The following is a 144,179-nucleotide window of genomic DNA, read 5'->3' on the forward strand; positions in this document are numbered from 1 at the left end:
TTAATAAGCAGATTTAAAACAAACATCACACAGTATGATTGCTTCTGAGCATCTGAGAGAAACCTGTTCACTCTGTCCACCACAGAAAGGTACAGTTGTCAAGGTCCTTGTATTATAACCTTTCTTAGCCATTGAATCGTCAATTGATCTGAAATAGAACAGTCACATCAGAAGCAATAACCAGGCTCATTCCAGCCCTTAGTCTGATACATGAAAATCTGGGGTTACACAATTGAAATAACTGGGAATTGAACAGTCCAGTTTTCACCCGCAAATAGCTTGTTTCAAAGTCCCTTTTCTTTCCCAAATACGAAAACTATATAGTACCATTTATTTTGGGCTCCTCTGTCAATAAGCACAGATTTCCCAAAGGGCAAGTCAAAAAGTTAGCTTTAAAATTCTCTTAGGCTGTCACTCAGTGAGTCACTCTTTTTTTGGCCATTCCACCAGGATTCATGTCAGCTGCATTTTTATCCATCACAATCTACTTCCAACTGTTGTTTTAGAGGATCAATCTACAGTTTAGTTACAGTGCAGCTCCTGGTTGTTTATTTAAAAAAATAAAGGCCATATGGGAATTTGCATTAGCAGAGGCTATTACCTCAAATTCAAAACCTCTCTCTATGTGGTAGGTACCTATCAGTCTAATATCTAAATGCTCCACAGATAAAACTGGAAGAAGATTATGGTCTACAAGAACTTTCTTACTGATGATAGTACCTAAGAAGGAAAGAATCCAGCTTGACTGTCAGTTCCTTGGGTGAGCTCTCAGGAGATGGCAGTTGTAAAAATCAATTTTTTGCCTTACAAGCTGCATAAATTTAATGTGGGATAACTGAACAACAATAAGAACCCCCACAATACTATGTTACTTTTCAGAAGAAATACAACTGCATTTTGGTAGACAATGCTTGAATGAGCACTCAGGTCAGAGAAGAGAAATTTCAGGTTCTTAACAGCTACATTTCCTGGCACTGCAGTATCATTTCCTGGCAGTACTTCATTTATTCAAAGAAGACAAACTGTGTGGGAGGCTCTTAGATAAGAACATAAAAAAACGAGACTCTCTCTGCTTTTTGTAGATAGCAAAGAACCTTTTATAAAATGTTTTTCATATGATCAGGGGTCTTATGTAGTGACCTAGGTCAACATGTCTTTTTTTCCTAACCAGGCTAGTTAGGAGCTGCATTTCATTGGGTATGAAAGGCATTAAAGAAATAAAAGACATTATTAATAACACAGTTGAATATCATAGAGAAGAAAAGGTTTCCTGTGTTTAGAAACAGGATATGAGATAATTAGCCATCTTGTCTCTTCAGGAAGAAGTGGGGGAAACAAACTCCTTTGTTTGAACTAATGCGTCCTGGCACGCACTTTCACTTTCAAAACAACTGTTGGTTGGAGTAAAACGCCGGCGAGATCATGCTAATGAAGCGCGGGATATTTAAATCCCTGCTTCATTGACTATTTTGAATGCCTACATTTGCATCCCTAGTTCGAACTAGGGTGCAAGTGTAGACATACCTAGGATAAGTATCACCCCTTCATGGAGACACCATTCTCCCGATATTTCCACAGGAGTTCCTAATAGCACTTTAGTATTATCATAGCACTAAGCCAGTGGTTCCCAATCTTTTTGAGCGTACAGACCCTTTTCAATCTATTAAAATTTCACAGACCTCTCTCCCTTGGGGAGAAAAAAAAAAGAAAGAGAAAAAAAGAAAAAGGATTGGGTCCACCATGGTGGGCTCAGTCCTTATCTTTAAACTTTCCTGGGATCCCCTGCAGTAGGATTGCAAACTACCAAGGATCCGTGGACCCTAGGTTGGGAAACACTGCACTAAGCTAAGAGATGTTACATTTATTTACAATATACTGGAATTACAAGTGCTAAAGGGGAAATGCTCAAAACTTTAACAATGATTGTCAGACTGTGCATAGTATGCAAATATTGAATGAAAAAGCACTGGTCTCCTAAGTGGTAATATTCTTCATTCTTTCCCCCCTTCCCCCATTTTCATATCCATTTTCTATGTATTTACATTTATAAATATACATCTCAGGAAGACCAAAATTTTGATGTCCCACTTTTGCACTCCTTTGAAAATGTTATTTATATTAGGCATGTTAAAATTTGTTTTAATTAAGTAAATGTGTAATCACTGAGATTTTCACTGATTGCACATTTACATGCGAGGGAGAAGAAACAGGTGGCTCCCTGGGACCTGGTGCATGCGGGAAGCCAGCTGTATCAGCAGCAGCGCGGCGGGGGGAGGGGAGTCCCCAGGACTTGGTGTGCGTGGGAGCCTGCATGTAACTGTGAAGGTTGGTTAACTGATAAGACCGGGCTCATTGGTTAACCGTGTACATAATTAAATTTCCACATCCCTAATTTATAACCAGTCACAACTTATGCCTATTGTAGCAGATTTAATTGGTTGAGTTAATGAACTCTGGACTGAAATGAAACATTAGTTCATTAATGTTCCTCTTGATTGCACACACAAAAAATTATGGTTGAATAACAGAATATTAGTAAGCTGTGACATTAGCAGAACCTGAATTTGGTAGGAAAAATTGTGTTATCTCCTAGTGTAGAAAGTATGTTAAGTGAAAATAATTAACATTTTTCACCCGTTACCCTCAATGAAAATACTATTTTAAAATGGCATGCCAATGTGTAAATGGCTGGTCCCAGTTCATTTAAAGGAATTGTATTGTTTTTATATAGAAATACACCCATTTTCGGCTGGGCACTACTATTTCAGTAGTATGTAATTTTCCACTTACTGTTTTGTTTTAAAATAATGCAACTGAATAAAGCAGTGAGGGTATGTCTACACTACCACCCTAGTTCGAACTAGGGTGGTAATGTAGTCAACTGGAGTTACAAATGAAGCCCGGGATTTGAATTTCCTGGGCTTCATTTGCATGTTGCCGGGCGCTGCCATTTTTAAATGTTCGCTAGTTCGGACTCCGTGCCCCGTGGAACGAGGAGTACAGGTAGTTCGGAATAGGAAGCCTAGTCCAAACTACCTAGTTCATGCTGCATGTAGCCGCGGGGCACGGAGTCCGAACTAGCGGACATTTAAAAATGGCGGCACCCGGCAACATGCAAATGAAGCCCGGGAAATTCAAATCCCGGGCTTCATTTGCAACTCCGGTTGACTACATTACCACCCAAGTTCGAACTAGGATGGTAGTGTAGACATACCCTTATTGTCTAGAGTTGAGCCCTGTCTCCGTTACAAATATGATAAAGGTAATAAATTAGATATGTCCAGAGGTTATAGTGGAAATGATGGAGCCCTGTGCAATTAATTCTTTTTAAAGCCAGCTGAATTACAACAGTATTTGATTACAAATACTTGTTTTGTGTGTGTGACAGGAGTAATATCAGACTGAGCCCCTGACTTCCATTGCTGTTTTGGTTCTTGTGGGATGGAATCTCTATATTAGAAAGCAGCAGCTTCCCACATGAATATACTTTTAACATGGACATTTCCATTTCTTATCTCTTTTTAAAAGATGGACCAAAACATAATAATTTACTGTGGGTTTGTGGCATTTTGAACCATTAGTGTAAAATAATATTGTAACACAGTAATATAGTTTAATCATATTTCTTTCTTTTGAATCAATATTGGTTTGTTCATCTGAGCATATAAAAGCTGATGCACAGTGGATTTTTTTTAAATTAGGTTTGTGCTTTTTTTGCTTCTTTATGGCTTATAAAATAGGCTAGAATGGCTTTACTTTTTTTCCCCAGAATTTTATTTTCTTACAAATATTGGGAATGTCACATTCGGCCTTCCCTGGTTTTGCTCCAGGAATGCCTCTCATGGCTTATTTGAAGGGCTGGGAAGGCTTGATCTTTTACAGACATATTTTTTCCAAAATGTTATTTCGTTATTGCAGTTAAATAACATTAAAAAAAATTGGAAATAGGCCAGCTAAAAATCCCTCAATATCTATTGTCCATTAACCTACATTCACTCTCTCAGCTCTTTTGAAGTCATCATATTATGCATTTGCCACTTACTAGAACTCTTGCCTATACTAGACCTTTTTTTCTCAAAATGTTATGTTGTCATTTCACCATCAATTAAAATAGGGGTGGGGAACCTTTTTTGGAAAGGGGGCTGCTGACCCACAGAAAAATCAGTTAGGGGACCACACAAAAGTGAGAAGCAAAAAAACCCTCATTGGCCCCAACTGAGGAGAAAGACATTCCCAACATACTTGGGGGGGAGGGGAGGGAGGGCGGGCGCAGGCACAGGCTAGTAGATTTTCTGGGTCCCACTAGGCTCGGGTGGGGCCAAAAATTAGGGGTTCAGTGTTTGGGAGGGGGCTGCTGGGAAGCAGACTTGGGGAGTGGGTTCTGAGCAGGAGTGGGCTGGGCGGGGAGCCCTGAGCCATGTGGGGCAGGATCTAGGCAAGCTGAGGGCTGCATCTGGAGTTGTAGTCAGAAATAGGAGTTGTAGTACAGAGTCACTGGCAACTCCTGTTGCCAAGTTGTACAATTTAGTAGTTAAGATGTCAGGAGTAGGTCCACTTTTATAGCTCAGAGCACTGGTGAAGCTGTAAAAGTGGTAATGACTGTGAGAGATTCTGCTAGACTATTTCTCTATTTTTTTAGCTTGTTTGTTCATTTAACAAGCCTATTTTTGTTTAGTCAGTTCAACTGTTTCCCCTGTACAGTTGGTTAATCAGTTTCTTCTGTTGTTTTCATGAATCTGAAACACAAAGTGAGAGAAAATATAGTTTAATCATGCCCCAAACAAGATAAAAACATGATTGCTAATGTGGAAGCAGGAAGCTTTAGCCGGTAGGAGAACTCGCAAATAGGAAGGGGAGCCATGGCGGGCTCCCATTGCCGCCTGCAGGGACGCAGTAAGAAGCGAGGGAGGGGATTGTTGTCCCAAGAGAGTGCAGCAGCTGTGGAGCCAGAGTGTGTGGGAGTCCTTGTGTGCAGCGTGAGGCTGGAGCCACGACTAAGCAGAGTCACAGCCCAGGAATGCAGAGCAGCTACTGCTCCTGCAGGACCCAGAAATGTTGGGGATTTAACATGTGCTAAGAAAAATCAAAGCAAAAAAAAGCCCAAGAGGAAGAACGAAGCCCGTCCCAGGGAGGAAAAAGAGGGGCAGGCTACTGCCATCCCACCTTTTCCAAGATTGGGGCAGTAGGGCCACAGGATGGGGTTTTCACAGATTTCCCCTCCGAGTTCTCCCCCACAGTTCCACCACACCTCTTTGGCTGCGTGAGCCTCCTCCTGCCCCCTCCCCTCTGGCCAGACACCTACCCCCAGAGAGAGGGTGGGTGGCAAGCCTAGCGAGCAGGGGGCACAGCCCCCTAGTCAAAGCTGAAAACAGTTTTTCCCTTTTTTAGACAATTTCTTCTATATTGTATTGTATTTTATATCTACATACTTTAGATTGATGATGAACTTCAGATATCAAGAATTTACTGCAGCAAAACTTGGTTACATTATTATTGTTCCTTGGTAATAATCCCTAAGCAACTATGCAATAATAGCTTTAGAGTCAACAATGAGGTTGTTAACTAATGGTCCAATGCAAAGTGAAGTGCTATTAGCAATCTAACAATCTAATTTTCATAGCAGTAATGCTAGATTTACATGAGGATATCACTGACACAAATATTCATCAGTGATAATATAATCAATCATGTGTTTTTAGTGGCTAATAATCAGTCTCTGTAACAAGAACTAAATATCCGCTCTATTAAATTAAAAGTGTAAACCCTGTAATATACTTTATGAATTATGATACAATATGTCTGTTTATTTGTTGGGTTAGTAAATAATATTTGGTACAGACTCAAAAATGTCATTTCAACAGGTCTCCTAAATTCAGAAGAATATGTTTATCTGCTTCTTTGTATTTGTGTTGGCTTTCTGGAGAGGGCACGTGGTAAAAGGATTGTAAATGAAACACAGTATTCATCCTGAATGTGGGCCCAATCCTAAAAAATAAAGTGCACGTGCTGAATTTTACACACCATGATTCCATGGAAGCCACCGGAAGTGCTTGCAGTGCATTCCAATGAAGCATGTAAATAACTGTTTCCCGTATTTGGGCCTATATTTGTGGGATTCTAGGATTTTCTTGATTGTTTTGTTTTATTTTCCTCTCTCATGGCTAAATAATAAAAATCCCATTCGAGTAGATAATCAAGATTTTTTTCCAATAGAAGCTTGTATGCTTTTGAATTAATACTATTTGACTTATTTAGATTTAAAATAATAAAAAGACATCTGTTCAAGGTTCAAGGTGCCCAATCACATTAATTATACAGTACAATGAAATCCAAGCAACATTCAAATAATCAATCCAGGAACTCAGCTAGCCATAAGCTTACAAAAGCTCTTTCTCTTCCTTTTCATCAATTTGGGAAGTATCCTCTCAGGTCTCTCCAAAAGCCCTGGCAAACAAATGTATTATGCAACAACCTGGAATTCAGCAGATTGTGCAGTATCACCAAATTCAGGCTATTTCTGACCTGGGAAAACACCACCTCTCCAGCCACCCTCTCATGTAGTGCAGGGATCCAGCTCAGGCACTCCTGCTGGCTTTGGCAGTATATCACAGGGTGACAGGCAGTCCCTGAGGTAGGCCAGTCCCAGATTGTTTAGAACTGTAGAGATCATAACCAGCACCTTAAATTCTACCCTGGAGGGCAGCAAGTGCAGGTATTGAGTACAAGGGTTATATGCTCCCTGAAGATGTCCTGTTCAGCGTGGTGGATTACCCAGTAGGCTGACAGAGCCTGTGTGCAGGGGCCCGAGCCAGGAGCAGGTCCCACTTCTGGGCTGTGCCCACGAAAGCTCACAATACCATCTACATGTTTTGTTAGTCTATAAAGTGCTACCAGACCATTTGTTGTTTTTTTCTGTACAGACTAACTCATCTAACCTCTGAAGCTTCTGAATTATTTATGAAAGCCATAGTTTTGCAATAATATGTATGGCCAGTAGATGGCAGCACATAATTATTTGGTTATAATAGAGATAGACATTTTTGCTACAGATAGTTCTTCACTTGCAGTATTTCGATAAATTGATAAATTATGGGCCAACTGCATTAAAATCAATGTATTTGCACAGAGTGTAAATCTCTATAGAACTTATTACTATGTTTTTTCTAAATTACAATTAAAGCTAATATAATAACATAAAGATTATACTTTTCTTTTTAAAATTACTGTGGCACTCTGAAACCATTTTCTACTATCCATTGTAGCTTCATGATGTTTCTGAAAACAGACCCATGGTACAAAGCCATTTTTGTATCATTTTGGGTATATCTACACTATAGTTTTGTTGGAAAAATGGCTGTTTTTCTGACCAAACTTGAGGAATGGCCACACTGCAATAGCATTCTTCTGCATGAAAATTGAAAGAACAAAGGGTTTTTTCCAGCATTGGTAATCCTCATTCTACGAGGAAGAAGCCTTTTTGCGAAAGAGCTCTTTCGCAAAAAGGCATGTGTGGACGGGGATAGAGGGAATTATTTTGGAAGAAGAGGAAAGAGGAAAAAGCACAGGTGCCCTGGTGGCCATTCCATTCATAACAATCACAGCTTACATGCAAAAGAGCGTCCATTCAGTCTGGATGCTCTTTCGAAAAAGCAGATCACTTTTTCGATACACTTTTGCAGGGTGGACGCTCTCTTTCAAAAAAAGCTTCTTCCGAAAGAAGCCTGTAGTCTAGACGTAGCTTCTGCTTGGTATCTGTTCTTTGCTTTTGAATGAGTTACACGTTGATTTTAAATAGCTTATTAAATTACTTTACATGGTGTCTAAAAAGACATACGTGAGTTTGTAATTGGAGGTTAAGTTTCTAGCCTCTTAAAATATTTACAAAGGAAGCATATATATGTTACAGCGATGAATATTATAGAAAACCCTAAGATAGTCAGGTAAACTAAAGTTCAGTAGGATCGCCTTTACCAATAAGAATTTGAGGTGCTGTGTTCATAACCTTGCAGGACTGAGCCCGCTATGACCCTACATCATTAATATAATACTTACATCATTAATTAGGCTGTTCATATTTTCCAGAAACTGTAAAACAGTTGGGGTACTCCTCAAAAAATGAAGTTTACAGGATCTTTCGAAAAAGTCTTTTCTTTTTGAAAGAACTGCATCTAGACAGCAGTTTCACTTTTGAAATAGTGTTTTTCGAAAGAATGCTGTGATGCGATTATGCAAATGAAGGGTGAGAAATTCAAATCTCGGTTTCATTTGCAATTTCAATATGTCTAATTTACATCCCTCTTTTTTTTAAAAGAGGGATGTAGTCTAGACATAGCCTTGGCGGAACTCTTGGCATGGGACTAACAGTCTGTTGTAATACTCCCCTCCAAAACACAAAAACATAATTAAAGTCCTACCCATGAACTAAGATCCCTGTAAGCTGTGCAGCTGAGAGGCTGCACAGCTGCCTATTTAGTACACTGTAGGTGCTCAATGAAGCCGCGCAAGTCAGGAACCTGCAGCAGCCCTGGGAGGGCTGCCCCACCTCTGGTCCCAAACTAAGGACCACCCTGCAACTGTTGAGGCTGCTAGGCACCAGCCCAGACCCTGCCACAGGCAATCTGGCCCAGATCTGGGTCCTGTCACAGCAACTTGGTCCTGATCCTGCTGCAGAGGGCATAGCCCCCATCCAGCCACGGCTCCTCAGCTGCGGTGCCCTGGCCGCGGCCTCCATTCAGCCACTGTTCTGGCCATGGCTCTAGCTCCCATCTGGCTGTGGTGGCCTGGCCCCAGCCTCAGCCCCCATCTAGTTGAGGCCCCCATCCAAGTCCATCCCCCATCTGGCCATGGTGGCCAAGCCCCAGCTTCAATCTTGCCTCATCCTTGTCCCCCATCTAGTCATGATCCCCATTTGGGCCCAGCAGCCTGCCCCACTCCCTTCTAGCCCCTAGGTGTTCCCCCACACTGAGGTGCTGCTATGAGAAGAGAGAGAGCTGGAAAGTCCTCTCCCAGTAGCTCTGGAGCACCCTCCTTCATCCAAACCTTTTCCAAATCTGGCTCTACCCCATAACCTGTATCCTCAGCGGAGCCCTCACGTTCTTGCACCCCAACCTTCTGTCCCAGTCCTAGACTTTTTAAAAAACACTGAAATTAACCATAAAATTACTTTATCCAAAAATACATCTGTGGTATATCATTGGGTAGAACCAATCACATCTGCATTTAAATGCCTCATGAAAACTCACGTCAGCACAGTCCACAAATGTTAACCCATTTCAACTTAAATGCATGCACTCCTCCAGCATAAAAAACAACAGCGAAACCATCTTAGACTTCATTCTGGATATTCCATTATCTCCAATTTGTATTGTCTGTTCGTTCACACTGCGAACATATAAATGTGTGGGTAAACACACACACACACACACACACACACACACACACACTGAACCTTTATTACAAAAGGCCACACTGTATTTTTAAAACAACATAACTATTTCTTGAAGCAGTTCTGTTGGAAATACTGGTAACTAAGTGCACATACATTTGCACTAGAGGGTCTATATACCATTTTATCTTTATTATTTGGTGGGTTGTATGTTTATAATACAGTAGCTCCTAGAGTTCTCATGTGACATTAGGGCCTTATTGTGTAAAGTCTTGTACATAAACATAGTAAGAGACATCCCTGCCTCAAATATCTTACAGTCTCCATGGACAATGTAGACAAACGAAGAATTACTATTGTCATTGGAAATGGGCACAGATTGAATGATTTTCCTAAGGGAACACAGAGAGTAACTGAAGTAAGCTCTCCGAAGTTCCTGTTCAGTGTGTTGACCACATGACTAAGGGCTTGTCTACACTACAAAGTTTTGTTGATGAAACTCATGTCAACATGTAAAAACTGACAAAACCAAAATCATCAGAGTGAGTTGTTGGCACTTGCTCACTCTGTCGACAGATCATGTCCACCACTGACAGCATGCACAATTCACCGTGAGTATCCCACAGTGCCTGTGGAATGGAATGCAGTGCATCTTGGGACTGCTTCCCTGTGCATCCCATGTAAATACTTGGGGCCACATATCCATGTAAGATAATGATTAAAAAGCCTGTACTTGGAATTTAAGTGACTGCAATGTGAATTCATGGAACACAAAATAAAAATGATTTACCAGTATACAATTTTGCCTTTACTGATCAAGGGAAAGCATAGCGACCCTCACCAAAACACACATTTGCTGGTAAAGAAGCACAAATGATTATGCGCTACTTACATAACCTGCTTAATCCTGTCAGCGGTGTAAATCAGATTCAATAGTTCAGAATTTACCCTGTTGATCAAGATGAAAAGAAAATCTCATTATAGATCATTGGTGGAAGTGATACATAGCAGAAAGTAGAGAAAAGTGTAACTAAAAAATTCAGGCTCAGTTGTGTTTTCAATTGTGTAGCGTATTATTTCTCAGAGGCAAAATAGGGATAATAAGTCTTTATAATAATGAGAGATGATGGGAGAACTGAAATGCACAGGTTTGTGCATGTGCAGGAAGACAGATTTTATGAGACAGGCTCTGTTAAAGACTTTCTTTGTAATCTGAAGGACATATTTTCAAAAATACTCAGCTTTTGTGTAGGCACCAAAAAATAAGTGGCTACAATTTTCAAAGAGCTCACTAGATTGGGCACTGCAGTATCTCAAAAATCTGGCTGTAAACAACACAGAGGCTTTTCTGGATGTTGAGCACCTTGTATAAACTAGCCTTTATTTAGGTGTTTAAACAGGAGCTGAGCAATTCTGAAAATCGTCCTGTCATAGGTGTCGAGCACTGGAAAATCTGGCCTGATTGCCTTCACTTTGAATTCAGTGGGTGCAGCTGTGGAGTCCTCTGTACTTTTGATTCTTCATCTGTAAAATGAGGATCATAATATTCATATCTCAGGGATGGTGAGAGGATTAGTTCATCACCTGTCAGGTATGGAGTGGGCAGTTAAAAGGAGAAGGCCAAGCTCAGTTTGGTGCTGAAAGCCCAGTCTTAGCCAAGAGCTGGAGATAGCTTGCTACTTGGATAAGCCTTCCAGGGGTGGCTTGACTGAGCCCAGGAACACTGAAGGGACTGCCTGCACGAAGACGAGCTCTGTGTAGGAGGGCAGAGTTGTGTCAAAGATTGCTCAAACAACTCTGTTTTGAGTTATACATTTTCCTTTTATTTTAATACCACAGAAGGGGTATGTATCCAGTGTGTACTTGACCCATAAAAGGTGGCAACTGACCATCAAAGACACCTCAACTGGGTGTCTGGCATGGTTGGGCCAGAAGGAGGCACCATGGAATCAGACCCTCTCACAGTGACATAAAGCTACTTTCCCTTACCCCTTCTTTTACCAAGTGCCATTCTTTGCCAATGGCCTGTGCCAAGACAGACAAAGCCAAGGAATGAGCCCATTGTTCCAGTTTGTATGGTGAAAATGCCTTCACAATGCTTGCAACCCACGCTCTTCTTCCCAGCATCCATGAGACACCCTATGTTTTTCAGCAACAGCAAAATGAGTGCAGTTAGGAAGGCCACGTGAAATCAGTTCCTGTTTAATTATTCATCGTACATCACTATGCTATAGTCAGGAAATAATTTAAAAGCCTCCCCTCCTCTACCACTTTTAGCTGCTTTCTTTAAGGTGTGTCTTTTTGATTCCATATCAGTTGCTACTGAAAATATACAACTATTTATAAACTCTCTCACAACAGGCCATATGGTCCAAATTTTGACTAAAAATGCACAGAAGGAGATGCAAAAATTCTGTAAAAGAGAGGTGTAGTAAATTGATACATACCAGACCATCTGCTTCCATTAGAAACTGATGTTATGACAAACTGCAGGAGGCATGGTTAAAAACCCATTGTAAAGAGTCAAACCTCATTGTGCTGTTTGGAGATCTTTTGCCAATCTTCTGCATGGTACCACTTTTGTACAGGCAGTCCCCGAGTTACGTGGATCCGACTTACGTTGGATTCGCAGTTAGGAACAGGGCCCTCCCTCTCCCTGGTCTCCAGCAGACCAGGGAGAGGAAGCAAAGCGGCGGAACACGCGGGCAGCGGACAGCCCAGACGCGTCTGGGCTGTCCGCTGTCTGCGTGCTCTGCGGCTTTGCTCTGCTTTGCTCCCCATCCCCCTGGTCTGCAGACCAGGGGGATGGGGAGCAAAGCAGCGGAACACGCGGACAGCGGACAGCCCAGACGCGTCTGGGCTGTCCACTGCCCACGTGCTCCGCGGCTTTGCTCTGCTTTGCTCCCCGTACCCCTGCAGACCAGGGGAACGGGGAGCAAAGCAGAGCAAAGCTGCGGAGCACGCGGGCAGCGGACAGCCCAGACGCCTCTGGGCTGTCCGCTGCCCACGTGTTCTGCCGCTTTGCTCCCCGTCCCCCTGGTCTGCAGACCAGGGGGACGGGGAGCAAAGCAGAGCAAAGCCACGGAGCCTGAGGGCAGCAGGACAGCCACGGCGCGTCTGTGCTGTCCTGCTGCCCCCGTGCTCCGCGGCTTTGCTCCAGACGCCTGTGGTACATCAGCTGGGGCACTGCCGGTTGGTCCCATAGCGCCGCTCTCGGCGCTACGGGACCAACCCGGCAGCACCCCAGCTGTTCTGCCCCAGGCGTCCTGATTCAGCCACTGCTGGTCAGTTTCAGCAGTGGCTGAATCAGGATGCCTGGGGCAGAGCAGCTTGGGTACTGCTGGGTTGGTCTAGTAGCGCCGAGGAGCGATGGCACTACTGGACCAACCCAGCAGCACCCCAGCTGCTCTGCTCCAGGCGTCCCCAAGTCAGCCGCTGCTGAAACTGACCAGTGGCTGACTACAGGAAGCCTCTGCCCTGGGCTTCCTGGAATCAGCCGCTGATCAGTTTCAGCAGCAGCTGACTTGGGGATGCCTGGGGTTCTTAAGTTGAATCTGTATGTAAGTCAGAACTGGCGTCCAGATTCAGCCGCTGTTGAAACTGATCAGTTTCAGCAGCGGCTGAATCTGGACGCCAGTTCCGACTTACATACAGATTCAACTTAAGAACAAACCTACAGTCCCTATCTTGTACGTAACCCGGGGACTGCCTGTATTGTATTTTGCTGTGGCAATAGACCAAGTAGGACATATTGGCCAGTTTCTCGGGCTTTTAAGCCTGGATTTGTAACAACTACCGAAGATTTTATCTTGAACACTCCAGTATTTGATTCCAGCTGTGCTGATCTGTGCAAGACGTATGAATCATTCTTTAAAACATTTTTTTTAAAGGGTGGCCAGACTAAAGCTGAAATGCCATCGACACCATTCCTCTTGTAGAACAGGTAAAACAACAGTAATAAAAAACCCTGTTGCAGAACCTGTTCTCATTAGCTAAAATATTTTCTGTATTTGCCCAAAACCTATATCTATTGCCAGTACCTGTATAATGCAGTTGGCTTATTTATTAACAGGAATATGCCACATTACATATTTTGTTTGGACTGCAGTTATCTTACACTAATCCTTCAAAAGGTACAAAGAAATTGAATGAAAAAATCCCTTTAAAAGCCCAGTTTTATTGTGACAAAAATGTGTACTGGGATTGACTTAGTCAACATAATTAAGTCAACTATGTTGGTACAGGGTGTGGATTTTTCATACCCTGTGCAAAGTAACTGGGACAACCTAACCTTTTCATGTATACAAGGCCCTACTACTGATTTTACATGGAAAGTGCTAAGTACAGTGTTAGGTAGAAGTATATAACCATCAGATAAATAGAGAGCAGCTCTACTAAAAATAAAAATGCAATTCATTAAAGGCTCCATATTTTAACACATGTAACTTTATGACCTACCCTCAGTCTTTACTCCAGCTAATAGTTAGGATGATCTCTATTAGATCTGTTTTCTCTTTAGCCTACTTTTCTGCATACTGTGAAGGATGCTAAATGTGTTATACAGACAGCACTCACTTCATTATGGAAAAGACTCATTTTTTCCATTTATCATTAGAAGCTTAGAGTGTGAAGTAACACACAAGTGTCTAAAGTGTGCAGATGTAAGATGATATCTAAGGAGGAAATACTGTTTGTGTGACCTCATTTTACCAGAACCAGGTGCAGACCTACATTCTCTAGCCTGGTATATTTGACTGCACTTCCCTCTGTGAATCTGTGTGGCTTGGTTTAGTGCAAAAACTCTGGCACCTCTGACAAAAGCCCCATATTGACATGTTTGAATTGCCCTTTCATCCCAGGAAGGACAGTTAATTTGTGTCAGGGATTAGATGTACAACAAGCGTGGAAGAGAAAGTCACATGGACGGTTTTGTTGTTATTTTTGCCTGACAGATCAAAGAGAGGGAAGAAGAAGAATAGAGACAACAGAAATGGCACTTAGAAGCACACGGGATACACTCAAGATAATGTTAACTGAAGACCATAAAAACCTATGAGGCCTAATTTTGTAATTCTCATGTACTTCAGTGGGCATTTTGCCTAACGGGGCACAGCATATGTTCCTCTATTCAGACTATCCCTTCACATTTCTATCAATACTGATCTGGGGAACTTTGCTCAGACACTTCCTGGCATCTCTTCTGAGCCTGCCAGAATGACTGCCAGTTATAATGGAGTTTTTGTATTGCTGACATATATAATTAAATTCAAGTCACTAGCCTTTTTCACACTAGTCCCTAAATAGCCATCACTAACCACTTGTTATTACTTACCTGGGTTTGACTTTAATTTTATTTTTTCCCAGTTTGAGCTTTGATAGAAAATAGACATAACTCAGAACTACTGTGGAAGTTTTTTTCATTGCTATAACCACAAATGAGCAGTTTTCTTTCCTTACATGTTTTCCATCCTAAAGTAACCTTCCCCTTCATTGTTGTTTATGTCCCTGCTTGTTTGTTGATTTGCTATGTCGCTTGCAAAGATGTCCCAATTAATTTTTCATTTCTTTCAAAGGCTTGCACCAGTGAGGTACACATTTTTTAGTAACGATGAAGTGAGCAAGACTTGAAAGCTTCCAGATATTGCCCTCAAAGTAATTCACAAAGGAAATCAGGAGTAGGTTTGCTGTTTCATTTCAAACACATTAGGCTAAAGCTTCAGGTAATAGGAATAGTTTTATTCAATAGGATTATGCCAATTTGCACCAGCTAAGGATCTAGCCTTTCAGCTTTTTCCATACAGCCATATTATTCTTCGGATGTGTCTAGACTGGCAAGATTTTGCACAAAAACTTGCCAGCTGTCTACACTGGCCGCTTGAATTTGCACAAGAGCACTGACGTTCTAATGTAAGAATTCAGTGCTTCTTGTGTAAATACTTTGACGCTCCCGCTCAGGGATAAGCCCTCTTGCGCAAGAATACCTGCGCAAGAAGGCCAGTGTAGACAGGCACCTTAATTTTTTGGACAAGAAAGCCCGATGGCTAAAATGGCCATTGGAGCTTTCATGCACAAAAGCGCGTCTATACTGGGCACAGATGCTTTTGCGCGAAAGCACTTTTTGCACAATAGCATCCATGCCAATCTAGATGCTCTTTTGCGGAAATACTTTTAATGGAAAAACTTTTCCGTTAAAACTATTTCCACAAAATCATGACAGTCTAGATGCAGCCTTCCTGTGTTAGAAAGTTTGGAGCATTGCATGGTGCTTTCCCTCAATGAATTTAGGGCTTGGAGAGTTCAGGGGCTGCTACCTGGTACTCGCATTTAACTGCTAATTCACTAGTTTATCTCTGATTCATGCCAGTAAGGACTGAACACTTTAGCCAGCTGATGTCTCTTTAAGTATCCTGTGTGAAATAAAAAGTCTCAGCAGGGTAATCATATTCGTCTGTAACTTTAACAACAAGTAGTCTTGTGACACCTTAGAGACTAACAAAAATATTTAGTATCATGAGCTTTTCTAAGACCCATTTCATCAGATGAATTGGAGTGGAAATAACAAACCAAGATATAGCTATATATAACAGCAGAAGAAGTACCTGTCAATTTAGGATGCATATTAGTGAATCTAATTAAATGGGCTGGATGTGTCCCATTCATAGCTTTTGATGTGAAAATCCAAATGTTAAAGGCAATTGGTTTTGTAATGCATCGTTAACCAGTTAATAACTTTATTCAAGCCCAGAGTAAGTGTCAGATTTGTAGAAGGGAGGCTGGGGAATGCAGTGGTTCAGTGTCTCTGTGCATGGAACTTTGATGGAGCTCTGAGGAGAGTCTCAGCTCAGGTGAATCTCCAAGGTGGAATCACTGCAGGGCCCTCCTCTGGGTAAATGCTCTGTGCTGCTAGAAGTCTCCCTGGCAAAGCATGGTGTAATGTTCACCTCTCTGGGGCTGCCTCAGTGAATATTGCTGGATTGCACTGACGGCAGCGTAGTCACAGCTGTTGGTAAAGTATAAAGGCAAACATTCTGGCCAAAGCTGTTCTCTAGTTCTGTTTGAAAGACTTTTGTTTACTAGGGCTGAACTATTTCATCAGATACCTAGAGCCAAGCGCTTCTTAGACAACTGTCCTGAATTTAGTTGGTGTCCAGATTCCCTAAGGGGAAATGCAGGCTATTTATAACTGTGGTAAACAGAACTGACGCTCTGTGTCCCGTACAGAGAATGGTGAGCCAACACAAGGGTGTGTACCTATTTGAAGAAGCTTAATGTTTTTGCACAGGATGATTAAAGAATCCACAGAATAATCAAAGTCAAAATCCAATGTTTGTCCAGTTCATTTTGGTTTCACACAACTGGTACTGTAGACACCTCCTTAGTTGTGCAGAATTCATGCTCAGTATGATGGAGATAAGGTGAAATCTAGAGATGGCCAACCACTGAAATAGTCCTGCTGTAACTTAGATCATCTCAACTATGTCAATCAGAGATGTGAAAAACCCATGCTTCTGAATGGTGTAGGTTGACAATTTTTCAGTCAACCTAGCTTCTTCCTGTTGGGGGCGGTGGGAGGGGAGAGATGTGAACTAGTCACCTATCCGATAAGCAAATGCTTATCGGATAGTTGACACACTAGTTGACTAGTTGCTCCCCCCCCCCACTTGCTGCCTCTATAAGAAAGAGGCAGCAAGGGGGAGGCAAGATGAAGGGGTGCTTCCAAGTGGCAGCGTTGTGTGGAGCCCAGGGTCAGCTGGGGACTCTGACCCCGGGCTCCATGCGGCATTTCAAAGCGGTGCACTGTGTGGAGCCTGGAGTCAGCTGGGGACTCCTCTGCTGACCCTGGGCTCCATGTGGCGCTGCTGCTTTGAAATGCCGCTGGGAGCACAAGGCCAGTGGGGGACTGCTTGAATCCCCCACGGGCCCTGTGCTCCCTGCAGCGCTTTCGCGTTTGAAGTGTAGCAACAGCCCTGGGGCTGTTGCTTCACTTCAAAGGCGGAGGCGCCCTTATCAACTAATCAAATAGTCGATAAAAATTTAATCAACTATTTGATTAGCCCATTAATCTAAATTTAACATCCCTACCTGTCTGATACCCCTCCTATCGGTCTTAGAAGTGTCTATCTACACTACACTTAGTAGTGCCTTCAGTGGGAGCAGCTACGCACCATAGTGTTTTAAGTATAGATATAGCCTTAGAATAGGCAATGGTAAGCTGGAGCACTGCACAAAAGGAAGATGGACATGTGGCATAGATTCTTCTATGTCAGTTTTATGCTTCCTAAGGATTCCTCTACACCAGGGACATGCTTACCTGTAGGGCAGCTTTCAAGATATTTTGTGCTGCTTGAAGTTGATGAGAATCTGTTCTCTCTATAACAGCTGATCATACTGTCAATGGTTCATTCTCCTGCACATCTACTAACGTAATATATACCATCATGTGCCAACAATGCCCCACTGCTATATACATCGTCCAAACTGGACAGTCCCTACATAAAAGAATCAATGGACGCAAGTCAGATATTAGGAATGGCAACATACAAAAACCTGTAGGGGAACATTTCAATCTCCCTGGACACACAATTGCAGATCTAGTTAGCCATCTTGCAGCAAAAAAACCTCAGGACCAGACTTCAAAGAGAAACTGCTGAGCTACAGCCCATCTTCAAGTTTGACACAATCAACTCTGGATTAAACAAAGACTGTGAATGGCTCGCTAAGTACAAAAGCAGCCTCGTCTCTCTTGGAATTCACATCTCCAGATCAGCTATTAGAAGTGGGCCTCATCCTCCCTGATTGGATCCACCTCGTCATCTCCAGCCTGATTCTGGCCTTCATATTTATACCCTGCCTCTGGAAAGTTCCACTACATGCATCTGACGAAGTGGGTCTTTGCCCACGAAAGCTTATGCTCCAACACTTCAGTTAGTCTATAAGGTGCCACAGGACTCCTCGCCACTTTTGCAGATTCAGACTAACACGGCTACCCCTCTGATACTTGACACCTCTAGTTTATTGGCTCCCACAGGAATGTGAGACTGTTCTCTGAGTAAGTGCAAGGCTGCAGTGAAATTAAAGCACAACCAGACCCAAAGCAGGCACAAAGTTTGCCATTGTGTCCAGAAGGCTATAATAAAATAAATAATGGTTTCTACTCTGTGTCCATATTCCTGGGTCTTGTTGTGTCAACAGTGACAATTGTAGATTCTAATTAATATAAGGTGCCTACGTGAAGTGCAGAAGTTGACTGACCCCTTTCTGTTCATATCAGTGCCAGCTCTCTGCCCACGATAGCCAAAATGTAACAAAGATGGGATAGGCTGGAATGTTCCTGTGCGTGTTGCTCAACAAGATTGTTTATCCATTTGTCTCAGGGCCACACTGCCTTTGGAGAGTGCTGCTGGCAGGCTGCCAGAAGTAACAAAATGGAACTGCTCCCACTGTCTAAATGCCACTGAATATAAGATCAATAGACAAGTGCTTGTTTTCCTTTTATTTTATGATGATCTAATTGCTAGAGATATATAATTCCTCGTTATGCCTATGAAGCCATTTCCTCAGCATCTGGCACTTTTCAGATTATCTATACATAGTATTGGAGAATTAATAGGAGCATCAGCCTTAGAGCAAAAATACTATTGGGAGCCATTGCATACAAAAGACTTGGTGCACTGCACAAACCAGTGAACATACAATTCTTTTATATCACAGTAAATTACAAACTTTGATTATGGTTTAAAATAAGGCGTTCTATTAAGCTCGTGACATCCGTATTTTCCTGCTTTTACTGTGGTCATTAATCTGATCTCACATAAAAATCTCTCCATTCACCTTGTAAGTTTCTTTTCTATTTTAACACTGGGCAGTGTCTTGGCCCGTGATTGCATCACTCTCCTTTCTAAAAGCCTAGCTAAAACAACACCTTTGTGCTATTTAACATGCTTGCCTATCTCAAACGGTGTTACAGATGCCCTGTTCTTCCCATTTCTTTGGTAAATTAAAAAGCCTCCTGGAACACAACTGTGAATTTTAGAGAGCTAATACTGAAGGCAGGAAAAACACATGGACAACAGACTCTGCTCTTGACCTGATTTGAAATCTTGGTAGCACAGAAGTCTGTTCCAGCTCAAAAATGTCCTACCTGAGATCATTCTACTAACCATTCATGGAAAATATAGGCTATTAATATACATATAAAAGGCCTTTGTGGAGTTACTCTGTGACATCAGAGTAAGTGAGAGCAGAATTTGGCTCTGCTAACAGTTGTACCTAAGTTTTTCTTCAGTTACCATTGTATCAGACATAACTAGAATGGTGAGATTGTGCCATGGGTTTCTTAGATGGGCATTCACAGAACACAATTCTATTCATTTACTGTTACCAAACTTGCATGTGCTATTTAAATAATATCAATTGAATGCATTGAGATGCCCAATGTGTGGTATAGACCCAAGAGAGGGCTGCAGAAGGCTCCAACTGCAGCACAAATGGGTCTGCTCTGCTCTACTGCATGGGAATGGAGAGAAGGGCAGTTGGTGGAGCAATGAGTCAACATCCTGTGTGTCATAGAGCAGTGATTGGAGGGGCTTGGAGTAGAGATGTCTATTCTGTGCAGCTGCAGATGTGGGAGATGTACATGGGTACATCTGTACAACCCCACTGTTTTTATGGGATCAAATCAAACTTGTGACTCCAGTGAAGCTAAGAAGGGACAATCTAGTTCCTCGTCTTCACACCTTACATGTCACTTTCTATACAGCCTTAAGGCTTGTAAAATATTTAATGAGCTAGGAGACCAGGCCAAGATTTTCCAAAAAGCAACCAGTGACTTTGGCTCCCTCAGTATTTGGGTGGGCAACTGGAGACACGCATAGGAATTTGATTCTGAGTGTTTCAAGTCAGGAACCCAAGCGCTAAGGCTGCCATAATCACTGGTCATTTTTTAAAATGCTTGTACACAATATTGAAAAAAAAATTGCAACTTAAGAGCTTGGTTTTGCATTGCTTACACAGGTAAAACTTCCATTGACTGAAAGGTACACAAGATAAAGATGCAAAACTACAAGACTGAACCATATGAAAATTTCCCCACTAATCAGTGCATGCAGAGAGCTGTTCAGAGAAAATATGGCGTGTCCAAGGTATTGATCTTCAGAGATTATATATGAAGCTGTTTGCTTACTTGTGTCTTATCCAGATGCAGCTACCAATTTCTTGAATGGTTAAACATAAATTGTTCCTTCTGCTGGTATTCTAAGTGGAGAGTTCACACAGTTCCATTTTGTTTTTGAATAACATAGTATTGACTTCAAGGTACTCTTTCTGAATTGTATTAAAACCCATTTGAGTTTGAGTTCTGTCTCCACACACCTTCCACGCTAAAGCTCAGTTGAGCTCACACATTAGCCTCCTTGCTTGGCGATACCGTCTGTCACCTCTTTGAATGCTCTCTCACAGGTGATGATTTGCTTGATGTCCATTTCTATGCTGCTGCACACTATAAAGTTGTTTTCTGTCGAGAAGGCAGAGGGAGGGGAGGCCTCATTAATTTTATTGCAGTTCAGCTTCAGTTCCTGCAACAAAACTGATAAGCTTGTGAGAGATTTTATCTGAAGATTCAGAGGGGAAGCTGAGTTAGTCTGTAACTGGAAAAACTTAAAAAACAACAAATAGTCTGGTAGCACTTTAAAGACTTACAAAATACGTAGATGGTATCATAAGCTTTCGTGGGCACAACCTACTTCTTCAGACGATTGGAGTGTGGCCATCCAACATTCAGGTCCTCTGAAGAAGTGGGCTGTGCCCACGAAAGCTCATGATGCCATCTACGTCTTTTGTTAGTCTTTAAAGTGCTACCAGACTATATGTTGTTTTTAAGGGTTGTTATTTTAATCTGAAGATTTGCTGTTTCTGCAGTCTTTTAAGAGGCATAAAATGTGCAATTGGCTGCAATATTCCTAAGAGCGTAGACATTCTACTAATTTTTTATATTGGGAATACAGATTGATTGGTGTGTTATAAAGGTTCTCTCACCATGAATTTGAGCTGAATACACTATTAAGCAGTGGCAAAGCCACTAAGAGTTATATAGGTCATGGCCAATGAGTCCCAGTGGAATGAAATAATACTAAAAGACCCCTATTTAACAGTTTGTAACCATGATACATAACCTTCAGAGGAACCTGCTTTTGCCACAGAGACTTCTAGCACAAATCTCATGGCTTAAGTTGGGACTGCTGGAAACTTTGCATGCAACACCACTGGAGCTGTTGCACTGCATGGGAACGGGATCGGACAGGTTGTAGGACAGGGAGTCCAAATCCTGTATCATTGTGCTGAGCTTGGAAGTGCTTATCACGCATCTGTATTGCTACCAACCACCAGTTCCTTTTAGAAGCTCTCTTAACATATGCTTCAGCCTGAGCAGCAAGAGTGAATATTCATCTGTCCTGGTCTCTCCAAACGAGGAAAGAAAGGGAGTGGGAAATAGATGGAGAGAAAATATCTTTCTTTCCTCCCCTCCCTGCAGTAGAGGAGTGGGTGCTAGGAAAAGCTTCCTTTTTGTTTTAAACCTCCCCACAGAGTTCTTCTTGTTCAGATGAGTTATTCAGGGAGATTTTAGCTTAGGGTGGGAGTGTAGCCACCAGGTCATCCATGAACACCATTCTCCATGCCCAGGGCTATATTTAAATAAGACCTAAATGTGAAAAGAAAAAAATTCCAATGCATCTAGTTGTCACTGGAAGTCAGTGGGATTCAAGTGACCTTTAATGCATTATCCAACCCCACTTATCAATTCCTAGAGCCATCCACCCTCTGACAGTCTAGTACTGCCGAGTATCCACTGCTGCGAAAATCATAGAATTACAGGGCTAGAAGAAACCTCTGGAGGATATAAACTTCAGCCCCTTGCTAAAAGTCTCAGCCAGGGATTTGTCAAGTTGGGACTTACAAACCTCTAGGACTAGAGATTCTACCACCTCCCTATGTAAGCCATTCCAGTGCTTCACTGCCCTCCTAGTAAAATAGTTTTTCCTAATATCCAACCAAGATCACCCCCCTGCAGCTGGAGACCTTTGCTCCTTGTATTGTCATCTGTTACCACTGAGAACAGCCTCTCCATCCTCTTTGGAACCCTGCTTCAGGTAGTTGAAGGCTGCTATCAAATCCCCCTTCGTTGTTCTCTTCTAAAGACTAACTAAACCCAAATCCCTCTGCCTCCCCTCATAAGTCATGCACTCCAGCTACCTAATAATTTTTGTTGCCCTCCACTGGACTTCCTCAGTGCATCTACATCCTTTCTGTAATGGGGAGAGGGATCCAGAATTGGATGTATAACTCCAGATGGAGCCTGATTAGTGCTGAATAAAGGGGAATAATCACTTCCCTAGAACTGCTGGCAGTGCTCAGACTAATGCACCCCAGTATGTTGTTAACCTTCTTGGCTAGAAGGGCACACACAACTCATATCCAGCTTCTCAACCATTGTAATCCCCAGGTCCTTTTCTGCTGAACTGCTATTTAGCCAGCTGGTCCCCAGCTTGTAACAATACTTGGGATTCTTCCATCCCAAGTTCAGGACTCTACACTTGTCCTTGTTGAATCTCATCAGATTTCTTTTTGCCCAATCCTCCAATTTGGTTAGGTCACTCTGGACCCTTAACCCTGCCCTCCAGTGTATCTACCTCTCCCCCTAGTTTAGTGTAATACACAAACTTGTTGTGGGTGCAATCCATCCCCCCCATCCAGGTCATTAACAAAGATGTTGAACAAAATCAGCCCTAGAACCAACCCTTACGGCACTCAACTTGATACCAACTGCCAACCAGACATTGAGCCATTGAGCTATCTGTTGAGCCAAACAATCTAGCCAGCTTCCTGTTCACCTTCCAGTACATTTATCAAATCTGTACTTCTTTAACTTGCTGGCAAGAATACTGTGGAAGGCTGTATCAAAATCTTTTCTAAAATCAAAGTACAGGCAGTCCCCGAGTTACGCGGATCCGACTTACGTTGGATCCACAGTTACGGAGATTTTCTCGCCCCGGAGGACTGGAGCGGCGGGATGCCTGGCCCCGCCGCCCGCCTCCTCCGGGGTGAGAAAAGCTGCTCCCCGTCTCCCTGGTCTGCTGGGGGAGCCAGCAGACCAGGGAGACGGGGAGCAAAGCAGCGGAGGACCCGGGGCCGGACCCGCGGCCGCTTCCAGATCAGCTGGAAGCGCCGTGGGTCTGGCCGGGTCCTCCGTGGCTTTGCTCCGCGTCTCCCTGGTCTGCTGGGGGGGATGCAGCTAGTGCCCCCCCCCCCCCAGCAGACCAGGGAGATGTGGAGCAAAGCCCGGGGCCTGTGGTAGAGCAGGTGGGGCGCTGCCGGTTGGTCCCGCAGCACCGCTCCTTGGCGCTACTGGACCAACCCCGCAGCACCCCAGCTGCTCTGCCCCAGGAGTCCTGATTCAGCCGCTGCTGATCAGTTTCAGCAGTGGCTGAATCAGGACGCCTGGGGCAGAGCAGCTGGGGTACTGCTGGGTTGGTCCAGTAGCGCCGAGGACCAGCCGCGCTACTGGACCAACCCAGCAGCACCCGAGCTGCTCTGCCCCAGGCGTCCCCAAGTCAGCCACTGCTGAAACTGACCAGTGGCTGACTACAGGAAGCCCGAGGCAGAGTTGCTCTGCCCCGGGCTTCCTGGAATCAGCTGCTGATCAGTTTCAGCAGCAGCTGACTTGGGGACGCCTGGGGTTCTTAAGTTGAATCTGTATGTAAGTCAGAACTGGTGTCCAGATTCAGCCGCTGTTGAAACTGATCAGTTTCAGCAGCGGCTGAATCTGGACGCCAGTTCCGACTTACATACAGATTCAACTTAAGAACAAACCTACAGTCCCTATCTTGTACGTAACCTGGGGACTGCCTGTATATCACGTCCACCACGTCCCCCATGCCCACAGAGCTGGTTACCTTGTCACTGAAGGCAATCAGGTTGGTCAGGCATGACTTGCCCTTGGTGAATCCATGTCGACTATTCCTGATCGCTTTCCTCTCTTCCAAGTGCTTCAAAATGGATTCCTTGAGGATCCCCTCCTTGATTTTTCCAAGGACTGAGGGGAGGATGACTCGTCTATTTTCTTTTCTTACTGCACATCGGGATGGTTTGTTCCTGTGCCTGGATTGTCCTCCTTCCCTTTTTTAAAAGATGGGCACTACATTTGCCTTTTTCCAGTTGTCCGGAACCTCCCCTGATCACCATGGCTTTTCAGAGATAATGACCAATGGCTCTGCAATCATATCAGCCCCATGGATTTGTGTATGTCCAGCTTTTCAAAATAGTTCTTAACCAGTTCTTTCTCCTCTGAGGTTTGCCCACCCCGTCCCGTGCTACCTAGTGCAATAGTCTGGCAGCTGACCTCATCTGTGAAGACAGAGGCAAAAGCATTGAGTACTTCAGCTTTTCGCACATCATTAGTCACTCGGTTACCTCCTTCACTCTGTAAGGGTCCCACACCTTCTCTGACCACCTCCTATTGCTAACATGTCTGTAGAAACCTTTCTTGTTACTCTTCATATCCCAGACTAGTTGCAATTCCAATTGTGCTTTGGCCTTCCTGGTTACACCTTTGCATGCTTGATAAATCATATATATAGTAGCCCAAAGTCTGTGACTCTGTAAAGCTGAAATGTTGGCTGTTCCCTCTGCGCGACGCTGTTGCCTCCCGCCGCGGCGCTCGGCTGACTTCTGGGCCGTTCAGCCGGGCCGCTACGCGGGAGCAAGTGGCCGTTTGGGGTCTGCATAGAGGTGCTGCATGGGGAGTGCAGACCCCAAATGGCCGCTTCCTCTCGTACAGCGGCCCAGCTGAGCGGCGCAGAAGTCAGCCGAGCGCCACGGCAGGAAGCAACAGCGCTGCCCACAGGAAACTGCCAGGGAGCGGGGCCTGGACGAGCATGTGTCTCTGACATCAGGAAAGGGCACCGAATTCAGAAGGAGGAAAGCAGAGCGGATGCAGAGGAGACAGAGAGGAGAACGGAGGAGGAGGAGGAGAGTGAGAGAGTAAGAGAGATGCAGCAGGAGGAGGAGAAGAGAAACACAGAGTGAGAGGTGGAAGGGGGAGAAGAGAAAGAGAGAGACGGAGAGAGAGGCAGGAGGTGGACGAGAGCTGAAAGAGAGAGAGAGAGGGCGAGGCAGTAGGAGAAGAGAGAGAGGCCGTTTGTGCTGCTTGCTCCCGCACGGCAGCCCAGCTGAGCAGCACAGAAGTCATCCAAACGCCACGGTGGGAGGCAAAGCGGTGATGTACATGCCCATGGGGCGGGGCCTGGATGAGCGTGCATCTCCGATGGAGACAGAAGAGAGCGAAGAGAGAGTGAGAGGCAGGAGGGGGAGAAGAGAAAGAGAGAGGCGGAGAGAGAGGCAGAAGGTGGAGGAGAGCTGAGAGAGAGAGAGAGAGGGAGGCAGTAGGAGGAGGAGGAGGAGGAAGAGGAGAGAGAGTCCAGAAGCTCAGGAGACAACACCGACATAGAGGAGAGACCTGAAAATCCTGTCTTCTGACGGGCTAATTGGCTAGTATATTTATACTCTTCCCTAGTCATCTGTCAAAATTTCCATTTTATGTAAGCTTCCTTTTTGTGTGTAAGCTCATTAAAGATTTCACTGTTAAGCCAAGCTGTTCGCCTACTATATTTGCTTTTCTTACTTCCCATTGGGATGGTTTGTTCCTGTGCCTTCAATAAGGCTTCTTTAAAATACAGCCAGCACTCCTGGACTCTTTTCACCTTCATGTTAGCATCCTAGGGGATCCTGTCCATCAGTTCCCTCAAGCCTTAAGTTTAATAGGATTATTTGTACAGGCTGGACCTCCCTGGTCTAGTGCCCTCAGCACCTGACTGATCCTAGAGGGATTCTGCTGGACCAGGGGAGGTCATTTCTGGCTCTCCTACTACTGGATTCCACCTGCTCTTGCCCTCCCTCATCCCCGCACTGGGCTTCCTGGCTGCTCCCTACAATCCAGCTGAGTCGTGCACCAGCTCCTGACCTTTCCCCCAGCCCAGCTGAGCTGTGCACTGGGCCTCCCGGCTCCTCCCCATGGCTTCCGCAGCCCATGTGTCACCCCCGCTGCATTACACCAGGTTCCTGTCTCCCCGCTCCTCGCAGCATGCCAGGACACACTGATTCTGGAACATGTTGCCAGACCAGGGAGTTCTGGTTTATAGATGCAACCTGTGTAAGTAGTACTTAACATGAGTAAGAGCTATTACCTCATGCTACTTAACAGATTCATATTTGTCCACTTAGAAGAATGAACATAACATTCACATTATTTTAGATCACATTTTTAATGTTTAAAAACTATATATTGTTGACAGATTATAGAACTTATTACTTCTTACATTTATTTACACACAACTGGGAAACAATGTAATCTATTTGCTTGTTTAATATGAACAGCACAAAGTAGTTAGCAGGAGCAAAATATCACCTTTGAGTGATGACTCATTTGAGCATCTCATTGGAAATGAACTGATATCAAAGTGTACATCACGCTGTAGTGTTTGTACTACAGCTGGGTGAACCTTAACTTACAGAGGGACTGTAAAAAATGCATGTAGTATAAATAATCTAAAGTTCAAGTCTTATGGAAAAATACCTTTTAGAGTTTGTATTGTGTTGGCTCAAACACTAAAAAGATGTATATGTGCAGCAGTTTGAAAAGCTCTGTAAAAGAAACTAATTCATTTTCTTTCAAATTTGTGCTCATGTTTAAAACAAATATTACTTCAAGTCTAGACTTTATCCAAAGCTACAAAGCAAGCTTGGAAAATAAATATTTATTTTTAGACCCGTTTCTCAACTTGTATTTTTTATAAATACTGAATACTACATTGTACAGTTTTAAACATGGCATGGAATATGTTCAATCACATTTGTTTCTAATACCTGTTTGTAAAGCATGATTATTTAAGTGGGTGAAAAAATTCACCTGGTGCAGCAACATTAACAAGGTTTGTTCATTATATTAGTCCAACTTGATCCTTACCAACAAACTAGGCGGTAACTAGATATTGTGTGGTCACCTTGTTCATGGAGGAATGTCACCCATCATGAATACAGCTTGAATAATTTGCTATTGAGAAAATACAAATACAGGCATTATCATTGAATTCTAGCAAATTCACTGGACTACATTGAAAAAAATGCACCCATTTTCTTGCTACACCAATCAATATAATTATAGTTTTAGGTTTAAAGTTTACTTGAGGCAACAATGACAAAGGATAGAAGGGAGGGGCGTTCACTTTGTTAAGGGGTATGTTGCTATTCAAATTTGGATATAAACAACTCTTTGTTAATATGCAGAGACTAACACTTCTATTTCATAGGGGACAAATGCAAAAATATACAGCATCCTATTTATTTACAATATATATACACATAAAAATGAAACATTTCATACAATACCACACAACTGCATAGATTCATCTTTAGAAATAAACATGTGCACAGTATGTGAATGTTCAGACCTTTTCAGCCATGAACTTACTAATTTGCTGACATTTTCAGTTTGTAACAGAAAGCCTTACATTTTGATACAGAAACAAATAAAACATTATTTGTATATGTTATAGGAAACCAGTTTTCCTGACGCAAAGTGCTCTTGGAAACTTTTGTGTGAGCTTCCTGGTAGCAGGAAATACAACTATTTATTAGCCCTTTCTAATTTGAGGATGGGCTATAGATACTATATTATATTATATTAATGATTCAAATAACACCATAAATATGTATGGTGTTTTGTATCATGTGGCAGAAGTACTTCAGTTGAAACTCATGGTGCCCCCAAATATGTTGTCAAAGTTTAATTTAGATGTATGACTGGTCAAAATAGACCACACGTGTATTCTTATTAAGCTCAGAAAATCATCCTTCTGGAGTGGATGGATATCCTGAATTCAAGGGGCCAGTACAAGGGTTGTGCACCTCTGAGATCCCACTTACATCCTCAAATTGGTGCTTATGTGGCACATAGGTCTTGCACAAGCCCTCTGTACGCTTCAACCCAAAACAATTTAACTTACACGAGTCTTGTATTTATGTTTATAAATGGGGAAGGAGAGAGAAGATAGATCACTCCTTTGTTTCTCTCCACAGATCACCATAAATGAAATGTTAGTCAAGATCAAAAGCTAAATGCAAAGGATTTTATGGGCCAGATCAGTCAGGCAACATAACACTAACTCAGGATCTATTCCTAATAAAGTATTAGGAACTCCTGCTTGAAACCACTTCCTCCACTCCCAATAACGGTAACAAAATAGTTTAACTAGTTTTATGTCCAGCCTATGAATTTGCAGTGTCCACAAGTGACAAATTCTCTAGGAAAAGAAAGCATGCTGCCACCTACTAAGGAGATACAGTACTCTGGATCCGATTAATTTAACAGAGGAACTCGTATAGCATTTTACAGTGCTCTCAATATCCTAGCTAAAATATGGGACATACTTTTGTTGGCTACAAGTTCACTATTCCAAACTGAATAATATCAGTACATTTTACAGATAACCCTATACAAATAATGTCATGCATCAGTGATTCTGTCTGTTACAGCAGAGTCAACTGCCTTCTGTTAAGAATGTATAAACCTGATGAGAAAATAAAAAAGTATATTATTTCACGGTCTGTAGCACAGACATCAACATACATGTTATTCCTTTCCATAAATAGCTATATATATATGAAGTCAGTAAATCCATCTGAGTGAAATTCCCATGCCAGTACACAGCGGCTGTGTCTAGACTGGCATGATTTCGCGCAAATATTTTTAACGGAAAAGTTTTTCAGTTAAAAGTATTTGCGCAAGAGAGCGTCTACACTGGCACGGATGCTTTTGCGCAAAAGACATGCCAGTGTGGATGCTCTCTTGCGCAAGAAAGCTCCGATGGCCATTTTAGTCATTGGGCTTTCTTGTGCAAGAAATTAACTTGCCTGTCTACACTGGCCCTCTTGCGCAAGAATACTTGCACAAGAGGGCTTATCCCTGAGCGGGAGCATCAAAATATTTGCGCAAGAACCACTGATTTTGTACAGTACAAAGTCAGTGTTCTTGTGCAAATACTCGCGGCCAGTGCAGACAGGAGGCAAGATTTTGCGCAAAATCTTGCCAGTCTAGACGCACTCAGCCTGTTTAAGGACTCAGCCCTTTCTTTCAGGCTAGAAATGGTGATGGTTCTATGCCTAGGGGAAATTGCAGTCAGTTCAAATACAATAATCCTCTAGTAGGTAAATTGAGGAAGGAAACAAAGAGGGTGAGGAAGAGTAAAAGAGGAGAGTGCTGAACTCTCATTGAAAACCACGGAGAGTTGGGCATATAACTCATTTGTGCCTTTTAAAATCCCCCTCAATATCTCCTCTGCCACAGTCCCATCAACTCAGAAACCTATACTGTCAGCAGCAGAAAACGGAAGGCAAAGGGAATAGGAGGGAGAAAGACATAACACAGTCACCTTTGAAATTTTCACAGGCTAAAATTAGTCTTTTAGGTTTACTGACAGCCACTGCAGTAATTAATGTGGTGGTGCATGTCTATATTGCTCTACCTGTTTCAATGGTGCATGTGTTCTCCAGGAGCATTTCCACCAAACTAAAAGGGAGAGACTGCAGAGGTGAGAAGCCAATCTGGCAGCTCTGCTGGTAGGTCCCTGCCTAGAACCCACCTCCTGCACAGGCTTCTGGGCTCCTAGCAGGCTTCCCCACTCCCTGGCTCCCTGTTCCTCACTAGGAGTGGGGTAAAGCTATTTCAGGCTTCTCATTGCCCATTCCTGAAAGGGAGCCAAGGGAAGCCAACTAAGGCTTCTCTGCTCCAGCTTCTTGCCCCCATAACCACTCCCCACTTGCAGCTGGCATGGGTAACTACCAGCTGGGAGCAGGGTCCAGCAACCCAGCTCTCCAGGGGAGCAGGGGCTCCTGCCATGAAACTGACAAGAAAGCTGATAAAAGAGATGCAGTATCTCCATAGACACTGCACTGCACTATACCAACATAAGCGTATCCCCTCTCATGTAGGTGGAGTTATTATACTGGTGGAGAAGTGCACTTACACTGGTGGGACAGGCTGTAGCATGTACTCTGACATAAGCAGGTCAACATAAACTGTCTTATGTCAAGATAACTATGTTGCATAGACCAAGTCCATAGGGTCAGAACCCTCCAGGTCCTGAGCCCTTCCTGCAAGTTATTAAGTGACCTCAACTTCTAATGACTTCAAGTAATGTCAGGACAAGGCAATAGGAGTGAAGGCCATTCAACAGCTCACAGGAATTTCAGTATCTTGAAGTATCAGGTCTGTAAAAAGAAAAAGTTGTAGTGACACATAATATCCAGATACTATTGCTAATCCTAGTCTCTTTTTCCTTAGTTATAGTGTGAGCATAAAATGAATTGGCCACTGAAAATGAGTGTCATCACAAATTGGCAGGTATACCTGAACTTACGAAGATCATCATTCAAACCCTGAATGTGCATCAGGATGCCTGTTAGCCATTAGTTCTGTTGCTAGGAACCTTGCACACCTGTATGACAGCAGGACTCTAATTGACACCTCAGTAACAATACAACATGAACAAATGCATGTTCCTGGCAGTACACTAGTACTAACAATGATTCAGTATGTGATTATATAAGATCGCCTGCTTAGTATCTGAATTGATAATGTCAGCAATTCTCCACATAGACAATATGCCACAACACAAACACTAGCTTGTAGATAACAAGTGCAAAATTAAGAGTGGCTCTGCAATATTTTGTTTGATATTGAACAAACAGAAATTGGACTTTTTAAAATATAAAAAGTGTTCTACTTAAAGAGATGTTACAAAATGAAAATCTAGCTTGATTCCAATTGACAGTCCAGTTTTGTATAAGGGCCTGAGCCTGTTCCCACTGAAGTCAAAACTCACATTGACTTCAGTTGGAGAAGGCCTGACCCTGGACAGTAAGTTAACTTCTTTACAAGATCAGCCTTAGGTACAGGCAAAACTATCTTAGTATGGATTTGACATTAAGTATGGCTAATAGTGGTAGTTTTTGCTATAACTGGAGTTTTTCATTTTTTCTTTAAAGGTATAGCTGTATTTAGAAGTAGATTTATATGGAATAAACTGCATATTTCTGACTATTTCATTTCACACAGAAATCAGCTCTGCCTTTTCCTGGTTGTTTTCAAATGTTCAGTGCGCTTCCTACCAAAGGGCTAGTACAGGTTGGTCCTTGCTGGTCCAGCACCCATGGGTCCTGACTGGTCTCGAACAAGGGGATTTGCCAGACCAAGCAAGGTCCCTCTCCTTGTGGCCATGCTGCCACTGGCTTAGGGCTCCAGCCTGCCCCTGCTGCTGCCCCAGTTCCCTAGGGCTCTCTAGATGCCACTGGCCCTGCTGCTGCCAGGGCTAGAGCGCCACAGCCAAAGCTGCGCAAATGGGGCAGACCTCTGCAGCTGCCTGGCTCTGCGGCTACAGCCAGAGCTCCGCTGTCACCTGGCTCCATGGTGTGGGCCAGAGCTTTGTGGCTCGGGCTGGAGTTCCCTTGCTGCCGCTGGAGCTGGAGCTTCCTGGCTGTATCCGGAACTCCCTGGCTGTATCTGGAATTCCATGGCTGCTGCCAGGCTAGAGCCCCACAGCTGCTCGGGCCATGGAGCCTCGCTGGTGCCAGAACTCCCTGCCATGCCACCCATCCTCCACCACCACACACATACAAACACTGGGATCCCTGCTGAGTCGCTTGTGTCCCCTGTGGCGCGCCTGCCCCACCACCAGACCTCTCTGTTCCTGGGCTCTGTGGTCCAAGAACATAGATGGTCCATGCCGGACCACGGATGTTGCAGGACCAGAGAGTCACGGTCAAGGGAGGTAAAACCTGTAGCATAGTACTGACAGCTGATGCGTAGCTCAGGAGGGGTATGTGTGTGCAAATCTGGGATTAAAATTTGTTTCCTTGAAAAATCCCCCTTTTTTTAAAGTGAAAATTTAATATTCCTCTTGGTCTAAGGTTACTCATAGAATCCTAGGGCTGGAAGAGACATCAGGAGGTTATCAAGTCCAGCCTTCTGCCCAAAGCAGGACCAACCCTAACTAAATCATCTCAGCCAAATCTCTGTCAAACCGAGACTTAAAAACCTCTAGGGATGAAGATTCCACCACCTCCTTAGGTAACCCATTCCAGTGCTTCACCACCCTCCTAGTGAAATAGTTTTTCCTAATATCCAACCTAGACCTCCCCACTGTAACTTGAAACCACTGCTCCTTGTTCTGCCATCTGTCACTACTGAGAACAGCCTCTCTCCATCCTCTTTGGAAGCTCCCTTCAGGAAGCTGAAGGCTGCTATCAAATTCCCCCTCACTTCTGCAGACTGAACAAGCCCAAATCCCTCAGCCTCTCCTCGTAGGTCATGTGCTCCAGCCCTGTAATCGTTTTAGTTGCCCTCTGCTAGACCCTCTCCAATGTATCCACATCCTTTCCGGAGGGGGGGGGGGGGAGGAACTGGACACAATACTCCAGATGTGGCCTCACCAGTGCCGAATAAAGGGGAATAATAACTTATCTAGATCTGGTGGAAATGCTCCTCCTAATATGCCATTAGCCTTCTTGACTACAAGGGCACACTGTTGACTTTTCATCCACTATCCTTTTCTGCTAAACTGCTACTTAGTCAGTTGGCCCCCAGCCTGTAACAATACTTGGGATTCTATCCTTGTTGAACATCATCGGATTTCTTTTGGCCCAATCCTTCACTTTGTCTAGGTCACTCTGGACCCCCATTCCTGCCCTCCAATGTATTTATCTCTCTCCCTAGCTTAGTGTCATCCGCAAACTTGCTGAGGATGCAATCCATGCCCTCATCTAGGTCATTAATAAAGATGTTGAACAAAACTGATCCTAGAACCAATCCTTGGGGCACTCTGCACCTGACTGGTCCTGGAGGGATTCTGCCGGTCCAAGGGAGGTCATTTCTCCCCCCACCCCCATCTGCTTTTCTGAAGTCCGAGGTGTGAATTTTGCTGCTCTCCTTTCTTTTTTTTGCCAGAATCTTAAAATTTACCATCTCCTGATCACTACTGCTCAGTTTGCTATTCACATCTACTCCCCCTACTAGTTCCTGCCTGTTTGTGAGCAGCAGGTTAAGATGCGCATGGCCCCTGGTCAGTTCCTTAAGCACCTGATTGAGTGTGTGTCCTTGCATGGTAGTTTGTCGTGCTATCAGCTCAACCACTTGGGCTGTCTGCTTCAAAGACTTTTTTACAAAGAGCAGCACCAAGTGTAGGACATAACATAAACACATTTCAGAATGCTGCAATTAATAAATGAGGGGAAATAGTTTACAAATAGTAATGAAAAGCCGGATCAAATGTATGCAATTTAAGAAAAAGTTTTGGTTAACAAAGAGATTGTGAGAACAGAACGTCATTTATGAGAACTAATACAGAATCTGGGTTTGTGAACAAAACAAAACACTGCTTGCTCCAAAGGACTCAATGTTATGGTTTGGATGTTTTAATATTACTACAAGAATAATCCAATTCATGGCCAGAAGAGTAAAAAAATAATTATAGTTGGAACCAAGTAGCAAAACCAGATAAAACTTTGCAGACAATCAACATAACCTTAACATTGAGGTCATAACTCACTAGAACTGGAGAAACTAATTTTCTTCAAGAAAATACATCTATATCAGTATTTCATTATTTGGATCCGATTTGAAGAAAACGCATAGTGGATGGGATAGATAACCAAACGGAATGGTGGTGACTTTGGTGAGTAACAAACAGGGATGTATCCATTTCAGCATGATGTTGACTTCAGTGGCCTTCAGCTCTATCTCCCGAGTATACCCAGTCATAGATGACCAAAGGAATGCTCACTAGGGAAAACAATATTCCCAATGCCATGAAAAGAGAAGCCTGGAAGAAAAAAAGGGAAGGAGTCTTTCAGACAAGCCAAAGAGCTCATTGCAGAATGAAGTAAAATACATGCATTAGATCATCCTGTGAGGGTCTACTTGCACAGCATTTCAGTCACTGTCATTTTATGGAGATAGTGAATTAACTCACATATGTAACCTAAGATTCTTGCTTGCCAGTGCAGAGCAGTAACTATGGGATTACAAGCCTGGCCCAAATGAAGTTCTTATTTATGGAGGAATCAAATAATATTAATCTATATCACTGTTGTCAGGGCTCGACAATCTATTGAATCTACTCGCCCATGGTGAGTAGATTTCAGCCCAGTGCCCCGTTTACCGGCGGAGCGCGCATGCGCAATGCGGCTCTTGTGCATGCACGGTGCAGGGATGGCGAGCGGCTTTCGCTGTGGTTCGTCAAGCCCTGACTATTGTAATATGACCAAAACCAAAGGCATGATAACAGAAGTGCTGGTTCTGACAGTGCAATCCATAGTGACTATTCAAAATCTTCCATGATCATATTCACAGCTGGGAAACTAGCAGGATCTTTCATCTTACCCAGGGAAGTTTTTGTTCTAATCTCAGTATGGGAACACATAAGATTGTGACATCTTCTGGACTGCAAACTTCGCTTGACAGCCACTAAAAACTTTAAGATCAAATTTTCAGTCCTGTTCGCTCACAAATAGTGAAGAGCTGACTCATTTTGCAAGGGGCACCCAAAATTTGACTGTGATCCCTTAAAACAAACGTGAAGCGCTGCAAACATGAAACACTGCATGTTCTTTCATGCAACGAGTTGCTATGGTGGCAATTCTGCTGCTGCCCAACTTCAAGGGATTCAGAACCTTGTTAGGGATAACTATTATTTAAACTGTGGTACATCTGGCAAGCCTCCCAAGAGACACCCCATTCAGATCAAGGTCTCAGTGTGCTAGGTGATGTACAAACACTCAAGAAAATAGGGTTCCTGCACCAATAGGCTTACAATCTAATTTAAGACAAGCTAATGCACAGGAGTGTGACAGCTAGATGGAGGACAAGGATAACATGGATAAGGTCACATATGTTCAGACAATCATATTAGATCTGTTTTCAATCTAATACATCTTAATGAGTAACAGGAAAAGCACTAAATTGATCTACAGAAAAACATACCCCAATCCTCTGAGTAAATTTTTCTGTATCCTGATGTGTGATTTTTAAATACAGCGATGAAGGAAGAATGAAAATCAACATATTGGCAGAAGTTACTCCTGTAACATTCAAATAAATGTTAGATATTGTGGAATTTCACATCTGCTAACAATAGCTATTTATTGTTAGTATAAAATGAGAATACTGTACCTACAACTCCAAAAATATCCTTCATTGAGGGGATAAAAATTACTAACAGGTTGATGATAACCAGGAGGACAAGAGTAACTACAACATGACGGCATAAGTGAAACTTTGTTGTTTTAGCCAGCTCAAACAAAGAAGAACGCACCTATAGGTAAAAGAAGAGTTATCTGTTAGGAAAAGCATGCCCCATTCAAGCACATATACTGATTTTTATTGTTTCTGTGCATGACAATGAGATTTGTATAGATGTCCCACTAATTCTGGAGGATTCAAATATACTGCTTTTGGAGAAAGCTTTACATTGAACTTAGAATCAGAGAACTGGATTTTTGTGGGTCTGTACGAATATATTTTCCGCCAGATTATATTTCTTGACAGAGATGGGGGAGTATGTTAAAATGTACATTTTTTTACTTCTAAATTAATTGCTGTTCTGCTAGGGTGAAAGCTTACGTAATCGGCTTTGTGTGTGGAATTAAACAGTGATGGGAAGGAAATGAAATTCTTTTCCATCCAACTCTGCAATATAGCCTCTCTGTGGCTGCCATTCCAGTCTACGTATTAGGATGGAATAACATCATATACATGGGTGGGGAGATGTTGAATCTACTGGAGCTACATAATTGTGGAGTCAGTGAATTCTTTCCCAGCCAGCCTCTAATGTCCCTTTCTGTTGCAGACTCTTTAGATGTTCTGCAGAGCTCCTCGATCCCTGCAACACAGAGGACAAATGGAGGCTGATCTCATGGTCAGTTCGCCCCGCTCTCTCATTAAGAGTCCTATTACAACAGGGTTACTGAAAAGGATTTCTGTGTTTCCTTTGTTCTTGGATGAATTTTATCCTTGACTTTGCCCCTAAGAGATCAATAGGGTAGGATAAGACCTTTATGTGTTTTCATTTAAAATCAACTTAACACCTTCCAATTCCAAGAGTGATTAATTTATTTATAAGATATTTTCTTTCTCTCTCATTCAGAACTCCCACTGGAGTGAATGGGAGTTTAATATCTGAAAAGTACCTGCAAGATCAAGTACACTCCGTAGTGTGTCACTGATTCAAAAACCAAGCCACACACATAAGCCAGCCTTGATTTAGGAGAGTGCACCTACTACAGATCTTTAGCTATTCCCAAACTGCACGGAGCCTTATACTTACAGTGAAAAACAGCACTGGCACTGTGAGTATGACTGCAAAAATGACAGCCACACGCACTGCCAGGATGAGGATGTCATCTCTACTCTGGTAGTTATGAAGCAGATCTGAATGCACATTGCCTGCAGGGAAGACAATAATGTAAGTGTTCCAGCAAATAGGCAATTAATTTTCAGAAACCATCACTTAACAACAGCCTTCTTGAACAATAAGTGATTTATCAGCAACAAAAGGGTAGGGAATGAAACATTCTTGAGCTAAAGTAGTGTTTTTAACAACATTCTAGTGATTCCATTATTCAAGATTAACTCTTTGGGGCCCTCTTTCAAGAAAGCATCCCAACCAGGTTAACTCTAAGCTAAAGTCCATTGTAGGAAGACCACAGGGAGGTATAGCATAGCTACCAGAGATTTTATGGAAACCTGAATTTATATCAAAATAACCAAATGCACTGTCCCTGCTGAATTTATACTAAATTAATAGGATGCATTGAATAAGTCCAAGCAGTAAATAGAGTGCTGGGAGAAAACAGAACAAAGCTCCCTTTAGGTCAACCCTTTCCCAAAGCATCATGAGGTTTCTCCAACAACACCAACAGCCATCCAGCTACCTCTGGTGGCTGCCCCCGCAACCTTATTTTCTTCACCCTTGAACCTACCCTCCTCCCTCAGCAATGCTCACAGCCACTGCATGATCACAGCCACTGCACCTCAATGAGCATGTCCTGGATAAACACCTCTTAAACAGTAAGCCATGCTATGGACCTGGTGTACACGGGCTAGCAGATAGGGAAGACACAGAATTTGTTTGTTTCAGGACCTTTAAAAATTCTTATAAATGTTGCCCTAAATGCACTGGGCTCAAAAATATATTAATCTGCCTTTTCCTGGAAGGGTATGTCTACACTGCAGAGTTTTTCCGGAAAAAGAGCCATTTTTCCAGAAAAACTACACTTATATCCACACTGCTATTGCGTTCCTTTGACAGAAAGTCGAAAGAACAGAGGGGTTTTTCCGACAGCGGTAAACCTCTTTCTACGAGGAAGAAGCCTTTTTTTGAAAAAGCTTTTTCGGAAAAAGGTGTGTGTGGACGTGGAAGAGAGTGTTTTTTTGAAAGAAGAGGTCTCCAGGAAAAAAGCACAGGTGCCCTGGTGGCCACTCCATCCACAGTAATCACAACTGAAATGCAATATAGTGTGCACGCTAATCAGTATGGACGCTATCTTCCGAAAAAGCTGATCGCTTTTTCAGTGCATTTTTGCTGTGTAGATACTCTCTTTCGAAAAAGGTTTTTCTGGAAGATCTCTTCTGGAAAAGCTTCTTCCGAAAGAAGCTTGCAGTCTAGATGAAGCCAAAGAGTTCAGAGTTTGTTTCTGAAAGGTAACCTGAGAAAATTGATAGCAGTGATCAGCCTGTATAATTTGAAGTGGGAAGGCTGGAGGATAAAGACCTTGAAGGGGGCTCATTGAGAAGATACAGATTTAAAATATCTGCCATTTGATGCAATCTGGTCTATATGTAAAGGCAAAAATATTGCTCATCAGAAAGATTTGAACTTTCAGGATAAACCCTCTCTGGCAGGAATCACTTTTCAGTATACAGAAAGAGCCTGAAATCATCCCAAACTTCCTTTCAGTTTGAGGGTGGAATTTTAAAAGGGGGCTGACATAGTCCCTTCTTGGACCTGACTTAAACCACATGAGGTGCATTCTCCCATTACAAGCCCAAGTTTCTGCCTCTGTACCTATGATCTCCCACTCAGCATGACAGCGAAGTATACAACCCATGCAAGTGACATTTAGTAACACTTAATTTTTTGTAACCATACGCCTGTAGTGTAAATATGGCAATATCTGCAACACCCTGAGCAAACAGACAAGGGTTGTTGGTTTAAAAAAGGGAAGACCAAAATAAAAATGCTATTCTGGTCTATGAAAGGATGGTGGAAAGGGCTACAGAAAAAGATGCATATAAGAGGTATGTTCCTGTCAGTCTCAAACAATGATCCATGGGGAAGGAGAAAATTAATGCTGCTACGCAACTTCAGCTCTGTCAATTGCGTAGCTAAGTCGAAATAGCTTAATTCGGCTTTTGGTGCTGTCTTTACAGCAGGAAGTCAAAGGAAGAACACTCTTCCTTCAACTTCCCTTACTCCTTGTGAAACGAAGGTTACAGGAGTCGGAGTAAGAAGTCCTCCAGCTCACCATAATAACGTTGGTTATTCTGAAATAACGCTGGTGTGTAGACATGCAATAATGTGCAGGCAAACTTCAAGGATGGAGGTCTCTCAGGTGCCACATTAGCCACACACTGCCAATATACAGAAACATGTTGAAATAGGAAAGAATTGGGTTTCCTTTCTTCACTGATCCATGCAATACGTAGGATTAGATTTGCCTCCTCAGTGGACTTCGACTCTTCTATGGACTTGCCTCCAGTGTTTCTGCATTGGACCATCCCCGAGACCCAGACCCAGAATACATTCAGATATTTGTTCGGTGGTGTCTTGAAATTTCAGTGCATTAGTTTGGTCTTAAGAGGCTCAGGCCCCAGATAGTCCAAACCTTCCAGGGTTTGTCAGTAAACACAAATAGTGTAACAGCAAATGAAACATGGAATAAGAGTCTTCTCTCTTTGGCTTCCATAAAACAGCGGGCCCCAAGTAGACTCATGGGCCAGCATCAAAGATTAAGTCCATCATAAGTGGATCCATAACAGGTCCTTTTTTCCTTTGAGGAGGTGTGGCCAGGTAGTAATCAGCTAAGGAGTTCTAGTCTTTAGCCAGAACTTGGTCCAGTAGCTAAAGACTGGAGATTTGCTCTCCACATTGGTCTGCCCCCCAACTCAGCTGAATTTTTTCCCTTTAAGCTCCACCCTCCAATTCTGATATCTCTAACAGGTGTAGCAAGGCAGAATCAACTGAGCTCATAGTAGCTCATAAACCCTGAACTATTTGTAATACTGGGGCAAGCAGGTCTAGCACCACCCATAACTAAAAGGTGTTCCTCCTCAATTAAGCAAAGTAACCACTAAGCCCAGGCAATAACTGATTACTGAGGATAATAAATGAAAAAACCAGGAGCAGCACCGAGATCAAAAGTTGAAAATCAAGAAACTGGAGCATAACACTGAGCAGAGAACCCCAGAGAGAACCTGCTGCTCCACACAGGTGTCTAGGGAATCAGTGTACACTGCTCAGAGGAACTTTTCCTGGAGACACGATCATATCAGGGATTGGAAATAAGCCTCACAGTTGTGGAATATGGCTCTCTCCAGTTTCTTCCTCCTGGTAGAATGGATGGAAATCTTGGGCTAGCACTAGAAGATTAACATGGAGGCTACAGGATGAGGTTTGCCCTGACCAGGAGGTACAGGGAAAAGTGCAACTGGAATCTCAGTAAGAGGTTCTGGAGGAACCAGAAGAGGGGTTTGCAACCTGATGCTCTTTACACAGATGTGTGCTAGGTTCATTGACTCATGCTGTGTTGCTGAGAGTAGAATTTGTAAACCTCATCACAGACTCCAAACTCAACCTACACGACCTGAGAATCTCAAGAAAATTCCAAGAAATTAATCCTGGGGGTTTCTTAGCCTCCTCAACGTTATTGGAGAATTAGAACTTCAACTGCTGTAAATCTGCCTGGCTCTGTTGACATCAATATGACATACTGATTTATACCAACTGAAGGGCTGGCCCAGCATGACTATACAGTAATTCCTCACTTAACGCGTGCCTGCTTAACACGTTTTCGTGATAGCATGATTTTGGGGGGGGGGGACATTTTTCAAACAACACGACCTGTCCCTGTAATAACACGATTTCCCCTAGGGCCGGCTAGTGGATGGCAGCTGCACGAGGCTTTCCCTGCAAAGCGGCAGAGGTTCTCTGCTCGCCACGCCATTCCCCAGTGACCCCCTCTGGCCAGGTGCCTCGCTCCCTCTCCTCTGGCCCCACTTGCAGCTGGCGGCTGGTTTTCCCCAGCTCACTGGTCACTGGCAGCTGCGCGGGGCTTCGGCTGCCTCCTTACAAAGTGGCGGAGGTTTGCTGCTCACCACGCAGTTCTCCGGTAACCCCCCTCTGGCCGGATGCAAGGCATCCGGCTACTCCCTAATGCCAGCTCTGCACTTGGGATCCTCTGCTAAACCCATGTCCCAAGAACCCCTTGGGGGTTGTGAGGCTTAGGTAAAAAAGCCACTGAACTAGGCAAATACAAGAAACGCTCACCATTTGTAGTGGATACGTTCCTGCATCCACCGCGAATGGCAAAATTTGCAAATACTGGGAGCTGCGGCTCCCCATGGTGAGTTCCCTTCTGGCTCTCTCAAGACCAGGACAGGAGACCTGTGAATACACAGAACCGCAAATAGTGATTCTGTGAATCACAAGGGACTCCTGTATCTAGATGAGTGGACATAAAACCTGGAAGAATTCTGTGTATCCCCAAAGATATATGTACCCATAGTTCTGAATCACTTCCATAATAAATGACTATAACAAATAAGCAGGCTGTAGCTCAAAAGGACACTTGAAATCTAATTAAAAAAGACTGATGACCTGTTGGTGCCCCCAATAGGAAAACTGAAAAGGTCAAATCTCTGATTTTTCTCTGATCAACTTAATGGCCTGTAATTAACAAAATGTATCAAATTTCAAGATTCAAACTACTTTAGAACATGGGAGCTCTCAGTCATCCCACCAGCATAAGATATGTGTTCTCCAAGTTTTATTTATTCTGTATATTCCTTTCAATAAGGAAATAGAATAAGATTTCGTTGTTTTATGTATTTTTAAAGTGAATTAGTATTCATAAAAGGAAGAAGGCTGAAAATCTTGGACACCACAGTATTCAAAACTACACTAGCATTTCAAACATGAGCATTCCAAGCTTACCTAAACTGTATCGTCAATGTATTTAATCTGGATGGGAATGAACCAGCTCTGTATTACAGAGGGAGTACAGCCTCTACGCACATTGCTTCCGTGCCAAAAATGGCATTAAGTGTGCCAGCTGCTGTGGTGTTGATTTTGATATATTTTCACTAGGCACTATCCTGAGATCACAATCTCATTTCACACAGGCAACTGAATAGCCAATCAGATGTCACCTAATTGTTTTAGGTCATTACTGATCTGAGTTGAATTCAAACTAATGACACAGAGTTGAAAGTTCTGATATGACAATTACACTGCTAATTTCCAGTTCCTCAAAATAAAACTAGTTTACATTAAACTTGTGCCTTTGCTCCTTTCTCTTTCATATTTAAGTTAAAATTTGCAAATGCTGCAGATAGCTACTGTCTGTAGCCACTCAGATCACTAGAATCTTTATGGGAAAATGGAATAGATCACTTGATTACCTATTCTGTTTATTTTCCCGGATGTATCTGGCATTGGCCACTGTCGAAGACTGGATACTGAGCTAGGTGGACCTTTGGTCTGATACAGTATGGCCATTCTTATGTAAAGTTTAGAGAAATTATTTTGGAAAGTCTAGTAAAGTATGTTAGTGGGATTCTCCTTTTTCAGTCTTGTTGATTTCATCTGGATTCTTTCTGACCTTGAAAATTTAGATCAGCATAAACTGGTTACTTACCATAGAAAGTTAAATAGCCAAAAATGGCAGTCATGAAGTACATAACAAACATGGCAAAAAATGAGATGTTGGAAACCATTTGCATTCTCTTCTGTGAGCGACTGGAAGAAGAAGAAGAAAACATAATAAATGGCTGCACTTGAATAACTGTTTTAGAAATGTATAAACTTTTGCACAAATAAAATAATTAGCATTAAAGAGACTCTAGAGTATGTCTCTTCTTCATGTAAACAAATGATCCCCACAAGCTATACTGAAGAAGAATGACTGGGATACTTTTGGGATCCCAAAAGTCATTGCTAGCCTCCTGATCTTGCTAGGATTTTAAGCAAAGAGAACATAATGACCATTCTGTGAATACTGTCCTTCCCAAATCCCAGTCTAGGGCCCCTAGCAGTATCATCTCTGCAGCAAAGCCTGGAACTGCTTCTGAGTGCAAATTAATGGACCAGTGAACAACAGAATATCAGCATTCTAGATGTTTGCAAAAAGTGGTCTGTGTCCCCTGCTAAAGAGAACTGCCGTAGTTTTATTTTTTTTAAGTTGAACTATAAACATTTCATTTTTGACATTTATTTTGAAATTATTAAACTTGGGTTCCCAAACTTGGGACTCTGAACCCATATTTTGATACCAAAAATAGAAGCACCGACACCCAGACCCAACAGCTCCAAGTTAGACACCTTATTGAGTGGCCAGAATTTCAACAAATATCGTTTGACAACGATAGGAACTGCAGGAGTCTGAGCACTGATGAAACTTGGGTAACTTCTAGGTACTTAAACAAGTGTGGCTTTTTGGTCTTGAAGCAGTAATGCAAAACAGTAATACACAGTAAAGAGAGAAAATGGCACACAGACAGTTAGGAGTAGTTTTTCTTCATGACAACAAATGTTTCCATCTAAGGTATATATATAACTGCTCTGGTTCTCCACCAGATCTGAGCTATGCTGGGGAGTGTCTACACTGTACTGTAACTTGAAATAAGATACACAATTTGAAATACTCAAATTGCGTATTTTATTTTGATGCTCTTTCTAAATAGCTTATTTCATCATTTAACACTGTCTACACAGCGCCAAATTTCAAAATAAAGCGTTATTCTGAAACATCCCTTACTCCTCGTAGAATGAGGAGTAGCGAGCCTAAAAGCAGCAGGCTTGCTGTGAAGATGCGGGATAGGTATCCAGAAATAGCACTGCAGTGTAGATGTACCCCTAGAAAGAGTAGCTTCAAGGAGCCAGTTGCTGCTCCCTGACCCTTGCTGCCCATCCTTGATAGATGTCAGAGCATCAGGGGGCTTATTGTAACTTGCACCAGTGCAAATCAGGTCACCACTTCTATTGCCTGCTCCTGTCCCTTTGCTCTCCTTAAACCAGGGACAGAGGTACATTCGTTGATGTGGGGGGGTTCATCTTCATCTTTCTTACATTAAAAAAAAGTTATTGGTCCCAGTCACATCATTTAACTATACCTGATGTAGTTTATAAACACAATGGAATGAAAGCACAACCTGTTACTGTGATAGGCTTTTTGCTACACTGAAATCAATGGCATCAGCTGAAGAACAAGGTTCTATCTTGTAAGTTGTAATAATTTTTGCATGGCTTGGCTCTCCAGAATAGCTTATGATACCATTTACATATTTTATTAACCTTTTAAGGTGCTTCAAGACTATTTGTGGAGGTTTTTTTTTAAATTTTTTCCAAAATAGCTGTGTCATTCTAAAGAAAACCTTTGGGATATCATGTTACCCCATAGGGAACCCAGATCTACATAGCTTCCAGCAGTGCTCCTTTGTTTTCTGATTTTATTAAACTACCTTTCTTTTGTATTATGAGGGTGATGCAGAGCAACTTTACACTGACAATTTACACTTTAAACCAGTATTTCTCAATCTTTTTTTTTTATAAAATACCCCCTTTTAAAAAATAATAATAATATAAGTACCTCCAGTTTTTAGACACACACATTTTTTTCTACCATTGCAACACATTTGCTTAAACAACTTAATCATAGCTGGGCAGGCAATGAAATTTTTGAGTGTAAAAAGTAGGAAAATAATAAAGTGCTGTAAAACTTTAAACAAAAATTCAGTTTTCTCCAAATTTCAGTTGTGTTGACATACCCTTCCCAGTCTTCTCTTGAGTACCCCAAGGGTACTCGAACCACTGGTTGAGAAACACTGCTTTAAACAGTCCATATTAAACAATCAAACAATAAATCTTACTCTTTAAGTTCGCTGTAAATTGGAAGGACCGATGGGTGGCACACAAAGGCAAATGCAAGGGTGGGCAATGCATAAACAGTCTGTTTGAACATAATTCAAGAAAAGCCAGTTAGAAAAAATACACAAAATCATCAGTTTTTAAACTACCTCATCTCCTCCTGACTTTCTGAGCTCTTCAATTGAACACTTAGGCTATGTCTACACTACAAGGTTTTCGCACAAAAACGGCCATTTTTGCTCAAAAACTACACCTCAAGTGCATTTTTGTGCAAAAAAACCCAAAAAAACCCACAGTAAATCAACAGGACAGAGGGCTTTTGCCTGTAGAGTTATTCCTCATTCAGGAAGAACAGCTCTCGCACAAGAGGGGGTTTTTGTGCAAAAAGAAGCCATCTGCACAGTTCCTTTTGGCATAAAAGCCTCTTGTGCAAAAATGACTGCTAATTAATTATGCAAGTGAAGCACGGCAATATTCTACTTGCAGGGAATGCAGAGTGCCTGTCAAATAGCACATATATGACAAAACATCAAGAACAACAACTTTTTAATGTGAGGACACAATCTATGTATTTTTTTTCAAATATTTCTGGCTCAGTTCAGAGACAGCTGCTGCTACCACCAGATTTGTTCTTGTGAATAAGACACTCTTCAAATCCTCTACTACTGCTGCCAAACACACTCTTGCATGAGATGGGCAAGTGTTTGATCTTTTTCATGCCATGATGAGGAAAATTATTTCAATGCAATAGAAGACAAAACTGGTGGTACAGAAAATAACTCCATTTCTATGGGTCCAGACTACATGGGTGTAGCTACACTACATAACCCCCAAGTTTAGATACCCTGCAATAGGGTAAAACGGGATTTACACGAGTGTAAATCAGGGCAAGCTGCACTGGCAGTAGTGTGTTAAAGGTGAAGATGGATAACACATCAGTCCTGTGACATAACTGAAAATGAAATTCAGAATTTCAAAATAAATGGAAAGTAGTTACCATATATGGCTAAGGGATGTAAGAGAATAGTTGAGTAGTCAACTACTTGCACTCTCCGCCCTTGCTGCCAGTGTATCAGAGGCAGCAAGTGAGGAGAAGCAAGATCTGGTGCTGGGGGAAGACAGCTTAAAAGCCAGTTCCTCCTAACACCATCCCATCTCCACGGTGACGCCTGCCCCCTCTGGTAGAGGCAGCAGCATTAGGGGGAGGCAGCTACAAAGCAGTCTATGCCTAGGGCAGGCCCAGGCTCACCGCAGGAAGAGGCTGTTCCCTCCGTCTGCAGCCATCCTCAGCTGCCATGAACAGAGGCTGTGATGGCAGCAGGCTACAAACAGGGGCTGCTGCCAGAGCAGCCTCTGTTTGCGGTGGCCGGGGCTGGACTCGAATAGGGGCTGCTCTGGCAGCAGTCCCTGTCTGTGAGGGTCCCAGCTGCCCGCTGGCACCCCATGGGGACTGTTGGACCTGGCACAAGCCGGGACTCAGCAAGCCTGGCTCAGTCCTGGCTCGTAATGGGTCCAGGAGCTAGCCTGCTATGGCTCTGCAGTTAAGTGCTGGGCTGCCTGCCCACCCGGCTCTTACTACATTTAAACTGCAAGGCTGCAGCAGAGGGTAACTCCCAGAAGCTTCGAACCTTCTTGACTAATCGTGTAGTCAATAGAAAGTCTATTGACAACACGATTAGCTATTTACTTGCTTCCTAGCATCCCTAATATGGCCAGCTTTAGATATCATACTAAGTCCCTCATTTCCCAGGGATAACAGGGCTAAGAGACAGCGTGCTCCTGGAGAGAGCCTATTTTGTCACTATCAAGCAACAACTTGTGGCTGACACAGTAGCACTGAAGAATTCCAAAGGATTCATTCCCAGTCCTCTGGCTAAAGGAATGAATCAATTCAACTTGCAGACTTTTGAACAAATTTTCAAAAAGTACTCAACACCCAGAAGCTTCCATTCTTCTTAAGTCCTTGGTCAGAATAAAATAAGGAAATTCTGGTGTATATTTGTCCCCAAAACAAAAAGAACAAGTGTATCCCTGCTTTGGCCACTGTCAACATGTTTGCACAGGAAAAATAGTCTAGAATTTGCTTAAAACCTAACTTTAGATAAGACCTGTAAAAACCTAACTTTAGATAAGATTACAAAAGTGTAAGATGCTCTCTTCTTGCTTTTACCTCATGAATTCAAGTGCTACCTCTTTTTCCTCTCTCATTTTGGCTTATGAACTTTTGCAGTGGATCAGCTGACTGTCCTATCATACACCAAAAATGCCATACGCGATGGGCAAATTGCAGAATTCTATAGATTTTGTTTGTTTTTGCCTTACTAGCAGAAAATGACACTTGGTCTAGTTCTGGTGTAAAATGGAATCCTCATGTAATATATATCCCTAACTACAAACTATTATTGTAGATTTTTTTTATTTACTGGATGCTCAGTGGAGTCTGATAGTGATAGATAAGTGTTTGATTGTGATATTTACACTCAGCCTATAGTAAGGAGCAGTGCAGAAGGTCACTGTCTCAGAAGTACTGGGACACATCCTGTTTCAGGGAGGCAAAGTGCCTGTTTGAGTTCCCAGGTTATTACATCTTCTGCATATCAACTGATAGTGCAGTTCATTACCCCATGTGAAGATGGTCAGATCTCCTGTCTGGTGCACTAAAAGGCAGAGCCACAACTCCTACAGTAGAACTTGCCCCTTACACAAGCTAAGGGAGATGATTCATTTTATGTCCTCCCCATCACTGCAAATCCGTGAAAGGGCCACAGAGACTCTGGACCTAAATAATGTGTCTAAATGACTAAGAAAATGGACTAAGAATATGGAGATATAAGTTATCTGAATTAAAAACAAATATAGAAAGAAACATACCTTGGAATTAAAGGTAACATACTGTGGTTTACATATATCTTCATGTGTTGAATTAAGATTTGATATAATAGGAGATGTTGCATTTGGCTCCAGTCCAGGGCAGATAATTTTAAATTTCTTATAGATAACCTAGAATAAAGTGGCACATGGCAAATTTTAAAACTGCTATTAATATAAAAACGAATATTGCAGACACTTTGGAGCAACTCTAATCCAACCAAACCAAAGCAGAACTTACCACCATTAAAAAAAAAAACATGCAACCAAGGGAAAATCCACTAGTATATCCAAGATACCCTAAAAGAAATTCAGAAGAAATTTAATCAATAACTCAAGTAATGATCACATTTGTTTATGTTTTTGTTCTTTTTATAGCCTGTTTCTTTACCACATAGTTAAACTTATTATATATTATACACATAACATGCACCATAAATTTCAAGGTAGTATAAAAATGCCTCTCATTGATCAGTAAATCTGTCATTTCAGAAGGTTGATACATTTCGGACAAAGTAGAGATCTATTCTAAAACATTTGACTCATGTTTAATATTGCTTCGCTGCCTCCTTGTAGATCATCTGTATAGGCAGTTTGACTAACTGCACTCTTTAGAATTACTTTCATAATGGACGTAAACTTGATAATACGAAAATACTATCATAATATACAGCAAATCATGAAGTGCTTAACTGTTAAAAGTTACTATGGATTAGATTTTCCAAGGGATTTCAATGTTTATTTCGGTGGCATTTAGGAGCCTAACCTCCTTAGGTGTTATTGGAAATTCCACTAGATGTTGTCAGCAACTTCAGGCGTCTAAATACCTTTGAAAATCTGGCCATATAGACTTGGAGGCACCTACGGTGTGTTTAGATTACAGGGTTGTTGTTTTTTTCCCAAAAAAGTGGTCTTTTTTTAAAAAAAAAAAAACCTTCCCTTGCGTCTAGACTGCTTCCGCGTTCTTTCGAAAGTAAATCGAAAGAATGCAGTTTTTTTGACCATGGAAAACCTCATTTTACGAGGAAGAAAGTGCTCTTTCAAAAAAAGGCGCTATGTAAGACTAACTGTGCTTTTTCGAAAGAAAGCATCCTGACTGCCTGGTTGCTCTCTTTCGAAAAAGCAGCTTGCTTTTTTGAAAGTACTGGTTATAGTCTAGACGCTCTTTTTTGAAAGAGGTTATTCGAAAGTCTCTTTTGAAAAGGTCTCTTTCGAAAGAGGCTTGCAATCTAGATGTAGCCCTAGTGGAATATAAGTAATGTCCATATCCATATGCACACATATTACCTAGACAGAACTAATAAAAAAATTTCAGTTGAGAATTATTGAAATTTTGAATTTTGAGGATTTTTTTTTTTACAATTCTATTGCAATTAAAAATATTACTAGCTCTATGTAATATTAATTTACCTAATGGAATAAACACCCAGATGGTCATAAAAACTGTAATCATTTGCTCCAAGCAAATGGAAAAGAAACATTATTTTGAAGCAAGTTATTTATATTATGCTCATTTGTCATATTACTAGCTTTAAATTAGCCTGGCTTATTCCAGAATACCTAGCTTATTCCTGTGCTGACAAGGCTACTTTATTCATCACTGAACACTATCCTCTTCACTATTTCTGAGTGGCCAATATGCTCCAGAAGTGAGCAAAATTTGTGTACCCCCACTTTATTCTCATGATACTTGCACTCTTACCTAAGTTTTTAAGAAGACACAAGGGAAGGATTATAACAAATGTCACAGCTACAACAAGAATTCGACCATCCACGTACCATGCCCTGCAAAACATTTCAAAGATGCAGTGAAACCTCCTTGTAAGCATTATCATTGTTTTTTTTACATAAGATCTGCCATACATAATTACAACAATTTCTCTGGCTTTCTATGTTGTAAGCTCAAGTACAGGCAAAGTCTGGGACAGTCTCTGAATTTCCTAGGGCACTAATTACATATGATAGTAAATGGAACATTTCTGAGTAATTGCTTAAAAGTGGCACTCTTTGGAATCTGAGCTATAACACAGCTTCATAGATTCAGAGGGCAAAATGTTGCCCTTGCTGATAGGAGCTGTGACGTGGGTGGAGGAATGGAGCGACAGCAGTTGGCATTAGATAGAAGTCATCCTGCCAGCTCAGGAAAAGACAAATCAAGCGTGCAGACATATAGTGCTGTACATCATATGCTGCGGCCAGCAGTGTATCCACTTAACCTGCTGAGGGCCTGGCCAAGTGCCCTAGCATATAAACCATGCTGTAGAGGACTGGGATGCACTGGCCAGCCCAGTCACGTGACCTATCCTTTAAGCTGTGGCCAGAATCGTCTCTTGGTGGTCTGCAGGGAAAGGAGAGAAAAGGATGACTGGCCTCTACAACGTATTTTAAAGTGCTCTGTCCGGTCTTGAATGAAGTATCTCCAGAGTGGCGTTTCCATCTTTTAGCTAAGTTACAAGACATCATATATCCTGTTGTAACAAACAAGACACGTACGAATGTAAAGAAATACCCTTATTTTTGTTTAAGATGGTAGCAGATACCATCAAGTAGTAACAAGTGGCAGAAATCTATCCTAGGTATTCCACTCCTGTTATGATTCAGTATTGGGGAACTTTGCCCTGTATGGATAGTTCTTTACATACTGAATCCAACAAGGTGATCAGAACTCCTACAGGTGCAGAGTGTCTTCAATGCCCACTGGTTACAATAGGTGTTGAAGGTGTTTAATAGCCCCAGGTATTGCTCAACACTTTGTGGTATCAGACTATAAGATAAGAATATGGTAGAAATCATTCTTCGGAAGAAAAATCTAGGTAGTAATCACTAAAGGCTCATTTATTTTTCTTTTCTCTTCCCCACCTACACTTTATAATCCTATTAGGGGCTCTGCAATGAAGATCTGACACTGGCATAAGAAACAGCCAAAAATTAGTGCTTTTACAAATCCTGCTCTGGCTTATCTACGTGAAGTTTAGACTCTGAAGTCAAGTGAGCAAAACAGAATTACACTTACGAAAATGCTTCTTCTTTTCCCATAAGAAACTTTATGGCAGAGGGCAGTTCATTTTTTACTATGAAGAGATAGCTCAGCATTGCTGGAGAAAAATGAGACCATTTTAGAAATCAGACATATCTTATGGAATGAACATACAGAAGGAAGTTGGATCTGTTCTCATGTGAACTCTATGGAATTACAAACTGATCTAAGGCACAGAAGTTTAACGGATTTTAAACTGCTGATCCCAGTTGGGTTTCCTGATATGTCATTTCAACAGGCTACAAGGATAATACTAGTCTGCAGTGTATGACAGAACACAAGGGCCTCCAACCAATGTTCCCTCTAACTTTTTCCATCTATGAGCAGAATAAATTTTATGTGCACCAAGGCATGTGCAGATGTGCACCACGAATTGTTACACATGATGCCGGTTATAGGAGGCTGTGGGCACTCTTCTAATCAGCTGGGCGGCACATGAATCTCTCCTGGCGCTCAGCTTATAGGGAACAGAGCCCCCAAACATTACTAGGAGAATAAGAAATCTGAGTAGCTGATAGGCATAAATGTATGTGCATTCCTTTGTTTGCTCTTGTTTTTTATATTTCCTTTACCTCCAGTATTCTGGAGAGAAGTGGATCCAAAAACAATCATTTTTCCTGGGGTGCCAAAGACCTGCTCTCCCAGCTTTTCATACACCATGCAGCCTGTGTAAAACCAATTGGAGAAGAAATCAGAAATTGGGGATGACAAGCAACTGTCAAGTTAAAACATTTAAGAATCCTCTTCATTCAGCTATTTTTTCCCATCCATGTTGCTTTTTCTTCCCTTTTCACACAAATACTGTAACTCACAAGAGTTGAGCAAACATATTTGGAAATGTCCTTCTCATGTTTTAAATGCCAGGAAAAGCTACCGATTACTTCTTAAAAGTTGGAACTCACATTGAAACTATTATATCCCTTTAATATAAGTATCTGCCTACAGTTCTCACAACATTTTCAAAGCTGGTATCCTGATATCTTAAGTTTGTTCTGTCTGTAGGAATAATATAAGAGTTAACTGAAGATAATATGCAACAAAAGGGATCTGCAAGCCAAGTCACTGGCAGACAAGCTAGAGACACAGCACCGCAGTGCTGTAATTCTATACAGTTTGACTACCTGACATGGATTAATGCAGAGAGTCCAGACTGTTCATTTAAATTATTATTTCTATAGTCTTATATATTAATTTATGAGTTATCATTTTCCTATGCTTCCAATGAAAGCAGAAGTATGAGAACTATAATTAAATATTCTTGGTTTAAAGCCTGTCAAACTCAACTAGGAGCTAGCCCTTCTATTAATTTACAAGATGTTCCAGTTAAATTTAGCAATTTTTTTCCAGTTGTAGCTTAGGCTGGCAGAAAAGGCACAACATTAAGAACTCAAGAGAGTGTACAATAAGAATAAAAAATAAATGTTGTAGGTGTTATACTGCACACATTGTCCGAAAGAGCTGTCTCACAGTTTGGGTTTCTTGCATATTCTTTTAGTTGACATTTTCTCTTTAAAACACCCATGAACAAGAAGCAAAATTCAGTTTGAGTTTTAATGCAATTTCATCCCTAGCAGCCTAAAAACCCAGGACACAAATTGCTAGTGTTTCAAGGACAACCGTGTGCGCATCTGCATACCTAATTTCAATATGCAATTGCTGTCACTGTACACAAGGTCATGATAACTGTATTTACAAATTAGGTGTTCAAACGTGGAAGCATTTTTGAAAGTTTGGACTAAAATGTTGTATCCTCAAGACACTATTCGTAGACTATGGAACAATAAAGGGTTTAATATTATAATAGTACCCTCTTATTTATATATTTAGAGTTACATACTATGAGAGCCTAAGGGCAGAGGCTATGTCTACTCTACACTGTTCTTCTGGAAAAAGCTACGCAAATTGCAATCTGCAATTTGTGTAGCTTCTTCCGCTTCTTTTTTTGGAAGTGGTTTTTCTGACATTTGGCCCGTCTACACTGGGCCAAATGTTGGAAAAAAAACCATTTTAGGAACACCCCTTCTTCCTCATAAAATGAGGTTTATAGGGATGCTGAAAAAGCACATCTGTTCTTCCAAAAAAAAATTCGGAAAAGCAGACGCGTTCACTGGATGCGGCAGAGTTTTTCCGGGATACCTCTGGTATCCTGGGAAAACTCTTGTAGTGTAGACATAGCCAGATAGTGACTTCTTCCCAATATGGAAAGTACCCATTATTATACCATGGATACTATAGGGAACAATATCAACTCTAATTGAATGTCGTCATCTTATTTCTGGATAAACTTCACTATACAGAGTTTCATTATAACACGAATTGCATTCTGGAGATTGTAAAGCAATGAAACAGTCTTTCCTTCTACTTCACTAAATGGAGTTTCATGGTATCAGAATTCACTGTGAATTGGTTTGACTATATTTTTTCTTTATAGCAATGGGCCACAGTTAGTCTCAGTTATACCAGTATAAATCTATAGTAACTCTGATGACTTCTTTTTTCTTCTTCAAACAGATGAGAAAAAATAGGTGTCTTGCTTTATTCTGAACATCTTTGACTTCTTGTCCTTTTCTCTTATGCTAAATTGATACATTATCATCTCAAATTACCTGTTGCCTTTGCACATACCAACAGGAGATTTATTGAATAAATAGACAGCAATGTCACTGAAATCAGTAGAAACCTACAAAAGAATGAAAAATAAAATGTATTATAATAAAAGAATTCTTAGTGTTGTACATATTAGAAGAGATTCTCATTTACACTAAGCCACCTTCATAGTGTTCTAAAGTGAGTGTAAATATAATTGACACGCTTTATGGCTTCTTTATATTGCTGTAGTATAAAAAGAGGACCTACAATAAATGAGACTCTGGCCCATTATGTCTTATAGAGAAGGCCTGCAGTGATCAACTTATGGTGCTCAAAGCTTACAGCCTCTTAAATTAGTAACCCCCTTCCACTTTCAATCTAAACCAAAATAAAAATGTCCTACTATCTAAGCAAGAAAATCTAGTCAGAGCAGCTGTGAGCTATATGCTCCCTACTACTTAGTCTAGTGATGTTTCTAAAATCTGAGTAAAGAGTCAGAGATAGTGTTTATCTAAGCCTTAGGATATGAGGGCCACATCGTAATATTCTTTCCCAAGCCAAGTTCCACTATATATTAATATCTCCAGATATTGTTGTGCCTGACTCCTTCAAGTGTCCTGCTAGCCTACTGTAAAGGATGCAGAGTGGGCTTCTCAAATTTATGAGCCATTCTAGCTCTGCTCTGGCTTGGGAGGAGATGTGATACTTTGCTTGAGTAGCATTCCTATCAGAACCTGCCTTACGCTGTATGCTCCCCAGATTGGTGGTCTCTGAGTCACAATGTTGAGCAGGGGAGACAGCAGACACCTCTGAGGCTCTGTCCTTACACTAAGAGAAGCAGATGCAGAAGTATTAGCTGCATCCTCCATTATTGGTTAGTATTTCCTGCAGTGGGGCATTCACCATTTACCCCTGCACTGTAATCAATGGTTTGCAGAAAAGTTCAGGAATTAAAATGGTAATAAATGCTCTGTCAATATTTTCAAGGGGCTGAGCAGCATGCTTGATAACGAGGCAGCACCAAGGGCCAAGTGCACAACACAACCTTTGCTCAATGATCCATCTCCTGTAGATCAGGGCAGAATTCAAGCACAGTGTGTTCCTTCTCTCTGTGTACAGTTGCATGGTGATTGACAACACAGGAGTATTAAAACAATCTTGTTGGCACTTTTTTCATTTCTATCATGACAATACTATGATAAGACACCATGTAAACAAATCAATTAAACAGAAAACAAGTTGCTACGATAGATGGGCAGTTTAAAATGACAAAAACAAGACTTTTCACTGAACGGAACATGCAGGAATGACACTGTGAGAATGTTTTCTGTTTGAGACTATATGTATTTTGGGATCAAATTATAGCTGCTTTTGCCACGAGTGCATGTCTGGCAGGGAGGGTGGATACTGGTAAGGGCACAAGTATACTGGTAAGGGCACAAGTAGACTGATTCCTCTTGGTGTAACTATATAGGCCATGCCAAAATGACGCAGACAGCATTACTTGATCATACAGGGTCATCAAACAACAGCGGGTGATGGCATTGCACTTCCCAAAGGACTCATCTACCTTGCCTTATACTGTACATTATAATGCCTGGAAGGCAGTGCTGGGGGAGCCCACACTGTACCTATTCATAAGATACAGTAGCTGCTGCTGCTGAACATGCTTCCACCGGAAACATTATGTGCATTTTTGCAGTATGTGGACATGTCTCCAGCCTTTATGCTTGGCTGCTGAAGCAAACTAACTGAGCCTTAATTTGCAGACACCAAGCAAAGGTGTCTTCATTGAGATAAAAATAACAGTTGCAAGACAGCCAGGTTACATTTTGATCTGTTTCCTTTCCTCCCTGTGGGAGTCTCACTAGTTGCTATGAGAAACATGTCCTTTTTCATTAAAGACATATGAAAAGCCTGTTTGTGAGAGGTCTGTCTGTGGTTTAGACAGACTAGCGCCAGTATTATCCCATAGAATTAAAATGTGAGTGCCCCGAGCTCTGTGCACACTCAAAACACAGGCAGGGAAGTTTAGGCAACGCTAGTATCAAAATTGTTCTCATGCTTCACATTTTGTCCACTTTAAAAAAGTACTGGCAACCACATAAGAAATGTAAGCAAAATTCTCATCCTCAGTCAAAGCCAAATGGATAGCTATGGGCAGAAGACCAACACAAGGCTAGGGGGAACAGAACCCTATCTCCTACATGAGGCAGCTATGCTCATCCTTCACTCATCAGCTCTAGCAGCTACTGTGGCCCCATTGCACTGGCCTTTCCCTGGGAATCAGGACACAACTCATCTCAATCACTGCCAGAGGCTGTAGAATCCTCCTCTTAAGGCCTCTCTGGGGCCTAGCTCATCTGCAGCCTTCCAAATATTTCTCCCTCATTGCTGGTATGAAAAATCTTTCTATGCCATAGCTCATAGAGTATGTCTACACTACAGCGCTATTTCGAATTAATTAACCGTTTCAAATTAAGTTAATTCGAAATAACGCATCCATACACAAAAACTATTTCGAAATAGCGTTTTGCTATTTCGAATTAGCACGTCCACACTGAGTGGACCCTGAACCGAAGTTAAGGCAGGCCGGAACCAGTGCCGGCAGGGCATCAGGTTAGGACTTAGTGTGTGGGGCCCTACAGGAGAGCGTCCACCCCAAGGAGCCCTCAGAGCCTCCCCAGTCCTCCCCACCGGGGGCTCGTGCCCCATTCCTCCCTCATGTCCTTCCACTTATCCCTCCCTAGCCCCCCTTCCTGGTGTCAAATAAAAGGCACATATGTTCAAAAATAGAAACTGGGTTTATTGAACAAAACTGGGGCGGAGGGGGGGTGGGATGAACCTCTGGGGAGACTGGGAAAAGGAGGTGGGAGAGGGGAAGAAAGAGGGTGGGAGAGGGGAGGGGGAAACCTGGGAGGAGGGAGCTGGAAGGGGGAAGAAAGGGGAAGGGGAAGCTCAGGGTCCAGGGTTGGGGGTCTCGCCGGACCAACCTGACTTTCATGCAAACCTGCTCCTGGGTTCGCATGTGGCCATTGGTGGCCAGGCTGGCAGCTATCCTGCCATAGATGGCTGCGTTCCTCCATCTAGTGCGGAGATCATGGACGTTGGGGGCATCCCCCCCAAACCTGAATAAGGTCCATGATCTCTACCCTGGACCAGAAAGGTGCCCGCCTTCTCCAGCCCTTGTCAGGCTCCAGGGAGCTGGCAGACTGCTCCTGGGGAGCGGTGGAGGGCTGGCTGCCAGTGGCTTGCTGGCTCATGTTTTGGGGCCACTGGATCAGGGGCCCCGGTGGCCACTGCTGGTTCTGGGCTGGCAGGCTTGGAGCTGGCACAGGCACTATGGCCAGGGTCTACCCTATGGCCTACCTATGGCCAGGCTCTGGGGCTGGGGGAGCAGAGAGTAAGTTTTCCTGGCTGTGCCCAGAGTGGCCACCAGGGCTCCCTGGGAAGGGCTGGAGGCCCCCTATTTCGAATTAAGTGTCTACACAGCACTTAATTTGAAATAGCAATGTCAAATTTGGTGTTACTCCTCGTAGAATGAGGTTTACCAAATTCAAATTAAGGGCTCCGCTATTTTGAATTAAATTCGAAATAGCAGTTTGGATGTATAGACGCTATTAAAATTAATTCGAAATAACGGCTGTTATTTTGAATTAACTTTGCAGTGTAGACATACCCATAGTTATTAGCCATATCAGCCTATAAGCTGCTGTGGGGTCTTGTTTTATTTTATATCTTCTTTTAAATGTAATCCTTCCCTCGTGGGAGGTAGGATTCTGTTATGGGCTAGCACCATAGCTACCTATGGTGTTAAGTTATACAAATGATACATAACAATACATCTTTTTGTTGCTTTGTTTATTTTACATTCAGTATGAAAAGACTATATGGGTATGTCTACACTACCCCGCTAGTGCGAACTAGTGGGGTAATGTATGCATACCGAACGTGCAAATGAAGCCCAGGATTTGAATTTCCCGGGCTTTATTTGCATAAGCCGGCCGGCGCCATTTTTAAATGCCGGCTTGTTCGAACCCCGTGCCGCGCGGCTACACGCGGCACGGGCTAGATAGTTCGGACTAGCAAGCCATTCCGAACTATCTGTACGCCTCGTGGATATTAAAGATATTAAATCTTAAAATATCCCTAAATATTAAAAATCCAAAACTTGGATTTGCATCCTATGCATTTGAACTGGAACTCTTCAGCTTTGCCTATCCAGCTGTATTTTCCCTTGGTTTTAGGGCAAATATGAAGCAGCTAGGTATCTGAGGCCAGACTGTAATCTGCATTGCCACTGGGGGTTATGTCCAAGACATTTCCCTGGTCCTCTTTTGTGATTAACTTGAATAACAGGCACAATAATTGTCCCTAGCAGCCGGGATTACTTACTGCCTCCACATTGCAATAAATACATTCACCTTAAAGGGACCAGGAGAAACCACACTCATGTTTCTCGCCACACCACTCAGTGGGACCTTGTAGATGAGGGGTGGGCAGTAAAATAGTGGTGGCCCACCACTGCTATGTTTAACTGTGCCTCCACAAGTAATGGGCTGATCACAGCTCCCACTGGCCATGGATCACCATTTGTGGCCAATGGGAGTGGCGAGAGGCAGTACGGACTGGGACACTGCCTCCCACTGCTCACAGTGACCATGAATGGCAATCCATGGCCAACGAGAGTTGCAACTGCCTGATATGTGTGGAGGCACAGATAAACGTAGAGGTGGGGATCCACTAGGGACTAACCTTGGTGGACCAGATGCGGGCTCTTGGCCAGTATTTGCCTACCCCTGTTATAGATAACGATGTGTAAATCCCTATGGGTATGTCTACACTACCACCCTAGTTCGAACTAGGATGGTTAATGTAGGCAACTGAAGTTGCAAATGAAGCCCGGGATTTGCATTTCCCGGGCTTCATTTGCATCTTGCCGGGCCCCGCCATTTTTAAAGCCCCGGTAGTTTGGACTCCGTACCCTCGGCTACACGCGGCACAGAGTAGGTAGTTCGGATTAGGCTTCCTATTCCGAACTACCGGTTCACCTCGTTCCATGAGGAGTAACGGTAGTTTGGAATAGGAAGCCTAATCCAAACTACCTACTCCGTGCTGCGTGTAGCGGTGGGCACGGAGTCCGAACTAGCGTGGCTTTAAAAATGGCGGCGCCCAGCAAGATGCAAATGAAGCCCGGGAAATTCAAATCCTGGGCTTCATTTGCAACTTCGGTTGCCTACATTAACCACCCTAGTTCGAACTAGGGTGGTAGTGTAGACATACCCTATGCAGAGTAGGCAGTTTTGAGAGAGATACAATTTGTGTTAGTACTTCCCCTGGGGGGAGCAGCTCCACATTGCCTCGAATGAGTTGTGCAAACTGCACAGCTTAGCCCACTCTTTCTAAATTACATTATATTTATATTACATACTGTGCTTATGCTGAACAATTTTAATATGCTTTGGTTTTCAGAAGTAATTTCACACTGTGTATTCACTTAAACAACAAGATTCGTGAAGTCACTGGCAAAACTCTCCATTGATTCTTGGAGAACAGGACAGGTCCTTAATCACAGATATTTAGCTGCTTACAGATTTAAAATATGTAAATGTAATCTACTATCTGTGTCTTAACAGACAACTGGGCATTTTACCCAGGGAATGGGTAGAGAAGAATTAGATTCTGGACCTGGACATAGAACACTCAAAGAATCAACAAAGGTGTGTGGTTCTTTACATTTTGTTTTTAGGGCTTTGGTAGAAGTAAGGCAGCAAATTAGTAATTGAAATATACATTTTCTTTTGTCTATTCTCTTGCTTATAAATTAACATTTCTTGTACCATTTTTTGTCCAACAAATGTTCTAATTATTGTGCAGCTTGGATTCTCCAAGTGAAATCATGTCCTCATTGAAGCCAATGGCTAAACTTGTATTGAATTTAACAGGTCTAGGATTACCCTCATGTCTTTCTTTACTAAACATTGTGGTACATATGTATCTGAAGTCCATTACTAAAATGACCAAACTTGGGATATTTAAGTCCATGTTTAGTTACCTAAATCAGTGATCTGAGCATTAGTGGCTACTACTGAAGCCAGCATCTCTGAAATCCAAGCTACTTATATAGGCAGCCTACTTCAATTAGTAAAGCAGCCCAATGTGTTTTGAATGGTCTATAAACAATCACATTCTCTCTAAATGCAAACATTCTTAAATTAAAATGAAATTGTGCCCAGTCTTGCTATTCACTATGGATACTTACACAAAAAGGAGGATTCCTGTGTTGGCTAATGCAAAGGCAAGGCCTAAAATTCCACTACCCATAATGGCGTTGCTGAGATTAAAGACAGACATTCGCAATGAGGTTGTTCCTGGAATCTGAACACAGGAAAAATGGATATATAAATAGTTTGGACTTCAATGTACAGTGCACATATACTGTGAATTCCAAGTTTTACATTATGGAAAATAAAATTACTACCACATCAATGAAACAGTAGCAATGAAAAATACAAAGCGAGATTTGAAAGAGAATAAATCCTAGCAAACCATTTCACATGGACATTCCAATTACTGCCTTGTGGACAAATGCACTCATAGAACAGAAATTCTATGGACAATATATATTATCTGAAATAGTTTCAGTGTTTTTTAAAACACCTTCCACTAACCATAGAAACTGATTTTTCAGAGGTGCCAAGAACATACAGCTCCCCTTGGCTCAAATGGAGTTGCAGGTGCGCAGCAAATATAAGGGTTGCATAGTTTACAATGGACAGTATATTGACAGAGAGACTTACATATTCATCACATTTCTTTTTTTCCAAGTGACTGTTGGTGAGACTTCTTCGGCTCTCCCGATCAGAAATAAACTTGCTGAAAAGAAGTCAGAGAATACATTTTCTACCATGAAGACTTATTGAATATGAATATGCATTTTAATGCTATAACACAATATGATTTGATACTTGCAAAAGGGGGTCAAACTTAGCTATTTAAAGGGCTATAATGAGCCTGATTATGCTTCATTTACACTTGTGTAAATCAGTCCCTGGAGTTACACTAGTGTGAGAACAGAATCAGACCTAACAAATATAGAAAGCTATTCCTGGATCTTTAGTACAAGAGAAATACAGCTTCTGTAGACAGATGGTAATTAATTTGCATACATATTAAGAGAACATATTAGTCTAGGTCCTGTGGAGTGGTGTGTCTGGTAGATCTTAGCCATCAGGACAATAAACTCAGCCATAGGAGGCTCATCCTACTGTATGTGATCTTTTAGTGTTGTAAAGCTATGAATATGTATAGCTATGAATGGGACAGAATCAGCCCTCTGAATTAGCTTCATTAACATGAGTCCTATAATTGCCAGATACTACTTTTGCTATTACATGCATCTTGGACGCTGCTATTTCAACTCCAAACTCATCTGATAAGTGAGTCTTACCTACGAAAACGCATGATATTATATATTTTTGTTAGTTTCTAAGGTGCCACAAGACTACTCATTTTTGAAGTTACAGACTAACAGGGTATCACTCTGAGACACTCTCTAGGTTTAGTGATATAGCCTTCCAGAAAAGGGATGCTAATGTAGCACGTTGGAATAGGCAAATCCGCGGGGGATTTAAATATCCCCCGCGGCATTTGCATTAACATGGCTGCCGCTTTTTTCCGGCTTTGGGAAAAGCCGGAGAAAAGCGCCAGTCTAGACGTTATTCTCCAGAAAATAAAGCCTTTTTCCTTGAAAGTAGGAATAAGAAATCCTCCGGAAAAGGCTTTATTTTCCGGAGAATAACGTCTAGACTGGCGCTTTTCTCCCGCATTTAAATCTCCCGCGGATTTGCCTATTCCAAAGTCTACATTAGCATCCCTTTTCCGGAAAGGGGTGCCAATGTAGACACAGCCCCCATGTTTTGCTTTGTTATCACAATGTGCACACTAGAAATCTTTTGTTACCAGGAAAACAAAAGCACACTGCTATTTTTAAAAACATTTGTCTGTGCCTTGCCTTTGTGCTTTACCATCCTCAGCTTACATTTCTTGCATTTATTTCCCCCCCACTTCTTTCTCTGCTAAGATCCTTGTGGTACCTTTGCCCTGGGTGTTTAGTTTTTGCAGGATCCCCAGTCTTCTTGTTACTTACACATGGACCTCTGGGGTGGCTTAGGCACAGGGACTTTGGGCTCAGTGGCTGGCGGAGTTAGTGGAGGGGTGGGGAGCTCTAGCGGTTTGCGTATTTGCATATTTGTTATTTGCATAATGAATATGCAACCATGCAAATAAAATGTTACCAGTCTGCCGAAAGTTTGTGAATGGGGTTGCTGGACCCCAGTATAAAAAAGGTTGGGAATCACTGCTTTAATACACCAAAAGGTATTGTGGGCTATCTATAAGGCTTTATCTTTTGAGATAATTTACGGAGGTTTTTTTTTTAAACGTTTTTTGAGTTATATGTAGATATTAAAAATCCAGGGGTTTTTTGAACTCTCACTTTGATACTGTAATGAAAAGCTTCTTCAAGTGCCTCCCTAAAGATCTATTATTTCATTTTTACTATATATAAAAAGTGACACACATGTTAGATTAACATGACATGGATTTGTCAAGAACAAACTGTGTCAAACCAACCTGACAGGTTTTTTTTTGGCAGGATAACATGCCTAGTGGATAGGGAAGAAGCCGTGGATGTGGTGTATCTAGACTTTAGTAAAGCTTTTGATACAGTATTGCATGACCTGGTTTGTTAACAAATTAGGAAAATATGACCTAAATGTAGCTGCTATAAAGTGTCACGTAATTGGTTGGATAGTCATTCCCAGAAAGTATTTATCAATGGTTCATAGTCTTGATGGAAGAGCATACCAGATGGGGATCTGCAGGGGTCAGTTCTGAGTCTAAGTCTATTCAATATCTTCATCAGTGATTTATATAATGGCATAGAAATTACACTTACAAAGTTTGCAAATGATACTAAAATGGAAGAGTTGAATTATAATTCCAAATAATCTGGAGAAATAATCTGAGGTAAGTAGGATGAAGTTTAATAAGAACAAATGCAAAATACTCTACTTGGGAGGGAAAAATCAGTTGCTCACATACAGTCTAGGAAAGAGTACTGCAGAAAAGGGTCACATCAAGCTAAATATGAGTCAATAATATGACTCTGTTGCAAAAAAAGCAAACAACATTCTGGAACATATTAGCAGGAGTGTTATAAGTAAGACACGAGAAGTAATTCTTCTCATCTACTTAGTGCTGATTAGTCCTCAACAGGAGTACTGTATCCAGTTCTGGGTGCCACATTATAGGAAAGATGTGGACAAACTGGAAAAGTCCAGAGAAGAGCAACAAAAATGATAAAAGGCCTAGAAAACATGACCTGTGGAAAGCCGGAAAGAATTGAGTTTGTTTAGTTTGGAAAAGAGACGACTGAGAGGGGACATAACAGCTTTCAGGTACCTAAAGGAATGTTACAAGGACAAAGGAGAAAAATTATTCTCCTTAACCTTCGATAAGAGGACAAGAAGCAATGAGCTTAAATTGCAAAAAGAGAGATTTAGGTTGACTATTAGGAAAAACTTCCTAACTGTCAGAGCGGTAAGCACTGGAATAAATTGCCTAGGGAGATTATGGAATCTCCAGCATTGGAGATTTGTAAGAACAGGTTAGACAAACATCTGTCAGGGATGAACTAGAGTGAAGGGGACTTGACTTGATGACTTCTCGAGGTTCCTTCTATTTCTATGATTAAGCTTTGCATTCTAGTTACTGAACACCTTGTTTAGTATTTAGTGTGTTTATTCCTGGTGCACTTTAAAATAGTACTGTTTCAAGCAGCACTAGATTAGAGCACAGTAGAAAACCTTTATTGTGCACCAGCAAAGTCTTCCAACCTAGTTAATGTGTGTTTTAAAAATCATGCCCCATAGTTTGCAATACTGCTCCATGCAGAGAGGCTCTTAAATACAAGCCAGGGAGCAGCAACATTGCCTATATCAGGGGTGAGGAACCTAAGGCCTGGGGGCTGGATGTGACCCCTGGCTTGCCTGGATCCGGCCCCCAAGACTCAGGGCTCCCCCCCCTCCCGGGGAGGATTTAAATCCTGGGCTTGATTTGCAACTTCGAATGCCTACATTAGCATCCCTAGTTTGAACTAGTGGGCTAGTGTAGACATACCCTTACAGTCCATTTATCCAATCCATATTGCATTAACTTGCTGGCAAGAATATTATGGGTGACCGTATCAAAACCTTTGCTAAAGCTGGCACTGCGGGCTTTGGGAGGACCAGAAATAACGTATTTGTATAGTCATCATTTGCTTAATGAATATGTAAATATGCAAATGAATGTTACAGGTCCTCCAAAGGCTCGTGAATGGATTTACTGGTCCCCGTGTCAAAAAGTTTGGGAACCTCTGGTCTATAGCATTAACTTATAAGCTTTTGCTTATCAGTTAATCGACTACACTACACTATTACATTCCTAGTATTGGGCAGGGAGCAGTTAATCAGTGTTATCTGTTAAAATCTTAAATCAGAAGCCTTACCTATAGTACCTCTGCACCTTTGAATGTAAAGTTCTACTAAACTTCTCACTACCCTGGGCTGTGACCTTATTATTGGCAATATATGCTGAGAATGTGGCGTTGTTTTACCTATAGGCCATATTCAGATGTCTGTATCTCCGCTGATTTCAGTGGTGTTAAATATATTTAGTCAACTAACTCTTCAGCTCTGTGCTCTGTCTGCGGCTTCTGAAGGATAACAACCTCTTATGGAAAATATATTGAAAAGTCTTAGTCATCATCTCTCGTATATAACTCCCTTATAAATTTACCACTTAAACCCAGACAAACAGGCACACATATTGCTGTTAAAATGTACTTAAAGCCATGCTATTTTTACAGATTTGACTCACATCTATCAGATTGGTCTGATTTTGCTTATCTACATTTGAGTCAACTATTTCATTTCATATACACTTTAGAAATTATTCATTTTCAGAAAGTTACAGCAAGTGAACTCAAAAATACAGTTGCAGTGTCAATGCCAAGAGTCCTGAATCTGTTTAGGTTAGACAATAATGTTCTTCCAGTTACATATGAGATGCAAATAAGTCACCCTCTTTGAGGGAAAACTCATACTTTATTGCTCACTATGAATTAAAAAAACTATACAGATTTTTTTAATTCATATAAAACAGAATTTGTCTTCTAGTGAATTGGAACCGATATACTTTTGATATATTTTTTTAGCCAAACTCTCAATGTAGACTGTTGAGTGGGAAAAGTTTACAGAACAGTCAGGATTTCTCACGGAAAAACTCTGCTTGTGGAGTAATAAGAAGCACAGAGAGGAGTTTTGTTTCTTCTGGACTTTAAAGTCTTGTTTGGAATGTCTGAGGATTTTGATTGATTCTGCCTTTTCCCAGACTTTAAATAAAAAATATTTTCTGTAATATTATATTTTTCCTCCCCTCTGCTTATCCCTAGCCATTTAGGCCCTTTTTAGAAATTAAAATCCTGTAGATTCTGAGATTATCAACATACTTTATATTAAGGCTCCATTAAAAATGTTTATAAAGGTATAAGTGAGTAATAAATATTTTAAGATTGTTACAGAGCTGAGTAGTATACATTACAGAATGTTATAGACACACAAGGGCTACGTCTACACTGGCCCCTTTTCCGGAAGGGGCATGTTAATTTCAGCGATCGCAATAGGGAAATCCGCGGGGGATTTAAATATCCCCCGCGGCATTTAAATAAAAATGTCCGCCGCTCTTTTCCGGCTTTTAGAAAAGCCGGAAAAGAGCGTCTACACTGGCCCTGATCCTCCGGAAAAAGCGCCCTTATTCCTTCAAAGTAGGAATAAGATCCTCCGGAAAAGGGCGCTTTTTCTGGAGGATCGGGGCCAGTGTAGATGCTCTTTTCCGGCTTTTCTAAAAGCCGGAAAAAAGCGGCGGACATTTTTATTTAAATGCCGCGGGGGATATTTAAATCCCCCGCGGATTTCCCTATTGCGATCGCTGAAATTAACATGCCCCTTCCGGAAAAGGGGCCAGTGTAGACGTAGCCCAATAGATATTATAAGCAGAACTGCTGGGACAGAATTTTCCATACAAGAGATTTTTTTGATGGAAAATGCAGTGAGGGGAATGTAGGGAGTGTCTTTCTACTCATTCAGGGGCCACAAATGCAAAACTGAAATCCTCCACAAAGTTTAGTTTTGCCAAAATTTTGCACATTTTAATTGGGAAAATCAAAATTAGTGATTTTGTTTTAGGCCTATTGAACCAGAATAGAAATATTTTGGTTTGCTGAATTGGCCAAAATGCTTTGCTTAGAGCCAGTTCTACAATAATTTCATACTTCTATGCCACATTGCCTCAAGGCAATTGAATGCAGGCCTCCATTCTTTACTATAAGCTCCATTCCCAAGCTGGCCTACATCTCCCACAATGCAACACAGACTCCTCTAAGACTCTGACCAAGATGTCTGTATATTTTGGGATCACATGGTACATCATAGGAATAGGGTCAGGTCACGGAGCCTGACACTTAGGGTGTGTCTAAACTACATGGCTCCATCGACGGAGCCACGTAGATTAGGCTGATCGGCAGAGGGAAATGAAGATGCGATTTAAATAATCGTGGCTTTGTTTAAATTTAAATGGCTGCCGCGCTCTGCCGACCAGCTGATGATCAACTGTTTGTCAGCGGATCGGAGCAGTCTGGACGCGCCGCGGTCGACAAGGAAGCCTTTGTCGACTGGCGCAGGTATGCTTACTTGTCGACCGTGGCGCGTCCAGACTGTCCCGATCTGCCAACAAACAGCTGATCATCAGCTAGTCGGCAGAGCGCGGCACCCATTTAAATTTAAATTGCGGCTTCATTTCCCTCTGCCAATCAGCCTAATCTACATGGCTCCATCGACGGAGCCATGTAGTTTAGACACACCCTTAGAGCAGAAGGAGTGCATCAAGCTTCCAAATTACAGCTCCAATGAAGCAATGTGGCACCACCAGAAAATGTATCTTAATGCTGAACTGACTTAAAATGGTGCACTTTGGGTCAGTTCAACAAACTGATTAAACATTTTTCAGAATATTTATTCTGTGAAAAATTTCGATAGTTCAATTTTTTTTGTTCCAATTCAGGATGAAAACAAATGTTGAAATACTAGAATTTTCCACTGGATGAAAATTCCCATTTCTCCTCAGTGCTAATTATAAGTCATAGTTATAAGCAACTGACCTTTTGGATTTTATAACAATTGACTATTCATTTTTAAGACATCTGTTAGTCTTTTATTAACCCTTTATATTTGGAATACTAACATAAAGTACAATAATTAGCTCCCACAGAGAGTGGAGGCCATTGTGCAAACTACTACACCACCACACCATAAGACAATCCATGGTCTTAAATGCCTTTTTGACTCATTAACCTGTTCATAATTCTTTGTTTCAAGCAGCTTGTTCATTATTAAAAGACACCATTAATTCCTGTATACTGTCATTCTTCATTTTAACAGTTAACATCGCAGCTGCATGCAAACAGATTTTATAAAACTTTCCAATGTAACTTAAAAATAATCGATCTCAGTGGGGTAGTCGTGTTAGTCTGTAACTTTGAAAACAATGAGTGGTCCTGTAAGCATCTTAGAGACGAACCAAAATATATGGAATCATGAGCTTTCACGGGCAAAAAAGATGAACTGGAGTGGAAATAACAGAAACCAAGATATATAACAGCAGAAGTACCTGTGGATTTGTAGGACCTGTGTTAATAAAGCTAATTAAATGGGCTGGATATGTTCCATACATCAAAAGCTATGTATGAGACACATCCAGCCCACTTAATTAGCTCCATTAACAGGTCTTACAACTGACAGATACTTCTTCCGCTGTTACATATATTTCTTGGGTTTTGTTATTTCCAGTCAAATTCATCTGATGAAGTGAGTTTTGCCCATGAAAGCTCATGATTCTATATATTGTAGTTAGTCTCTAAGGGTATGTCTACACTACCCCGCTAGTTCGAACTAGCGGGGTAATGTAGGCATACCGCACTTGCAAATGAAGCCCGGGATTTGAATTTCCCGGGCTTCATTTGCATAAGCGGGGCTCCGCCATTTTTAAATCCCCGCTCGTTCGAACCCTGTGCCGCGCGGCTACACGCGGCACGAACTAGGTAGTTCGAACTAGGCTTCCTAGTTTGAACTACCGTTACTCCTCGTACCCTCAGGGTATGTCTACACTGCAACACTATTCAAAATAACTAGCACTATTCTGAAATAACTTAGTCCACATCTACACAGCAGGCAGTTATTTCAAAATAGTGTCAAAATACTGTCAAGCTGGAGGACTTTTTATTCTGACTCCTGTAACCCTCATTGTATGAGGAATAAGGGAGGTTGGAGGAAGAGTGCTCTATTTCGAAATAAGTGCATGTGGACTCTCCCTATTTCAAAAGCTATTTTGAAATAAGATACGCAATTGACGTAGCTCAATTTTCATAGTTTATTTTAAGTTAAGCCCTGTAGTGTAGACGCCTCTTTAAGGTGACACAGGACCACTTATTTTTAAAAATAATCAGTTCCTACTGGTAGTAAGTCCATATTTATTTATGGCTCACAAAGAAGGTCTTAACCTATTTTTCCCTCCTCTTAATTTATCACTATGCTAAAGCTTAGGCTCCATATATTCTGGGGCACAAACCAGAGTTTGAGTTTTAAAAACAGCATAGATGGTGGACATTTGGTAATAGCAATATTTCTTTTAACTGAATTAGTCCTTGCCTACATGGTTCAGCATTGTATATTTTACAAGGGTGTGATTTCTAAAGTACACTAATGTGTTGGGGGCCACACACAAGTGAGAAAAAAAAACCCTCTCTGATGTGGCCCCCAACTGAGGAGAAAGACACTCTCTACATTCCCCTCACACAGCAGAGCCTAGTGGGGCTCAGACTAGTAGATTTTATGTATTCTAGCCTGGCGGGGTAGGGAGTGGGGCTGGAACACAAGCATGGGATCCTCAATGCTGGGGGAGGAGGAGGGGAGAGCCCTGAGCATCAGGGGCCGGATCCAGGCAAGCCAAGGTCCACATCTGCCCCCAGGCCTGAGGTTCCCCACTCCTGCTTTAGTGCATACTAGCAAGATTTACAATGGCCAACTAATGTGCAACATTGTTAGTGCATATTCCTTCATCATGTAGACAAGTCCTTAGCAAACCTGGTTTTAAAGCCTGCTTAAACAAAATGGCTGACAACTGTGTTAAATCTAGTTAGGCAGAAGTGCTTTTAGAAAGTGCTTTAATAACTATCTAGCTGTTACAAAGGTGACAAATCCTATATTTTCCTGCATCCTTCTAAATTAACTAGCCAATTAGCCCATCAAAAGATGGGATTTTTAGGTCTCTCCTCCACGTCAGTCTTCTCTCCTGAGCCTCCAGTCTCTCGCTCCATCTCTCTCTCTCTCTCTCTCCTCCTCCTACTGCCTCCCCCACTCTCTCTCTCAGCTCTCCTCCGCCTCCTGCCTCTGTCTCTTTCTTTCTCTTCTCCTCCCCCTCCTGCCTCTCACTCAGGGGACCGCAGAGCCCAAACGGTCGCTTGCGCCACTTGCTCCCACACGGCGGCCTGGCTGAGCGGTGCAGAAGTCAGCCAAGCGCCACAGTGGAAGGCAACAGCGCTGTCCAGAGGGAACAGCCAGTATTTCAGCGTTACAGAGTCACAGACATTGGGCTACTATATATATGTCTAGCATAGGCTATGTCTAGACTGCAGGCTTCTTTCGAAAGAAGCTCTTTCGAAAGCATCTTTCGAAAGAGCCTCTTTCGAAAGATTGCGTCTAGACTGCAGGCGGATCTTTCGAAAGAGAAATCCTCTTTTTCGAAAGAGAGCACCCAGCGAGTCTGGATGCTCTCTTTCGAAGACAGCCTCTTTATATTGAAGAACTCCTTCTTTCGAAAGAGGAACTTTCGAAAGAAGGCGTTCTTCCTCGTGAAATGAGGTTTACCGCCATCGAAAGAAAAGCCGCGTTCTTTCAAAATAATTTCGAAAGAACGCGGCTTGAGTCTGGACGCAGGGGAAGTTTTTTCGGGAAAAGGCTACTTTTCCCGAAAAAACCCCTGAGTCTGGACACGGCCATAGATAAAAATCTCCAATGTGAGGAGAGACAAGACTGCATAAAATCCTTTGTGCAGCTCACACTACAAAACAACCATGTCTGAGCACAACTCTCAATAATCTTGTTAGCTGGATGACTATGGTTTATTGGTCGGCAGAGACCAAGATGAACAGCATTCAGCATTGTGTCCACTAACCCAGCTAGCTCACTAAGGAATTCATCATATTTAAGAGGCAAAACACAACTTTTTCTTGTCTACACTGGGCAAGCTATGTTCCACATCATGCCAAACTAACACAATGGCTGACAATGGTATTGAGACAGAGTACCATATGGTAATACTAATATAGACCACATATATGGTTAATGGAGCACCAATAAGGGAATGCATTGAAATGGGGAGGCTAAGTTGGAAGTGTTGAGTATCCTCCCTCTACAGATCTTTCACTAAGAAACTCAGGGTTTACCTACATGTAAAACTGTTAATTTATAGTGGATTAAGCTAAACAAGTACTTAGCATTCTTATTCCAGAACAAGATGTCCACACTTGGAGTTAACAAGAACAATTACATTTGCAGACAAGCCCTTAGTGTTATAACATATGTGTAAGTTTCAAGTTCAAACACAGAATAAACCCTTGCAAGCTTTATATGAGATTTTATTTTTAGGCCTACAAGCCTTTAGTTGAAACCCAAGCAAAGTCTGACTGTGTCTGAAGAATTTTTCATGTTGAATTTTGTGGTTTTGTTTTGGTTTAAAAACAAACACTAGTGTCATTTGCTTCATAGACAGACTTACCTAGGCAGATCTTCCCCCCCCAAATCCTTGCTAACCTTGGTCATGAAAACATATGCCTATCAAAGATCTGTAAGTAACTGAGACTAGATGTGAAATGTACCGTGCAAAGCCAACAAGCCAAAACAACCAAACATTATTTTTTAAATGATAAGCCTATTATGAAGCCTGATAAAGTGAATGGAAAAACATCTATTGACTTCCATGGGCTTTAGACATTCACATAGCCCTAGATCATATGTGAGATGGCAACAAATGTGACATCAGATACAGCCACAAACCTGCTAGAACAGTATCAGAGGGGTAGCTGTGTTAGTCTGAATCTGCAAAAGCGGTGAGGGTCTTTGCCCACGAAAGCTTATGCTCCAACACTTCGGTTAGTCTATAAGGTGCCACAGGACTCCTTGCTGCTTCTGCTAGTATAATGTTTCTCAACCAGTGATACGAGTACCCTTAGGGGTACTCGAGAGAAGTCTGGGGGGTACGTCAACACAACTGAAATCTGGAGAAAACTATATTTTTGTTTTACGTTTTACAGCACTTTATTATTTTTGTTCTTTTTATACCCAAAAATTTCATCGAGCACCTGATGACAATTAAGTTGTTTAAATAAATGTGTTGCAATGGTAGAAAAAAAATTTGTGTCCAGAAAATTGTAGGTACTGGGTGTACTTATATATATATATATTTTTAAAAGGGGTACGTTACAAAAATAGGTTGAGAAACACTGTACTAGTATACAGGAGACGTACAGCATGAGTCATAATGGTGACAGAGAAGGATAAAAGGAAGGGGAGTGACTCATCTGTCAAGAAGCATGAAAACAGCATTGCAGAATGGAATGCTATCTCCTTGAATGCATGTCATTTATATCAATATAAACTAATAAGCCACCCTTTTAGATTGAGGCCCAATCCTACTTCCACTGAAGTCAAAGTGAGTTTTGCCACTGAGTTTTGCAGGAGCAGGCTGGGGTTGTAGTGACAATGAGAGAGGTTTAACTCCTGCTCTTAGAAGAGGCAGATGCAAGCACTGTGGAAATACAGCGATGCACTATAGCATCAGTTTTCTGTAGGGCCCTCCCTGGATAGCTGCGTACTAATGCACCCCCTGGCTGAGCTTCCAGCTATGGCTCAATGATATCTCATTTTGGCACCCTCTCCCATCCCAGTGAGCTGGTTTCTGGAATGCTTTTGTCTACTATGTGAGGCAGAAAGTTGATAAAACCTTTTCTGTTCTTAGTTACAGTTTTTTGGTTAATTTGCCTCCGCTCCCACCCAACTCTTTTTTTCACCTCAGGCACCTTTCACCATTTGAACGCCTCCTTCCTGCCTCTTTCCCCACCTTGGACTTTGCTGCCCTTCCAGCTGTAGCATGTGCTTTGATGGTCGATGACTGCTCTCACTACTCATTGCTGTTTAAAACATGCACAAGATTCTTTTCACAGAGATTTCCCCTGTCATTGACAGGAATTTGTACCCCACTGTGGAACATCTATGGGCCCTTGAACCTCAGGGCATAACTGAGAAGCTAGGCACTTCTGTGTGGAAACTCTGGGTCTCTGGTATCTCACATGACTGCACCTGGAGAAATCACACTGACAGAGATTTCATGTCTTGCAGCTGCCCCGGGGACTTCCCCTTAAAGGGGTATCTCCACTACAGTGGTGGGGAGCACAGAAATGCAACATATCCAGGACGGCATTGTCTTTCCACTCTGAGATTCAGAGGAAGGGTTGGTTGTCAGTGTGCACCCCCCACTAACCTGCCTACTCTTCCTCCAGCCTGATGGTCTCAAGACTGGGAATGATTTTGGAAAGAACTCTTCCACAGAGGTGGCTGATATTCTTTTCCCACTGGGTCAGTCTGCTCCCCATGCACATCTAGGCAGTATACTCAGTCACTAAGGGTACGGCTAGACTGTGGGAGGGGGAGAAGGGTGTTTCGGGATCCTAAACTCTGCCGCATCCAGGGAACACATTTGCTCTTTGCTTTCTTTTGTAGAAGAGCAAACGCGCTCTTTTGGAAGCCTCTGTATTCCTTGTTCCACGAGGAAGAAGGGGGCTTTCGAAAGAGGGTTTTTTGTCCAAAATTTAACCCAGTCTAGATGGGCCAAATTTCGGAAAAGGCTCTTCCGAAAAAGTATTGAAAAAAGATACGCAAAATGCAGAGCGTATTTTGTGTATCTTTTTCTGATAGATCTTCACAGTCTAAACTCTAGACGTACCCTCAGTGCCCATTCCTGCAAACATTTGCTACCTATTGTCTGTCAGTAGAGTGGGAGAATAAGCAGTTTTTGGTTCAGCTCCTGTAAAATAATTGAAAGTGGACACTTTTACTCCGGCAGTCCTATTACAGTCCACAGGACTGTGTATGGGCACAGGGGTCCACACAAAAATAGTTCCTGGCAGGTTTGTGAACCTTAAATGGCACCTTTTCTTTTCTCTCATCCCCCCTCTTTGTTCTGCAAAATGTGAATGACGTTTCAGAAGAGGAGGATGGCTTGTTTCCAGCTCAAAAAAACCCAACCCACACACAAAAAAACCCCACCAAAAACAAAACAAAAAAAAAACCCAGCCATTCTAGTGCAACATGAAGACTATTTAAAACCTGGAAATGTAATCCTTTACCTTGCAATAAGGCCTGGAAGGGTTTATTATGATTGAACAACTCTTGTTCTATTTTATTAAATTAACAAAAAGCATATACAAAAATTGTATTTAATTGCTGAGCAGAGTCTATATTTATTTATATTTAAATTTAAACCTTAGTTATAAATCTCTTCCTCTTTCTAAAAGTGCATTTTTCCATTCAGTTTTTGATCCTGCAACATTTAGGAGCAAAGGTTTTTTTTATACATTCTAATTTTCAGAGTTTTAAATACAGACAGGAAGATATTATCTACATTTCTTGTTAACAGCATGAGTTATAAATTCACAGAAGTCAAAAAACATTTTTGTGGCCAATGTGGTTACAAAAATCAGATTGTGGAACAAACTTAATTGAAAATCCTATATCTTTGCTCAAAATGTTTCTGTCAGTCTAATGTTATTAATGTTTTTTTATTTTTTGTATTGTACATACAGATATTTTGAAATGTTAGCATTCTGCTATTCTATATGTTTATATATTTTATTAGACTCATTTGAAAAATTCAAATGATGAATAAATTGCTACTCTGTCTGCTTTATCTGCTATTGCAGACTATGCCCAACAGATGTCACATATGAAATTCAAATTACATCTTCAAATGGAGCATGACTCGATAATGAATAATTCAAGAGATATACTGAAAATTAAAATGCTGTTTTTAAACAGTGTGTTTCACAGGATAGACAGCATCAGTGGAAAAATACTCACCTATTTATCTGGCCATTTTCTACCTCTGTGAAATCATTTGAATCATTGCTGATGTTATCATCCTCAGGGACAGTCATATTCTGCAACTCAGTTAATTCTAATCCACTTTTGAAAGGCATCCTGATCTAGTAAGTATCCAAACGTTTATCGAAACAATAGTGTATATTTTGTAGGTAGACAGCAGCCACAATGTGAGCTCGACAAACCTAAAATGCAGTAAGAAAAATAAAATGTATGCAGTATTCAAATAGAATGACAGTGAAATCTATACAAGCAACCTCACGTCTGAAGGGACCAACCCAGATTATATCCCAAAGGCATTGTACGGGTGGAGTAAAAGATTCATCCAGCTTAATTAGAAGAACACCTCCAGTGCATAATTTGTGCCAGAGCTCAGCCCCATGGGGACACCTCTAGGCTTGTCAGGTTCACCATTCTGGCACATTTTTGTTTGCCACATCAGTTATGGAAGTAATAATTTTCCTTGAGCCCTGGAACCTAATTGCTTGAGCTATGGCACTTCATTACAAATTAAGCACTGAACAACTCTGTTTAAATAACCATATACTGTCAGTCCTTTGAGAGGATACTAATGACAGATTGGGCTGTGTAAAATAGTGAACGAATTAGTAACACACAACTTCAAAAAATAGGTTTGCAGTCTAATAGTTGAGGAAAAACATTCTTAGTATGTTAGATCAAGTCCCAGCTAGTTGTCATATCTTTGTGTTTTGTGTTTCTCGTGTTATTTCTCTCCTGCTTTTAATATACAAACAAAATGTCCCATTTCATATAAACTTCATTACTAGTATCCATGCTAATGCCAAATGGAGGCAACAAAGGGATATTATCATTGCAATTTTCTTTGCATGAAGTAGCTAGCTACATTCTAGTTATTTGAGTACACTAGTATCTGGAAATAAAGATTCAGACCATACACACTTCTCTGATTGAGAAACTGAATCCCTATATTCATGGACAGTCTGAAAATAAAGTAATGTGTGTCTTGTATCCAGCAATTGTTAAGCTATCAACTTGAGAAATATATCATTCGCTCCATTGGGAGAAGATGCAGCAGCAGAGACAACTAAAAATAACACCTGTGAGGAACTGGTGTAATCCACTACAATAAAGCAAATTTCCTCACTAGAAATATGGATCATTTGGTAGGATGCACTTTAGTTTTTATTATTACAATTTATAACTGAAGGACCATTAATTATTTGATAATCAAGGAACTCTGGAACTCAACTGCCCCATCATGATCCCAATACGCTTTTGAAAAGGATGTGTTATTAAAAAACAGTTCCTGTAAATGGCTGATGTGTCACGCAATTTCTCTAAACCCAGCTCTGCAAGCAATTTTTCTGTAATGAGAGTTTCTTTAGGGGAGACTTTAGGGTTATTGACCATACTGGACTAATCTCAGGAAATTAGGGGCTCTTTCCAAGCTTAAAAAAAAGTGTCTCAGACTATTCAGGTGGAAATAGGGCTGTCCTTCATTTTGCAGGAACTTACATGAACATGTAAGGCCCATTTTCAATTCCTGTCCAACTGTGACAGTCTCCTGTTATTTACTATATATTTAAGAGAATTTCTCTCTTTGTCTGTTTGTTCAAGAGCTCCTCCTAAATAGTAACAGCTAAGACCACCAAATTCAGTATACCGCTTTCTCTTATCATAACTTAAAGCAAGATAAGACTATTGTTGTGCCAGAAAAGCAGGATGCACCTGGGATAGGATTGCTTGTCATAAAGCTATACAGAAAAGAGACAGAATCACCAAGCAGGTGAAAGGGGCTCGTTGGGGATGTATCCCCTTGCCCCATGTCCAGGTCTGCAGCAGCCCCAAGCCTCCCACCCCTTCATCAGAGAGCGAGTAGAAAGTGCAGTTTGCTGCATTCCTCACCCTAGCTGGGGAATACAGGAGAAAGATGCATCTGGACCTGCCCCAGTTGAGGGACCTGCCCCTCTCTCCCATCTGTGCCTGCTGGAGCTGCAGCAGCCATAGAAAGGCGCTTCTCTCCTGGCCCAAGCTGCTGTGGTGAGAGAGGACTGGGGTAGTCCTCTCTTCCTGGGGCAGCCTGCATACTGAACCCCTTCTCCCCAGCCCCACCCCAGAGCAATGTTTTACATGAAGCATGTACATTTTCATGTTATTTTCCAAAAAACAAAAACCGAGTTAAAGACCCAAGTAACATCAGGTATATCTTAAAGTATTAGAGAAACAGTACAGAATACCAAGGCTGCTGTTCATCCCTCATTCTCATTGTATTTGAAAGCACTTAACAGAGGTTTGAAGTTTTACTTTAAATAATCTCTCAAAATCTCTTCAAAGGTATAATCAAATATTTTATTGAGTTTCACATGTGTTGTTAGGTTATTTTCATACCCCAGGAGTTTAAAAATCCATCTTTTACATTTTCAAGATCAAAGTTTCAGTTAAAAAAAAAACAGGAATTCTCCTAATTCAAACAAATACACTTGAAAAAGAGCATTTGAAAAAGTAAACAGACCATGCTGAAGTAGCTTTCATCAGTTCTAAAAAACTCATTCACCTCATGACAATGACATAGTAAAAACAATTTCACTTTGGATTAAGGCTACTTAATAAAGACAGCAAGATGTACCTATAAAGTTTCATGATAATAAGACTAAAACAAAAATTTCAAAAATGGGTGCCCAACGTTAGGTTTCTAAAAGCATCTACACACAAAAGTTGTTTGTTTTAATTATTCTGATATACTGACCCTTTTATTTTGGTTTAAACCAAGCTCCTTTTTCTTTTCAGTTTCACTGGAGTAGACTGGGAAGAGGTTTATGCTTAAATTAAATTAACCGCTCTTTTAAAAAGTTGGTACACGCAGTCCCCGGGTTACGCGGATCCGACTTATGTCGGATCCGTAATTACGAACGGGGCTTTTCTCGCCCCGGAGCACGCGGGCGGCGGGACCGCCCAGACGCGCCGCGGTCCTGCCGCCCGCGTCCTCCGGGGCGAGAAAAGCTGCTCCGCATCTCCCTGGTCTGCTGCGGGGGGGCCCCCAGCAGACCAGGGAGACATGGAGCAAAGCCACGGAGGACCCAGGCGGTGGGTCCGCGGCGCGTCTGGGTGGTCCCGCCGCCCGGGTCCTCCGCGTCTCCCTAGTCTGCTGGAGGGGGCCCCCAGCAGACCAGGGAGACGGGGAGGACCCGGGTGGCGGGATCGCGGCGCATCTCGGTCCCGCCGCCTGCGTCTCCCTGGTCTTCGGGGGGAGGGGGAGCGCAGCTAATGCGCCCCCTCCCCAGCAGACCAGGCTTTTCTCGGGACGCCTGTGGTAGAGCAGCTGGGGCGCTGCCGGTTGGTCCCGCAGCGCCGCTCTCGGCGCTACTGGACCAACCTGGCAGCACACCAGCTGCTCTGCCCCAGGTATCCTGATTCAGCCACTGCTGGTCAGTTTCAGCAGCAGCTGACTTGGGGACGCCTGGGGTTCTTAAGTTGAATCTGTATGTAAGTCGGAACTGGCATCCAGATTCAGCCGCTGTTGAAACGATCAGCGGCTGATTCCAGGAAGCCCAGGGCAGAGCAACTCTGCCTCGGGCTTCCTGTAGTCAGCCGCTGGTCAGTTTCAGCAGCGGCTGAATCTGGACGCCAGTTCCAACTTACATACAGATTCAGCTTAAGAACAAACCTACAGTCCCTATCTTGTATGTAACCCGGGGACTGCCTGTATTATTCATTATTTGTATTAGCAGAGAATATCCAAGCCCCACTTGTACAAACACTGAAGTAGACAGTCCCTGCCCCAAAGAACTTACAATATCAGAGGCAACAGATGGAGACAGACAGGCTACATCTTCACTGCGAGTGTTTTCCTGCAGAAAACATGCTAATGAGGGGCTCATTAGCATGAGCTGTGATCTCATTAGCATATTTTCTGCTGATTCTTTTTGCGCAAAAAGAAGCAGTGTGGACCAGTGTGCGAAGACAGGCATAAGGATCTTGCACAAAACGGGGGTTTTGCGCCCCCCCCCCCAAAATCCCTTGCACAAAAAGAAATGGCAGAAAATATGCTAATGAGATCGTGACTCATACTATTGAGCCCTTCATTAGCATATTTTCTGCTGGAAAAAACTCGCAGTGAAGACGTAGCCACAGGGAAGTACATGGGAACAAAGAGACAATATTGGTCAACATGACAGACATTTCACAACTGCAGCCTAACCACTGTCAATTTTTAATAGGCACCATGGGTTTGAAGGAGAAGAGTGAAGTGGCATTGCAGATATTTACAGTGAACAGGGTATGACACAGTATGAGAGAAAGCACAAAGATACTTGTTTGAGAGGTGGACAATGGAGATTGACATCTTAATTCCATCGGTCTACTGGAAGAAGCTGACCAACTGATACTGAATGAGAGAGGACAAGTAGAGTGGGCACTGTCCATGAAGGGCCTTCACCATGAAGAGTGCCCCACAAAGGTTTGCACCAGTTTATTTAAATCAACTTAAAAACTGACCAGGCCTAAATGATTGGACTAGAGAGCCTTGCCTTTGCCTATAAACATCTCATGACATATCTTGTAAAAACCTATTACAGATTTTAAATTTAAATTAATTCTCATGCAGATATCATCTTTATGCCTGTTCTGTTGTTATCCAGCACAGACCACAGTAGTCAGTGGCATTTGTAGAACTGCCTTCTTTATTGCCTGTGCTTAATAAGGTTAGCCTTCAATAATCTCAACTAGGTGCTGAAATTAACACTTCACTGAGGTGAACAGAGTGCTAGGGAGCAGAATTCACAGCTCGCTGAGGTAAAGCTCACACCCCTACTTTCTGCTAGTGCTGAACTGAAGAGCCGCAAGGCAGAACTAATCGGGCAGAAGTGCATTGATTGATTTGTGAAGGTCCTCTTGGTAATGGAAAAGCCTAGAACTTTTTAAAAATCAATGTTTAGAACATATGGAAAACTGATTTAACAATATAGGTTGCAATCCTGGTCTCAATAAAATCAAGTGACTTCAGACAAGTATCAAAGGGACAGCAATGTTAGTCTGTATCCTCAAAAACAATGAGGAGTCCTGTGACTAAGGGTTCGTCTACATTAGCCCCTTAGGTTCGTCTACACTAGCCCCCTAGATTGATGTAGGGAGGCTAATGAGGGTGACTGGAATTGCAAATCAAGCGCGGGATTTAAATAGATGCTCTTTGTCAACAGAAGTTTTGTTGACAGTATCTGTTGACAAAGCTTCTGTCGACAAAAGCCTGTAGTCTAGACGTACCCTAGGTTATAACTGACTTCAGAGAAGTCAGACTTTCACCCAGAGGCCCTAATGCTGCAACATGGCACTCAACATGAGTACAGAATCTACCCCATGCTGTAACTTGCAGGATTGGTTGCACAGTGCCACAATGCTTATAAGATCAAAGTATCTAATCAAAACGTTCATTCTTAAGTATACAAAAATTCACAATTAACATCAACAAAATAAATCAACAGAAATAACTGTTCATTCTGACTCAGACAAGGGGCTATTTCTTTCGTCAAAACAAACAAAGGCATGAATTTTCAAATATGAGTCATGAGGCACTGTGGACTTTAACGGAGAGAGACAGGAACTCACTGAGAGACTCTGGGCAAGTGACAACTATCTAATCCTTAGTATCTCTATCTCTAAAAATAGGATAATACGAACACTCAACTTTGTAAAGTGCTTTGCATTCCAAGGTTGAAAGATGCTACTTAAGAGCAAAGTATTGTTCTCCTAAGCACACTCCAGAATTTCCTGTTAATAGCCAAGGAAACTTAAGACTAATCTACACTTTTAAATGTTGCTAGTGGTATTAGCAACACCAGTAGAGCAATACCAGCAAAACCTTTCTACGGTAGACATTACTCATATCAGTTGTATCTTATTCTGGCTTGCAGAGTGAAACACTGACAAAAATACTTTTATGTTGGTATAACTGCATCCACACTAGGACTTTTGCTAGCATGCAAATATCCCAAAACCTCACATAGCTAATCAACTATGCTAAATGGCTAAAATTTGTAGTGTAGACACGGCCTTTTTCTTAACTCTCACTTCCATTTTAAGGAAGCAGTAATGTACAGCTACACTGCAATGGTATTTCGGGATACTGGAGTATTTCAAAATAGCTATCCTGCGTCTTCGCAGCAAGCCCGTTATTTTGGGCTCGCTATTCCAATGTGTCTGTAAACCTAATTCTACAAGGAATAAGGATCGTTTTGGAATAGCACTTTATTTTGAAATTTGGCGCTGTGTAGACAGTGCCAAATAACGAAATAAGTTATTTAAAAATAGCATCGAAATAAGATACTCAATTTGCATAGTATCTTATTTCGAGTTACAGTGCTGTGTAGATGCACCCATAGAGATATGAACAATAATCCAATTGGTAACTAAGCAATTCCAATTCTCAATTCCAGCCATTATCTATGTTCCCACTCTATACCTTACTTCTAAAAGAAGCAAAGCAATGTTCTAACTACTACTGATGAAAACTATCTATACAAAGAAAATTAGCCCAAGAAATAAGGTTTCTTCCCTTCATATGACACTCTTCCACGCTGCTGAATAAAACAATCCTCTGTGGTGCAATTGCCCTTGAAAGGAAGTGTAAAGGATTGGGTCCACTGGAGGAGCTTCAAAATAGTAGCTAATCTGGATCCTCAGTCCAGTAGAACAAGCAGAACTGCGTATCCTGCAATCTTTTAGGGCACATCTGCACTTACCAGATGATTGACACACTGAAGCTCAATCTTCTAGCATTTGATTTTGCGGGTCTAGTACAGACCCATGAATCAAATGCTGAGGATAGCCCCCACCAGTGTCCTGTACTCCTCCTTCTGCGAAGAATAAGGGAAGCCACAAGAGCATTTGCTCCCGTGGCCAACCACTGTGTAGATGCTGCCATGGCTTGTCTTAAAGTAAGTTGAGTACTTTAAGCCAACTTGCCTGCTCTAGTATAGATCAGGCCTAAGTGATTGGACTAGAAGCTTCCCTTTGTCTTTAGACATCCCATGACATGAAAAACCTATTACAGATAATTTGCTTTACACTGTGCTGCTCATAGAAGGACACCATTGCCTTGAAAATTATAGAAAAGAATTATAATTTGCCACAGATTTTAAAAGTAGGATTGACAGATAAGTAGATGGATATAATGCCCTTCTTTTTTTCAAGGATATTGAGAACCTCACAGACTGTCAAAACCTGTCAGACAAAGAATCCAAGCCATTTTCTTTACTGTTTCTGAAAGGTCAATAATTCTCAGAATCCCTGCAACTCCAGTTGTCTGGACTAGGGATGTAACAGTGTAGTCATTTAACCGATTAACCAATAAGCCAAAGCGTATAGGTTAATGCTATAGACAACACACATTTCCCTCCTGACCCCCTTGTCAGTAAATTTTTTAGCAGGCTGGCCAGCAGCCCAGTTCAGTCTTGGCTCACTCTCTGTCCGGGACCTCCTCCACTGCAGATCTGCATTTAAAATATATTAGGAGCCAGGTGGGCAGGCAGCCCAGTTCAGTTCCACCTTGCGCCAGGTCCAGAGCTCAGACCTGCTCTAGATAGGGGCTGTTGCCACCCTGCGCTTCTGCCTCTTTATCGGAAGCAGCAGCCGGTCTGTGAAGGGAGCTGGTTTTAAACTGGCTCCTCTCACAGACCAGCTCTGGCCAGGCACCTTACACTGCTACCTCTGTGGCTGCTGGCCCCACCCATAGGAATAAATAATAGTTGACTAACTGATAAGAATACATGAAGTTACTCGACTATTCAGTTAACCAATATTTAACATCTCTAGTCTGCACTGTATAAATGTCATAACATTAGAGATGGGTTTAACTCATCTGAAAAAACTGGGTATTGGGAAAAACAAAACCCAGTAGTAATAGTCCCACTGTATTTCACCACCCAATGGAAGCATGAACCAGCTCTACTGTCACTCTGCATGCTTTTGCCTAAGAATGTCAATGAGCGGTTGACTAGACGATTAACCTGTTAGCCTAGGCTTATCGGTTAATCCTGTCAACCACTCGCACACACACCCCTCGCTGCCTCGGTATCAAAGGCAGCAAGGAGGGGGGGAAGCAGGAGCCAGTGCTGGGAGGAACCGGCTTAAAAGCTGGTCCTCCCCCCTCCCGCCAGGACCGGCTACAAGGTGCCACCTGCCACTCTATGAGAGGCAGCAGCAGTGGGGGCAGGAAGGCAGGACAGGAGAGGCTGCCATGAGACAGCCTCTGTCTCTGGCAGGCCTGGGCCTGCCATGGGCAGAGGCTGCTTCACGGTAGCAGCCCCTGTCCATGGGGGGGGTGGGCGGTCCGAAAGCCCCGCAGACACTGGAGCAGCCTATATCTACAGCGAGCCTGCTGCATATCTCCTGGAGCAGCCTATATCTACAGCGAGCCTGCCACAGGTAGAGACTGCTTTGCGGTAGCAGCCCCTGTCCATGGGGGGTTCAAGCTCCCCACACACTGAAGCTGCTCTGCATCTCTTGGAGCAGCCTCTGTCTGTGGCAAGCTTGGGCCCGCCATGGGCAGAAGCTGATTTGCGGCAGCAGCCCCTGTCCTTGGAGGGGTCCAAGCTAGGGATGTCGACATGTAGTCGACTATATGATTACCTGATCTGCTGCCTCCATCAGAAGCAGCAGTGTAGAGCAGCAGACAACTGGTCTGCACCAGGAGTTGGTTTTTAAACAGGCCCTGGCAGACCGGCTTCTGCCTGGCACCCCATACTGGGATACCAGGGAGCTCCCCAGAAGTCTATAAAATAGACTTTTATAGCCCCCCCCGGGCCTATAAAATAGTCAAATAACTGATAAGAATTAATGATTAATGCAGTTATTCAACTATTCTGTTACCCAATACCTAATATCCCTACTTTCGTCTATGGATAGGACTTCTTCACTGTGACATGGCCTTGCATTGATCCACTGTGGAGTTCCCCGTAATCAAACTGTCCTTTAATGTTGTGGTAGGATGTTAAACCACCAAGATAAAATTAACACTTTGAGCTATGGAACTAAAGATAGTCTGCTTGAAAGCTGAAATTTGATTCAGTTTTCTGTTCGTAAATATTGTTGGTACTCTGAAGAAGAATTCCTCTGTGAAGTTTACTAAAGCTATCAGAATCCACAGCTTGAGTTTCACATAAATTGTCTCCAGTACAAAAAGACTGAGATGTGATATGTATTTTCTTTTCTCATACCTTTGGATGTTCTTGAAAGAAACAGCAATATACCCAGTCAGAGTCCAAGGATATAAATAACAAAACAATGAGTTTGAAAATGTGTGTATGAGATATTCACTTAAAAGACACATACAATACTGAATCTTATAAATGGAGTTTCATGTGAAAAGCCAGGAAAGTTAACTACACCCCATTTCAGCAGTAGTGATGCTGAGAACATCTGGAATACAAAGCTCAATTATGGTTACTAACAGAACAGGGGTGGGGACCCTCTAGCCCCTGGACCAGATCTGGCCTCCTTCTTAATTTGATCCAATCCACTGTGCAGAGACTTGTCACGGGCCAGAAGCCCTGTGCATCAATTCCCCTTCACAAGACTGGAATTGCAAGCACAGGCTTGCCCAGCTGCAAAGCAAAGGGGAACAGGGATGCCAAGGGATTATTAGGGTGGGAGGGAACAGGGAATCTCTGAGGCTACATGCAAGGATGATCAGGGAGGAAACAGGGAAGCCCTGGGAATCATGGCCAATGGGAACTGCAAGGGCAAGGTGACGAGCATGGGAAGCACACAGTGCCACTGTAGCAGCTTCCAGGAGTGGTGCAGGGTCAGGGTAGCCCTGCTTTGCCACCATCTGGGAACTGCCTGTAGTAAGCAGTGCTGTCCACAACTGGCACCTCTCACCCCTCCACACCTTCACCCCTGGTCTCAGCCCTGTGCCCCCTCCCATACCCTGTGCACAGTCAGAACCCGCCTCCCACAGCTTAACCCTTCCAGAGCCTGCGCTTCCATGGCTCTACTCCAGCCATGAGCTTTCTCCCACGTTGCAAACTCCATAACCCTAGTCCAAAGCCCTTTACTGCACCCTTATTTCTGATCCCACTCAGGAGTATGGGGAATCCCGGAGTCTCCACATTCCCCCGCGCGGCTATGTGTGGCCTGCAATATATTTTTTGTTGTGGGTCAGTGGCCCATGATAGAAAAAAAGTTCCCCACCACTACTATTGAAGGACACGGATAAACTGGAAAAGTTAGAAAAAAGTACTATGGTAACAAAGGGTTTGGAAACTAAGACAAACTGTATGCAGAGCAGACAAAAGAAGTTAATATTCATAACCTTCTGAAAAAGAATAACTGAGGGAGGACACAATAATGAAGTCTGGAAAGGGATAATACAATAAAGGAGAGAGGAGTAGACTATTCTTTGCCTGTGGCTCATAATCGTCTAGTATCCCATGGCCTTCTCCAATTTCAGATTTTAGGTTTAGTGTGGGGGTGCTAGGTGGTGTTATGTTTATAAGTGGTATAGATAGCTTGTGATATACAAGTTAGACTAGGCGATCTGGTGGTCCTTTCTGGATCTAAACTCTATGGGTACATCTACACAACAGGGCTAAAAGCTGAAGTTGCATCGCTGAATTTGACATGTCAATTGCATAGCTGAAGTCGAAATAGCTTAATTCGGCTTTGGGCGCTGTCTAAACAGCAGGAAGTCAAAGGAAGCACACTCTGCCTTTGACTTCTCTTACTCCTTGTGAAATGAGGTTACCATGAATTGGAGTAAGAAGTCCTTCAGCTCAACATTATTTCGAAATAAAGACTTGTAGTTTAGACCCACACTATGTTATTTTAGAATAACGTTAGTTATTCCAAAATAACACTGCTGTGCAGACATACACTATGATTAGTACGGTGGAACTCAACCTTTTCCATATTTGCAATCTAGTGTTACAAGAGGAAAAGCTTTCAGGATTTCTTGTTCCATAATTTTTGGGATGTTTCCTTCTCATAAAAAATAAAAGAAAGATGATCACGACTTTCTGAAGTCTGGTTGCAATCCTTCCCCACCAAATTGAGAAATCATGGTCTGCAATCTGAATGCAAGACTACAGGTAGACCCCGACTTGCGACGTGATCAGTTCCTGGGGAAGAGTCACAAGTCAGGGGCGTCGTAACTCGAACCCTCATTTACAATAAGCGTCATGTGCTATCGTAAATGAGGACCGAGAATGTAAGTCAGGGGTTTTTGGCCCCTTCCGCACTTACAAAAATGGTTGCAAGTGCAGAGGTTCGCAATTCGGGCGGTCGCAATTCGGGGGTTTCCTGTATAAAGAATCAACAACTCTCTCACTGACTTACGTCTTACCCTTAGGCAACTCACTTAAAAATAAAGCAAAAAAAGGAAAACGGATTATAATACAGATTACTCTGATCCCTCAGCAATCAAGCTATAAGGAGTATTCAGCACAGAAATGCATTTTAACTTATTTCTCATTAGTGTTTTCTGTGAAATCCTCTTAATATTTGCTATTTTGCTGAAGCAATCCCAGAATGCAAAGCCACAAATCTCTGAAATCTCATATCAAATCAGGGCTTCCATAATAAGTATGAAATTACAGAATGGTAAATTATGGGCTATCGCCAAGAAACCAGGAAGCAAATACCAAAAGGATTCCCAAACGGAAACAAAGAACTTCTAAAAAGTTATTTAAAACTTAAATTGGTGTTAAATGTGCTGATAGACTCTTCAGTAAGGCTACTGTCTTCTTAGAAATCTATTCTTAATTCAAGTTTTTGTTTTCTTTTTGTAATACATCTTAACTTCTTTATATCAGTTTCCTCATGTAATACAGGAAAATAACATTTATATACTGCCCACATATCTATACAAGCGAATTCATCACTGGAGCCAACCACATAAGCCACCAAATCAGAGGCTCATTTATCTGCACATCCGGTAATGTGAACTATGCCATCAAATGCCAGCAATGCCTCCCTGCAATATATATTGGACAAACTGGACAGTCTATACAGAAAAGAATCAATGGACACAAATCAGATATCCGTAAAGGGAACATACAGAAACCTGTTGGTGAACACACTAATTTGCATGGTCATTCATTAAGAGATCTTCAAGTTGCTGTTTTGTTACAGACCAATTCCACAAGCCAAATACACAGAGAAGGGTTGGAACTACAATTCATTCACAAGTTTAATTTGCATGCCAGTGGTTTGAATTGATGGCTGGGACATTATAATCCAACCAAACCATTAAGGTGCCAATGGTTCTTTGTCTGTGTAGATTCTGGGGTTAGTACTCTTCCTCTCCAATTGCTAACTAATGGTCCTTATCTGCTCCTTTTAACTATTCAGTTTTTAGGTGCTTATTGGCTATCAGTTTTGCCTGTTAGGGTATGTCTAAACTACATGGCTCCATCGACAGAGCCATGTAGATTTGTTGTTTTGGCAAAGGCAAATGAAGCCGCGATTTAAATGATCGCGGCTTCATTTACATTTACATGGCTGCCGCGCTGAGCCGACAAACAGCTGATCAGCTGTTTGTCCGCTCAGTGCGCTAGTCTGGATGCTCCCCTGCCACATCAAAGCCCTTTGTCGGCAGCCCCAGTAAATCTCGTCCCACAAGGAATAACCAGGCTGCCGACAAAGGGCTTTGATGTCGGCAGGGGAGCGTCCAGACTAGCACGCTGAGCAAACAGCTGATCAGCTGTTTGTCGGCTCAGCGCGGCAGCCATATAAATTTAAATGAAGCCGCGAACATTTAAATCGCGGCTTCATTTGCCTTTGCCTATGTGTCTAATCTACATGCCTCTGACGACAGAGGCATGTAGTCTAGACACAGCCTTCCATACCAGCTAAGTTTTCCCTTTGCTATTTATATACCCACTGCCTTCCTTTGTTATTCCCCTCCCCTTCCTTCAGAACCCTGTTTATTTTGGTTCTGGACATACAACACTCCAGTCATCTGAAGAAGTAGGCTGTGCCCACGAAAGCTCATGATACCATCTACATGTTTTGTTAGTCTTTAAAGTGCTACCATACTATTTTTTGTTTTTTAAGTTTATCAAGAGATAGTGTGAGAGTTAATTGGAAAATGCTGTAGAGCATTTTGAAAATGAAGAGATTACAAAGATCAGATGTTCAGTCCTATTATACTGGATTCAGATTATAGCAATACAAGATATGCAAGAAAATGTAATTTTAGCTTTTAGTTTAGGTTTAGAATATTTAAATATTTCCATATTACAGGGAGTTGGACTACGTGAACCAATAGCAGAGTTGCCGGTTTTCTAATTGCAGAACACTGAGCACCCCTACCCTGCCCATTCTCCAGGGCCTTGCTCCTTCTCACTACATTCCCTCCTTCCCCTGTCATTCGTGCTCTCCCTCACACTCACTTTCACCAGGCTAGGGCATGGGCTTGGGGTGTAGGCTCTGGGGTGGGGCCAGAAATGATTGGTTCAACATACAGGAGGAGGCTGGGGGCGTGGGATGGGTGAGTACTCTGGCTGGGATTGTGAGCTGTAGGGTGGAGCCAGGAATGAGGGATCTGTGGTGCAGGAGGAGTTTATGGGCTGGGGCTGAAGAGCCCAATGTATGAGAGGGGGCTAAGGGCTGAGACAGAGGGTTGGGTTGTAGGTGCAGATTCCGACTGGGGGTGTGGATTCTGGGGATAAGGGGTTTAGGGTGCAGGAAGGGACTCCAGGCTGGGGCAGAGGAAGATGGTGTGGGTTCAGTCAGGTGGTGTTTACCTCAAGAAATTCCTGGAAGTGGGTGGCATGTCCTTCTCCTAAGCAGTGGATTCAGGGTGCTCTGCAAGCTGCCCATGCCTGCAGGTACCACCCCCTCCGCTCCCTTTCGGTGTGGTTCCCAGCCAATGGGAGCTGCAGAGCCAGCATTGGCATCTAGGGTGGCGGCAGAGAACAGAGCCCCCATGGCCACCTCTGCATTTAGGAGTGGCCAGTATGTTCAACTCCTGGGAGCCGCATGGAGTTTGTGAAGGCAGGGAGTCTGACATAGCTCTGCTTCGCTGCTGAATGGACTTTTAGTGCCCTTTTTGATGGGGTATTACAATTAAAAACTGAACACCTGGCAACGCTACCAAACAGACTAAAGGTGCTTCTTAGCCAACTGATTCTTTGGTTCATACAACTATTTTACATAAATTGAACTAAACATAAATCGTGCACAACACGATTAAAAAATCCTTTAAAAATTCTTTACATTTTTATTTAAAATAATGTTTTCCTGCATAATAGATGTTTCAAAAGGTCATATTTACTTAGGCCAATATGCTAGGTTCTGCTGTAGAGGGATGAACAAAACCACCTTAAATCTGCAAAAATGGGGTGAAAATGTGGTAATGCAGAGCAATTCTACTCTTTGCTCAGACACTTTTCCCCATGGGAAAAAGAAATGGGACATTTAGTAGGAGACAGGTGGGCAGGCAGCCTCACTCAGTTTCGGCTCGTGCTGGGTCACGGACCAAACCCCGCAGTGGTTCTGCAATTTAAAATGGAGCAGGAGACGAGGCAGGCTGCCCGGCTCCTACTGCCTTTTAAATTGCAGAACTGCAGCAGGATTTGGTCCTGGCACAAGCCAGGACTAAGCTGGGCTGTCTGCCCAGATGATAGCCACTTCTGTCCGCGGATGGTCCCAGAGGGAAGTTGGGACCTCCCATGGACAGGGGTTGCAGCCACGAAGCAGCCCACGTCTGCGACCAGATGACCCGACAGGAGTTGTTTTGCAGGTAGCAGCTCCTGTCTGCGGGGGCGGGGGCGGATGCTGCTGGAGCAGCCTCCTCTGCCCTTCTGCTGAGGCCCTTATCTTTTAAGCTGGCTTCCCCCAACACCAGCTCCTGCTTGCCCCCGCTTGCTGCCTCTAATATAGAGGCAGCAAGGGTGGGGGGGAATGTGAGAAGTTGATATGACTGCCTGACAAGTTTAGGCTTATAATCGACTACTCTCTTATTTCCCTAGTCTGAATCCGATCTCTTATTATTTATTTGTCATTGACAGATTGTTTTACAATTAGTAAAAGTTTGGGTTTATGGTACAATTTTTTTTGAAAAAATGTTTATTAAAAATAAACTTCTGAGTTAAAAGAACTGTTTGAGGGCCTCTCTCGTTATGACCAATGTTTTAACTTCAGGACAATGATAGTTCATTTTATGTTCTCTTTCAAACAATACACCCCCACCTATGCACACAAAGGCTATGTCTAGACTGCAGAGTTTTCCCAGAAAAACTCTACTGCGTCCAGGGAATTTCGGAAAAGCAGGCACATTTTTTTCGGCATCGCTGTAAACTTTGTTTTTACGAGGAAGAAGGGATGGTCCCCGACTTTTGGCCCCGTGTAGACGGATCAAAAGTCAGAAAAGCCTCTTTCAGAAAAAGATACACAATAGTCTCGACACAACCAAAATGAACGAAGTACCATAAAGCAGCACACATTATCATTTGAAATATAGGTTAGTAGAAATGCCTAAAAGTAATATAAGCTCTGCTGAAAACTGAATAAATCGAATAGTATCTGGCAGGTTCATACTATATGACAATCAGGTTAGCAGCTGCCAAGTATGGGTTTTATTTCAGTTCCTTCTAATATGAGATAAACAAAGCACAGGTTTTTACATATACCACCTGGCTTTTTTTTATTAAGGTGAAAAATTATAATTATAATTGGCATTAATTTACAACCTGAACTTTAAAAACAAATGGAACAAAAACCAAAAGAGGAGACAAATTATGTGATAAGAGAAAGCAGGCCAACAAAACACCCCAAAATTGTATCAACTAAGCTTCTCCCTTTTAATGGTAAAGAATACAGAGGTGCTAGATTTATTTACATAGTGGGCCCAGCCAACATTCCTTGCCTACACAAAACTCTCACTATTGGCCAGGCAGTAATTATTGGCTTTGATTCATGCATTCTACTAAACCAGAGATTCATACACCACACGCATTCATAGCATTTTTTTTTATTTCTTCCACAGATGATACTCATTTTCCCTCAATAATTAATTTTAAAACGTTGCTGCAATCTACCAGTAGGCTTATTCATCAATGTCATACTGAAAAATAAAGACAAATTCTGGTTTTTTATTATTAAAGCAGCATTCCTGCCTGGGCACTGTACAAGGCTGCAAAGGCTGTAACCAACACACACAATGACCCCCCCCCCCCCCCAATATTTCATTCTAGCCCAATTAAAATGCAAATACTCGCCTTACAGCTGCGTCTCTGTCCGTCTGTGCATCTCAGGAGAAGACTCGGGTTGTGTTTCTGGCCCCGTACCTCCCCCAAGCCACTGAATTTCAACACAATTCAAAAGGGCCCCCTCCCCGGAGCGCGGCTCCCCTCCACGTCCATTGTTCCTTCCATTCAAACGCTGCTGCCCGCGGGCGGGAACAGAGCGGAGTGGGGGCGAAACGCGCGCTCAACGCCGCCTGCCCGGACAGCGCCAGCGAGACGGGAAACGCGTCCCCGAGTACCGCCTATGTGCCGCCAGCCCCCCTAGCGCAGCGCAGCCACCCGGCCAGGCAGACCCGCGATCCCGCGGCCTGGCTCTGTCTACACCGGCCTCCCTGGGCTGCGGCGCCTCCCCCGTCACAGGTCCCGTCCTCAGGCCGGCCCGCGCCCCAGATTCATCCGCGAGGAGACGAGGAGGGGTCACCCCGCCGCCCCCCGCCTCTCACCTCCCCACACAGGGTGGCTTCGCCGTCAAGGTGTCCCCGCCGCCCCGCTTCGTCCGCCGCTGCCCTTCGGGGGAGGCGCTGGCCGCCGCGGGCAAGACCCCCCGCGCGTTGTGCTCCGCTGCGGGCGAAGGATCAAAGCGGCGCCTTTTTTTTTTTCGCCGAGAAGGCGGGCAAGGGCAGCGAGCGGGAGATGCTCCGGCGCGACCTTGCGACAGCGTGGTCCGGAGCAACGTGCTTGCCCCTCCCCCTCCTCGCCGGGTGCGCGCAGCAGCGCGGCGAGCCACGCGCCAGAGAACCCCCCCCCCCCCCCCACCGCCCCGTTACCTGTGTGGCCGGGCATCGCGTGGAAAACGCCGCCTCCCTGGAACCCGCTCTGGAGGCAGGAGCGAGGGCGCTGGCTCCTTCCCTCGCTTCTGGGCGGGGGGAGAGAGCAGCGAGGAGGACACTGGTTGGATGGAACTGCATTGTGGGATGAGGGGCGCAGGCAAGAGCCAGGCCTGGATAAAAGTCAGGTTGCCTTTGTCTGCTGCTGCAAGGAGTGAATATAGGGGCTGGCTGGGGTCTGTCGCCTACCCCAGCAGAGATGCACCGAGTTAGGTTCAGAAAACCAGACAAACCCTTTGCTTACTGATTTCCACATCGGGGAGACTTAAATATTGTAAAAATAACAGAGAGTCCTGTGGCACCTTGGACTGACAGATTTATTTGGGCATAAGCTTTTGTGGGTAAAAACTGCTTTGTGCACCCACACACACTTATGCCCACATAAATCTGTAAGTCATTAAGATGCCACAAGACTCTGTTGTTTTTACAGCTACAGACTTAACTGGGGTACTCCTCTGAGCCTTAATTATTGTAGCTCTTCCTGCTCCACTATAAAACTAATTTCACTGAACACTAGATATGACACAGACAGATAAAGGAAATATTATGGACCACCTGATTAGGACAGTGATAGTGACCATGAAATGCTAAGGGAGATTAGAGAGACAATCAAAATAAAAAAATAAAAGTAGGGGATTTCAACTATCCTCATATCACCTCAGGCTGAGATGCAGAGAGAAAATTTCTTAATACCTTAAATGACTGCTCCTTGGAGTAGTTGGGTCTGGAACCCACAAGGGGAGGGGCTAGCCTTGAGTTACAGGCAGTCCCTGACTTACGCGGATCCGACTTACGTCGGATCCGCACTTACGAACGGGGCTTTCTCACCCCGGAGGTCGAGGTAGCGGATTGCTACCTGCGAGCTCCGGGGCGAGAAAGCCCTGTTCGTAAGCTGCTCTGGTGCCCCTGGTCTGCTGGAGATCGTCTCCAGCAGACCAGGGGCACCGGGCGGGTTCCCGCGCTTCTGAGGCTTTGCCAGAGCAAAGCCTCAGAAGCGCGGGAACCCGCCGCTGCTGCCACTTCAGTCCGGGTGCCTGTGGTCTGCTGGGGACGGTCCCCAGCAGACCACAGGCACCGGGACTGGAGCGGCAGCAGCGGCAGTTCCCCGTGCTTCTGAGGCTTTGCTCTGGCAAAGTCTCAGAGGCGCGGGACCCCCCCGCGGCTGCGGCTTCAGTCCCGGTGCCTGTGGTCTGCTGGGGACGGTCCTGTAGTCAGCCGCTGGTCAGTTTCAGCAGCAGCTGACTTGGGGACGCCTGGGGCAGAGCAGCTGGGGTGCTGCCAGGTTGGTCCAGTAGCGCCGAGGAGCGGCGCTGCGGGACCAACCCGGCAGCGCCCCAGCTGCTCTACCCCAGGTGTCGTCAGCAAGAAAAGCCTGGTCTGCGGGGAGGGGGCACTAGCTGCGCCCCCCCCCCAGCAGACCAGGGAGACGCGGGTGGCAGAACCACCGAGATGCACCGTAGTCCTGCCCGCATCCCCCGCGGCTTTGCTTCGCGTCTCCCTGGTTTGCTGGGTGGGGAGGCTCCCCCCAGCAGACCAGGGAGATGGGGAGCAAAGCCTCGGAGGACGCCGGCAGTGGGACAGCCGCGGCGCATTTGGGCTGTCCCGCTGCCCGCATGCTCCGGGGCTTTGCTCCGCGTCTCCCTGATCTGCTGGTGGGGGCTCCCCCCCCAACAGACCAGGGAAACGCGGAGCAGCTTTTCTCGCCCCAGAGGACGTGGGCGGCGGGACCACGGCGCATCTGTGCGTCCTGCCGCTCGCATCCTCCGGGGCGAGAAAAGCCCCGTTCGTAACTGCGGATCTGACATAAGTCGGATCCGCATAACTCGGGGACTGCCTGTAGTTAAACAGAAATTAAAAGGTACAGTGACAAAAGTAAAATCTCTGCAAGCTGCATGGAAACTTTTCAAAGGCACCATAAAAGAGGCCCAACTTAAATGTATACGCCCAAATTAAAAAAACACAGCAAGAGAACCAAAAAAGTGCCACTATGGCTTAATAACCAAGTAAAAGAAGCAGTGGGAGATAAAAAATCATCTTTTAAAAAATGGAAGTCAAATCCTAGTGAGGAAAATAGAAAGGAGCATACATTTCTCAAATTAAGTGTAAAAATATAATAAGAAAAGCCAAAAAGGAGTTTGAAAAACAGCTAGCCAAAAACTCAAAAAGTAATAGCAAAATGTTTTTTAAGTACATCAGAAGCAGGAAGCCTGCCAAAAAAAACAGTGGGGCCCTTAGACAATCAAGATGCTAACGGAGCATGTCATTGCTCCTTCCCCACTCTGGCACGATAAATGCCGAAGTGGGGGCCAGCAAGTACTCCAAAACCTTGTCTACCAGGATTTGGTATAAAACTTCCCTCCAAAATCTTAAAACCCTAGATTTTGGGAATAAAACTTACGCTGCCACCACCCAAATATAAATAAAGAGACCAGGGGAGAGACCATTTGGGAAAATCTCACCCCCTAAAGTAAAAAGCAGGACACCACCATAAACCAATCCCAGGTTAATACAAAGAAAAGAGAAAACTTATTATCACCACAATATTCCTGTTGCAAGCATAATGACTAGATGGAAAGGTAACAAAATATACTCATGGAGAAACTCCATGGGCCTAGAACTTAATTACAAAGCAAAGCCAAAACATCTTTTAAAAAGTGTACAGACAGCAGATCCCATAAAACAATGAAACCTAACTGGATTTATCTAAACTTTACCCTACTTACAGAAAGTGAAGAAAGAGTCTTTTCTTGGAGGGAGACATAGTGTCTGTCCCCCTCTATAGCTGGAGAGAACTGCCCAGAACCAAGGAGGGACAAATCAAAAATTCCTTTGTCCCAGTTTGAAATTCCTACCTACATTCCTATTGGTCACTCCACCTGGCTAGGTAAGGGATATAGTTAACTCCTTAGTCCCCAGGCTGCTGACTAACCCTCATGATCATAACAAGCCCCCCAAATCACAGATGGTGCTGGACAGCCTCTGGCCACACTGGCTGTGATTTCTTCCTAGAGATCTGAGATAAAACATAGTAAATAAGTACATGTACACCTTACTAAACTATTGAATACATGAAAGGTAACAAAATCCCTCCACATCTGTGGAGTACCATGATTGACATACAGAGAGTATACTACTTAATTGAGTCCAGAAATGCCTCGTTAACCAATCAAATTTAGAATAGCATGGGGTCCTGATCCAAAGCTTAATTGATCAGGTTCTGTGCCTCCTACTGAATGCACCACTGTCATACACCAGGCCAGGTCTTGGCACTGCTGAGAGTGTCAGATAAAGTCATTGCGGACAAGCTAAATGAATTTTTGGCTTCAATCTTCACGGCTGAGGGTATTGGGGATATTCCCAAACTTGAGCCATTCTTTTTATGTGACAAATATGAGGAATTGTTTCAGACTGAGGTGTCATTAAAGGAGGTCTTGGAGCAAATTGATAAATTTAACAGTAACAAATCACTGGGACCAGATGGCATTAACCCAAGAGTTCTCGAAGAACTCAAATGTGAAATAGCGGAACTATTAACTGTGGTTTGTAACCTATTCTTTAAATCAGCTTCCATGCCTAATAACTGGATGATAGCTAATGTGATGACAATATTTAAAAAGGGCTCTAGACGTGATCTTGGCAATTACAGACTGGTGAGTCTAATGTCAGTACTGGGCAAATTAGTTGATACTATAGTAAAGAATAAAATTGTCAGACACATAGATGAACATAATTTGTCAGAGATTACAGGATATTTTCCTCACAGCTTCAAACAGAAAGTCCAATAGCCTATCATCAAACTATTTATAAAAACGTGTTCTGTCCTTGATTCAATAAGCTGACCTTGAGCGAGTATTGTAACATTCTTAGTGCTTTGCATTGCAGAGGAACTCCAAGGATCTGGACTCAGTCAAACTCTTCTTAAGTGAAGATAAATATTAACTGTATTTTTCTTCCAGACTTTCAAAATGCGTAAAAACAACATTACCAAAATACTTTCAGCAGGATCGGCTTCATTTGCCCAAAGGAACATTTCTAGCGTTCCTTTTGCTGCTTTGTCACACCAGAGGGCTTAGATTTAAACAATGCAGTTTATCTATGTTGGATAGAAGATGCTTGTTTCCACTGTGCATTTTCCTGTTTACTTCATTGGGATGGCAGAATATATCAACCAGGTAGGCAAGCTTTGCAGACATCAGCATCCAGTCATGTATATTGATTTTTCCAAAGTTAGGAACATTTTGATCTCTCAGCTCATAGAAGCATGAGAGGAGTTTTCCACAGGAAAGTCAGCATACGTCAATGTGCAAAAGTAAACTCTGGTGTTCCACTCCCATTTCTTATACATCAAGAATTAAAGGCATGATTTTAAGACCCAACATTTAATAAAGTTCACTCACTTTACTGCTCAATCTAACACAAAAACAGTGTTTTGGCAATAAAAGTGTCACACTTCAGTATACAGTGAGTCACTACTATGTCTGTATTTTATTCCCTCACTTTTCTTAGAAACGCCTTCATTTTGCCAGTCACCGAAACTACTCTGTTGGTGCAAATACTGATAATTTTTTAAGTGAAGTTCTCTCTTCAAGGTAGACTTGTCACAATGAATATTTTCTCTCCAATCATGGTACCTGACAGTTCTCTGCAAAGCAAAAACAGTTCTTTGATACTATCCCCATCAACATATTTTACATACTCTATCACAGTGGTCCCCAACCTTTTGGGGCTGCCGGGTACCTGGGGGTGGGGCCACACTCCTGGGGCGGGGGCCGCGCATGAACCGCACGCCTGGGGGCGGCACTGCACATGCGCCACGCGCCCGGGGTGGGGGCCGTGCATGCGCCCAAGGCTTGGGGAGCAAGAATGGCTTGGGCCGGCCCTGGTCACTAGGCGGGCACACATAAATGCCCCGGCAGGCACCATGGCGCCTGCAGGCACCGTGTTGGGGACCACTGCTCTATCACCTCCCACCTTTTGTATTGGGCCTGTGCTAAAGGAGTTCAGCCTGGCCACTGATATTTGCCAATTAGTTAAGCTGCAATGCAAGTTTTCCACTTGATTTTGATTCTTCAGAGAATACCATGTCAGTATACCCTGACATGTCATCCTTGCAGTGATGTACCATGTTATATGAGGGAAGTTTTTCAAGTTTCCTTCACTTTGCATGCACCTAATTTACTCTCATGATTTCTTTGTGTGAAAATTTAAAAAATAAAAGAAATAAGATAAAATAATAAAATGAATATCTGTAAGACTATATGGGGCTTTTTTGCTTTTACTACAAACTCAGCAACCACATAGCTTGCTTCCAGCACTTTGTTGTACAGTGCATCGTCAGTTGCACTTGCTTTTCATTCTGCTCCCTCAAACACTTAAAAAAAGTTGTAAAGATTATGTCCTTGGCAAGGGATGAATGTTTTCTTGTGAGATGTCATTTTAACTTACCTGGCACCATGGCATGGGTGGAGAGTTTCTCCCCACACTTAAGATGTTGTGGGAGAGGGAAAGATTGTTCTCCTGTAGATGAAAATCCATATAACACAAAATAGATCTGACAGAAATGTTGGTTCACCACTGTCACTTTCTTAATTTTATGTTCAGTTTCATTACTGTATGTAGATGTGGAACTGTCAAAATATTTTTTCTTCAAATATTTGGCAATTTTTCGATCATGCATTTGAAATTCATTGTTGTAACTTTTGAGTTTTGTAAGATTTGAAAAACATCCTGACTCCTGTTTACTTTTGTCTCATTAATATCCATGAGCCAACTCTGAAAGAAACTAGTAGGAATAAAAAATAAAAATAACTGTGGTGGCTATTGTTAGACCATGAACAATCTTTTGTGCTAGAATTAATATTTTCAACAGTGGAAACTAACATTAAAGTTAAATGTAAGAACTCGGACAAAAGCATGCTCAATGGAGAAAGTGATACATGCTTGAGAATCATATTTTGGGATGACAAGAAATTAATAATCCGTTTCTTCTCATTCCCAAAATAGTCTTCCCAAGTGTATCACTCTCTCTGTTGCTTTTAAATGCAATATAATTAATTATAATGCCATTCCAGGTTCAGCTCCTTCTTGCTTTTATCTTAAGTCATATGTAAGTATAAAATTTAAGCTTGAATTCTGTCTTTTTTATGTGCACCATCATCAAAGGTTCAACGCAGCACATTGCATTTATCAGAGCATGTCATCTTTGTTTACTTTTTATCTCTCTTAGCCTCGCTTTGGGGAATGGAATGTGACGTATGCATAGTATTTGAAAGGGGCCTTCATCCCAGTGAGCAATGTTACAGAACACAATCTAGCTCTGACATTAATTCAAATACAAGGGATGAATTAGTTATCTCACATGTAGTTTAATTTTTTTTTTGCAGCACACTGGTTAGGAAATGCTGTCTTACATGACCCCCTTTAGTTGCAAATTACTACAATAGTGTGTTAGGTGTAGTGAGTATGTCAGGCCTGACAAGATGTTGAAACAGAGTAATGAACCACCACTAGACCTCTTTGTCAGAACTACTCCCCTGGATAATGTATGTAGCCTGAGGCAGAAACCTGGCATGAAAAATTTCATCCTGAACAGGAAAAGTTTTGCAGTTTTAAGTAACTGAAAATAGAGCAATCAAATGGAAATCATGGACAACTTTAACTATAGATATCCCTACCCCATGTTGCTTATAATAATGAGAAAAGCATCAAAGATGTAATAACAACCATAAAATAAGAAAATGAAACTAGTTCAGTCTTTCCAATAGCTGCAAATCTTAAATCCACAAGTAGTACAAATGTTATTGTACACCTTCCACTCCAGGTAATTTTATTTAAAATTTACATATATTTAACCAGTATCACCAGAGGTGGCAATAAAAACAAATAAACAAAACAAAACAAAACAAAACCAGACCCTGCTCTTAACCTTTTACAAGGAAGATATAATTGCCATGAATAATTTAAAAGGCCTGGAAGACAGATATTTCCAATGTTATATAATTATTACAATCCAAGTAATTTTTTATGCTGAGTAAATATTTATTCTCAGTTGTACAGCTATTTGTTTTGTCTACATGTGCGTATGTAGCTTGTACAGACGTAGGAGTTCCACCCTTCTTGTTTGCTTTTCATTTTTCCTGGAAGCAGGAATATCTGTTGTCAAAGCTGAATACAGTATTTTATTATCTGTTTATTTTTCTCTTTGATGTACTACTGTTAAGCAGGAACTAATGGTTGTCAGTAATTGGTTTGCTTGTTATAAGTACATTAACTAATTGTTACTACTCCCTCTAACAAATTCACATGACTGACTCATATTTCAGAATTAAGTAATCAGTTATCTGGAAAAGCAGCAACAATCTTAACAGTGCAGTAGAAAAAGAACCTGGAGAGATCACTGCTAAGGACCTGGTTTTGAAGTCTTTTCACAAGCAAAAATGCCTATACCAGGACTTTGAAGGCTGGCCCTAAACAGTGAGTTTCTTCATCTCCCCATCCTCCTTTAATTACCCTTGGAACTTCCTTGATGTTTCCTAACCTGGGATATGTCTACACTATGGATGTAGGTCACATTTATTAAGGCTGGCCTTTTAGCATCTGAATTCACGAAGTCAAATGTGCATATTCTCACTGGGCACATGGGGTCGACAGAATATGATCTTAGTAGCATGGTTACCTTTGATTTAACAATCATGCACTTTGGATAGCAATCCCACAGTTCCTGCTACCCATTCACATTATGGGTCATGCTCCCAGTGTCTGATTGCACAAAAGCATTGCAGTAAGTGGTCGTAGGTTCCCATAATCACTTATCTCCTCCCTCTCCCCCTGCATGAAAGCAATGCACTCTTTTCACACTCTTTTCCCTTATTCATGCAGACACCATAGCACTGTAAGCATGGACTCTGACCAGCTGCAAACTGCTGTGGCAAGCACCGCAAACACCTTACGCATTATGCTGTGGTTTGTCCAGAGCCTAGCCAAGAGCCGCGGCTAGAGCGAGGAAGTATGTGAAGAGGCCACATGCACAGATGTGCAAGAACCCATTCAATCAGAGGCGTAGTGAGAGTGTTATGTGCCCGGGGGCGAAGGCAAAATTGGCGCTCCCCCCCCCCCACAGCTGAGCCTGACCCTGGGAGGGGGGGGAGCTTGAACTGCATCTTACTCGACCCCCTCCAGTTTGGGGCTGGGTCCCACATGCACTAACCCTCTGGTAGAGATGGAAGGGGTTGGGCTGGGGGCAGAGAGGTGGGGAGGAGGTAGCTCCAGCCGGTGGTGGTGGGCAGAAGAGGAGCAGGCGAGCAGAGGGATGCCAGGAGGAGTGCAGGGGGACTATACTGGCACCTCACTAGTGTGACACCCAAGGACTACTTCCTCTGTCCTTCTCCCCCGCGCCCTCCTCACTACACCATTGTAAATAATCCACCTCTTAGGATATTTATTGTTTAATGAATTACTTATTTTACTAACTACAGACATATAAACTATAAAGTTTTGTGGTTTACATTCTGTTAATATTTTTTCTCTTTAATTTGTTCGTATTCCATTCTCATTAGGTTCATGTCTTTTACATAAAAAATGTCAAATTCTTAAATATGTAAGTTTTATAAAACACGAGATAAATTAATGTTATACAACCTAAATATGTATTTCATCACTATATTTCATTCAAGCATTTAAAAACCACTATTATAGCAAATGAGTAACACATTGCTTTAATGAATAAAAAGTAAAAAAGGTTTTGAGCATATCAAATGTATTGTAATAGAGAAATAGATGTGTTAGTCTGATCTTGGTAAAACAAAAAGAAAAAAAGTTATGTAGCACTTTAAAGACTAACAGGATACCTAATGAATTTATTGTAAGCAATCTGTAATGCTTCCTAGCTGCCCATTTACTTACCTAGTTAACCTAATTGTTTTTCACATTATCGCACAGAGAAAAACTACATGAGAGTTATGAATGTAAGAGATTAACTTACCTGTTAAAATAACACTCCGAAAAACTTTTAAATAAAACTAACACACAACACAAGAATTACCCTCACTTTCTTGAAGGCACTTGAAGCAATAAGTAGCCTAAGGCAGAGGATACCCTACAAGGCCTCAACCAGTCGATCACGAGGCGTTCGGGCAATCCCGCCCCTCATTTCCCCCCCCCCGAGAAGCCCCACTACCTACCTCAGTGTAGTGCCGGCTTCCAGCAGGGTGGACGGAAGTCCTCTCTGAAGCCTGCATCTGGGGGTTTCGAAAGTGCGTGGGCTACTCCCCCTCCCACAGCTCTGTTGCGTGCTGAGGGAGGGGGTGTTGGCCCTAGAGGAGGAGAGCGGAAGCGTCCCTGCGCCGCCGGTGCCGGAGGGATGAGCTGGGCGCAGGGGTTTCCCTGAGCTGCGGGAGCGGGAGTCGGCCCCGGGGTTTGGCCGTGCTGCGGGAGGGGAGGGAGTTGGCCGGGCAGCGCAGCGCCGCGCCGCACCATGGGAGGCATGACCCCAGGGCAGGTGCCCGCGGGGGTTGGCCACGCTGCAGGAGGGGAGGGGCCGGGCCGCGCCGAGGGAGGGGGGTTTGGGCCCACCACGGGAGGCAGGGGTTAGCCCCGGGGCAGGCACGCTCGGGGTTTCCCTGTGCCGTGGGGGGCCTGGAAGAGGCATGTGCTAGCTTCCCATGGGGGGGGGAGGGGCGGGAGAGAGAATCCTGGGAGGAGGCAGATGCAGGTGACTCTGCTGCCACTGGCACCCTGTCCCAGCTCCCCAGACTCCACTCCCCTATCCCCAGCTACAGAACTCGGTCCCCAATCCCATCCCCACTCCCTGAACTCTGTCCCCACTCTCCTGTCCCCACTCCCTGAACTCTGTCCTCACTCCCATCCCCACTCCCTGAACTCTGTCCCCACTGGCACCCTGTCCCCTGCTGCAGAACCCTGTCCTCTGCACTCCCAGCACCCTGTTTCCTCTCTCCTGCCCCCAGCCACAGAACTCCGTCCCCACAAAATGTATAATTATAAATGCTTCATTTTAGATTTAAATAGCATGAATAAAAACCAGACCATTTATTTCATAACTATAAACACGTGATTTTAATTTTATATATTGCATAATTTAAAAATAAAGTGTTTATCAGAATGTGTAAGTAAGGGCTGGGGATAGCAAGTGATGGACAGGAAGAGAATAGAGAGGATGGGGCTTCAAGGAAGGGGCGGGGCAGTAGATCTACGCCTGTTCTGAGATTTAAAAAGTGATCTTAGGTGTAAAAAGATTGGAGACCACTGCCCTACAAGCATGGCTTTCTGTCTGCCACGAGGACTTTTTCCTTCAGGCTGCCATGAGATTCTATCCTTAAGTAAAGGAGAGAGGTCTCTCTGAGCTGCTTTTCCAAATTTCACACAAGCCATTCAACTGAAGCCATAGATATCAAGATTCAAGGCCAACTTTGCCTTGAGCAGACTGCCTCTCCGGGCGTTCACAATCACAACATCCGAACATGTATAAGACTTTTAGTTGAGAAAGCCATGTTAATCCCAAGTCTCTGCTATGACTGGCAGATGGAAAATCTGCAACAAAACGGGGAGTGATCTATCACTTCAGTAATGCCAACTCCTTTAGAATTGAGTTTCTGATCATCCAGCACCAGCTGAGGTAGAGCAGGCACTGTGTGCACGTCTGATACATTTTTACCAAAACTCCTGTCTGCCTAACTCACGGAAGGAGAAAGGAAACAGGGAGGCAAAAAGGAATGGTATAGTATAGAACCTTGTTTTATAAGCTTCAGAGGAGTAGCCAAGTTAGTCTGTAATAGGAAAAACTTAAAAAACAACAAAACAGTCTAGTAGTACTTTAAAGACTTTAGATCGGGGTAGGCAAAAGGGCCTTCGTGGGTTGGATCCGGTCCGCGGAGGCCCTGCTGCTCCCTTGCCCCAAGGCCAATTAGGGTTTGGGGGTGGGGGAGCACGTGAAGCTTTCTCTCCTTTGCCTCTGCCCTGCAAGCAGCATGCAGCGCTTCCAAGTGCCAAGTACTCCTCTCAAGGAAGGAGGAGGCTCCCCTGCCCTCAAGCCCTGATTGGCCTGGGGGGGAGGGGAGTGCCCGAAGCCTCCTCCTGCCCTACCAGAGACATGGGTGCCTAGTGGGAAGGAGGGGACAAAGGGGCTCCTCCACCCCAGACCAATCATAGTCAGCCCCATCCTTTCCTGTTTAGGCCCCTCCCCTTCCATGGTGACCCAGGTCTTCTTCAAAAATGTTTGAAGTGACCCCCGGGAAAAAATTATTGCCCACCCCTTATGTAGATGGTATCTTGAGCTTTTGTGGGTGGAAGTGGGTTGTGCCCACAAAAGCTCATGATACCATCTACATCAGGCATGTCAAACAGGCTTCTGGCGGGCTGCATGTGGCCCAATCAAAAATTTTTGTGGTCTGCCACTACATTTTATAAAAGAATAAAGTGCGGCCCGCTGGCCACTCAGAACACGTGGCCAAGTGCAGATCATGGCTGGCCGGGCTGCTCTGCACAGGCATCAAGTGCCTGCTCACAGCTGGCTGCTGTGCTCACACCTCCCCAGCTCCTAAGGAAGAAATGTGTGGCGGCACTGACACTGGCTCCAGGACCCAGGCATTAGGTATGGGGGGAGAGGGATTGAGAGTGCCTGGGTCTGGAGGAGGGAGAAGGCATTGGGTTAGAGGGGATGGGGGTGCTCTGGGGGAGTGGAGGGGAATTGGGTTAGAACAGAGATCTGGGAGTGCCTGGCTCTGGGGGAGTGGAGGGGGATATTTTGTTAATGTTTTGGTTTTTATTTATTTACTTCCAAATAAAATCACAATTAATATTAATTGTATATCAAATATATGTCAATTTTTTGCAATTGCACGAATAATTCTATGTTTATGCAAAATCTCAGACTTACAAAGTATCTGAAATTTTCACTGAAGCTTGTTCTATTTGATTGACCATGGTCTATCCTTGTTTTTATTTCAACAAAACAAGTTATGTATCATATAAAGCATTTAAAAGTACCTTAAATTTATATTTAAATTAAAAATTATTTTATGAGTAAATAACAATTTTACACATCAAATTATTGTATTATATTAAAACAAGATCTGAAAAAACATTATAAAATATACCTATAACATAATCATAGACTCACAGAATACTAGGACTGGAAGGGACCTCGAGAGGTCATCAAGTCCAGTCACCTGCCCTCATGGCAGGACCAAATACTATCTAGACCATCCCTGATAGACATTTATCTAACCTACTCTTAAATATCTCCAGAGATAGAGATTCCACAACCTCCCTGGGCAATTTATTCCAGTGTTTGACCACCCTGTTAGGAACTTTTTCCTAACGTCCAACCTAAACCTCCCTTGCTGCAGTTTAAGTCCATTGCTTCTTATATGACTCCTTTTTATTTTTAGATCATTCAAGATCTCGTGTTTAAGCCAAGGTGGTCTTTTTCTATCTTTCCTACACAGCGGAATAGCTTGCTTTTGGGCCCTTATAATGTCCCTTTGAAAAACTGCCAACTCTCCTCAGTTTTTTTCCCCCTCAGTCTTGATTCCCATGGGACCTTACCTATCAGCTCTCTGAGCTTACCAAAATCCGCCTTCCTGAAATCCATTGTCTCTATTTTGCTGTTCTCCCTTCTACCCTTCCTTAGAATTGTGAACTCTATGATTTCATGATCACTTTCACCCAAGCTGCCTTCCACTTTCAAATTCTCAACCAGTTCCTCCCTATTTGTTAGAATCAAATCTAAAACAGCTTCCCTCCGGTAGGTTTTTCAACCTTCTGAAATAAAAAGTTGTCTCCAATGCAGTCCAAGAACTTATTGGATAGTTGCAGGGCAGACTGAGCCATTCCGGCACCCCGGGCAGACAGTTTAATTGCACCCCAGGTTGGGGAAGGGCGCATGCATGGCCCGCCCCCCCCCTCCTGGCGTGTGGGGAAGTGTGTGCAGAGGTGGCGGTGGCAGGATGCACGTGCCCGGCCCCACCTGGCCCAGCCCAGCTACCTCCGCTGGCACGCAGCCCGGGGCCACCCGGAGTGGACCGAGCCTGGTCATGCAGGGCCCCACAGCTGCTGGGGAATGAGGCCCCCGCCCTGGGCGGCTGCTGCAGGGTGGCCACTGGGAGCTGCTGCATCCCGCGATCCAGGAGCTGGGCACCCCTTGCAGCTGCCATCAGGTGCCCTCCATAGGTTGGCGCTCTGGGCAGCTGCCCTGCTAGCCCATGCCTTAATCTGGCCCTGGATAGTCTGTGCCTCACTGTGTTATTTTCCCAACATATATCTGGATAGTTGAAGTCCCCCATCACCACCAAATCTTGGGCTTTGGATGATGTTGTTAGTTGTTTAAAAAAAGCCTCATCCACTATAATTTATAATAATAAATAATTACAACTTTCCAATAGAATTACTGTACATTTTCTTTGGTGTCCCTGAAAAGCACTTTTTGCGGAAAAGCAGCCGTGGCCAATCTAGACGTGCTTTTCCGCAAAAAAGCCCCGATCACCATTTTGGCAATTGGGGCTTTTTTGCGCAAAACAAATCTCAGCTGTCTACACTGGCCCTTTTGCGCAGAAGTTTTGCACAAAAGGGACTTTTGCCCGAATGGGAGCAGCATAGTATTTCCGCAAAAAGCACTGATTTCTTACAGTAGGAAGTCAGTGCTTTTGTGGAAATTCAAGCAGCCAGTGTAGACAACTGGCAAGTTTTTCCGGAAAAGCAGCTGATTTTCCGGAAAAACTGGCCAGTCTAGACACAGCCTTGTTGTGCCCTTAATCCTTTGGCTCTCCTCTATAAGATCTCTACAGTGGTCTGATCACCCACACCCAGAGGGACAGATTTGTAACACCCCGCAGGAAATGTGGGAGCCAGCTGGGACTCCCGCTGCTGGCCCTACGCTCTCTGCGACACCTGAGCCTTTGAAATGTACTAGAACCCTGATGGGACTCTTGTACATTTCAAAAGCAGAATTGCAGCAGAAGCAGCGTGAGCAGAGACTGCTTCAGTCCCCACTCATGCTGATTCCTGCTGTGCCTCTCTCTGATTGGAACCAACCTCTGCAATCAACCCCAGTGCCAACTCTGCACATATATCTATATAAACAATTTAATCACTGGATCCAATCACATTAGCCATCAAATCAGAGGCTCATTTAACTTCACATCCAGTAATACGATCAATGCCATCAAATGCCAGCAATGCCCCCAGTGCGATAAATATTGGACAAACTGGATAGTCCCTACAGGAAAGAATTAATGGACACAAAAGGCAACACACAAAAACCTGTTAACACTTTAACCTCTCTGGACACTCATTAAGGGATCTACAAAGTTGCTGTTTTGTTTCAGACCAATTCCACAAGCCAAATACACAGAGAAGGATCGAACTCCACTTCATTCTCAAGTTTAACTCTCATACTAATGGTCTAAATGCAATATCGGATGGTTCGCACATTATGAACCAACCAAACAACGAAGGTGCCAATGATGTCTGTGTAGAATCTGGTGTTACTACTCTTTTGTTCCTAGTGCAAATTAATGGTTCTTATCAGCCTCTCTTAACTATTTAGTCTTTAAGATGCTAATAGACTATTTGTTGCTTTTTTAAGTTTTTCCTGTTACAGACTGGCTTTGAAATTTATCTACCCAATGTACTCTTTCTCCTCCCCCCTTCAATCCCTCTCTCCCCCCCACTTCCCTTTTTTATTCTTGGTTCTGGACTTCCAACACTCCGGTCATCTGAAGAAGTGGGCTGTGCCCACGAAAATTCATGATACCATCTACATGTTTTGTTAGTCTTTAAAGTACTACCAGACTATTTGTTGTTTTTAAGTTTTTCCTGTTACAGACTAATTTGGCTACCCCTCTGAAACAGGGAACAGAGACAATGTTTCAGTGTGAAAGTTCTGAAGGGGGTAGGGGAGCACAAAGGCAAGTGGCTTATTACATTCCCCCTGAGTTGCAATCAAAGTTGTGGGAATTAAAGCCTTATGTTCTAGGAGACATTCCTGGGAGTTGAGTGAAAGGCTACCTGTCGTTCCCCCACCCTTGCCTCCCACATTCTAGGGTGCCTCACAGAAGAGGTTCTGGAACTTGGTGACAAGGGCAGGTGGTTTATCATAAGAGTGCTGGGGGACTCTATGCTCCAGATACTTTTGTGCACCTCTATCAGGCGCTTCATCAGCTCTTCTTGCTCCCCCACAAGCCTCAGAATCTCTTCCTGCATCTTACACTTGTGTTCCCTGAATGCTCGCTTCTGTTTGGTGCATATAATCTGTAACTTAATTCTCTTACATGCATTCAGTTGTGCTCTGCTGGTGCAGGCGGATTGCATTTACTCATTAATCATTTTAACACTTTTTTTTTTTTTGCCTTCTGAGTGTAAGCCAGGAGCCTGAAGGACTGCTTGCAATGCAGCCAGGTGAAGTTGTTTAGCTCTGCAAGATAGTTAACTGTTGATATGTAAATACAGCTCATGCTGGGATGGGGAAGGAATCTGGGGTGTGGTTATGTAAATCTAGTTCAGCCAGTGTTGATGGAGGATCAGCTGTTAGAGTGGAATGTGATGTATTGTAACTAATTTGGGCTGTTGTGGGGTCACAAACCATGCTACCCCTAAATGTAGGAACGGTAAAATATGACACCAGTGCTTGCAGGAGAGACACCATCATTTTAAGGGGTCTCAGATAAACAGGCCTCTCCGTTCCAGAGTTGAGTGAACTGAGAATTGATTTAGGGCAAAGGGCTTGAGCCAGTATGCTTCATGCCGGCCATATGTGAGCTGTAAGATTCGTTCAATCTGTGCCCTTTCCCACCCTGTTCTAAGGATAGACCTAAAGCAGACCCCATCAGGAGTCTTTTTGTTATTCCAGTGGTAGCTGGAATCTGTTGCCAGCCCAGGTGGTGGCTAAGGAGTTGAAATCAGTAAGGCTGTGTCTACACTGGCGCATTCTTGCATGAAAACAGACGCTCTTGCGCAAAAACATGCCACCGGTCTACACTGGCTGTGTGTTCTTGTGCAAGTAAACTGATGTTGTACTGAAGAAAATCAGGGCTTCTTGCGTGAGAACTCTGACACTCCCTCTCAGGAAGAAGCCCTCTTGCGCAAGAGCTCTTCCAGAAGAGGCCAGTGTAGACAGGCAACATGAATTTCATGTGCAAGAAGCCCCTATGGTTAAAATGGCCATCAGAGCTTTCTTGCGGAACTGAGTGTCTACACTGCCATGGACGCTCTTGCGCAAAAGCACCTCTCTTGTGCAAAAGCACATGGTAATATAGACGCTTTCTTGTGGAAGAGTTTTTGCACAAGAACTCTTCCACAAAAGAGTTCTTGCACAAGAAGCTGCCAGTGTAGACGTAGCCTAAGGCTACGTCTACACTGGGGGGTTCTTGTGCAAGAACATTTTGCTCAAGAACTCTTGTGCAAGCACATGGCCATGTGCTTTTGTACAAGAGTGTCCATGGCAGCATGGATGCTCTCTTGCGCAAGAAAGCTCTGATGGCCATTTTAGCCATAGGGGTTTTTTACGCAAGAAACACTGCCCTCTCACGCAATAGCTTTTGCGCAACAGAGCTTACACTTGTTAGAAAAGAGTGTAGCTCTTGCGCAATAATCCCTTTCTTATCACATTTCACTATCAATCTTCTTGCACAAGAGCAGGCGGGTTATGTGGATGCTCTGCGGAAGAACAGCCATTCTTGCACAAGAACCCACCAGTGTAGACATAGCCTAAGAGCTGAAGTCACTGGTTTGGCCTGGAGCCAGACCCATTGCAGCCAGCAGGGCAGCTGGTGGGAATGACCGGCGGGTAGCCAGCAGGGTGGCTGGCGGGAACGACTGGTGAGCAGCCAGCAGGGCAGCTGGCAGGAATGACCAGAGGATGGCTGGTAGGAGCAGTGGAAGGCAGCTGGCAGAAGAAGCGGGTGGCAGAGCAAGCGGACCACAGAAACAGCACGAAGGTGGCATGGCCTCAGGGTCAATGAGTGGAGTCATCAGGGTGATGTCTCAGGGTCTGCACTGACTGGACAGAGCTGTATGTGGGGCATTTGAAGTGGGATATGGAGAAAGTTTGGGTAAGTGAATGGAACCCTTACATTGTTGGACTAGTGAGCCTGAGACGCAAAGGACATTGCTCAATCTATTTGAGCTGGGACAGTTACTCATGGGGGGTTCTGAACTCTGTTTGTGGTATTTTCTGAAGCTAATGCCATGTAACCTCTCTCCCTCTTTCATTAAAAGTTTCTTTTCTACACTCAGACGCTGTGCTTGCGAGTGGGGAAGCATTGCGTCTCAGAGGTGCCCAGGGGTGTGTGAATTTCCCAGGCTACTAGGTGGGAGCTCAAGCCAGTCCTGTGTGAGATGGATGAAAAAGGACCCCCTAGATATTGAACCCGGCCCTGGCTGCTGCCAGCGCTACCTGGCAGAAGGATTACATGAGTATGGTAGAATTTAGAGATGTATTGTAAAACAGAGAAGGTTAACTCTTTTACAATGAATGAAACACTGTGCTGCATAAAAGTTATGTGCTATGTACAAGGCCAAATCTATCATTTTAAGACACAGCACAGCACGGAGCAGCAGGATGCAGTTTGGTGGCAGGCATAGTAAGAAACAAATTGGGGTTCTTGCTCTTTTGCTTTCACTTTGAAAATATGTGACACGAGTCATGATGGAGTGCTTGCAAAGTACTGCCCTCCTGGCTATCTAGGCGTCTGCATTTGCAAAGAGGGGCTGTGTTCACAAGGGACCCTGCAAGGGGTGGAGGAATGGGTGGGTTTATAGGAGCTCACATGGTCAGTGTATTTGCCACTCTGTGTCCCTCCCCCCTCTATGCCTGCAGAGTGCAACTTTCCCTTCCCACAGTGACCTGCAAAGTGGGGTGGAATGGGAAGAACTGTTCCTCTGGATAATACCTTTAAGCCCTTTGCAAAGAAAGCAGCAATCCCGGGGTCATGATTTCTTGTGGATGAGCAAATAGAAGTGGATTGCCTCAGTGCTGTCAATTATAGAGCTTCCCCTAGTTCATCCAGGCAGGGCTGGCCTTTGGGATGGGCTGTGAGGGCCCCCACCCAGGCTACCCTACCAAAGGGGACACCATGAGCAGAATTAGGATTCCCACCTGACCTGCTGAGAACAACTGAGCTGACGGAGGTAGCAGGCAGGCAAATGAACACCAGCACTGTGGGGTGGGGAGATCCGAGCTCCAGGGGTCAGCTGGAGGCTAGATTGTATCTTTAGGCATAGTCCTGAGCAAGTGTGAAACATAAACTGCACCACTACAGAAGTAGGCATAATTTCCTCCTTGTTTTTCTTTTGCTTCTGGGCACCTCATATATTATTGTGAAAGTAGATCTGGATCACATCAGAGATTTGTGTCCAAGAGATGCAGCAGTTTCTCTGATTTGTCTGCATGTCTGAATAGTTGTGCTGTTCAGTGTTTAAGGCAGGCAGAGACAAGGTTCTATCCACAACATCATCTACCTGTTTAGGAGCAGGCGCTGGTATTTGCATAGAACCAGATTAGACCTGTGTTTCCAGACCGAAGCTCTAGTGAGCTTACGCAGGGCTGTAAGTGCAGGCGTTCTTATTCCTCATTTACACTTCTTTGCAAATCAAATGTGGAGCACAAGTTATAATATACCTAAGTGTTGTCTTTGGGGAAATAAGCTTAAATATATGTAGACAACACACACACACATACACAGGAACACACACACATACGTATATTGATATGCATTGTGTTAGGGCCACAAAGCAATTACAATTTGTGATTAATCACATGATTAAAAATAATTGTCATTAATCAGGTGGTTAATCACGCTGTTAAACAATAATAAATACCATTTGATTTTAAAATATTTTCTACATTTTCAAATATATTGATTTCTATTACAACACAGAATACAAAGTGTACATTGCTCACTTTCTAATTATTTTTATTACAAATATTTGCACTGTAAAAAACAAAAGAAATACTATTTTTCAGTTCACCTAATGCAAGTACTATATTGCAATCTCTTTATCATGAAAGTTGAACTTACAAACGTAGAATTATTCACAGATTGCATTCAAAAATAAAACAATGTAAAACTACAAGGGCCAACAAGTCCATTCAGTCCTACTTCTTGTTCAGACAATCGCTCAGACAAATAAGTTTATTTATATTTGACGGAGAGAACGCTGCCCACTTCTTATTTACTATGTAAATTGAAAGTGAGTACAGGCCTTTGCATGGGAGTATTGTAGCTAGCATTGCAAGACATTAATGTGCCAGAGGTATTAAAGATTCATATGTCTCTTCATGCTTCAACTACCATTCCAAGAGACACGCATGCATGCTGATGAATGGTTTTGTTCGATAACATTCCAAAATAATACAGAATAACACATGCTCGTTATCTAAATCAGATGCTACCTGCAGAAGGTTGATTCTCTTTATTGGTGGTTTATGTTCTGTAGTTTCCGCATCAGAGTTATGCTCTTATTTTTAGGTTTCTGAGAGTATGCACCATCCCTCATCTCTCTCAGATTTGTAAGATAGTTCAGATTCCTAAACCTTAGACTGAATTCTATAGCTCTCTTTAGAAATCTCACATCAGTGTCTCCTGTGTGTTTTGTCAAATATGCAGTGAAAGTATTCTTAAAATCAGCATGTGCTGGGCCATCATCTGAGACTACTAGAACATGAAGCATATGGCAGAATGTGGGTAAAATAGAGCAGGAGACATACAATTCTCCCCCAATGAGTCCAGTCACAAATTTAATTAACACATTTTTTAAAAATGAGCTTCATGAGCATAGAAGTATGTCCTCTGGAATGATGGCTGAAGCATAAAGGGGCATACAAATGTTTAGTAATCTGAAATGTAAATGCCATTCAATGCCAACTACAAAAGTGCCAGGCAAATATCTATTCTCACTTTTTGATGACATTCTAAATAAGAAGCAGGCAGCACTATCTCATGTAAATATATACAAACTTGTTTGTCTTAGCAATTGCCTGAACAAGAAGTAGGACTGAGTGGACTTGTAGGCAAGAAAGTTTTACATTATTTTGTTTTTGAGTGCAGTTATGTAACAAAAAAAATCTACATTTGCAAGTTGCAGTTTCCTTGTAAAGAGATTGTACTCGTACTTCTAAATCATAGAATCATAGAGCTGGAAGAGACCTCAGGAGGTCATCAAGTCCAGCCCCCTGCCCAAGGCAGGACCAATCCCAACTAAATCAACTCAGCCAAGGCTTTGTCAAGCCAAGACTTAAAAACCTCTAGGGATGGAGATTCCCTAGGTAACCCATTTCAGTGCTTCACCACCCTCCTAATGAAATAGTTTTTCCTAATATCCAACCTAGACCTCTCCCACTGTAACTTGAGACCATTGCTCCTTGTTCTGCCATCCGTCACTACTGTGAACATCCTCTCTCCATCCCCTTTGGAACCTCCCTTCAGGAAGTTGAAGGCTGCTATCAAATCCCCCCCCCCCCCACTCTTCTCTTCTGCAGACTAAACAAACCCAAATCCCTCAGTCTCTCCTCATAGATCATGTGCTCCAGCCCCCTAATAATTTTGGTTGTCCTCCTCTGGAGCTTCTCCAGTGTGTCCACATCCTTTCTATAGTGGGGAGCTCAGAACTGGACACAGTACTCCATATGTGGCCTCACCAGAGCCGAATAAAGGGGAATAATAACTTCTCCGGATCTGCTGGCAATGCTCCTCTTAATGCATCCTAATATGCCATTCACCTTCTTGGCTACAAGGGCACACTGTTGACTCATATCCAGTTTCTCATCTACTGTAATCCCCAGATCCTTTTCTGCAGAACTGCTACTTAGCCATTTGGTCCCCAGCCTGTAATAACGCTTGGGATTCTTCCGTCCCAAGTGCAGGACTCTACACTTGTCCTTGTTGAACCTCATCAGATTTCTTTTGGCCCAATTGTTTAATCTGTCTGGGTCACTCTGAACCCCTATCCCTGCCCTCCAGAGTATCTACCTCTCCCCTTAGCTTAGTGTCATCTGTGAACTTGCTGAGGGCGCAATTCATCCCCTCATGTAGGCCATTAATAAAGATGTTGAACAAAACCGGTCCTAGAACAGATCCTTGGGGAACTCCGCTAGAAACCAACCGCCAACCTGACATCAAGCCGTTGATAACTACCCATTGGGCCCAACAGTCTAGCCAGCTTTCTATCCATTTTACAGTCCATTTATCCAATCCATATTCCCTTAACTTGCTGGCAAGAATATTGTGGGAGACTGTATCGAAAGCTTTGTTAAAGTCAAGGTATATCACATCCACTGACTTTCCCATATCTACAGAGCCAGTTGCCTTATCATAGAAGCTAATCAGATTGGTCAGGCATAACTTGCCCTTGGTGAATCCATGTTGACTATTCCTGATCACTTTCTCCTCTTCCAAGTGCTTCAAAATGGATTCCTTGAGGATCCCTTCCATGATTTTTCCAGGGATTGAGGTAAGGCTGACTGGTCTGTAGTTCCTTGGATTGTCCTTCCCTTTTTTAAAGATGGGCGCTACATTTGCCTTTTTCAGGATCCTGAAATCATCTGGGATCTCTTCCGATCTCTGCAAGTTTTCAAAGATAATGGCCAAAGGCTCCGCAATTACATTCGCCAACACTCTCAGTACCCTCGGATGCATTACATCCGGGCCCATGGATTTGTATATGTTTAGCTTTTCTATTTAGTTCCTAACTTGTTCTTTCCCCACCAAGGTCTATCCACCTCCATCCCATATCGTGTTGCCTAGTGCATTTGTCTGGGAGCTGACCTTGTCCGTAAAGACAGAGGCAAAGAAAGCATTGAATACCTCAGCTTTTTCCACATCATCTGTCACTAGATTACCTCCCTCATCTAGTAAGGGCCCCACACCTTCTCTGATCACCCTCTTATTGCTAACATGCCTGTAGAAACCTTTCTTGTTACCCTTCACAGCCCTTGCTAGCTGCAATTCCAGTTGTGCTTTTGCCTTCCTGATAACTCCCCTGCATTCTTGAGCAATATATTTATATTCCTTCCTAGTCATCTGTCCAAGTTTCTATTTCTTGTACGCTTCCTTTTTGTGTTTAAGCTCACCAAGGATGTCCCCGGTAAGCCAATCTGATCACTTACCATATTTGCTTTTCTTGCTGCGCATTGGGATGGTTTCTTCCTATGCCTTTAATAAGGCTTATTTAAAATACTGCTAGCTCTCCTGAACTCCTTTCCCCTTCATGTAAGCATCCCAGGGAATCCTGCCCATCAGTTCTCTGAGGGAGTCAAAGTCTGCTTTTCTGAAGTCCAGGGTGTGTATTTTGTACTCTCCTTTCTTCCTTTGGTCAGGATCCTGAAATCTACCATCTCATGATCACTGCTTCCGAGGTTGTCACTCACCTCTACTTCCCCTACTAGTTCTTCCCTGTTTATGAGCAGCAGGTCAAGCTGTGCATGGCTCCTGGTTGGTTCCTTCAGCACCTGTACCAAGAAGTTATCCCCAACATTCTTCAAAAACTTCCTGGGTTGTCTGTGTACTACTGTATTGGTCTCCCAACAGCTGTCAGGGTGATTAAAGTCCCTCATGAGAAGCAGGGCCTGCGATCTGGAAGCTTCTCTCAGTTGTCCGAAGAAAGCCTCATCTACCTCATCCACGTGATCCGGCGGTCTATAGCAAACACCAACCACAACATTACCCCTGTTGTGTCCACCTCTAAACTTAACCCATAGACTCTCAACAGTCTTTTCTCCCTCTAAATACTGGAGCTCCGAGCAATCATATTTCTCTCTTATATACAATGCAACTCCTCCTCTTTTTCTCCCCCACCTGTTCTTTCTGAACAGTTAATACCCTTCCATGGCAGTGCTCCAGTCATGCAAGTCATCCCACCAAGTCTCCGTTATTCCAATCAAATCATAGTTCTTTGACTGGGCCAGGGCTTCTAATGCTTCCTGTTTGTTTCCCAGGTGTCTTGCATTTGTGTACAAACACCTTAGATAGACAGTTGATCGCCCTATCTTCTCCATTCGAGTCAGGGGTCCTCCTTTGTTGCTTGTTCCTCCTCGTGTTTCTTCCCAGTATCCGATTTCCTCACTTACCTCAGGGCTTTGGTCACCGTCCCCCAATGTACTGTACCTAGTTTAAAGCCCTCCTCACTAGGTTTGTAAGCCTGCCAGTGAAAATGCTCTTTCCTCTCTTGGTTAAGTGGATCCCATCTCAACTTCCTAACAATCCTTGTGCCCAGAACAGAGTCCCATGGTCAAAGAAACCGAAGCCCTCTCTCCACCTGCGCAACCACGCATTTATTTCCTCAGTTCGATGATCTCTACCTGGACCTTTTCCTTCAACCAGAAGGATGGAAGAGAACATCTTAGTGAATTCAAAAATACTATTTCCTTTATCATTTTACAGTGCAATACTTGTAATAAAAATAATATAAAGTGAGCAATGTACACCTTGTTTTCTGTATTATAATTGCAATCAGTACATTTGAAAATGTAGAAATAGAAAATCTTGCCCTTTGGCTTCCATCCAAATATGATTTGAATCCATATTTCACACAGAATACCAATTAATACTGTTAGACAAAAGTATTACTGGTAAATTGGATTTAGGAGCTGTCAATAGACTTGAAGTACACACTGAATATGATGTATTTTTTATAGCACGTTCCAGTTTTTATCCTCTGTGATGTAAAAACAAACTGAGTGAGAATAAACATCCTTGTTTTGAAATTCACTAAAGCAAGTTGCTAAATAAAATCATTATTTCTCAAAGGGACCCTGCAGACTTCAGAACGGCCTTTTCTGCAAGCATGGAACCATATACTATACTGCAATTCTGAAGCAGTCTTGTTCAGAAGTTGCAGAAAGATGGCAGTATTCAGAGCTTTTACCATTAAAAATGAACATTCTGTTTATACACTGGAGTTTTCCATAGCAGTTTTGATGTAACTTTGATGTAACTTCAATGTAACATGCAACAGATAATTATATACTTTTCGGGCAAATAGAAGGGCTTTTCCCTTTAAAAGTGGTATGTCATTTCGATAATACTTCTGTGATATGGAACTGTAAAAACTATCAAACATATTTTGCTTCCAGATCGTTCTTCAAAGTACAGAGTTAAGGAGACTAGCAATCAAAGTCCGTATTATCCCAATATAGCTCCGATTCCCCCCTAATCCTAGCCATAAATCTAAATCTAAATATGATTACTACATGTGTAGAGTTTGCATATGTCAAATTCATCTGAAAATCAAGTGCTGACAGGAAATGAAAAACAAGAAAATAACCCTGAAGTGGACTGTAATAAAATTAAATTTTCATTTTTTGATCTCTTTCCATTTTATCCTCCTTAATGCTTAATACTGCATGTCAGAACAGTGCCTCCTATGTAAAAGAAAAAGTTAGCTAATAGAAAATGATAGTAAAATGTTACATAATATTTTAATCATATAGGAAAGGGTCTGTCCTGGGACCAATCCTATTCAATTTATTTATAAATGATCTAGAGAAAGAGGTAAACAGTGATGTGGTAAAGTTTGCAGATGATACCAAACTGCTCAAGATAGTTAAGACCAAAGCAGACTGTGAAGAGCTTCAGAAAGATCTCACCAAACTAAGTGACTGGGCAACTAAATTGCAAATGAAATTTAATGTGGATAAATGTAAAATAATGCACATTGAAAAAAATAATCCTAACTATATGTACAATACAACGGGGACCAATTTAGCTACAACTACTCAAGAGAAACACCTTGGAGTCATTGTGGATAGTTCTCAGAAAACATCCATTCAGTGTACAGTGACATTCAAAAAAGAAAATAGAATGTTAGGAATAATTAAAAAAGGGATAGAGAAAAAGACAGAAAATATCTTAATGCCTTTATATAAAACCATTGTACGTTCACATCTTGAATTTTGCGTACAGATGTGATCGCCTCATCTCAAAAAAGATATATTGGCATTGGAAACGGTTCAGAAAAGGGCAACAAAAATTATTAGAAGTTTGGAATGGGTCCCATATGAAGAAAGATTAAAAAGACTTGGACTTTTCAGCTGAGAAAAGAGGAGACTAAGGGAGGATATGATAGAGGTCTATAAAATCATGACTGGTGTGGACAAAGTGAATAAGGAAAAGTTATTTACATATTCCCACAATGTAAGAACTAGGGGTCACCAAATGAAACTAATAGGCAGTAGGTTTAAAACAACAGAAGGAAGCTTTTCTTCACTCAGCACACAGTCAATCTGTGGAACTCCTTGCCAGAGGATGTGGTGAAGACTAGGACTTTAACAGGGTTCAAAAAAGAGCTAGATAGATTCATGGAGGTTAGGTCCATCAATGGCTATTAGCCAGGATGGGTAGAAATGGTGTCCCTAGCCTCTGTTTCTCTGGAGGTGGGTAACAGGAGGGATTATGGGAGGATTACCTGTAGTGTGCCCTCCCTTTGGGGCATCTGGTATTGGCCACTGTTGGCAGACAAGATACTGGGCTGGATGGACCATTGGTCTGACCCAGTATGGCTGTTCTTATGTTCTTAATAAAAATGAACTTAAATTTAGTGGTTATTTTCCTTATTCATATTACTTAATATGATATTCATAATACTTAATATACAGGAATTATTAAAATCTGTTCTGAGGTATGACTAGAAATACCCTAATTGGTGGCTAACTGTGAAACCAAGCAGTAAGCAAGCATAGCAAGTGGCATTGTAAACAAGATTACTACATCATATGATTCCATCTCACACATGTCACATGTTGAATTACTCTTTATCAAATTATCCAGTTCCCTGAATCACTGTGGTCTGCATTCATGAGAGGTATGGCTTAGGGATGTGAAGATTAGTCAACTCTCCGATAAGCAAATGCTTATCATATAGTTGACACACTAGGGGTATGTCTACACTATCCCGCTAGTTCGAACTAGCAGGGTAATGTAGGCATACCGCACTTGCAAATGAAGCCCGGGTTTTGAATTTCCCGGGCTTCATTTGCATAAGCGAGGAGCCGCCATTTTTAAAACCCTGCTGGTTCGAACCCCGTGCAGCGCGGCTACACGGGGCACGAACTAGGTAGTTCGAACTAGGCTTCCTAGTTCGAACTACCGTTACTCCTCGTGAAATGAGGAGTAACGGTAGTTCGAACTAGGAAGCCTAGTTCGAACTACCTAGTTCGTGCCCCGTGTAGCCGCGCTGCACGGGGTTCGAACCAGCGGTGTTTTAAAAATGGCGGCTCCCCGCTTATGCAAATGAAGCCCGGGAAATTCAAATCCCGGGCTTCATTTGCAAGTGCGGTATGCCTACATTACCCTCCTAGTTCGAACTAGGAGGGTAGTGTAGACATACTCTCATTGACTAGTCGCTTCCTACCACCTTGCTGCCTCTATTAGAAAGAGGCAGCAAGGGAGGGGAAAAGGACAGGTACTTCAAAGCGGCAGTGTCACATGGAGCACAGGGCCATCTGGGGACTCCCCCACTGACCCGGTGCTGCCATTTTGAAACGCCTGGAGCCTGACAGCATGTGAGGCCTGACTGTGAGTCCCCAGCTGATCCCGGGCTCCATGTGGCGCTGCCACTTTGAAATGCCGTGGGGAGCATGGGACCAGTGGGGGAATGCTTGAGTCCCCCACTGATCCTGTGCTCCCCGCAGCACTTTCACCTTTGAAGTGTAGCAACAGTCCATTCCTTTTTTGAGGAAGAACAGTTCTTGCGCAAAAGGGGTGGTTTGCGCAAAAAGGCACAGTCTACACAGCACTTTTTTGCTCAAAAACCTCTTGTGCAAAAGGGAAAGGAAGAGGTAATGCAAATAAGAGCGCGACATATGCAAACAAGTGCTCCATTTGCATTTTCTCTTCTGCAAGAGGATCGTAGTTTAGACGTAGCCTACATGTTTTGTTAGTCTTTAAAGTGCTACCAGACTATTTGTTATTTTTAAAGCATAGTCTTATAGGTTTCCTGACATGATCCTGTCATTAAGGCTCTGTTCTGAAGGTTCATCTTCTACGTGTGAGAAGATGTCTCTTTAGATATATTCATTGCTCAGAAGCAAATGTTCGCTATTAAAAAGCATGATGTGAGAAATTCTTTTGTACAATGTCTAGTAATATTTACAAGAGCCATTAAAAACTGAAAAGGCAGCTTGTTCAGAAAGCTTGGTTCACCCCACCCGTTAAATGCATTTTCATGATTTAACAAGGTTTTCCATGTTTGGTCTGATGTAGCTAGTTAGAAGTTGGGTCAGGCTTGTACGCATGGGAGATATGAAGGGTGCGAACACGCACCCCTGCCTCATGGTCCTTCACGTAAGCGTGTTCCAGTCAGCTGGAGGAAGGCAGGAGTGGTGTGCTGCCTGAGCCTCCCTCCTCATGCTCTGGCCTCCTGGGGGAAGGCTGGGGCTCATCCCCGTCCCCAGGAGGGAGGCCCCGCCCTGCCCCCAGCCTCACTACTCGGGAGATGGGGGAAATGAACCCCAGCCTTCCGCCAGCCAACCAGAGCACACTTACTTCGGGGACCATGGGGGAATGCATTCGCACCCTTGTGGGCCGCATTTACAAAAAATGTACCCTCTGTTGTAGAGCAGGCTTTTTCTGACCATGGCCTTCATGTATAGCCCATCCTGCCACACAAGGCCCCTCACAGAAAACCCAGACCGTGAGATACTCCGAGGAGCATGGAAAGCACAATGCAGCTTTCTGTGAATGGAATTTAACCTTAGAGGCATCCTGGGACTTACAGGCTCTGAAAAATAGGGAGGTGAGCATGAACACAGCTGCAAGAAATAGTTAAGACACTCTTGACCAGTCCTTGAAGGTAGGGAGGTAGGCATAGGGAGAAAAGATGCAACTGCCACACACACTGACCATGCCCACACCTGGCACTGTCCACGGGGCCATCAGGTGGGCATAATGAAAAATCCTATAGGGCACTATTGCACATTACCTCATTACCAGCCTATCAGGCCCGGCCAGGGAACAAATCCTAATCAGGTACCGGATATCAGGTTATGTTATAAAACACCCTCGACCACTTTGTTCAAAGAGGTTCCGTGTATTGAGGGCACGTTTCTTTTTGCCTGGCTGAAGGATTGATCACCCGGAGGCTGCCTCCCCACCCTTCGAGTCAAAGATAGGGGTGCGCGAGTCCTGAGCATGCTTCGAGTTTTAGTGTGTCTTTATGTTGTTATCATTACTGGATTTGTAAATATTGCTTAAATATATTAGTTATTAGTTTAGTTAACAGTTGAATCGTGTTAATTTCACTGTGTAATTCTGTAAAGTGTAATTGAGTTCTATTAACCACACTGTGTAAATTGTATAATCTTGTGTTGTATAGTGGTGTTATATTTAGGCTAAGTATAAGTGTTAGAAATAGAAACCCAGGAGTTGTTAAGTTGTAAAAGTAAATTTATGACTAACTCCACCAGCGCCTAAAATAACCATAGAGGGGCTGGCTGTGGACGAAGTTTTTATTATCATTATATTGGCTTTGTTTTTGTATTTTTTGCTTGCATGCTGTGCTGCCTTAAGCGAATTAGGGATAGTGATTTGATATAAGTGAATTGTAATCAAGGAATTGTAATCAGTTAGGTATAGTTGTGTTCAAGTTTTCTACCCTATAAAAGCATTGGGCACTTGCTAGTTTAAAAAGCCATTTGCTAATTGTTGGTTTTGATAAAAGAATCATTTCATTTAATAAAAAATCATTTGTTTCACCATCATCCAGTAGTTTTCACTGGGTAGTTGACTTTAACCCTTGAGTCTCCCACCACATCACCGAACCAAGGTGTAACACCCCCCACAGAAATTCCCCAAAGAAATGCCTGTAGGTATCCTGCATGGATTAACAGTTATTTTATGTTATGATGCAGTACACACACACAGAGAGATCGTTTTGGCCTTGAAGGTCTCTTGGTAATTTTGTAATAGTGTTAGGCCGGAGCACAGGTGAAAGTTGATGAACCAGAGGCTCGAAAGATTGTCTGGGGTGGCATTTTGTGACAAAGGACTGGGGCCGCGAAGGAGGAAAGCCCGAACTTAAATGTACTTAATCAATTACAAACTTTATTAATTACAATCTGATTATATTAAATTACTGTCTCTGATTTGTTTAAGACAATGTAGCATGCAAACAAAACATACAATAAAGAATATTACTTTGCCTATTCACTTAACAACCCCTCAATTCTATTCCTAGTTCTTATTTAGACCTAGGTGTGGTACCATTATACAATATAGTTAATACAATACAACTAACTATTGCTAAGCTGATAAATAATATATTAAGCAATACTTACAAACCCAGTGACAACTACGATACACAGACAAAAAACAATGCGTAGCACGCTCTGGATTCGTACACCCTTTCGTGATTCGGTGGGTGGGAGGCAGCCTTGGGAGATCAACCCCTTAGCCAGGCTAGACGATACGTGCCTTCTATCTTGATACTGAACCTCCCCGAGCTTAGGGCTCAGGTGCTTTATACTATAATTTTGACATCCGGTACCATATTAGGGTTCCTTCCTTGTGACATGAGGTCTGCCTCAGGGCATTGTGGTCAGTGCCTGATGCAGACATGACTGGCACACGTGAAAGCTAGCTATGTTTTTTGTTTCCCTGCTCCAGGTGCTTGTTAACTGATGTATATGACAGCTCATTTCTCTTATTCCTATCTTGTCCTGTTTTTTAGTGCTCGTTAACTTAGTGTATGGGACAGCTTGTGTCCCTACTCTTATCTTTTTGGCCCAGGTGCTTGCCAAGTGAACTGTGCTGAGGCTTGAAGGCCTCTGGTCCGGGTGCTTGCCAAGTTAAGTTCCGTTTACTGAGGACTATGCTGAGCACCCTAGGGACTTCAAGCTCTGTCTCAGGATTCGTCTCAGCGGCCTGTGTTTTTCTTGTGAGGGGCTTTAGTGTGGCAGTATGGGTAATACACGCAAGGCTGTGGTCAAAAGGACCGGCTACAGGACAAAAGTAAGATGTTGCAGCCCAGTATTAGAGGCAGCAGTGTGGGAAGCAGGCAGCTCCAGGAGCTGGTGCTTGTGGAGAGCCTGCTTAAAAACTGGCTCCACATGAGCACCGGGTCCTGCCTGCTTCTTCCAGAGGCAGTGGTGGTGGTAGTGGGGGAGCTTGTGTGTAACTGTGAAGATTAACCATTTAAATGTCTACATTAATATATTCCTAATGAGGCTGCTAAAAGACACGTGTATCTGTGACAATGGATTCAGCTCAGTCGGTGGTGGGACTTTCCTCTGGGCTCTAGATAATCCCTCTGATACACATATTTATACTCCAATGCAAACAAGTTAGTACTACCCTCTGTCATAATTATTGCCACCTGGTGGAACCTGGTACTTGTAGGTTTGATCAAAACATCTGTATTGTTTGCTTGTTGATCAAAACATCTGTATTGTCATCCTGACCTTATCTTTTAGAAGGGGTTCATGTGCTCCTGTTATCCCTGGGGGAAATGTTTTGTATCATAGACTCATAGACTTTAAGGTCAGAAGGGACCATTATGATCATCTAGTCTGACCCCTTGCACAATGCAGGCCACAGAATCTCACCCACCCACTTCTGGAATAATCCTCTCACCTATATCTCAGATATTGAAGTCCTCAAATGATGGTTTAAAGACCCAAAGATGCAGAGAATCCTCCAGCAAGTGATCCATGCTCCATGCTACAGAGGAAGGTGAAAAAACTCTAGGGCCTCAGCCAATCTACCCTAGAGGAAAATTCCTTCCCGACCCCAAATATGGCTATCAGCTGAACCCTGAGCATGTGGGTAAGACTCACCAGTCAGACACGCAGGAAAAAGTTCTCTATAGTAATTCCTATCATCCCACCATTGGCCTATTTACCACCGATAGTGAAAGGTCAATCAGTTGCCAAGATCATGTTATCCCATCAAACTATCCCCTTCATAAACTCATCTAGCTTAATTGTGAAGCCAGATAGGTCTTTTGCCCCCACTACTTACTTCCCTTGGAAGGCTGTTCCAGAACTTCACTCCTCTAATGGTTAGAAACCTTCGTCAAATTTTGAGTCTAAACTTCCTGATAGCCAGTTTATATCCATTTGTTCTTGTGTCCACATTGATATTGAGCTTAAATAATTCCTCTCCCTCCCTGGTATTTATCCCTCTAAGGGTATGTTTACACTATCACCCTAGTTCTAACTAGGGTGGTTAATGTAGGCAACCGAAGTTGCAAATGAAGCCCGGGATTTAAATATCCCGGGCTTCATTTGCATCTTGCCGGGCGCCTACATTTTTAAAGCCCCGGTAGTTCGGACTCCGTGCCCGTGGCTACACGTGGCACGGAGTAGGTAGTTCGGATTAGGCTCTCTAATCCGAACTACCGTTACTCCTAGTGGAACGAGGTGTACCGGTAGTTCGGATTAGAGAGCCTAATCTGAACTACCTACTCCGTGCCGCGTGTAGCCGCGGGCACAGAGTCCGAACTACCGGGGCTTTAAAAATGGCGGCTCCCAGCAAGATGCAAACGAAGCCCGGGATATTTAAATCCCGTGCTTCATTTGCAACTTCGGTTGCCTACATTAACCACCCTAGTTCGAACTAGGGTGGTAGTGTAGACATACCCTAATATATTTAAAAAGAGCAATTATGTCTCCCCTCAGCTTTCTTTTGGTTAAGCCAAGCTCCTTGAGTCTCCTTTCATAAGACAGGTTTTCCATTCCTTGAATCACCCTAGTGGCCCTTCTTTGTACCTGTTCCAGTTTGAATTCATCCTTCTTAAACATGGGAGACCAGAACTGCACACAGTATTCCAAATGAGGTCTCGCCAATGTCTTGTATAACGGCACTAACACCTCCTTATCTCTACTGGAAATACCTCGCCTAATGCATCCCAAGACCATATTAGCCTTTTTCATGTCCACGTCACATTGGTGGCTCATAGTCATCCTATGATCAATCAGGAGTCCAAGGTCCTTCTCCTCTTCCGTCACTTCCAACTGATGTGTCCCCAGCTTAATACTAAAATTCTTGTTATTAATCCCTAAATGCATAACCTTACACTTCTCACTATTAAATTTCATCCTATTGCTATTACTCCAATTTACAAGATCATCCAGATCTTCCTGAATGATATCCCGATCAAAAAAGAATGTCTAGACTACAACCAGTACTTTCGAAAAAGCAAATCGCTTTTTCGAAAGAGAGCACCCAGGCAGTCTGGATGCTCTCTTTCGAAAAAGCACAGTTTGCCTTACATAGCACCTTTTTTCAAAAGAGCACTTTTGAAAAAAGGCATTGTTCCTTGTAAAACGAGGTTTTCAGCGGTCAAAAACACTGCCACATTCTTTTGATTTACTTTCGAAAGAATGCGGCGGCAGTCTAGACACAGGGGAAGTTTTTTCGAAAAAACACAAGGTGTAACAGTTAACTCGAACTAAGGACTTAGTTTGAGTTAACGTTTGACTGCTGCGTGTAGCCGCAGGCAGTTAGTTCGGACTAAGGGGATTTAAAAATGGCACCGGACGGGAAGATGCAAATAAAGCCCAGGATATTTAAATCCTGGGCTTCATTTGCAACTTCAAATGCCTACATTAGCCACCCTAGTTCGAACTAGGGGGCTAGCATAGACATACCCTTATCTAGCAGCTCTCTCCTATTTTCCCCAATCTCTGGTACTTACATTTACCACCTTTATATAACAAGACCTCCAACTCCTCCCCAATGCTACCTACAAGGTTACCTTGATGACATTTTAGTATCTCTCAGTTTTTATACACACCCACACACTAACTCCAGGATGCACTGACCAGCAAGATATAATGAAAAATGGAATAGCCAACACTATTCAATTAAAAGACTGCTATACTATGGACAAACTCATTCTACGTGAAACCACTATAGGAAAACCAGTCCTGATAAAGACACACTACACAGAGCTGGTTATGTTTTCAAATTCCTGGTGATTAAGTCATTTGGGATGAGCCAAAACACCCAATCACTCTCTCCCTAAGGCCATTAATTCCACTCAGTGACAGCATTGTGTAAGTCTGTTTGTTCAAAAATAGCCCTCTTTTCCTTCCTATCTGATTGCATCAAGCCAGCTGTGTTCAGTAAATCGTTCCATTTCAGGAAGGAAAGTGATTAAGTAAAGATCAAATTCTGTTATGTCACTTTGTGACCCAGGTGATTAAGATTTGTTTCCAAATGGAGTGTGAGCAGAAGGGAGAGGGAGTGTGTTTACATATTTGCTACTGATATGACCCAGAAATGGCCCCTAAACACAGTCCACTGGCCAATTATTCTTCCTTATAATGTGTGGCTTGAACAAGTGAGTTATGTTACAACTTACATTTATCCTGAAAAAGCTAAGTCTATCCAAATATTCCAAAACATATTGCTCCACAATGTTCAGCAAAATAGCAGCACACATGTCTATACACCTGTACTCAGTAACATGTTTGGTTGTCTCCAGACTCCGAGGGAAATTCTGCATCAAAAAATTAAAAATTCCATGCACAATATTTTAAAATTCTACAAATGATATTTGTCAAAATAATGCTACATAATCATGACATTTTTAGTTATTTTGGTACAGCAATTTATTTCAAAATACCTTTCAGCAAGCATGTCTAACACACACACACACACACACACAATTGCCCAGGAAGAAAGAGTTAAACTCCTACAATGACTCAGTTCCTGTTTCTCTGTCCCCCTCCCAACCATAATCCAGCTGGGGAGCCAGACATTCACACACCCTCCTGCCCAGAGCTCAGCCACACCCTTCTCACTACCTCCCTCAGGCTGATACACTCACATCCTCTCTTTCTCCTGCACAGAGCCTAGTCACTCTCCTCTACCCCAGCCCAGCCAGTTACAGACTCTACCCTCCTAACTTCCAGGAGAGAGAAACAGCCTGATGTTGAACCATGGGGCTTGCAACTAGTTTCCTGCACACCACTTCTCTCCTTAATGGAGTGCTGGAAACTGCAGCTTCTGAGAACCCTCCAGTCTTCTCCCCCTCACCTCAGCCTTGTCTTCTATTTGTGAGCTGAACTCTGTCAGGTCCAGCTGCCCCTAGTGGTAGCTATTATCACTGCAGCCCATTTCTGTGGGAGAAAAAGGACATTTTGGTTGCACAAGATTAATTTCTGCAAAATTCTGAATTCAATGGAACAGAATTCCCTCAGGAGTAGCACGTTTCATACCAGTCTGCCTTGTATGCTGCTTTGGACATTTCTGACAGTTTTTTAATTCAGAATGCATTGTCTTGTAATAAAATATTGGTACTAAAGTATTCTGCTTTCTTGTGGCTTCCCCTGTTCACTCCTAGGTTACATTTATGAATATTCTGTAATAATTTCTACCTGTGGTAGGAGCAATGCTGGCTGGTATTGAACACCAGCTGAAGAGCCTCTGAACTTTGTATGTAAGTTAGTGGGTATTGTGGGTGATTAGTACCTCATAGGCCTTATCTCCACAGTAAAGTTTTACTAAGTATACCAATGTAGTTATACACTACACAGTTATCCAAGAATACAAGCATAACTCACAATGTGAGCACTCTTATTTTAGGTTTTTTTCCATTTTAGCTTATATTCTTCTCTAGACAATATAAATTAACCAGACAAAACACCCTATTATACTGAAGTAAGAGTTTCAGCACATGGATTATACCAGTTTTACTTTATTGGTTCAAAAAAAAACTCTTTCCCTTTTTCTGACAAGGGCTCAAAATTTGTCCCTTTGTCAGTTCTTTGGCTAATTACGTAATGCCTACTTCACGTTCAGTTTTTGGCTACCAAATAGACCAATAATTCCCAACATGGGCTCTGCAAAACACCAAAGGACTGTGAGGAGACTCCAGGGGATCTGTGAGACTCCAGGGGATCCTGTGAAGTCAATGTAGCCAGGGTTGCAGGCGGTCTGTGAGTCATTAGCACAGCTACCAGCCCCGCTGATAAACTACACACACAGCAGGACTGCACATGGAACCGGCCATGCCCTTTCCTCTCCCTCCCCCTGCCAGCAAAGGGCGGAGGCTGTGGGGCAACCATAATAGGGAAGAGACTGGGCTCCACATTAAGTCCCAGGACCTGCCCACCACTCCCCATCTGTTCTGCAGCATGCAGTGTATAAGCAGGCTGATGGCCCTGTCAATGACTTGTGAACTGCCTGGACATGCAAGGTTGACTCCACACTAAACTCCATGACCTGCCTCCACTCCATAGCTGTAAATGCTTAAATTCCTTTGTGTACCGGTAGTTCGGAATAGGAATCCTAGTTCGAACTACCTAGTTCGTGCCCCGTGTAGCCGCGCAGCACGGGGTTCGAACCAGCGGGGTTTTAAAAATGGCGGCTCCCCGCTTATGCAAATGAAGCCCGGGAAATTAAAATCCCGGGCTTCATTTGCAAGTGCGGTATGCCTACATTACCCTCCTAGTTCGAACTAGGAGGGTAGTGTAGACATACCCTAAGTGTTCAGCAGTATCTTCCATCAGTATTTCACAGAGAAATTGGGATGGTTATCTATTTTTTTTTAATTCAGGGAGCCCAGTAAAGATCTGACAAATGAAAAACACTGTAGAGCAAATGGAAAATCTCTAAAATGAAATAGAGAGAAAAAAAAGTTTTGTAATAAACATGAGAAGAGAGCATGGTGATTTACTAGCCTGCAGAAGCTTCAAAGAGTGAAATCTGGAAAGAAATTGTATAAAAACTGCTTAGACAAGAGTGTCTCAATGTTCCACAAGCTCCATTCAGGTGGCCTGTGGGTAGATCGCTTTAAGGTAAGTTCCTGAGAGCACAAACGAGAGAATGAAGAGCCACCCACTTAATTAGTGAAACTGCACTGAGGTGGCTTCACTAATTAGGCGTTTGGACCATGGAGAAGATGCACATGTAAGGTGAAGTGATGGCCTGGGGAAGGGGAAAGGAGGTAGGTGAGGATAGGGGGATGAAAAGAGGGGGTTAGTCTGTACTAACTATTGTAGACATAACCTCAGACACAAAGACTTGAATTTAGTGTGAGCTTTAGTTTCTTAGCTTAAAAGTACATACACACCATTTGCAAGTGTGGCCCTGGAAAGTGTATCAGTGAATAGGGGAAGAAGGAGAGAGGTGCTTTCTTGGCCCTGATGTACACTAGGGAGTTATTTTGAAATAACAAGCGGAGTGTCCACATTACTACGTCTGTTATTTGAAATAAGAGGCTGGTTATTCTGAAATAATAATTCCTGCTTTCCATGAGGAATAATGTTTATTTCAAAACAGTTATTTCAAAATAGTGGTAGTGTGGATGCTTGACTGCTGCTATTTCAAAACAACTACTTCCCAGAGTCATTCAAAGTAACTACTCCCAAGTGCTTACTGGAGCTCTGAGTTGAGATAGCGCATCCTTCAGGGAACCTGCCTTGGACTAATTTCAAAGCTTCCCTGTGGGCATGCTATTTTGAAATAGTTATTTCAGGAATTGTTATTTTGAAATAATTTCCTAGTGTAGATATACCTTTACAGGGTCATACATGTAACAGTGTGCTCTGCTCTGTAGAATTATCTAGAAGTGAGTTAGATAAAATTCAAAGTGTCAGGCAGAATATCCACTCAGAACTGACAAATGAAAGATAAAAGGCCAACTTGTGGAGTTAACCACTGATCACTGCGGGTATGTTTACACTACCCCGCTAGTTCAAACTAGCGGGGTAATGTAGGCATACCGCACTTGCAAATGAAGCCCGGGATTTGAATTTCCCGGGCTTCATTTGCATAAGCGGGGAGCCGCCATTTTTAAATCCCCGCTTGTTCGAACCCCGTGTAGCGGGGGGAGGTAGGATTGAGAGTCAAGGCCTCAGGCCAGATTAACTTTTCTGGGGTTCCAGGATTAGTGGATTTTGTGGCCCCCCCATGGCTCTGGGGTGCAATGAAAAATGAGGGATTCAGTGTGTAGAACAGGGCTGCTAATGAGTGGGATAGGTATGGGGGTTCAGAATCTGGGTGGGAAGTAAGGTACAGGAGCAAGCTGGGGGTAGGTGTCTGTTCAGGAGATGGGGGCAGGACCAGGGTGCTGGTGGGTGTCTGGCCAGGGGAGAGTGGGCAGGGGCAGCTCGGCCGGTACCTGGGAGTCTCCAGGAAGGGTCTGCAGGCAGCGCTGGAAGAAGTGCATGTGTGGCTCCTTTGAGAAATCCAGCCGCTCCAGATCCTCCACTGACATCTTAAACCGTACCCCCTGACCCTGCCTCCTTGGTGCATGGGGGAAGGAAGGCAAGAGAAGAAAGTGCGTGTGTTGCTGTGGGGAGGGAAGGAGCAGTACATGTGCACCTCCTGAGAAGCTGGATCTGGCACAGAGCTGCGGGATTTTTCCCTCCTGCCAAAGGAAGCCGGCTTTAGCTCCAATTTGGAAGGGGCGGGAGGCTGTAGCACCAGCACGGGCTCCTCATTGTGGCTGTGGGGGAGGGAGCAAGGGAGGGCTGGGAACACTGTGTTGATATCGACTGGTAGTGCCTCTGATTGACAAGTTGATCATGATAGACTGGTTGGTGACCACTGCCTTAAACTAACTCCTTCACAAGAGCCCAAGCAGAATGAGAAGGCCTGTGCACTTTCTCTCATCAGTATACACATGCACAATTAGTAACAGTCTGGCCCCAAACCATGGTCACTATTCATCACAAGCATAAATAATTTACTAGAGTGTGTTCCTGGAATGCTCATATTTTTGACCTGATTAAAAGAACATGAGTTCTATTTGTGTTCTGAAACATGAATATCAGCATTGTAATATATAGCTCATTTGTTCTCTTCAAAAAGACCAAATCTTAAAAACCTCTTAAATTGGACAGATCTTTGAAACTAGTAAACCCTCTGGCCTGGGTAATGTGACCATTGTAATTAATGGAAATCTCCCTTTTATGGTCCACCCTGCTAATAATGAACCCTGAGGGAATCACTAAAGGGAGAGAGAATATTTCTTAGTGTCAATTCTTGCACAAAAAATGTCATTAAGCTGGAATTACAGATGAGAAAGAACCATACCTTAAAATATACAAAGAGAGAAAATTATGTTCAGTACCTAAACATGAGAAAGCCAGGGCATTCTAATGAAAGTTACATTTAAAATAAAACACAATCAGACTATGTTCTAAAGTACAGAATTTCACAGTTACAGTATTTTGAACTTCCATGCCTACCTCTCTTCCTGCCTTAACCCATATCTAGCTCTGCTAGGTTCAGGAGACAGTTTCCCCAAGTTTAAATTGGAGATACTATAGTCTGTGGCTATGAAGGATTATGAGCTCAGGCACACCTTTTCCCATGCGGGTACTCAGCCCATATAGTTACTTCATAATCAATGCTTTCTTAGCAACTAAAAATAAGCCACAGACACATGAAAGATAAAGGTTCTTTCTCTCAGAGGTGCCATTCCTGGAGTACCTGAAATGTTATATTCATAACACCTCTGTGAAGTGGGGAAATATTACTAGCCTTATTTTGTAGCTGGGGTACTGAATCACAATGATATGATTTGCTTAGGGCCACAAACAATGCTTGTGGAGAAGTTGGAATGGAACCTATGTTTTCTGAGGCCCCAGCCAATGCCTTAACCATAAGACTATCCTGTCACACTTATTGATACTATATGTCAATAGGCAGGGGAGGTCTACTTGTTAAAGTGAAACTTTTACATGACTTCTGACATGCAATCTTTGCTTTACCTGGGCAAGCTGATAACTCTCCACCTTTCCAAGTTGTCTGGTGTCGAGGAGGATCCTTATACAGAGATCTACAGTATACCTGGAGAAGCCCCACTGATGCACTTTCTGTTGAGACATCAGGGTCCAGATGCTTAAAAGTATTCAATGGCAAGTCCCACTGAACTCAGTGGTCTGGGAACCAAGCACAGTGATGTCCTTGTCTAAGACTAAGGTTCCTGGGGCACTACAAGAGCACAAATAAATAAATAGAACTAAACAGGAGTGGCTGAGTGTTGAATTGAAACTCTCTCTCCATTCTTTCAGTAAAAACCAAGTTGTTATGTTTTAAGCACTAGCCAGATCCAATACTGACTATTACAGGATGAATATGAATGGACTTGTTTGCTGAGTCTGCTGTTAAAATGGATGAGGAGAAAACGTGAGCATCCTTCTTCACCCATTATTCCCAGCTTTTTTCCTTTCAATAAGACCCATTGCTCAGCACTTCATTAAAGAACATTTTTCATGTGCATAGACATCAGAATACTTGTGTTGAACTTAGAGAAATATTACCATGGAAAAGTGTGGCATGCCCTGACGTAAAAGAACTAGCTTATTCGGGGAACTGGAAATGGGACAGCTGATTCCCCCAGTTCTCTAGTACAAATCTGGACCAAGACATATTGCCTCAAAGTTGCAATTGTATGATTTAGTGGTCTTCATCCAACCCTGAGTGAAAAGTTGTACACAGCACTAAAACCATCATCCCAACTGGTACTACTCATATAACCCCTGTCTGGGTCAGAGTAATATTTTGAGGCAATAAACATTTATGGGCCTCCATGTAGTCCTTATTGGCCCCTTCCAAGTGTGGACCTGGTGTGGCAGCGCTATAGTCTATCCGGTATGGAACCTGAGAGGCATTTTTCATTTTGAGCACACACCTTTTCAAGATTGAATGTACTGCTATACAGCTTACTCAGCCCCTAGTTCTCTCACTGAACTGTACACCAGTGTCCACAGTGACCAGAAATTTCATAGTGAACAGGGCAAACTCCCCATGGATTTATCTCCTTCCTCATCCAGACATTCTGTAACCATGTCTCCAGGACCATTCTATTTCCCCAGTCACTGTATGTGGCCCTGTTCTCAGCTCAATAAAGTTCCTGATCAATTCTCATATCTCCACCTCAGCACCCCATCCTGCCATTTGAGCAAACCACTTGCAAACACCATTTCCCCAAAGTGAGCACTGAACCTATGGGAATCTGAAGTCACCTGCCTTTCTCCTCCTGTTCCAGTCTACATGCTGGTCTAGTACCTGGTTACCACCATCTCTCCCCATGCTTGTTTCCCTTCTACCTTGGACATGCTCCCCAGCCATCTGGGGCTATTCTCCCCTGTAGGCCGGACTGGCTTCCTCTTTTCCTGCTCCCCTTGACATTCTTTTCCTGCTGGTGATCTTGAGGTTAATTCCGTTTCTTTATCTGCTTCTAACTTAATGGCCCCAGTAGTCACAGAGCCAGCTGTATCTTCTCTGGCTACAGCCATGGGGCCAATTTTCAGAGGCCAGCCTTAGACAGCTGCAGCTACTAGCCACTGGAGGTGTGGCAATTCTAATGCTGAGTATGATTGAATCTTCCACTTTCAATCCTCAGTGCTGGCCCTAGATAGCTGCGGTTCAATGATTCCCTGTTAGCCATGGATTGAAGTGCCTTAGATGTCCATCACCTGCACCAGGGCTCCCCAATTCCCACATGCCCCTCAGCTAGCACACAGTCATACAGAAAGTTCAGACTGAATGATTATGGAGGCTGAGTTTCCAGGAGGTTCCCATCCCTAAACAACAGCTCTGTAATAAGTTCATACTACTTCCCTTCATCATGGGACCAGGAGCCTCTGAAGACAGAGGAGTTACAGCCAGGGTATAACCCGTTCCACTCAAAGCCTGCTGAAGTGAAAGTCTTTTCATGGAAACAAAGGATACATTTTATGCTGCACTGGTTTATTTTTGTAATAGGAGGGTCTCACATTACCTAGTGAAAAATTAACACCTCCTGCAGCACTTAACTTTTTCTGAGAGGCCTCCCACCCGATTACTAAATGTAAATCTGCTTAGCTTACAAGGGCTGAAAATATCAGGCACTATGGTTACAAACGGAAGGCACTTCTGAATTCAGTAGGAATTTTGGAAGTGTACAGAGCACAGGACTACTTCCTGCATGGCAATCAGAACTGTAGCAAAGTGGAACAATTTTCATTTTAGAGGATATCAGGATCTGTATTGTAAGACAGTCCCACATAATGAGGAGAAGTTCAGGTGCCTTTGTTGTTTTTTTGTTCCACTCTTTGGCTACGTCTAGACTGTAAGCCTCTTTCAAAAAAGAGTGTCTAGACTACAACCAGTACTTTCGAAAAAGCAAGCCGCTTTTTTGAAAGAGAGTACCCAGGCAGTCTGGATGCTCCCTTTCAAAAAAGCACAGTTTTCATTACATAGCGCCTTTTTTTGAAAGAGCACTTTCAAAAAAAGGCGTTCTTCCTTGTAAAACGAGGTTTTCCGCGGTCAAAAAAACTGCCGCGTTCTTTCGATTTACTTTTGAAAGAACACAGCAGCAGTCTAGATGCAGGAGAAGTTTTTTCGAAAAAAGGTCACTTTTTTCGAAAAAACCCTGTAGTCTAGACATACCCTTTGTTTTTGTGGGGAAATCACCAATGCAATATTACTATCTTCTTTTTAAAAGAAGAAAACTACAAAATACCCCACAAAAATCCTGGTAATGGCAGTTGAAAATAGCAACTTCGGTCCCAGTTAGCACTGGGAAGATGCCAGCATGTGTTGCTCAATTTTATCCTACTTTTTCTACAACAAATTACAGTGGATCAGTATTTGATTTTGAAGAGATGATGTAACAGCAGCCCAAATTAAACTTGAGCACTCCTGTTCCAATCTGGAGGGCAGGTGCTCGATTCCCTGAGTATTAGGCTACATCTAGACTGCAAGTTTCTTTCGGAATAAGCTTTTCTAGAAGAGATCTTCTGGAAAAACTTATTTCAAAATAGCGTGTCTACACACAGAAAGCATAACTAAATAACGATGTGCTATTTCAAAAGATAGTGTCCACACTGATTGGATGCTATCTCACCTTTAAGGCTACCCAGAACCAGTTTAGGCAGGGTATTAGGTCAGCAGTTGCTTCTGGGTGCTGTTGCCTAAGGCTATCTGAGACAAGTGCTTAAAGAGACCTCCCTGGATAGCTGTTTCTCAGCTTCTTCTGCTTGCTTGCCTACCTCTCCGAGGGACAGCAATGCATTTACAGTGCATGCTCTGCTTGCCCAGCTTTTGGACACCACAGCACTCTTTGACATGGAGCTGGAGCTGCAGCTGCTTCTGGGCCTGCAATGGCGATGGCCTCACACTGCCATGCTGCAGTTTATGCAGCAGTTTCTGCACGCTAGATTCATGGTCCTGCATGAGCTCAACTCATAGCTCATCATTGAGAACCTCTGCCAGTGTGCGGGAGTGATGCCTTTGCAACTGCACCCCAATGTGGAGAGATGGTTCTGAAGGCTGGACACCAGTTCCAACTGGTGGGACCAGCTGGTGATGGAGCAGTGGGATGACCAACAGTGGATCCACAACTTCCATTTGAGGAAGGAGACTTCATGAAGCTGTGTGCCTGGCTCGCCCCTGCCATCCATCGACGGGACACCCAGATGTGACCTGCCATCCTCCTAGAGAAGCGGGTCGCTGTCTGCAAGTTCACCATGCCAGACACTTACTGGTCTGTGGGCAACCAGTTCAGGGTTGGAAAATCCACTGTTTGGGCCTTCCTCATGGAGGTAAGGCACTCTTGGGCTGACATCCCTGAAGGGGATATGGGAGTACTGGAAAGGGGGACCCTGGAGAAAGGATGAGTTGGGAATATGGAGGGTGGCCTGGGGGTGGGGAGGGTTTCCCCATCCATGGGGTTCTGCAGTCTCACCCTCACTCAGCCCTGGGGGGAGGGAGTGTGTATGTGTGGAGACAGGCCTCATAGGGGGTGGCTGCTGGGGTGTTTATGGCGGGAGAAAAAGGGGGGTTCAGGGACTTCCCAAGGGCTCAGGCACCCCTTTGATTCTCTGTTTTGTGTCTCGGTTTGTCTCCTTCTGCAGGTGGTGAGGGCCATAAACACTGTCCTGCTGTGCAGGGTCATCCGCCTGGGAAACCTGGACCTCACTGTGGCCAGATTTACCATGAGGGGCATCCTCAACTGTGGGCGGCCATAGATGGAACACACATCGCCATCGGTGCCCAAGAGCACAGAGCTGCCCAGTAAATAAACCGAAAGGGCTATTTTCCCATGGTCCTGCAGGCCCTGGTCAATCACCATGGACAGTTTTCAAACATTTTTGTCAGGTGGTTGGGGAGGATGCATAATGCCTGCATGTTCAGAAACTCCAGCCTCTGCCAGAAGCTGGAGGCTGGTACATTCTTCCCCCAGTGAAACATCATGGATGGAGACGTGGAGATGCCACTGTACATAGTGGGGGACATGGCCTACCCCCCATGGCTGTTAAAGCCATACACCGGCCACCTGGAGCCAAGCAGGGACCCTTTCAATGCCTGCCTGGGCGGGAGCCACATTCAGGCTGAATGGGCCTTTGGGCACTTGAAGGTGTGTTTAAGGTGCCTCCTGACTTGCCTTCCTTCCTGGGTGGGGGGCAGAAGCTGGCCAGGAGGGAAGGGCCTTCAAGCAGCTGCACTCAGTTGCCATCAACCAGGCCCATCAAGTGGGGGTGCGCATCCAGGAGGACCTGAGGGAAAGTTTCTCTGAAGGACCCCAGTAACTCTCCCCATTGCCTCCCTACTAGGGGCCTGTGCCTTGCCCCTCTATACCTTCTGCACAACAACCCTCCCTTCCCCCTTCCCTGTACAGTCAATAAAAACAACAGTTTGTTCCAAAAAAAGTCTTCGGGTTTTTTTTATATAAAAGTAACTGGGCAGGAGGGGATCTGAGAACTGGGATATGGGGAGGGAAGAAGGGGGCTAAGAACCTTGGAGGGGGGAGGAGAGGCTCAGAGTTGGGGCTGAGAGTAGTGTGTGGTGTGGGTGGAAGTACCACCTCGTGTCTGGGGACCTCGGGGACCTTGGCAACACAGTTTGCATATGTTAAGTAGAGATTTCTTAGATTTTACTAGTGAAATTTTCTGAACTTACTAGAATACTGTGTCCAGTTCTGGTGCCCACAATTCCAGGAGGCTGTTGATAAATTGGGGAAATTTCAAAGAGCCACAAGAATGATTAAAAGATTAGAAAAAATGTTTTATAGTGACAAATTCAAAGAGCTCAATCTATTTTTAGCTTAACACAGAGAGGGGTAAGAGGTGACTTGGTTACAATCTGTAAATATCTGCATGAGGATCGAATATTTAATAAATAGGCTCTTCAGTCTTGTAGAAAAAGTTATAACAGGATCCAGTAGATCAGGGTGGGGAACCTTTTTTGGGTCGGGAGCCACTGACCCACAGAAAAATCAGTCAAGGGGCACACAAAACATCCCCTCCACGGGGGAGGCATACGGATATTGTGCAAAAAGGTTTTTTTTGCGCAAAATGGACCCATCCACACTGCTTGTTTTTGTGCAAAAATCCCTTACACAAAAATGGACCGGAAGAGATTATGCAAATGAAGTGCAAGAAAATGTTAATCCGCGCTTCATTTGCATTGCCTCTTCTGTAAACATACTCCCTCCCCCCCCACACATGCACTCACTTATTGTGTGGCTCTTGTCCCTCACACAACACACACACACACACACTGTCTTTCACATTCACCTCCCAGCACATACTTGTATTATTATTGATGTCAATTCTTGATACTTCCTGCAATGCATATATATATCCTGTAATTTTATTCTTCAAAATGCTGTTATCTGAGATTTTTCACTGGCATATGCATTTCATAATTTTTGTTTCTTTCTTATCCTTAAATTTAATTATTTTTGTATGTGAAGTTAGAAATATTAAATGGTAACCTGCTTTATTAGTCCAAGTAGTCTCATGAAAACCATTAGTGATACATTAGGAATTTAATAGCTGGGTGATCAAGTCAACAACTTATGAATGGCTTTGTTTTTCCAGTAACCTCAAACAGTGGTTGGCCCTACAAAAACATGTGACCATGCCACTTGACCCATTTTTGATCAGGTACTTTTCCACTCAAGGTGAGAAAATTGGAACATAAAGAATTCCTGCCTTGGTCAAAAGGGATATAAAGGGAGGAAATCAAATAATAGAAGGATTTGCCAGATGCCAGCAGAAGAGAGAGTTACTCACCTGTGCAGTAATGACTGTTCTTCGAGATGTGTCCCCCCGTGGGTGCTCCACTGTTGGTGTCGGGTCATCCCGGCACTACAGATCAGAGTTTTCATCAGCAGTAGTCAGGTGAACCATGCACTTTGCACTGTTCATGCCCTTTTGATCACATGTGCAGTCTGGCTCCCGCCAGTTCCTCAAGTCTGCCCATATATCTGAAAGATATAATAGGAGACTCTGAAGCAGGGAGGAGGGCAAATAGTGGAGCACTTGTGGGGACACATATCTTGAAGAACAATCGTTACTGCCCAGGTGAGTAACTCCTTCTTTGAGTGATGTTCCTGTGGGTGCTCCACTGTTGGTGACTGTATGGCAGTACTCAAGAGCACATGGAAGGCGGACCTCAGAGTCATGATTTAATCAGTTGATAGTATTGCAGAGGTTACGGTAGTGTCCTTAGTTCAACTCTGAGAGATAGTGTAATGCTTCATAAAGGTGTCATTGATGGACCACGTAGCCGCTCAGCAAATGTCTCTGAGCGGGACTCCCCGAAGGAAAGCCACGGAGGTTGCTACAGCTCTTGGAGAGTGTGCTCTAGGTGTTTCCGGATGCAGTTTACTCCTTAGGGCATAGCACTTTGTTATGCAGGAAACTATGAGCCTGGAAATGCGTTGTGATGAGAGAAGTTCACCTTTGGAACGCTCCACCAATGAGATTAGTAGCTGCTCCGATTTGTGGAAAAGGTGAATTCTGTCTATATAGAAAGCGAGTGCTATGTGCATGTCAAGAGAGTGAAGCGTAGCTTCACGAGGAGTTAAGTGTGGCTTAGGGTAAAAGGAAGGAAAGACGATTGGTTCATTTATGTGGAAATTTGAACAAACTTTAGGGATGAAGGAAGGATGTGGGCGCAATATGACACTGTCTTTATTAAATGTGGTATATGGTGGTACTGCCATTAAGGCCAACAGTTCTCCAACTCTGCAGGTGGAAGTAATTGTTAGTAGAAAAACTACCTTGAGCATCATTGTCGATAATGGAGAGGTAGCTAGCAGTTCAAAGGGAGCATGGGTAAGAGTGTCCAACATCATCTCCAGGTTTCATGCTGATGGTGGTAATCTACATGGGAGGTATAGATTACAAAGACCTTTTATAAACCTTTAGGAAATAGCATGTGCAAACACTGAGCAACTATCTATTGGGTGATGGAAAGCAATGATTGCTGCCAAATATACTTTTAGGGAAGCAAACAGGGTTGGCTTTAGGTTTTTTACCGCCCCAAGCAAAAAAATGTTTGGCCGCCCCTCCCCCCTTGTCCCACCGCTGCAGGACAGGCACTGAGGAGGAAAGCGCCCCTTTCACCTTGCGGCTCTTTGACTCTCACCACGCCCTCCAGCCAAACCCAGCCTACGTCCTGTCTCCCCTCCACACACATCCCCATCCACACACATCCCAACCGCCACCCCCTCCCCCACTCACCGAACCCAGTTTCCACCTTCTCTCCCGTCCCAGGCAAACCCGACCCCTCAGTGACCGGACCCAGTCTCCCCTCCCTTCTGTCCCCCACCTAATCCACACTGCGCCCTCTCTTCCCTCCCAGCCAAACCCCCTCCCCCTCCGACCAGACCCAGTCCGCTCCCCTCTCCCACCTACTCCAAATGATCAAACTCTGTCTCCTTTCCCTCTTCCTGTCAAACCCTCATGTCCCTTCCCCACAGCATGTGTGGAAACGTCAGAGTGCCCTGGGGGAGGGGTGAAAGTGGTCCGTGTCCCCCTGGGGATGCGCGCGGACACAGCCAGGAAATGTAATGGGCAAGGCCAGGGACACCTCTCTCCCTCCCTGCCCCCCAAATCTCTGAGCCGGGGCAGGTGAGGCCCCCTCCAGTGGCTCCTCAGTGCCAGACCAACCAGATCGGGCTGCAAAGTAGCTCTTCCCTCCCCCCAGCCTAGGCACCTCTGCTTGAATCATCCTGGCTTCCTTCTGCCCGGTCGCACTAAGGTTGCAGCTCTCCCCTCCTTCTGCGCCCAGCACTGAAGTACAGAAAAGAGGGAGAGAGTCACCCTCCATTTGCCAATGTGCGCTTAACCCCCCCCCCCCACACACACACTCCTGAAAACTCCTTGACCAAGGGCACCCCCTCTGGCTGGAGGGGTCACTAGTAAGTGCAAGGCAGGTGGAGAGATGACTACAGGCACGTGGCTCCCAGCGTGGTCCCTGGCTGCAGTGACCCAGGCTGCCCCTTGCCCGGCCCCGGATCACTCTGTGCAGCCTGCCCCACACAGCCCGGACAGAGCGGCTCGCCCACCAGGGCTGTAGTGCTCCGGCGCTGCTGCTGTTCTCAAAGCCCATGGTGCGCCCCCCTGCACGTCGGGCCGCACTGGCCACACTGGCTGGTGCCAGTCGGAGGAGCGTGAACTATCCCTGGGTACCGGAGTCTGCTCCATGGATGGGAGGCTCCCTCAGGCATTTCCTGCTCCGCGGCCACTGGGTGCTGGGCAGTGGCAGCTGCTCCGGGAAAGTGATTGGAACAGTGCTTGGCCAGCACTCCTGCTGGGGCTGCCCCGCCCCGCCCCGCCCCGCCCCGCCGTGACACACTCACATGCTAACGAGGGGGCGCACTTTTCTCCCTGGTGCCAAGGGAAGGCAGCGAGGCAGCCCCGACCCAGGAACCGTGAGGTCATGGCTCCTCAGCCAATCACAGTGGGGCTGTGAGTGCAACTTGCCCCTCGCACCCCGTCCCGCCCATTGCCTTGGGCGGCCACAGGGAGACCCGTGTTGGGCGGTAAGGGTTAGAAGTTCAGGAGTTCTCTGGCCAGCAGGTGCTTGGTTTGCTGGTGCCTGGAGCCAGCCCTGGAAGCCAAGGCCAACCCAGCACGTTTCAGGAACAAGATGTAGTCCAAAATTTTGTGTAGAGGTGCTGCACATGGGTCCAATGCTTTATCAGAGCACCACGAAAGGAATCTATGCCATTTTTGAAGGTAAGTAGAATGAGTAGATTGTTTTCTACTGTGCAAGAGGACATCTTTACTTGGTTCGAATAGTAGAGTTCCCCTTCGTGGAATCAACAATGAGCCATGCCATCAGGTGTAGGGCATGGGGCTGTGGGTGGAGTAGGGTTCCGCTGTTCTGGGTTATGAGGTTGTGATGCTTGGGAAGGTGATAGGATGGTTGAGGAGACATCCAGTACAGATAAGGTAACCATGTCTGTTGTGCCCAAAAGGAGGCTATGAGAATGACCATTGCCTCATCTCTATTGATCTTTTTGAGGACTTTGGGAATGAGAGGAGTAGTAGGGAATGTATATAAGAGGGGCCCTTTCCAGTTGAGGAGAAAGGGGACCGGAGATCCTAGTCCAATACCAGCTCTGAAGCAGTACTGTCAGCATTTTGTATTCTTGTAGGAAGTGAACAGGTCTATTTTTGGGTGACCCCATCGATAGAAGATGGGCTGGAGAACCCGGTGCTGGAGCTTCCGGGTGGGCTGGAGAACCCATATTCTGGAGCAATGTGCCTGTTGAGAGTGTCAGCAATTATGTTATTGAAGCCTGGTAAGTATGAAGCTATCAAAGTGATTCTGTTGCGGGTGTACCAATTCCATTCTTTGGCACATAGAGAATGGGACTGGGCACCCCTTGGTGATTAATATAATACACTGTTGTTATGATGTCGGTCAATATTCTGATAGTAGTGACCTAGATACATGTGACAAAGTGCTTGCATACATTGAAGACAGCTCTAAGTTCCAGTAAATTGATATGTTAAGCTGTCTCCCGAGTTGTCCATCATCCTTGTATTGATATACTGCCCATATGAGTGCCCCATCCAACGAGGGAAGCATCTGTAGTTATGTGGGTGAAAGGTTGGTCCCAATGGAATGAGACACTTGCCAGAAGATTGCTGGGATCAGTCCAACACTTGAGGGACAATAGTGGGAGAGAGAAACTTGCCTGAGTACATGTCGTCTGAGGTGGATATAAACAGACGCAAGCCAGTGCTAGAGGCATCGAAAGTGTAGGTGTGCGTGATTGACTACATATGGCCCATGAGCTGGAGGCAAGTAAGCATTGGTACTGTAGGACTGGTCAAGACAGTAAAGATGAAGTATTGGATCACTTGGAATCTTTGTAATGGTAGATATGCTTTTGATGTGGTAGTCTAATTGAGCCCCTATAAATTCCATAGTCTGTGTAGATTGTATCATTGATTTTTAGATGTTGAGGATAAGACCAAGAAGCTCGAATGTTTGTCTGGTTATTAGTATCATCTGGTTTGTCTCCATAGCAGATGAACCTTTTATCAGGCAATCATCCAGGTAAGGAAAGGTAATTACAGCTTGTCTGAGCAGGCAGGCTGTGGCCACAGTAAGTGTTTTTTAGAACACTCTGGGTGCAGAAGAGAGGCTGAAGGGCTGCACCTGGTACTGATAGTGGTCTTATCCCAACACGAAGAGTAGGAATCATCTGTGCGCAGGATATATAGTGATATGAAAATAGGCATCTTGCAGGTCGAGGGCTACAAACCAGTCTCCTTTCTCAAACGCTGGGATTATGGATGCTAGGGTCACCATTTTGAATAATTGTTTTTGAAGATATCGATTTAATCTGCGACGGTCTAGAATAGGCCTTCAACCTCCCATCTTTTTTGGTGTGAGAAAATAATGGGAGTAAAAACCCCTGCCTCTGAAATCCTCGGGTACCATCTCTATTGTTCCAATGGTAAGGGGACGATGGACCTCCTCTTTGAGCAAGTCTTTGTGAGAGGGGTTCCTGAAGAGTGAGGGGGAGAGTGGGGAGGTAATGTCATGAATGGGATAGTGTTTCCTGATGTTATAATTTCGAGGACCCATTGGTCCAAAGTAATGACAGCCCAGTGGTGATGAAAAGGTCTTAAATGATCATGGAAGGTAGGAATGGGTTGTTTGTGATGATGTGTGATGGGGAGATTCTGCAAGCCCTCGACCAATAAGTCAAACCTGCTGCTTGTTTGACTGGTGGCTGGTGTTACGGCCATTCTTAGGATGTCTCTTCTGAGACCGTTGTCTCGCTTATGATTGGTCAAAGCCACACTGTTGCTGTTTTGAGTATAAGAACTCATGGTGTTTTTGACATGGAACGTACTGCTTACGGCGGTATGGCGGGATGTACATACCCAAGGTACGCAGAGTAGTTCTCGAGTCTTTATTTGAGTGCAGGACCTCATTGGTCTTTTCAGCACTTTCATCTGTAGCTCGTGAGGGACCCCGGCAGATTGTAGCCATGAGGCTCTCCTTATAACTACAGTGTTGCTGTAGCACAAGCTGCTGTGTCCGCTACATCAAAAGTTATTTGAAGGATGGTTCTTGCTGACACATACTGCTCCTCTATGATGGATTTTAATGTAGGCCTCTTTGAATCCAGCAGGTGTTCCATGAGGGTAGTGAGCTTGGTATAATTGTCAAAGTTGTGATTTGACAATAGGGCTGCATAGTTAGCTATACAGAGAAGCAGGGTTGAAGAGGAGTAAAGCTTCCTACCAAAGATATCCATGTGTTTGGTCTCCTTATCCACAATGATGTTTTTATATTGAGGAAGCTTGGACCTTTGTTGCAAGGCATCCACCACTAAAGAGTTGGGTCGTGGGTGGGAAAATAAAAAGTCAGTTCCCTTTGGAGGGACAAAGTACTTTTTGTTTGCGCATTTGTTAGTTGGAGGCACTGATGCTGGAGTCTGCCAGATCTCATCAGCAGCCTCCGTAATGGCCTCATCTATTGGGATTGCAATCTTTGCACACTGGGAGGGCTGAAGGTTTTTAAGAAGCTGATGTTGTTTTTCTTACACCTCTGTTAATTGTATCTCTTGACTAGCAGCCATTCTTTTAAACAGGTCCTGAAACTGCTTCAAGTCATCTGGAGGAGATAACTGCTTCATCAGGAGATGATGAGGAGAAGTCAGTCGGTGAAATGTCTGGTGGCTGCTCTTCCATTTCGGATAATTGCCTCTCCTCAGGTTCAGATTGCTGAGCTGTGGGAGGAAAAGTGGGAGGTATGGCTGCAACCTCCTGCCTATGAGTTGGCTGGGGAGAGATTGTGAGTCTACGTGTGGACGCGTGACCGAGGCACCAGGATGGGCAATATTCAGGCTGTTGATATTGATGACATGTTGAACCATGAGGAGGATAGTCATACTAATATGTTGGCCTGTGATGTCGATATTCCAATCTGTTAGGAGAGGAATATCTGGATGAGAAAGCACTCCTATGATGTGCATGATAGTGTGCATGCACTGAGAGAGTTGGAGAGAGGGGAGACTTGGGTGATCGTCTCAAAGAGGGTGAGGGTGATCGAGAGGTATATCATCGGTAAGGAACAGGTGACAGATAGTAAGTTGGTCTATAGTGTCTGCTTTGGCCATGTAGGTAATGCTCAGTGCTGCTCATTCGGAATGGAGGTGAGTGTGATGAAAGCGATGAAGAGGAGGGTGCCAGAGAAAACGTTAACAGTTTTGGACTGATATCCCTTGCTGGCTCTCCAGTGATTACTGAGCACCACTCTTTATTCTCCCCAGCCAGACCAGCTGTGATTGTGGGGCAACTGACACCATCTGAGCCAGCCGCCTGATTCCAGGATATCTGCAGTCGTCAGAGGGTCCAGGAGGACCTCATGAGGGAGCACATCTCCGTCCTCCAGGACACGCAACAGACGCTGGCCCAGAAGGTCCCGGATGACACAAAGTGGCGGGCCCAGATGTGGACTAAGCTGCTGCAGCAGACCACAACATGTGTGCAACCATCCAGGAGCTCATGACCTACCTGGCACCGGTCCCAGTCCCTGCTCCCCCTCCCATGCCTGACCCCGCTCCAGGCCCCCCTGCTGCCTGTCCCCCTATCCTCCCAGGACTCCCCCACTCCCAAGGTTGCCGAGGTCCCCGCACACGAGGCAGAAGAAACACCTGAGCCACGCGCCACTCTCAGCCCCAGCTCTGAACCTCTCCTCCCCACTCCAAGGTTCTCACTCCTCCTCCCCATTTCCAGGTTCTCTCCCTCCCCCCTCAGTTACTTCTATCCCAAATAAACAAACAATTTTTTTCAAAACAAAATGTGTTTTTATTGTGTCTGCAGGGAAGAAGTGTGGAGGGATTGTTGGAGGAAAGGCAGATAGGGGCAAGGCACAGGCCCCTAGTGGGGAGGCCTTGGGGAGAGTTACTGGGGTCTTTGAGAGAAACTCTCCCTCAGGGCCTTCCGGATGTGCACCCCTACCTAATGGTCCTGGTGGATGGCTGTTATTTTGGAAAATGGTACAGTGTAGATACACCCTAAGACTGAACAGGAGAAAGATTGGGCCCAAGCAAGGAGGCTGCTTAGCTTGTGAAAAAGATGATCAGAACAACTGTTAGGGTAAGAATTTGCATGTAATAAATTTTCTTAGTACAGTATATTAGGATTAGCTGGTGTGTTTTGTTTATTTTGGCTTAGAGTAACTTACTTTGGTCTGTTTTTATTTATAGTCACTTTAAATCCTACCTTTTATATTTAATAAAAACACTTGTATTATCAAGCTCAGTGTAAATAATTGTTACCTGGGGCATGCAACCGCTGTGATAAAGAAGGCTGACTTGATAAGATTTGTCTGTGTAAAACATTTATAAAGAGTAAGATGGATTTATTGGGGTCTTGGTCCCTTTTTGGGGTTGGGTTCTTAGTTGTCATCAACAGCCTTTTAACTGAGCCGGTTCAATGTCTGTATTGCTCTGCTGAGGGGTGGTAACCGCACCTCTATGTTTTGGCTAAGAGAAACCAGAGCTTCTGGACCAGCAGAACAGGGCTGTGGAGAGCCCCACAGGAGACAGGAAGGGATCAATGGCTTGATCAGCCCACCAGGTGACAACCCCATGTCAGCTGGGCGGGAGGGAGGGATGTGAAGTCCTTGGGAACTTCTGTGATTCAACCTATCGCAGTGGTGCTGAAGTGTTCCAGAGAAAGTTTGATAGATGGGTGGTGATTGTAGTTGTGGTAGAAATGTGAGCGATTTTAAGTTGGCTGTCCAGAGGATGAAAATATCAAATCATCATAGTTGTGTGGTGCCTTCTCTCAGAAATTATTCAAGTTGATCCATGAAAAGGTTGTCTTATGGGAGAACCATCCTAGGACCCATGACTGTTCCAATGCTTTGGGCAAAGTGTGTCATTAAATTTGAAGTTGTTGTGGATGAGGCTATCTGGTAATTTATTTAAGGTGTTTTTCCAAGTGTTGTATTTTGTAGGTACCTGAGGCATGTAGTGATGCTGTCAAAGTGAGCAATGTTGGCATATAGGGAGGTGACATCCATGATGGCAAGGACAGTGCTTTGGGCTAGGTTAATGCTGTATTTTCTGGCAGAAATCAGTATGGTTTTGGAGATAGTTGGCCATTTGGGTAGTGAGTGGTTTTAGGATGTACAGTACTTAACACGATGGGATGCAAGTTATGTATGGTTCCTAGATGCTGCTGTAAGACAACAGGTGTTCCTTGCATTATTTTCCTCATATTTAGCTTTAATGCCAATCTTGGGTCTGGTTATTTTGGCAAATTAGTTTCTATTTACATATCACTACAGATTAGCTAAATAGTGACTGACTTAAAATTGATCCTGGTTCATTTTACAAGAGCAAACATCTTCAGTAATGTTTAACTTATAACATGGCATTACTTGTTCCCTCTGACTCAATTAATAAATTAAAATTTAGAAATCAGGTATTTTAAACAATGCCAAATGAATATAGTTGCACACAATGGCAG

General features: G+C 43.5%; 1 protein-coding gene and 1 long non-coding RNA gene across 4 annotated transcripts; one reads left to right on the forward strand and one right to left on the reverse strand.

Moving 5' to 3' along the window:
• Window positions 1-26,681: 26,681 nt before the first annotated feature.
• On the reverse strand, window positions 26,682-90,553 carry SLC38A1 (solute carrier family 38 member 1). 3 transcript variants are annotated; one of them, XM_075930497.1, is made up of 16 exons: window positions 90,428-90,553; window positions 73,417-73,622; window positions 59,926-60,001; window positions 59,388-59,503; window positions 53,143-53,216; window positions 51,109-51,201; window positions 50,513-50,594; window positions 49,202-49,284; window positions 47,741-47,799; window positions 47,503-47,631; window positions 44,634-44,713; window positions 42,404-42,504; window positions 36,814-36,932; window positions 35,661-35,802; window positions 35,472-35,569; window positions 26,682-34,311 (listed from the first exon to the last, which is right to left on the reverse strand). In XM_075930497.1, exons 2-16 carry the CDS (start codon window positions 73,533-73,535, stop codon window positions 34,210-34,212), a joined length of 1,473 nt encoding a protein of 490 aa, XP_075786612.1. In that variant the 5' UTR covers window positions 73,536-73,622; window positions 90,428-90,553; the 3' UTR covers window positions 26,682-34,209. The 3 variants fall into 3 exon arrangements, with proteins under 3 accessions (XP_075786612.1, XP_075786622.1, XP_006126544.1); XM_075930507.1 differs by lacking the exon at window positions 90,428-90,553 and adding an exon at window positions 90,104-90,352; XM_006126482.4 differs by lacking the exon at window positions 90,428-90,553 and adding an exon at window positions 89,634-90,029.
• Window positions 90,554-138,769: 48,216 nt separating this feature from the next.
• Window positions 138,770-142,475, forward strand: LOC102462025 (uncharacterized). Its single transcript, XR_332295.4, has 3 exons — window positions 138,770-138,976; window positions 141,290-141,448; window positions 141,971-142,475. It is a non-coding gene; the product is annotated as an uncharacterized LOC102462025 (long non-coding RNA).
• Window positions 142,476-144,179: the final 1,704 nt, after the last annotated feature.

Source organism: Pelodiscus sinensis, chromosome 1 (genome assembly GCF_049634645.1).
Source record: "Pelodiscus sinensis isolate JC-2024 chromosome 1, ASM4963464v1, whole genome shotgun sequence".
NCBI classification, from domain to species: domain Eukaryota; kingdom Metazoa; phylum Chordata; order Testudines; family Trionychidae; genus Pelodiscus; species Pelodiscus sinensis.

Bases quoted from the DNA above. Each gene is read 5' to 3' on its own strand.
- SLC38A1 (XM_075930497.1), bottom strand. From the start codon at position 73,535: ATGCCTTTCAAAAGTGGATTAGAATTAACTGAGTTGCAGAATATGACT. The intron at 47,800-49,201 runs GTAAGAGTGCAA...AATTTCTTTTAG, and splicing joins GTGTCTTCTTAAAAACTTAG to GGTATCTTGGATATACTAGT. The intron at 42,505-44,633 runs GTAAGATTTATT...TTCTTCTTCCAG, and splicing joins ATTTACAGCGAACTTAAAGA to TCGCTCACAGAAGAGAATGC.